General features: G+C 43.9%; 1 protein-coding gene across 3 annotated transcripts; it reads left to right on the top strand.

The window, feature by feature from the left end:
• The first annotated feature begins 23,408 nt into the window (after positions 1-23,408).
• CREB3L2 (cAMP responsive element binding protein 3 like 2) lies at positions 23,409-143,953 on the top strand. 3 transcript variants are annotated; one of them, XM_019452882.2, is made up of 12 exons: positions 23,412-23,926; positions 94,537-94,753; positions 110,606-110,781; positions 112,247-112,334; positions 116,956-117,140; positions 119,397-119,543; positions 120,755-120,813; positions 122,145-122,213; positions 134,633-134,732; positions 135,008-135,134; positions 136,549-136,784; positions 138,373-143,953. In XM_019452882.2, exons 1-11 carry the CDS (start codon positions 23,825-23,827, stop codon positions 136,767-136,769), a joined length of 1,491 nt encoding a protein of 496 aa, XP_019308427.2. In that variant the 5' UTR covers positions 23,412-23,824; the 3' UTR covers positions 136,770-136,784; positions 138,373-143,953. The 3 variants fall into 3 exon arrangements, with proteins under 3 accessions (XP_019308428.2, XP_019308427.2, XP_019308426.2); XM_019452881.2 differs by having other exon boundaries at positions 23,413-23,926; positions 136,549-136,765; XM_019452883.2 differs by lacking the exons at positions 110,606-110,781; positions 112,247-112,334 and having other exon boundaries at positions 23,409-23,926; positions 136,549-136,765.
• The last annotated feature ends 226 nt before the right edge of the window (positions 143,954-144,179 follow it).

Below are 144,179 nucleotides of genomic sequence, written 5' to 3'. Positions count from 1 at the left end.
CAAAGCAATTGAATCAGTAATATAAATTCTCCCATCAAACAAAAGACCAGGGCCAGATGGCTTCACAGGGGAATTCTACCAAACACTTAGAGTTTAATACTTCTTTTTCTCAAATCATTTTAAAAAACAGAAATGGAAGGAAAACTTCCAAACTTATTCTATGAGGCCAGAATTACACTTATTCTAAAACCAGATAAAGACTCCATTCAAAAAGAAAACTGCAGGCCAATATCCCTGATGAACATGAATGCAAAAGTTCTCAGCAAAAAACTAACACATTGAATCCAACACTACATTAAAAGAATCATTCACCATGATCAAGTGATTTTATTTGGGGCTGCAAGGGGGGATCAATGTTAGCAAATCAATCAATGTGATACACCACATTAATAAAAAAAAAGGATAAGAACCATATGATCCTCCCAATAATACAGAAAAAAACATTTGACAAAGTATAATACCCATTCATGATAAAAATCCTCAACAAAGTAGGGTTACCGGGAACATACCTTAACATCATAAAGGCCACATACGAAAACCTCATAGCTAATATCCTCAGTGGGCAAAAATTGAGAGCTTTTCCTCTAAGGTCAGAAACAAGTCAGGGATTTCCACTCTCACCATTGTTATTTAACATAGTACTGGAAGTGCTAGCCTCAGCAATCAAACAACAAAAGAAATAAAAGGCATACAAATCAGCAAGGAAGAAGTCAAATTTTGACTATCTGCAGATGACATGATACTCTACATAGAAAACCAAAAGACTCCACCCAAAAATTGCTAGAACTGATACACAAATTCAGTAAAGTCAAAGGATACAAAATCAATATACAGAAACCTGTTGCATTTCTTTTTTTTTAATATGAAATTTATTGTCAAATTGGTTTCCATACAACACCCAGTGCTCCTCCCAACAGGTGCCCCCCTCAATGCCCATCACACAGCCTCCCCTCCCTCCCACTCCCCATCAGCCCTCAGTTTATAAGAGTCTCAGTTTTTAAGAGTCTTATGGTTTGGCTCCCTCCCTCTCTAACTTTTTTTTCCCCCTTTCCCTCCCCCATGGTCTTGTGTTAAGTTTCTCAGGATCCACATAAGAGTGAAAACATATGGTATCTGTCTTTCTCTGCCTGACTTATTTCACTTAGCATAACACTCTCCAGTTCCAACCACATTGCTACAAAAGGCCATATTTTATTCTTTCTCATTGCCAAGTAGTATTCCATTGCATATATAAACCAGAATTTCTTTATCCATTCATCAGTTGATGAACACATAGGCTCTTTCCATAATTTGGCTATTGTTGAAAGTGCTGCTATAAACATTGGGGTACAAGTGCCCCTATGCATCAGTACTCCTGTATCCCTTCGGTAAATTCCTAGCAGTGCTATTGCTGGGTCATTGGATAGATCTATTTTTAATTTTTTGAGGAACCTCCATACTGTTTTCCAGAGTGGCTGCACCAGTTTGCATTCCCACCAACAATGCAAGAGGGTTCCCATTTCTCCACATCCTACAGTCTCCTGATTTGTTCATTTTAGCCACTCTGACTGGCGTGAGATCTGAGTGTGGTTTTGATTTGTATTTCCCTGATGAGGAGTGACGTTGAGCATCTTTTCATGTGCCTGTTGGCCATCTGGATGTTTTCTTTAGAGAAGTGTCTATTCATGTCTTCTGCCCATTTCTTCATGGATTATTTGTTTTTCGGGTGTAGAGTTTGGTGAGTTCTTTATAGATTTTGGATACTAGCCCTTTGTATGATATGTCATTTGCAAATATCTTTTCCCATTCCATCGGTTGCCTTTTAGTTTTGTTGATTGTTTCCTTTGCAGTGCAGAAGCTTTTTATCTTCAGGAGGTCCCAATAGTTCATTTTGCTTTTAATTCCCTTGCTTTGGAGATGTGTCAGGTAAGAAATTGCTGAGGCTGAGGTCAGAGAGGTTTTTTCCTGCTTTCTCCTCTAGTGTCTTGATGGTTTCCTGTCTCACATTCAGGTCCTTTATCCATTTCGAGTTTATTTTTGTGAATGGTGTAAGAAAGTGGTCTAGTTTAATTCCTCTGCATGTTGCTGTCCAGTTCTCCCAGAACCATTTGTTAAAGAGACTGTCTTTTTTCCATTGGATGTTCTTTCCTGCTGTTTCAAAGATTAGTGGGGCATACTTTTGTGGGTCCACTTCTGGAGTCTCTATTCTATTACATTGTTCTCTGTGTCTGTTTTTGTGCCAATACCATGCTGTCTTGATGATTACAGTTTTGTAGTAGAGGCTAAACTCTGGGATTGTGATGCCTCCCACTTTGGTCTTCTTCTTCAATATTACTTTGGCTATTCGGGGTCTTTTGTGGTTACATAGAAATTTTAGGATTGCTTGTTCTAGCTTCGAGAAGAATGCTGGTGCAATTTTGACTAGGATTGCATTGAATGTGTAGATTGCTTTGGGTAGTATTGACATTTTAACAATATTTATTCTTTCAATCCATGAGCACAGAATGTTTTTCCATTTCTTTGTATCTTCTTCAATTTCCTTCATAAGCTTTCTATAGTTTTCAACATACAGATCTTTTACATCTTTGGTTAGGTTTATTCCTAGGTATTTTATGCTTCTTGGTGCAATTGTGAATGGGATCAGTTTCCTTATTTCTCTTTCTTTTGCTTTATTATTGGTGTATAAAAATGCAACTGATTTCTGTACATTGATTTTGTATCCTGCAACTTTGCTGAATTCATGTATCAGTTCTAGCAGACTTTTGGTGGAGTCTGTCGGGTTTTCCATGTATAATATCATGTCACCTGCAAAAAGTGAAAGCTTGACTTCCTCTTTGCTAATTTTGATGCCTTTGATTTCCTTTTGTTGCCTGATTGCTGATGCTAGAACTTCCAACACTATGTTAAACAATAGCGGTGAGAGTGGACATCCCTGTCGTGCTCCTGATCTCAGGGGGAAAGCTCTCAGTTTTTCCCCATTGAGGATGATATTAGCTGTGGCCTTTTCATAAATGGCTTTTATGATGTTTAAGTATGTTCCTTCTATCCTGACTTTCTTGAGGGTTTTTATTAAGAAAGGTTGCTGAATTTTGTCAAATGCTTTTTCTGCATCGACTGATAGGATCATATGGTTCTTATCTTTTCTTTTATTAATGTGATGTATCACATTGATTGATTTGTAAATGTTGAACCAGATCTGCAGACCAGGAATGAATCCCACTTGACTATGATGAATAATTCTTTTTATATGCCGTTGAATTCGATTTGCTAGTATCTTGTTGAGAAGTTTTGCATCCATATTCATCAGGGATATTGGCCTGTAGTTCTCTTTTTTTGCTGGGTCTCTGTCTGGTTTAGGAATCAAAGTAATGCTAGCTTCATAGAATGAGTCTGGAAGTTTTCCTTCCCCTTCTATTTTTTGGAACAGCTTGAGAAGGATGGGTATTATCTCTGCTTTAAATGTCTGGTAGAATTCCCCAGGGAAGCCATCTGGTCCTGGACTCTTAATTGTTGGGAGGTTTTTGATAAATGATTCAATTTCTTCCCTGGTTATGAGTCTGTTCAAGATTTCTATTTCTTCCTGTTTGAGTTTTGGAAGTGTGTGTGTGCTTAGGAATTTGCCCATTTCTTCCAGGTTGTCCAGTTTGTTGGCATATAATTTTTCATAGTATTCCCTGATAACTGCTTGTATGCTGAGGAATTGGTTGTAATAATTCCATTTTCATTCATGATTTTATCTATTTGGGTCATCTCCCTTTTCTTTTTGAGAAGCCTGGCTAGAGGTTTATTATGTTAATTTTTTCAAAAAACCAACCCTTGGTTTCATTGATCTGCTCTACAGTTTTTTAGATTCTATATTGTTCATTTCTTCTCTGATCTTTAGTATTTCACTTCTTCTGCTGGGTTTGGGGTGTCTTTGCTGTTCTGCTTCTAGTTCCTTTAGGTGTGCTGTTAGATTTTGTATTTGGGATTTTTCTTGTTTCTTGAGATAGGCCTGGATTGCAATATATTTTCCTCTCAGGACTGCCTTTGCTGCATCCCAAAGCATTTGGATTGTTGTATTTTCATTTTCATTTCTACATTTTTTTAAAATTTCTTCTCTAATTGCCTGTTTGACCCATTCATTCTTTAGCAGGGTGTTCTTTAACCTCCATGCTTTTGGAGGTTTTCCAGACTTTTTCCTGTGGTTGATTTCAAGTTTCATAGCATTGTGGTCTGAAAGTGTGCATGGTATGATTTCAATTCTTTTATAATTATGAAGGGCTGTTTTGTGACCCAGTCAGTATGTGATCTATCTTGGAGAATGTTCCACGTGCACTTGAGAAGAAAGTATATTCTGTTGCTTTGGGATGCAGAGTTCTAAATATATCTGTCAAGTCCATTTGATCCAATGTATCACTCAGGGCCCTTGTTTCTTTATTGATCCTGTGTCTACATGATCTCTTCATTGTCGTAAGTGGGGTATTAAAGTCCCCTGCAATCACCACATTCTTATCAATAAGGTTGCTTATGTTTGTGAGTAATTGTTTTACATATTTGGGGGCTCCCGTATTCGGCACATAGACATTTATAATCGTTAGCTCTTCCTGATGGATAGACCCTGTAATTATTATATAATGCCCTTCTTTATCTCTTGTTACAGCCTTTAATTTAAAGTCTAGTTTGTCTGATACAAGTATGGCTACTCCAGCTTTCTTTTGACTTCCAGTAGCATGATTGATCACCATCCCCTCACTTTCAATCTGAAGGTGTCCTCAGGTCTAAAATGAGTCTCTTGCAGACAGCAAATAGATGGGTCTATACACCAATAATGAAGCAGCACACAGAGAAATCAAGGAATCAATCCCATTTATAATTGCACCAAAATCCCTAAGATACCTCAGAATTAACCCAACCAAAGAGGTGAAAGATCTATATTTTGAAAACTGTAAAACAATGAGAGAAATTAAAGATAACACATAGAAATGGGAAAAAACATTCCATCACCTGGATTGGAAGAAGGAATATTGTTAAAATGTCTATACTCCTCAAAACAATCCACACATTCAATGCAATTCCTATCAAAATACCACTATCATGGGGCACCTGGGTGGCTCAGTTGTTAAGCATCCGACTTCAGCTCAAGTCATGATCTCGCGGTTCGTGAGTTCGAGCCCCATGTCAGGCTCTGTGCTGACAGCATGGAGCCTACAGCCTACAGGTTTGCATTCTGTGTCTCCCTCTCTCTCTGCCCCTCCCCCACTCACACTCTGTCTCTGTCTCTCAAAAATAAATAAAAATGTTTAAAAAATTAAAAAAAAATCAAAATACCACCAGCATATTTCACAGACCTAAGACCTGCTTTATATTGAAGGACAAAAGACCCAAAATAGCCAAAGCAATCTTGAAAAATAAAATAAAAGCTGGAGACATCACAATTCCAGACTTCAAGTTATATTACAAAGCTGAGGTAATCAGGACAGTATGGTACTGGCACAAAAACAGACATATATATCAATGGAACAGAATAGAAAACCCAGAGATGAATCCACAATTCTATGGTCAACTAATGTTTGACAAAGCAGGAAAGAATATCCAATGGAAAAATGACAGTTTCTTTAACAAATGGTATTGGGGAAACTGGGCAGCAACATGTAAAAGAATGAAACAGGACCATTTCTTACACTATACACAAAAATAAATTTAAAATGGATTTAAGATATCGGTGTGAGACAGGAAACCATTAAAATCCTAGAGGAGAACATAAGCAGCAACCTCTCTGACCTCAGTCGAAACAACTTCCTTTTTTTTTCTTCTATTTATTTTTTAATTTACATCCAAGTTAGTGAGCATATAGTGCAATAATGATTTCAGGAGTACAATCTGGTGACTCATCCCCCACATATAACAACTAGTGCTCATCCCAACAAGTGCCCTTCTGTCCCTTGCCCATTTAGCCCATTCTCCCACCCACAACTGCTACAGCAATCCTCAGTTTATTCTCTGTATTCAAGAGTCTCTTACGATTTGTCCCCCTCCCTGTTTTTGTATTCTTTTTTGCTTCCCTTCCTTTGTGTTCATCTGTTTTGTATCTTAAATTCCCCATATGAGTGAAGTCATATGATATTTGTCTTTCTCTGACTAATTTCGCTTAGCATAATACCCTCCAGTTCCATCCACGTAGTTGCAAATGGCAAGATTTTATTCTTTGTGATCCCTGAGTAATATTCCATTGTATTTATATACCACCATATCCATTCATCTATCGATGGACATTTGGGCTCTTTCCACACTTTGGCTATTGTTGATAGTGCTGCTATAAACATGGGGGTGCATGTGCCCCTTCGAAACAGCATACCTGTATCCCCTGGATATATACCTAATAGTGCAATTGTTGGGCCATAGGGTAGTTCTATTTTTAATTTTTTGAGGAGCCTCCATACTGTTTTCCAGAGTTAGCCAGAGCAACTTCTTACTTGACGTGTCTCCAGAGGCAAGGGAAGCAAAAGGGAAAATGAACTATTGGGACTTCAAGATTAAAAGCTTCTTCACAGCAAAGGAAACAATCATCAAAACCGAAAGGCAGCCTATGGGATGGGAGAAGATATTTTCAAATGACATATCTGATAAAAGGGTTAGTATGCAAACTTTATAAAGAATTTACGTAACTCCCAAAAAACAAATAATCCAGTGAAGAAATGGGCAGAAGACATGAATAGACACTTCTCTAAAGAAGACATCCAGATGGCCAACAGGCACATGAAAAGATGCTCAATGTCACTCATCATCAGAGAAATGCAAATCAAAACCACAATGAGATACCACCTCACACCTGTCAGAGTGGCTAAAATTAACAACTCAGTTAACAACAGAGGTTGGCGAGGATGCAGAGAAATGTGAACCCTTTTGCACTGTTGGTGAGAATGCAAACTGGTGCAGCCACTCTGGAAAACATGACAGAGGTTCCTCAAAAAGTTAAAAATAGAACTGCCCTGTGATCTAGCAATTGCACTACTAGGTGTTTATCCAAAAGATACAAAAATACAGATTTGAAGGGGTACATGCATCCCAATGTTTACAGCAACATTATCAACAATAGCCAAACTATGGAAAGAGCCGAAATTTCCACCAACTGATGAATGGATAAAGAATATGTGGTGTGTGTATACACACACACACACACACACAGGAATATTACCCAGCCATCAAAAAGAATGAAATCTTGCCATTTGCAATGATGTGGATAGAGCTAGTGTGTATTATGCTAAGCGAAGTAAATTATAAAAAAGGCAAATATCATATGATTTTACTCATATATGGAATTTAGGAAACAAAACAGATGACCATATGGGATGGGAAAAAAAAGAGGGAAGGAAGCAAACCATAAGAGCCTCTTTTTAAAAAAAGTTTTATTTATTCCTTTTAAGAGAGAGAGAGAGAGGGAAGAGCAGAGAGAGGGAGAGACAGAATCCCAAGCAGCTCTCCATGTGCAGAGCTGATGCAGGGCTCAAACTCATGAGCCATGAGATCATGACCTGAGCCAGGATCAGGGGTTGGATGCTTAATGGATTAAGCCACCCTGTGCCCCACCATAAAAAAAAACTCTTCATGATAGAGAACAAACAGGGTTGATGGAGGGAGGTGGGTGGGGGGATAGGTTAAATGGGTGATGGGCATTAAGGAGGGTACTTGTTAGGATCAGCACTGGGTGTTATATGTAAGTGATGAATCACTAAATTCAACTCCTAAAAACAATATTACATTATATGTTAACTAACTAGAATTTAAATAAAAATTTGAAAATAAAAAAAAGAAGTCAGCTTCAAAAAAAAAAAACTACAAAAGATAGGGACAGCTGCAAACAGTTGAATATTAATTGGATATTTAGGAATTATTGTTAATTTTCTTAGATGGCAATGCAGTTACACTGGTTTGTGGCAGTTGAAAAAGAAACTTCTGTGTAAAAAAATGATTTTTAAATTCATGTTAACAATTCATAAAATTGACATAACTCTAATATATAAATAAATTTTTTATTCAAAAGAGAAATATAGCATTTCACATTATTTCTCTCAGGAATCACTGTCTTTCCTTGTCTAACATCCAGTGTCTAAAACTGTTTCCATATATTTTGTCTGGATTGTTAGTTTGTTTCAGGAAGGAGGTTAAATATAGTCTCTGTTACTCCATCTTGGCCAGAAGCAGAAGTCCAAGCAGTGATGGTACAAATAAAAACAGATGTTCTATTTTGGAAAGCAAGCTGATAAGATCTACAAAAATGAAAACTGCAGATATTCACTGGAAAATGCTCCTCTCCTCTTCTGGGGACATAGTCCATAGATAAACTACACAAATATATATGTACGAGTATATATATACACATATATATCACATAATGCATGTGTTATATACATAGCACATAATGTATGCTATGTATAATAATTGTTACGTATGATAAATAGCAGTAATAATAACAAAACACCACAAAATAAAAACTAGACATAAGAGAATGTTCATAAATAGTGGAATAGTTGGATGCAGTTTACTACAGGGAATATTATTCAGTCATTAAGGTAGATAAATGGAAACCTTACCAAATGACCCGGAGGGATTTCTCCATGGCGTTGTTAAGCAAGGATAGTAAGGGAGAAGTTGTATAATACAATCCCATCTTTTCAGAGAAAAAAAGACCCCATATATACATGTGTGCATATATGAGCATGTGTGTGGGGGGGAGGTATGCATGTGTTTATATTGTATTTGGATAAGTGAGCATGAATTTGAATAAAGAAATATACACAGCAGATTATTAATAAGGATACCTGAAAGACAAGAGAAGATGATGTTAGTGAGTGAGGAGAAAAAAGAAAGAAGGAAAAGATGTATTTTCTTAAAAAGTATAAAATTTTATCACACAAGCTAAACCAAATCTCTAGATCAATGAGATCATGGCAATAATTTAAGTTAATTAATTTACCCAATGCCTTGACTATTTTAAAGTTTTAAAATTTAATTTTTATACAATGTTACATTAATAGAGGCATGGAATATACACAAGACTCAAATAAGATTTCAGAGATGAAAACTACAATGTCTCAGATGAAGAATTCACTGGATGAAATTAATAGTGGATTCGAAATTTCATAACAAAAAGTTAGTCAACTTGAAGCAATAAACGTAGAAACTATTGAACATGAAACACAGGGGTAAAAAAGGAATTTTAAAAATAAAAAGAACACCAGTGAGCTATGGGACATCAACCTAATATATGGGAATTGGATTCCTTTAAACTAAAAATCAATAACTACAAGATACCCAGAAAATTCCAACATGTTTGGAAATGAAGAAACACTTTCTAAGTAACCCAAGGGTCAAGAAAGTTTATAATGGATGTTAGAAGGTATTTTAGCTCAACAATGAATACAAAACATACCAAAATATATAAGGTGCAGCTAAAGCAATATTAAGAGGGGAATGTATAGCTTTAATACATTTATTAAAAAGAAGAAAGATTTCAAATTAATGATGCAGGCTTCTATTCAAGAAGGAGAGTCTTTCAGTACTTGAGAAATTGGATGTCTGTATGAAAAAAAAATCAACCTTGATCTCTAACTCACGTCATATCAAAAATCTATTTTCTGATGACTTATAGACCTAAATGTGGAAGGTAGAATTATAAAGCTTTTAGGAAAAATAGGAGAATGATTTCATTACCTAGGAGTAAGCAAAGATTTCATAGGACACAAAAAGCAGTAACCCTAAATAAAAAATTTACAAAATAAACTTAATTGAAATTTAAAACTTTCACTCACCACAAGTCACCATTAAGTAAATGGAAAGGGAAATCACACACTGGGAGAAAACGGTCACATTACTTGTTACAATGCATGTATTTGACAAAGGACTTACATGCAGAATATAAGAAGAACTCCTATATATTAAGTATAAGAAAGATAAACATCCCAATTAAAAATGGACAAAATAACTTGAAAAGAGACTTCATAAAGAAATATATACAGATGGTCAATAAACGTATAAAATGGTGTGCAGCATCATTAATCACGGGGGAAACAGAAATGAAAGCCACCAGTGCGCACCCTCCAGAACAAATACAATTAAAAAGATTGTCAGTGGCAGGTATAAGTGAATCTGTGGGACAAGTAAAACTCTCATATTGCTGATAAGAGTATAAAATGGTAAATCACTTTGCAAAACTGTTTGAAAGTTTCTAATAAAGCTGAACATGCATATTTCTCTTGGAGAGAAATATGCATACATCTTCACAAAATAGCTTCTACAAGAACGGTTATAGAACCCTACTTCATAGTAGCCCTAAATAGGAAACAATGCCAAATTCCATCTATAGGTGAATGGATAAACAAAGAGCGTCATATACATACGATGGACTATTACTCAGCAATAAAAAAGAACAGAGTATAGATACAATTCATCACCACTATTTGTGGATTCTGTCACTGAGAATTTTCCTATTTGCTAAAATGTATGTGAAAGCCTAAAATCAATATGGCACTCATGGTCATTCATGGACACACATAGAGTGGTGAAAACTCTGAATTGCCTGGCATGCATGTTTCCAGTGAGGATGAATAATGCCATGTTCTGTCTATTTCAGCCCTCATACTGTAAACATGCCTTATTGTTGTGGTCTATTCTGTGTTTTTTCAAATTTTTGATGGCGATTTCACTGTTCAAAATGGCCCAAGTATAGTGCTGTAGTACTAAGCATTTCTAAGTGCAAGAAGGCTGTGCTGTGCCTTACAGAGAAAATACATGTGTTGGATAAGCTTCTTTCAGGCATTGTAGCTCATGCAGTGCTCTTGGCAGTGAGTTCCACGCTAATGAATCAACAATATATATTAAATAAGGCATCTTTAAACAGAAATACACATAAAACAGGATTTGCTTTGATTTTGCTTGTTTACATGTATTAATCAGTTGATATATGTTTATATATATTGGTATGTTTGTTTATATGTGTTGATGAGGTGATGAAATTGTTATGACTGAAACTCACAGGAACCTGCCCCTATATTTCCCCTGGAAACAATGACCCAGTATTTGCTAATTCAATGTTTGTGTAAAATTTAGAGAACACCATTACTAGTAATTGACTACATGCAACAGCATGGTTGAAACTCATAGACACTGTGAACCACGCACAAAAGGGGATGTACTGTAGGATTCCATTTGTATGATCTCTAAGAACAGCAAATCTAATGGAGGTTGGAAAAATGATGAAGGGGAAGTACCCATTGGAAGTAGCATAAGGACACTCTTCGGGTTGATGGAAATGTTTATACCTTGACCAGGGAGGTACAAATTAAGATAGAACATGAGAATTGGTTCTAAGTAATGACTTCTCAGCTTTTCCAACCTATCACTTCAGGTTTGCCAGCTGCAATGTTCTACAGCCACAAGGTGGCAGTGTTGTAGAAGTGACCAAGATTCTGGCTGAAATTTAAGTTCCTGTTCTTTCTAGTTCAGATCTTTAGTTTCAGGTTGTCTTCCACCCTCCTTTAAGTAATCTACAACCTCACTTGTGACACAGTATGAACAATATCCTAGGGTGAGGACCCTGCATTGGTCACCGGCAAAACTGTGTCATGGCAAAGTACATACTTGAAGCCTGTGTCCCTTCCCTGGTCCTTCGTGCCACTTCAACTCCCTACTCCCTCCTAAGTTCCACTCCTGGATCCCCATCTCCAGTCCTTGGGCACCTGGTGCTCTTAGGCTGTCAAATTCAACAACTTGAGACTAATCTTCCATACTGGGAGAAGGTCACTTATAGGACCTTACAAAACAGAAAAGTATATTATCCCATGTCATGTAATTGATGTTTCTAGCAGTAAAATTTGGAAACGGAGTAAATGCTTGTGAGTTGGGGAATAAAAAGTGCTTCAGTTTGTTAAAAACAGGACAAAATGGAGTTGTTTATGCTAAGCCCCACATCACCAAACCAAAAGTCAACTTGATTACACTTTCAGCACTCCCAGAAATGGAATCTTAAACCAGTCAATCAGGAATCACCTGATAAGCACTAGTTAGGTCATTCGTCTGGGATAGACCTCTGCCATCTCCCAAAGGATAGTAACGTTGCATAACTAACCTGCTTTTTTGCCACATGCAACTTCTTTGCTCCTGCTCCCTTTTGCCTATGAAAGTCTTTTATTTTGTACAGCTTCTTAGAGTTCCTTTTCTATTTGCCAGATTGGATGCTGCCTGATTTAATCACATTTTGTTCAAATAAACTCTTAAAATGCTTAATATGACTCATTTTATCTTTTAATGGTCCTTTTTCAGTCAGTCATTAACAAGACTGTACTAGATCTATATTGGAGGACTTGGTGGGGGGGGGGGTTCAAGTCTATTATTAAGTGAGAAAAGCAAAATGCAGGGAAGTGTGCATAATACAACAATGACCAAGCACCCCATATGTGTATTTGTATAGAATTATATAGACATAAAGAAAAGTCTGGAAGGGTACATACCAGTGTTAACACTGTTTACTTGGGATGGGATGGGAATACCAGGAAAACAGTTCAAAAAGAGCTTCACTCTAAAGGATTCAGGTTAACAACAGTATGGATAATATTTTAATTCCATTTACTTAAGTTGCATTTTCTGTATGTATTCTATGTTTAAATAAATCTAGTTTTTCCTGAAAATGTTCTGCCTTTTATATTATGCCAAGAACTTGCTCATGCTAAAATTATAAAAGTATTTTATCGCTGTTTCCTCTGAACAGTTTAATTTTATTTTATACTTGTGTCCTTAGTCCATCAGAAATTTATTTCCATAGAAGTCGTAAGGTAGGAGTTTAATAAAATTTTATTTTCAAACAGCCAGTTGACTGAGAAAATATCCTCTAACATTTGAAAAGGAGCTGTAGTGTATTGGCAGGCTCAGGCTCAGTGGCAAAGCAGTGAGAGTATGGCTTCAGAATGTGATTGTGATGCTGCCTTGTGGCACTGGAAGGGTGGGGAATCAAGATTGGGGACAGCAATGGTAGAACAGGGCCAGTGATGTGTGATTACAGCAGCTCATGCCTGTGCAACTCCTCTTGTTCACTGTGGCTCCTGCCATCCCTGATCTTGCCAAGATGGGAAGAGGTTACAGATTTTCTATTAGATTTTCAAAGGGTATCCTGCTCTCTAGGCTTTCATAGTGCCCTGTCTCAGAAACTGAGAGACAGAGACATGTTTCCTTGGCTTCAGGTAGAGTGGCCCCATCTATGACCCACTTCAGGGGCTGTTCTCTATCGGCAAGCAGTCAAATCTGTAGTCAAGGGCCTTGTGATTTCCAGTCCTTTCCAGCTTACTGTCTACCCAGGGCACACTTCTCAGAGGTTAGAAGCAGTAATCTTCACCTCCTCCTTTCATTGGATTCTTTATCTTAGTGCTCAGAGTTCTCATTACCATTTATTTTAGAGTCCCTCAGAACTAACAGGACTCCCAAGCCTACCTTGTAACCCTCAATCTCCCAGGGAGAGACTGTAGATTCTCCCAGGCACTTGCTCTCCTCTCTGCTCTACATGCAAGAAAGAAAAATGAATGTGAAATATAAAGACATCATTTCTGGTTAAGTAATGATAATTGAAAAATTTCTCAGAGCTGGGAATTTTCTTTGTTATACTGAAGACAGAACAAGAAGAATTAAAAGAAGGAATGTCAAGTAATATTAAAGGTTGGATTCCATTCCAAACTAGAATCAAAGGATAGAACATGTTAAAGTAGAAAGAAAACTCTCAAAGAACGGTAGAAAGCCGAGTGTAATAGAACAAAATAGGTGAGTCTTCAGAATCTATTAAAACAATGATGAGACAAGATAGGTGGGATCACATGGTTGGTTATAATAAAAGGGACAACTGGTCAAGAGGAATGATAAATTCCCAAGAAATGCAAATCTGATCGTGTCATCACAAATGGTTCAATACAGAAGGCAAGAGGTCTGGACCTGGAGAACGTGGTGTTTGCTGGGAGCTCTTGAATGGGCATGTACAAAGAGAAGATAGAAGAGGAGTAGAAGGGCATGGCATACACCTTGAATAATAGTGACAGGGAAGCTAAATTCTAAGTGTAATAAAGTCTGCTTTGTTGTTTTTTTTTTTAAGGTTATGGTGGTTTTACCAAAGAATCAAAGACATATTTTAGGGACATTAATAAACAAAGGGATGTGCTTGCACTAGGAACTCAAAGGGTAATGTTGATTGATGGTGGCTTGATATTTGTGTTATGGGTTGAATTATGCTCACCCAAAATATATGTTAAAGTCCTTCCTAACCACCAGTACTTTATAATGAGACCCAATTTGGAAATATGATCATTGCAGATCTAATTAATTAAGGTAAGTTCATACTACAGTAGTGTGGGCATTTAATTCAATATGATTAGTGTTCTTAAAAGACGAGAGACACACACAGGTAGGAGAATTCCACGTGAAGACACAGACACATGACTGGAGGGTGCCATGTGATGATGGGGACAAGGATCAGAAAGATACAGCTGCAAGCCAAGGACTATCAAGGTTGGACATCCACCACCTAGAACTAAGAGGAGGCAAGGAAGGATTCTGTCTAGACTGCCCAAAGAAGGATGGCCCTACTAACACCTTGATTTTAGACCTTTGGTTTCTAGAACTATGAGACAATTAATTTATGTTGCTTTAAGCCACTTGGTTTGTGATACTTTGTTATGGCAACACTGGGAGACTAAAAGAATTAGGCATCTTTTTGTGATGGAATCCTTTCTTGCCTGTCCCTCCCCTTCACATGGTTTTCATTGTTGATGGGGGAGACCTTTGTAAGCCAGCTGCTGTCCAGTCTCACACTTGTTCTCTTAGACACGATTTCACTTGGGAAGACCAAGTTTTCAAAGCTTGTGTTAGGTACCAGTGTCTGGGTATGACTCTAGAGATGTTTTTGCTCATTATTCTGCACACCTTTTTCATGTGGGCTTAGGCAGATTTTTTTCTCTCAGCAAGAAAGGCAACAGGCTTGCCACTGAACTCTTTCTCCAATTCATGGGAAATAGAGGAAAGATCATAGTTTAGGACAGAGAACTCAAGATAATCATATCTTTCTATCACCAACTTCAATTTCCTTAGGTGCTGTGATATTCATCTACTGGCTAAGGCTTGAGGTCAAAGGTAATTTCCAACTTCAGGAAAGCTTGAGAAATGACAGACTGGAACACATCTGACTATGTCATTGGATTCTACATCTTCGTACTTGACTGAATATGGCCTTTTAATCCCCTAACCATTAGTCTAGGAAAAGTGTGAGTGGCAAGATTCCACATCTTTTTTTTTGAGAAAGTTTTATACCTGGAAAATATGGACACATTATGTCTGGAATTCAACAGGTACTTGGCAAATTCTTATGGATAAGCTGAAGAAATTATAGGACATGAAAAGAGAAAAATCAATAGGTTAATATTTATTGAATACTCAGATTGAAAGCATGTGGAAACATTGGGCTATGCCATCTTGAAAGGAGGGTTTTATTTTCATGATGTGGAAATCTGTCAAGTGCCCAATTCTGGATATAATTAGTCTTAATAATTAGGATGAAGGTATAGAAAACATGTAGTGCAAATTTGTAAATAGATCAGCAAATAGAAATATAGCAAATAATACCACAAAAAATCAGGAAGATATCGTGTTGGCTTATGTACTTGATTTTTTTAATGTTTACTATTTTGAGAAAGAGTGAGAGAGAGCGAGAGCATGCATGAGCAGGGGAGGGGCAGAGAGAGAGAGAGGGAGAGAGAATCCCAAGCAGGCTCCATGCTGTCAGCACAGAGCCCAACGTGGGGCTTGATACCCCAATGGTGACCTGAGCCGAAATCAACAGTTGGATGCTTAACTGACTAAGCCACCCAGGTGCCCTGTACTTGATTTTGGCTTTGGGAAAATATGACTTCCAGTTATTCAGGTGCCATTTATCTATCACAGGAGGTTCTGATTCAAGATGGCAATGTAGGGCAATCCCGAACTCATGTCCTCTCACAGACCCACTGAATTTACATATAGAATAATTTCTTCTGAAACAAACCCCAAACTAGTGAGTGACTCCTTTTTTTAATTTAATTAACTGTATTTTAATCTTCCTTTTCTTTTTTTATTGTTTTAATTTTATTTAAATCCAAGTTAGTTAATATATAGTGTGATAATGGTTTCAGGAGTAGAATTTAGTGATTCATCACTTACATATAACAGCCAGTACTCATCCCAACAAGTACCCTCCTTAATGCCCATCACCCATTTAGATCATCCCTCCACCTAAATCCCCCCCCAGAAACCCTTAGTTTTTTCTCTATATTTAAGAGTCTCTTATGGTTTGTTTCCCTATTTTTATTTTATTTTTCCTTCCCCCCCGCCCCCACGTTCATCTGCTTTGTTTCTTAAATTCCACGTATGCGTGAAATCATATGATATTTATCTTTCTCTGGCTGACTTACCTCACTTAGCATAATACACTCTAGTTCCATCCACATTGTTGAAAATGGCAAAATTTCATTCTTTTTGATTGTTGAGTAATATTCCATGTGTATATATACCACATCTTCTTTATTCATCAGTTGATGGACATTTGGACTCTTTCCATATGTTGGCTATTGTAGATAATGCTGCTATAAACACTGCAGTGCATATGCCCTTTAGATCAGTATTTTTGTATCCTTTGGATAAATACCTAGTAGTGTAATTGCTTGGCCATAGGACAGCTCTATTTTTAATTTTTTGAGGAACCTCCATACTGTTTTCCAGAGTGGCTGCATCAGTTTGCATTCCCACCTAGCTGAGTGACTCCTATACATTAGGCAAATGAGAAAAAAACCTACATCAAAATGGGTAGAAGAGCAGTAAATGGCTACATTCAGAAATAAGAAAATCTCAACTAAACAACCTAACTTTATACCTCAAGGAATAAGAAAAAGAATAAAGGAAGCCAAAAGTTAGTAGAAGAAAGGAAATAACAAAGATCACAGTGGAAATAAATGAAATGGAGATTAAAAAAACAATAAAAGGGGTGCCTGGGTGGTTCAGTTGGGTAAGCATCTGACTTCAGCTCAGGTCATGAACTCACTGCTCATGAGATCGAGCCTCACATCAGGCTCTGTGCTGACAGCTCATAGCCTGGAGCCTGCCTCAGATTCTGTCTATGTCTGTCTGCCACTCCCCTGCCCATGCTCGCTTTCTCTCTCTCTCTCTGATATAAATAAACATAAAAAATTTTTTAAAAACAATAGAAAAAAATCAATAAATCTAAGAGCTATATTTTTAAAGAAAAAAAAAAACTGGAATGCCTGGGTGGCTCAGTTGGTTAAGCATCTGACTCTTGACTTTGGCTAAGGTGATGATCTCACAGTTTGTGAGTTCGAGCCCCACATCAGGATCCATGCTGACAGCATGGAGTCTGCTTGGGATTCTCTCTCTCTACCTCCCTCCCCACCTCTCTCAAAATAAATAAATAAACTTCAAATTAAAAAAAAAAACGTGACAAGCCTTTACCTAGACTCACCAAGAAAGAGAAAACTCAAATAAATACAATCAGAGATTAAAGAGGAAATGTTACAACTGATATCACAGGAATACAAAGGATCATAAGAGACTGCTGTGAACAGTTATATGCCAACAAATTGGAAAATCTAGAAGAAATGGATAAGTTCATAGAAACATACAACCTACCAAGACTGAATCATGAAGAAAGAGAAAATGTGAACAAATTACTAGTAAAGCAATTGAATCAGTTATCAAAAACCTCCCAACAAACAAAAGTCCAGGACCAGATGGCTTCATTGCTGAATTCTACCAAACATTTAAAGAAAAATTAATACCAACTCTTCCCAGGCTTTTCCAAAAGAATAGAAGAGGAGGGAATACTTACAAACTCATTTTATGAAGCCAGCATTACCTTGATTCCAAAACCAGATAAGGACACAACAACAACAACAACAACAAAAAAGAAAGAAAAAAAAGAAAGAAAGAAAGAAAGAAAGAGAAAAAAAAAAGAAAAGAAAATTACATCCCTAATAAATGTATATGCAAAACTCTTCTACAAAATATTAGCAAGCCAAATCCAACGATACATTAAAAGGATGATACACCATAATCAGGTGGAATTTATTCCAGGGATGCAAGGATGGTTCAATATCCACAAATTAAAGTGATACGTCACATTAACAAAATGAAGGATAAAAATCTTATGATCATCTCAGTAGATGCAGAAAGAGCATTTGCTAAAATTCAACATCCATTTAATAAAAACCCTCCACAAAGTAGGTATAAAGGGAACATATCTCAACATAATAAAGTCTGTATATGACAAACCCACAGCCAACATCATACTCAATGGGGAAAAGCTGAAAGATTTTCCTCTATGATCAGGAACAAGACAAGGAAGTCCATTCTTACCACTTTTATCCAAATTGTACTGGAAGTCCTAGCCAGAACAATTAGGCAAGAAAAAGAAATAAAAGGCATCCAGATAAGAAAGGAAGAAGTAAAACTGTCACCATTTGTAGGTGACACAATATTATATATAGAAGACCCTAAAGACTCCACCAAAAAACTGTTAGAACTAATAAAAAAATTCAATATAGTTGCAGGATACAAAAATCCACATACAAAAATCTGTTGCATTTTTATACACTAATAATGAACTATCAGAAAGAGAAATTTAAAAAACAATTCCATTTGCAATTGCATCAAATGGGATTAACTACCTAGGAATAAATTTAACCAAGGAGGTGAAAGACCTGTAACTGAAAACTATAAGACACTGATGAAAGAAATTAATGAAAATACAAATAAATGGAAAGATATTTCTTGTTTCATGATTGGGAGAATTAATATTGTTAAAATGTCCACATTATCCAAAGTAGTCTACAGATTCAGTGTAATCCCTGTCAAAATTCTAATGACACTTTTCACAGAAACAGAACAAACAATCCCAGTACAGACAAAGCAATTTTGAGAAAGCAGAACAACCTGGAGGCATCATGCTTCCCAATTTCAAACTGTCTTACAAAACTACAGTAATCAAAAGAGTATGGGTATTGGCATATAAACAGACAGATAGATCAATGCAACGAGATAGAGATCCCAGAAAGAAATCCATGCATATATAGTCAATTAATTTATAACAAAGGAACCAAGAATATACAAAGGGAAATGACAGTCTCTTGGATAAATGATGATATGAAAACTGGGCAGCCACATGCAAAAGAATGAAACAAAACCACAATTTTTTTTAATGTTTATTTTTGCGCACTAGAGAGAGAGCGAGGGAGGGGCACAGAGAGAGGGAGACACAGAATCCAAAGCAGGCTCCAGGCTCTGAGCTGTCAGCACCAAGGCCGACACGGGGCTCAAACTCGTGAACGATGAGATCATGACCTGAGCCAAAGTTGGGCGCTTAACCGACTGAACCACCCAGGCGCCCCAAAACAAAACCACTATCTTAAACCATACCCAAGAATGAACTCAAAAGGGAATAAAAACTTGAATGTAAGACCTGAAACCTGAAAAATCCTAGAAGAAAACAAAGGTGGTAAGCTCCTTGACATTGGTATTGGCAATGATTTTTTGGATTTGACACCAAAAGCAAAGGCAATGAAGGCAAAAGTAATAACTAAGTGGCGCTATATCACACCAAAAAGCTTCTGTGCAGCAAAGGAAACCATCCTCAGAATGAAAAGGCAACCTACCAAATGGCATTAAATATTTGCAAATCATATATCTGATATGGGGTTAATATCCAAAATATATCAAGAACTCATATAACTCAACAGCATAACAACAAATAATCCAACTAAAAAATGGGCAGAGGATCTGAATAGAGATCTTTCCAAAGACATACAGATGGTCAGCAGTTACATAAAAATGTGTTCGACATCACTAATCATCAGGGAAAATGAAGAAGGGCAAATAAAAACCACTATAAGATATCACCTCACACATGTTTGAATGGCTATTAGAAAAAAGATAAGAAACAGTAAGTGTTGGTGAGGCTGTGCAGAAAAGGGAACCCCTGTGTAGTGTTGGTGGGAATGTAAATTGGTGCAGCCAATGTGGAAAACAGTATGGAGGTTCCTCAAAAAATTAAAAATACACCTATCATATGGCCCAGCAATTCCACTTCTGGGTATTCATCTGAAGGAAATAAAACCACGAACTAGAAAAGATATCTGCAGCCCCATGATCATTGCAGCATTATGTACAATAGCAAGACACAAAAGCAACCTAAGTGTCCATCAGTGAATGAATGGATTTAGAAAATGTGGTATAAATACACAATGGAATATTATTCATCCATTAAAAAGAAGGAAATCTTGCCATTTCCAGCAACATGGATGGACTTTGAGGGCGTTAAGTGAAGTAAGTCAGGAAGAAAGACAAATCCTGTATGATCTCACTTATATGTGAGATATAAAAACAAAAACAAAAACAAAAAACTGAATGTACAGATACAGAGAACAGATTGGAGATGGGGGGTGGGGCATAATGGGTGAAGTGGGTCAAAAGGTATAAATTCCCTGGTTATAAAATAAAGAAGTCCGGAGAATATAATGTGCATCATGTTGACTATAACTACACATTGTGATGATCTTTTTGTAATATATGCAGATACCGAGTCATTATGTTGTGTACCTGAAACTAATGAATTAATGTAATGTTTTATGTCAATTCTATCCCCCCCCCCAAAAAAAAAACAAAGAAAGAAAAGAAAAAGAAAAAGACACAGGAGTAACTGCCGCTACTTTTTAAGGATGCCAGAGAAACTGGGGGGAGGAAGGGGGAAGTCAACTCAATTGCTAAATCCCAAGAATGAGAGGGAAAGAGACAGACACAAAACCCAAGTGCAGAACAAGAAATATGAGGAAACATGAAACAAGGAGGGCTGGGAAAAAATCACCATTAGGGATTGTGACATTATTTTTGGAGTACAGGTAAATTTCATCAAACCTTTAGGGTACCAATTATTATATTACTTATTTCATGAAGAAAAACATAGTGGCTTAAAAACAACATATGTGTATTACCTCTCGTGTCTGTGGGTCTGGAATCTGCAGCTTAGCCCAGTCCTCTGGTTCAGAGTCTCTCATAATGCTGTAGTCATCTCTGGGTTCAACTTGGGGGAGGAACTGCTCCCAAAGTCACTCGCATGGTTATTAGCAGGATGTGGTTGCTCAAGGGTTATGGGACTCAGCGATTCAGTTCCTTGCTGGCTACCGGCTGGACGCCTCCCTCGGTTCCTTGCCATGTGGGCTTCTCCACTGGGCAGCTCCCAGCATGGCAGCTGGCTTTCCTTGGAGCAAGCTAGCAAGAGAGGAAGAGAGTACAAAGCAAGTGGGCAGTCAGAATCTCTCTTGGAAGCCATTACTTTTGCCATATTCTATTTGTTTCAAGGAAGTCCAGCCCACACTCAAGGGCAGGGAATTACACAAGGATATAAATACCAAGAAGCAGAATAATCGGAGCCAAGAAGCTGCCTACTACATGGGGCATAACCAGAGGCTGATTCTGTCACAAGCAGCAATATTTGACAGATAAATATTTGTATTCCACCATTAAGGAGGATGTACATGTTTCCTTCTTACTCATGTTGAGTGGTATGCTAAGAGGATGTGGGGAAGGAGGTAGCAGATTTAAAAATGAGAATTGGGGCACCTGGGTGGCTCAGTTGGTTAAGCGTCCGACTTCACTCAGGTCATGATCTCACAGTTCGTGAATTCGAGCCCCGCGTTGGACTCTGTGCTGACAGCTTGGAGCCTGGAGCCTGCTTCAGATTCTGTGTCTCCCTCTCTCTGCCCCTCACCTGCTCACACTCTGTCGCTCTCTGTCTCTCAAACATAAATAAACATTAAAAAACTTTTTTTTAATGACTCAAGGACGAAGGGAAAAACGAGAAAACTATTACACAAAGAAGGTGTATGCCCATAAACTAGAATTTCTATTCAAGTATTAAAATATTCTTAAAAGTCCCAGGAGACAGGACCGGACAAATGGAATAGTTTACATGACAATCTGCTGCTTAAAGACAACACAGAGTTCCAAGACCTTTGACTGACCCCACTCACCAAGAAATGCTTGCAAAGGAGAGGAGGAAGTACTCCCTAATACCTGAATGTGCTATTGTGAGAAACTTCTAGAGACACTTGGCAGACCTCTTCATATTTAAAATGAAAAAACCAATTAAAAATACCAAAAACAAAATGAACAAACTATCTTTTCAATGACTTTGTTTCCTTAAAAGGAGGAGTCTAAAAAGAGGAAGAAAAATCAGTGTTGGGAGAAAATACTAGAATAGGCTCTCTCTTCCCTAATCTAGGCAGGTTGGTGATCTGGACCCTGCCCATCTCTCAGGCCTCCTCTCTCATCAGTCACTGAGGAAAATCTTGCTGCAGAAACTGGCTTCTCTGTCAGCAAAATACCAGCTCCTCCTCAAACCTCCTTTCCTTCAGGTCTGTGCTCAAATGTCACTTTCCCAGAAAGAGCCCTGACGGCTATCTAAAATAGCATCGAACTGCCCCATCCTCTTACCTTGCTTTTATTTTTCTTTGTAGCAGTTACTACTTTCTGAAATTATATTATGGCTTTATTTTTTTTTATATGTTTGTTTTATTTTGTTTGCCTGACTCTTCCACAGAGATAAAAGGCTCTATGAATTCCAGGTCTTTAGCTCCTTGATCTTCAGGACCTGGAGAAGCAAGCCATTGGCTCTTATCAATAGTCTGCAGGGTGAATTGAAAGCAAAAAATAAGTGAAGCCCCTAAAAACAACATGTCAGGAGAAGAGCATAGCAGAAAGGGGGCTGAAAATGTGAACAGGCAATGACAATTTGCTAGAACTTCGCTAATACAAACTCGTGCACAATGGGGAATATTTATGTTTGTGTATAATATGTAACTCATTTTTTAAACAATCCAGACTCAAATGACCTAATCTATATTAAGAAAATATTTGACCGTATATAGATATTTAAGACAGCATATGAAATACTTAAGACAATATATAAATCGGCCCACACAGCAGCTCTCTTTTTCCAGGAGCGCGCGCTAACTTCTCGGTATTCTAAGCGAAGGTACTGAGTTCGCCCTCCCTCTTTTGTAAAATGTATTCTTGTCGCTATTTGATTGGCTGTTCCTCCTAAGCCCCCATTTGTCATTGGCTACAATGCCAGTCCATCACTCCCGGATTCAAGCACTCCATTGGCCCGCTGCCTTAGAGAGCTGTGGCTGGTTGCGCCCTGGCAGAAGGAGTTCCCCGGTGACGTCAAAGGCGGTCCCCGCCCACATTCCAAAGTCTGGGCAGAGACTTCCCGCTGCCCAGCCTTAAAGGCGGGACAGGGCGGAAAGCCAGACTTCTGATTGGGTAGAGCGGACGAAGTGAGTATCCGACTGGTCACTGCCCTAGGTGGAGGTGGAGTCAGAGCTGGATCCTGGAGCCCAACTGAGAAGCTCTGGGGAGTCTCAAAGTTTGTGTCTGGAGCAGTAGTGGAAAGTGGGCTTACTGCGAAGGGATTTTCTTAGGATGAGAGCTGATCTCCTGCCTTTATTTTGGATGCGCGCCCAGCTTTAACCCCTTCAGCCTTCAGCCAGATACCTGGGCAGCCTGTCTCTCCCCGACGATTCTCAAATTTCCGAGGACATAGGACGGGAACCCTTGGCAGTTCTCTCTCAGGCAGAGAACGTTTTCCGTTCCAAGTGCATAAGCCACACGCGCCCAGGCGCACACACGCACACACGCACACACCCCCTGCGGAGCCGGACCTCACCCTCTGCGGCGGCCCTGCCCGCTCCCCTCCTGCCCTCAGCATCCTCGGCCCAGCGTCCCTCGGACCAGCATGGAGGTGCTGGAGAGCGGGGAGCAGAGCGTCCTGCAGTGGGACCGCAAGCTGAGCGAGCTGTCAGAGCCTAGGGAAACCGAGGCTCTCATGTACCACACGGTGAGGACTCGGCGGGGTGGGGAAGGGGCGCCTTGCAAGGGGGAGGTGTGGTCATCAAAGGAACAGCTGGGGACGGGGACCTGGGAAGGAAGTATCTGGGAAGAGGCAGGTATGCCCAGAGTGAAGAGATCTAGGGAGAGGTGTGGTTTTTCTGTCTGAACAGATAGACGCGGGCAGCTGGCCCTTTTAAAGTTTTAATAATAGTAATGACAGTTTGTATTTCTTTAGCAATTTGTACCCCCCCCCCCCCCCGAGCCTTTTTCACATCTGTAATGTCATTTGCTCTCGCTGGAAGAACTGTAAAGCAGAAGGGGGAGGTACTGGAGAATAATATGCCACTGTTTAGTTTGCTATTAATTTTGTGGGAAGGTTTTTAAAAAAACTAAACAAAGAGGCATTTTCTTTCTTTCGCTGTCATATTCTCTCTTTCTTTACTTTCTTGGTTATATTCCTGTAAGTACGTGTGTGTGTGTGTGTGTGTGTGTGTGTGTGTGTGTGTGTGTTGGAAAGGCCCCTTTGACTTTAGGAGGGAGACTACTTTATTTGGTTTCTTGAACTGTACAGCCAAGAAGTCTGCTTCCTCTCTCTTCAGAGGAAAGATCAGCAGAGTCTGGAAAATCTGAGGCAGCTGCGTATTTCAAAAAAGCTTTGGAGAAGGTGGGACAGCTCACCAGTTCTTTGTTCAGCCTTATGCCTCCAGGACCCCTTTTGGGGATCGAAATGTCACAGAACACTGCACATTTTCTGAAAGTTTCCATTTCAAATCTTTGGTTCTTAAATTTGCAAAATGAAATTTGTTTTCCCACAGCCAGCAATGTTAATATGATTTTATGTGAGATCCCTTTGGGGTTTTTTTTGTGTTTTTTAAATGCAGAAGTTTGTAATGAGAGAGAGAGAGAGGCAGAGAGACAACACTAATGAGAAAATGAGAAGCTTGCCTGTCTCCCCTTCATGATTTCTTTTAAGGGGGTGGGTGCCAGGATATTTGAAACTTTTGCAAAATGGCCTCAGGCTCCACCTCCTTGGCCTTTGCCTCTGGCTGACGTTATTTTGGGAAAAGGGATGAGGGCCTCCCTGTGATTCCCACCAAAGCGTTTGTGGTGGGGCAGTGGCGGAGAATGGCTTGTTGAAAAAAATGCAGAGTGCCGGGCTGAGAAGGAGAGGCAGTTCATGCTGGGGCAAAAGCCAGATGTGTAGCGTGATCTGGGTTTTGCTCACTGAGCCTTTTTCCCCCCCGAGGAGACCACGTGGGTTGCCTTTGGCTCGGTGGCCCAGATGTGCTTCCTGTTGTCAGTGCAGAACTTACAGCACATTGGCCTTCGAGTATCTTCTGATAATTGGGTGCTCCAGGTGTTAGCCATTTGCAGAGAGGCAGTTCTTGCCTTTTGTTCTAACACATACTGTGAGCATGTCTCATCCAGCGGCTGTAATGCCACAGTTTTGGGGTTGTCTTTCAGCTGGTGGGATGAATTATGTCCAGGCATATGCGTTCCCTTTCAGCCCGTGACTTGCATTTGTGAGATCACAGGCCAGGATTTGAAATGCTACCTGTGACTTGACATGAACTCCAGATGGGACAGTTTGGACCGGCTCTAATTAAGATCTTTATGCACAGTTTCAGGGGTAGAGACCTTAACATTCCTTTTGGTATTAAGGGCTCAGCTTTTCTATGTCACGGTGATGAAGCAGTGATGTGTGATTATTTTTCTTCCAATTTTATTTTATTTTATTTATTAATTTTTCTAGTTTTATTTATTCTTTTAACGACTTTTAGCTCTAATACTTAGGGATGTATGTCTCTTCTGGGCAGCTCACTCATACAAAATGCCACTCATCATTGCTACAAGTCCTTGCCCCTGTGTGTATGAATTAGTGTTGAAAGAGGTATTGGATTTAGTAGCACAGACGACTGGATTATATTCCTTCTAAACTAAGGGGAGTTTGGCAGAGATTTGAAAATAGATAACTTTCCCATCTGTTTCTTAAACTCTGTTGGGTATCCAGTTGCAGAACTGGTTATTATTACTGTTCGTCCAAAATGTGGAATGGCCTGACCTCCAGGTCTAAATAGGGATTTAGTTCCCACACGCATGATTGCTAATGCCCTGTTTTAGCAAACCTGTCACCTACCCGATTTTAAAAACATAGAAGGTTCACATTGCTTGAGGCTGGAGTGGTTAACGTCTCTGGCGCCTTCTGTGAGCCATCAGGGAGCAATGTTTTTCTCATTTGGTTATTGTAAAGAAGACTTCTTGGCTCAGAAGGACAAAGGCTTGGAGGGCGACAGGTTCAAAGTCTACAAAATAATGAAGTGCACGGATAGACCGAATATGGACTTGCTCATTCAATCCTGAGTTGTTACAGCTTTGGGCTTCCTCTTGAAGCGTAAAAAATTGTTCCCTTACAGATGACAAAATATTATTTTGGGCCAGTCACTAGTGCTTTTATGAACACTGTTTCTTCAAGAGTGTGTACAGGCTAAACGTGGGCTCAGAAAAGGTGGATCTAAAAAACGAGAAGTATGTCTCTTACGGTTTGAAATCATTGTGAGAAACCTTGTTCCTTTCCCCCAAAACCTGCCTGGGTGTTGGGCATTTCTAATACGTATGTTGTGTTCCTCTAAGATTCTGTGCAAATTACATTTCTGGAAATTCACTGTGGGATGTTGTAATTCAAAGAGCAAAACAGGCTGTAAACTTTATATTATATATATACAGTTTATATTCAGAAGGATGCTCAAGAAATAGATTATTGTTTCTGGCAAGAGGACCTGGGGACTGGAGGTCAAGGGAGGGAACAGGGGAGAGGGGGTTACTTACATACTATCCCTTTTGTACTGTTCTAATTTTTACCTCCTGAGTGTATTTAGAAAATGAAGAACTAAAGCTTACAGGCACCATGTAAAACTGGACTAGAGGTAATTTTAGCCTGAGTCTCCATAGGGGCAGAGGGGATCTGGTGCTCCATTAAAGCTCAACACCTCTCAAGTCAGTGGAGGCCTTGGGTGAAGAGAGGAGGCAGGAATGCTTGGTGGAAAGGGGCTCTCAGGGTGGAGGATTAATAGTGGGTTTGGGTGTGATAAATTTTATGATCTTGGTAACTTTCTTATATCTCGGTTTAACAATCTGGAAAATAGGGATTTTTTTTTCAATTTTTGCAATGATTTTAATCTTTGTAAAAAATTATACGATGGGAACTACGAAGTCTTGGCAAAGATAATGACAGATGTTCTGCTTGTTTTCAATGCAATTCACGTAAATCCAGTACTTTGTAAGGTTCTTCAGTGGTTATGCACTAAAATTTTATATCTCGTTGGTTCTTAAAATAAAACGACTGATTCCAGACAGTGGGAGGTAGAGAGTTAAGGGAATGTTCAACCTGCCTGGTGTCCGGATGTGAAGGCCATCTGGCTTCCTCTTCTATCCCTGAGTGCCGGGATGGAGTTGGCTGATCTCACAGGCTGGTGGTTTCCTCTTCCTCCTAGCTGGCCCAGCAACTGATGTGGCTCCAATGGGATATTGGAGCTTTGGGGCTGATGTTCCACCTTGGAGATAACTCCTATTGTTGGCCTGTGGCCGGGTCCTGAGGGGGAACCTGGGTCCCTGTGGCTTGAGAATATCATTCATTACTTATCACCTGATCTCCACAAACTGAATGATAACCGGTGAGTTCACGTAGAATTGCAAAGCAAACATACTTTGTCTTCAAGGCCCTCACCTCACCATTCTTTACCTTTGTTTTCAGGTTTTCCTCCCTTCTTAGACCCCAAGGACTCATTGTAATGGTGTTCTGTTTCTAACCCCTCCTCTTAAATTTTGCTCTCATGAAAGATTTGAACTTATACTAAAAATTTAAATATTAGTAAGGCATAACATATGACCCCCTAAATGGGTGTTTACAATTACTTCAGCTCAAAAGGGTGAATCTGTAAATGGAGAACTTAAAGCAATATCCAGGTTGTACAGGAGGAATATTTGGGGAATAGAGGGAACTTTCACTATTCTTCCACTGTTCCATATATATGGCCCTTATTCATAGGGCAACCAGGTACATGTGTTGCTAATTTATCTACAATTTAACGGATTTTCATTGGCTTGGTGAAATTTCTTTGACCCATTATATTATTGTCTCTGAAATTGTTCTCATAGTGATAAAACAGGTTGGGGATGGGGAATTCAGGAACAGCCCTGAAGGATGAGACGGTGAGGCTGAGTTTTGTACTTGCCCTCTTTAATTTTTTTTTTAACACTTATTTATTTTTGAGAGACAGAGAGAGACAGAGCATGAGCAGGGGAGGGGCAGAGAGAGAGGGAGACACAGAATCCAAAGCAGGCTCCAGGCTCCAAGCTGTCGGCACAGAGCCCAACATGGGGCTCAAATCCACAAACCGCGAGTCGATGACCTGAGCCCAAATCGGACGCTCAACCCACTGAGCCACTCCATGTACTTGCCCTCTTTCTTGAAAGACCCCTGAGTAATAGTATTCTATGGAAGCAGGGAGGTCTGATGTGAATTTGCTCTTACAAGAGATATGAGATATTGTATGTAGATTAATAATTGATTAATAATTATAAAGTTTGCAGCTGTAACTAACTGAAAACTGATTCAGATTGCTTATACAATAAGTAAATTATTATGTCATGTTGTAAGAGTCCTAGAAGTATGGCTCCTTGTTTGGCTCATTTGGCGACTCCTTGGTATCATTGTGGTCCTAAGTGCCATCCATCTATGTGCAGATTTCACCTTCAGGTTGGATGCAACCAGGAAGCAACTCATTCCCATATGAGTTTCGGGTGTTCGATTCAAAATGACAAATGTCCAAAGGAAAAAGAGAGGTTGTATCTTCCTGTGTCCCTTTTTAGGATGGAAGAAACTTTTTTCAGAAGCCTATCAGCTGATTTTACTTTGAGTTTCGTTGGCAAGGATTGGGTCACTTGACCATCGTAAAACCAATGGCTGGAAAGGGATTTACATGATTGGCTCAGATCAGTCATTTGGGGATTGAGAAGTGATTGGAGGCTCAATCAGCATGACCATTGTAGTGATCCTTAGGAAAATAGTCTGAGTTGGCAGTCCTTTCTTTAGTGGGTTTGTTTGACCAATGGCTGTTTTCCTCACAGAGGTGGGCTAGCAAATGGAACATGTTTTAAAATCTATAATAATTAGCCTTGGGAATAAAATATCGAACCAAGTACTGTGCCGCTTGCAAAGCTCTAAGGATGTTATTTAGCTGTGCTAATAGCACCCAATGAAGGAAGACCATAGAGACAGGAATAGCCTCTCCAAAATACACACAAAGGATATCTGGGAGAGTGTGCCGCTGTGTCCCAACTCACTAACTAGAATTAACTATATTATCTGAACTGTCTGCATCAGGGTCAAATATCAGGACTGGAGGTAACTAAGTCCATGATCATGCTTATCATGCAAGACAAGAATGACTTGTTTCGTTCGAGGGCCACACAACCTCTGATCAGCAGGTGGAAAGCCGAATGTCAGTGTTCAAAGAAGCTGTATTCTCAGTTGTTTATAGCTATTCAAATATTGACAAGCCCATGTGTGCCTGTTGGCATCTTGAACTGCCTGCCTCAGTCTGGCATGGCTCAGACCTGTCTGCTGACTGACTTGGGGCAAATGGCCCTAGGCCTTGGTTGGGCCCTTAGTAGGGTTTTGGGCCTACTGTTGTAGGATGTCTGAATTGTCCAAGTGAGTGCTTTTATGAATGAAGGGAGTGTTCATGTTCCCTGCCCCTGCAGAGTTAGGATTGAAAGAAAATGATGAGACCCATGATCTTTGGGTCACCCTTGAACCTATTCCTCTTCCTCCCTGCTCATCACATGCTCTTCATCTCTTCCAAATAAAGTTCTAAGTGACCTCAATTTTCCCTGAATCGAATCACATAGGTCATCTGTGAGGCGCATAGGAGGCAATGGCCTGTATTGTCTACAGAGAATCTGAGGCCTTGAGCACTGAAGAGATTTTCTCAGCTGAAATACAAGCTCCTTGAGGACAGGGGACATGACTTTGGCTCTGCTGTCGTCCCATGATGCTTAGCCAAGTGCAGGATGCTCAGAGATACATAATTAAGTGGAGTGAGGCAGTCTTAGAGAAATGATACGCTTGGTGGCCTTGACCTCTTTTGTTAATATATTTTTAAAACTCTGAATTCGTGTAAATGCTTCTGCAAACCTGAAAATTTAGTGGAAAGCAACATGGGTCATTTGGCATCAATAACTTTTCTTGCAGAGTTTAGAACAAGATGGGAGTGTGGATGGCTGTCTAACAGTCCCAGTTTCCACTAGAGTGGCATTGCAGGCAGCATTGTGGAAAGGGTGGGCTTTTGAGCCAGGCAGATTTGGTGTCAAGGGCCATTGGTTCTCTAGTGACCTTCCACAAGTTACCTCACCTCTTTGGGTCACGGTTTCTTCCCATGTCACTGCCTGGCCCTGATAGATAGGCTTTTCCACTCTCTCCCCTAATCTGGGGAAGAGAGGTCCTCACCTCAGGAGTCTGACATCATTCGGGAAGCACGGGGGCCTGTAATTATTCTCTCTCACACATCTTCATTTCCTGTCCTTCTACCTTCTGCTGTAAACATACGTCTCTGCTGTTGCTCCTTCGTGCTCATTTTTTTCTCCCTTGTTTACTGCCAGGTTTTCTCAAACAAGTGGGCAATAGCTACAGTCTCCATTTCCTTACTTTCTGCTTACTTCCGCACCCTGTCTGTTCTGGTTCCTACTGTTGCTAGAAGATCGTCCAACTTCTGTCTAGCTGCTAAATCCAGTCTGTTCTCTGTCCTTACCTGCTAGGCCTCATGGAAGTAACTTGGCAGCATTGACCACAAGATCATCTCTTAACTCATTCTTGCTTTTGGCTTCCGTGACGGTCTAGTGGGCTTAGCTTTTCCTTCTTCCCTGGCTTCCTTACTACCTGTTAAATGTGAGCAGTTGGTACCTTCTTTCTGTACGCTCTCCTGGGCTCCTCTGTCACCTTCAATACAGCTGGTTCTCAGATTTTCATATCTATTACTTGTCTCTTGATGGAAACTGGGAGCTCTTTGGTATAACCCAAGATTCTTCTGGGCCCTCATTGGCTGCGGAAGAGCTGTGGCTGGGTAATCCTTGAATCTTCATGATGCATTACTCTAAGAGTTGGGGACACTTTGAACCCCCTTAGCACTACATCCCATTTATCTCAGGGAATCTTTACTGACTCAGCTCTCCTGCGTATAGATGCATGAGAAGCTCACAGGTCATTACTGGGACACAGTTGTTTCTAGAGTCAGTGTCACCCATCACATGGAGGCTGTGTTTTGGCTGGGCTCGTGCTTATTCTTCAGATTGGGAAACACTTTGTGGTGTTCTGGGGTGGTATGTCTGATTTTTTCTAGGACTGTGTGGAAGGTCAGTGCAAAAATCAGACATAACCTCTTAGAATCATGTACCATGTATTCCTCTGTTGTGTATAACTGCTGTCAATCTCAGTTACAATTGCCTCATGTTGAACTGCCTGCCTTTGAACTGCTGTATTGTGGAGTAATTTATTTATATAGATTTTGCTGACATTACTGAAAAGCTTTGAGGTGTTATTTATTTATTTATTTATTTATCTTTTTTAAAGAGTTGAGATGGGGTACTCTGAGCCACCCAAATTTCTATGCCTGCTTCTTGTTAGAAGTATAGACAGTGTCTCTTGGAAGAGAGTTCTTCCTTGGCTCATAAGGCATCTTGTGTGAATTCATTTTGTAACAAGTTTACTTGACATTCTGGGTCTCAGTTTATCCAGCTGTAAAATGCTTCATTTGTATCGCGTGGTCCCAGAGAGTTTTTTTAAACCCCGTAGTTCTATGCTGAATATCATGCTCCTACCCTTGCAAGGCTCTCAGCTTTAAAAAATGATTTAAAACACCAGTAAGTAGATTTAGTTGATTCCTTGTATAATTGGGGCAGCTAATTGGCAGATGTCATGCTGCATTTTGTAGCCTCTGTTTTCTGACTTAAAATCTTGCTTCAGTAAATCCCAGACAAAATAAAGAATGGAAAAACAGAGAGGCACAGAGGTAGGAAACATTTTTTTAACATCAGAAAAAAAAATCTTCTTCAGACTTCTTGGCAAATAAGAGGAGTCTGGAGGGAAAAAAATCCATAAACAGTTTCCTAGTTGTCTGAGTGGAAAATCCTGGTTTTTAACATTTCATATCTTGGAAATGTCTGAATAGTTTTTGTTTAAAGGGAAATTCCTTTTGGCTGAGAAAGAGCCTGCAGGATTCAAACTGATAGGGTGATGTTTTTAGAAAACTTGGAGGAAATAAGGATTTGTGATGAAAATGCTTTCTCACTGGCCAATTGTGTTAAGCAGAAATTTAAATCCAAGGTTACCAATCATAACATTGTAAAGGTTCAAACATTAACTCCTTCCTTCCCATGGCTTCCTGTCCACGCATCCTGGGGAAACATCTCTCACAGTCGGTCCTTCCTCCAATTTGAGGAACTTAATGAACTGCTTTTCTAAACCTGTGCGTGTTCTAGGCAGGAGGATATTACATTTGTGACCTTGTGGCCCTCCCAGTAGAGTGGGAAGGAAGATGTATAAACAAGTCATTAAATATCTGGTGTACATTTTGCGTTAGAGCTGCATTCAAAGTATTTCTGGAGCACAAAGAACACGAAGAGATTGGGAACACCTCACAGAGCAGGTGAGATTTACAGTGGGTCCTGACGTATAAAACAGGAGTTCTTTAGGCAGTGGGAACAGCAAGTATAGAGTAGGAATGTGCAAAATGTCATGGTTGATTCTAGGAATCCCAAGTAGTTTTATGTACTTTGAGAGTAGGTGCCCTGCGGAGAGTGTTGGGGTATATGACAAGATCATAAAAGGTCTACATGCCTGCTTAACCATTTGGCCTTTCTTTTGTGGGCAGGAAGGTAGGAGTCTGTTAGGGCTTTTAACAAGAGGGACAGGAGCAGAAGTATGTTGTCGAAAGGAAACCCTAGTGGTTACGAAGGATGGATTGGAGGGTAGAATTAATGGTGGTGAGATGATCTGTGGCTGCCTATTTCAGCCGTGAGGTCGAACAAGACACCGTGAGGGCCTTGGACCCGACCGGGACGAGCACATGAATGCAAGCAAGGGCTGGGAGCCAGACCCGGAGACATGGGGACCGTGAGGGACCGTGAGGGGGATATGGGAGACCTCCTGTTTTCTGAAGTGGCAGACTGAGTTGGCGGGGCTTCCAGTGACCTGGAAAGGGGATATTTAGTGGAGGATCGCGTTCGGTGGGGAAAATAATGAGTTCCCTTTCAAACATTGATTCTAATGTGTCCATGGAACATTCGGAAAAGGCCTTTGGGAACTTGGATTTAGAGTTCTGGAGAAAAGTCTGGACTGAAGGTGTAGACTTGGATGTTGCAAGTCTAGTGGGGATCACTGAGGCCAATAGCCCACAGAAGCTGGTCCAGGGAGGTCAAATGAGAGTGACAAGTAAGAGAAAAGCTAAGGATGGAGCCCTGGGGGCCCTAGAAGGGCTGGCCAGGGAAGAGGAATCTGCAGATGGAACTCAGAAAGAGCCGATAGGAAAATGTGGAGAAAATCCAGGAAAATCCCATCACAGGATCCAAGAGAAGAGAGAATTGCTACAGAGTGGTTAAGATAAATAAAGACTGAGCGTGCACTGCAGCTGACTCCAAGGACTGTGTGCATGGCAGCTGAGCGCAGTGCCTGTGTCTCAGGGCCATGGCGGCCTCCCTGTGGTCTGAGCCCGTGGCATGCTATGTGGCATTGTGCTTAGCGGGTAGGGGCCTGGTTTCCAGGCAGGAGTGGAAGACAGACGGACAGCACCTAGGAGTAAATATGCACAGTGGGTAATGTACGCAAGGCTGCCTCTTTCTTTCCTTTGTTTTTACAGAAGCCTAAAACAATCCTTAAAATTGGCCTTGGAGACTGTCACAGTGCCCATGCACTTTTATGAAGGTACTTTCTTCATTCTTTTCTCCAGGCTGAGTCCATCTGTCCCTGGATGTCCTTCTGGCTGGCAACCAGGAGTTTATGCGTGTGTCCCTTTGTGCATGTGTCATTTATGGCCTTGGAGCATGCAGAAGGCTGGTCTCTGGACTCTTAATACCTGTGTAAGAGTGTTGGGATTTACCAAATGCCTGTAAGATGTGAGGCTTTGCTTTATTTCTTCTGACTCGTCCCACGAAGGAAGTATAGGGTAGACCCCACTGATTGCCAAAGATGGGTTTGATTACAGATAACATCAACTCTATTCAACAAGCAGAGAACCTAATTGGCCCCATTTTTGTATGATATGATAGTAGGCGAGGACAAATGGTTTTGCTATAAGAACATGAGCCTGAGGGTTTGCCAGTGGAAGGAACGGTAAAATAAATGATGCAGCTTCAAAGAAAATGTGCAGCTACAAGCAGTTCCTGGGTTTCGGGACCTACACAGGGGACTCTTGTGGGACACCCTGCAGCCACCTCCCTGCCCCCTCCATGCCCCCTGCATGTCCCCTGCGTGCTGCGGCTGACTTCTACCTTTGTTCTCTGCTGTGCTTGTGTGGCCCTCAGCCTCCTGGGAGATGAGCAACAGGCATGGGAGGAGGAGCTGGGCAGCCAGGACTGAGGGCCCACAGGAGGGTGAGAAGAGGAGGGGATGGGGAGGAGGGACAATTCCACTTCCCCCAGGGAGGAAGCAGGTGGCCCTTCTCAGCCCTGAGCAGAGCAGACACCTGTGAGGAAGCTTAGGAACCACCCCAAGTTTCAGCTGCACTGTGGGTTGAGTGGTCTCTTGGCTGCCTAGGTTGTTTCCTAGTCATCTTGTTTGCTGGCTTCTTATCCCATTCTTTCAGTAACAGAATGTCCTGTGAAGAACCTACGTTACAAACGTAAAAACAGTAGACTTAAGGGGCCTGGGTGGCTCAGTGAGTTAAGCATCCAACTCTTGATTTCTGCTCAGGTCACGATCTCAAAGGTTCAAGAATTCAAGCCCCAAGCGGGGCTCTACGCTGCCTGTGCAGCACCTGCTTGGGATATTCTGTCTCCCTCTCTCTTTGCCCCTCCCCTACGAATGGGTACGCTCTCTCTCGCTCTCTCTCTCAAAATAAAGAAATACACTTGAAACAAAATAGACTTAATTTTTTAAAATAGTTTTAGGTTCACAGTAAAATTGAGCAGCATGTATGACGAGTTCCCGCGCACCCCCTACCCTCCCGGCACTGTGCACAACCTCTACCACGGTGTCCGCATCCCGCTGCTACGAAGTTTGGAATGGGGAGTCAAGATTCATCAGCTGGGGTTACCTGAGGCAGCTTTTGATTTTAACTTTTTTTTTTTTTAATTAGTCACAGAGAGGCTTTCATTTTAGTCCAAGAAGCTAAATAGCTCACAAGAGCCTTAAATAGGTGTGTGTGTCCGGTGGGGGGGGGGGGCAGTTTTTTGTTTTATTTTAATAAAAACTTCAATTTAGGAGCAGCCGTAGAGATTTCAGCAGAATTTCGGTTAAGATATGGTATGTCCCCTTCCCCAACCTTCCATTTACAAGTGGCATAGGCACTCCTTTCCTTTGGAAAGGAGTTGGGATCGAGGGGGGAAATACCATGTTTTTTCATGACCAAAGCACCCTAATCCCATCTCTGTAGCTATGACTTTTAACTTCCTACCCCGAGATGGTATTCGGCTCTGAGGCCCTGCCAGGAGTTGTTTTTCTGGTTCTGCTCTGGATTTGCAAGTTTTCTTTCCAGGGCTCTCTGCAGCCCATGACCCACATTTGGAAGCAGCTGGAAGGCCTGGCGCCCTGGGCTGAGGCAGAGGAGGCCAGGACCCAGCCCAGGTGCCGACAAAGCTGCCCCCCACTGCTTGGGCTCCAGGACATCATGTTCTGACTGAAGGTGCCCACCACCCCCAGCCCTTGTCACCGTGGACGTTTTCGTGTGTGATGAGAAAGACGAGCAGAAAAATAGCAGCCAGAAAGCCATTTGGTGTTTCAGCTGTGTTTACATAGTAGGAACATGAGGTAGGTCGAAACCCAGCGTTTCCTTTTGATTTAAATGCACACTGATAGGAGGCAACTGAAATTCAGCCTGGCCCAGCTAAGAGGTGGGGTGGCTGGGTCGGTATGTGCAGCTTTCTTATTCCTGCCCTTCCTGGGTCTGGTGTGGGACTCTGAACATCCCATTGTCCGCTGATGGCTCAACAACTCAGCAGGGGGGGCAGTAGAAAAAGCAGAGATATGGAGTCAGCACAGACTTCATAAACCTTTTCACCAACAAGCAATTATGTGTTCAGTGCTTCCAAGCCTTGTTGGCATGGCACTCGTAGACCATGATGTTCTCTGCCGGGTGCACCAGAGCAGTGGGTGAGGCCGATCACGGCCCAGGGCCTCTCTCTGTCAGCTCCAGCCTCTGCTTGAGGCACTCCTTCGGCCCACTCGTTGTGCTGAGCACAACATAGGTAGTCAATAAAATACTTGCTGACTGGGGACACCCGGATGGCTCGGTCGGTTAAGCATCCGACTTCGGCTCCGGTCATGATCTCGCGGTTCGTGAGTTCGAGCCCCGCGTCGGGCTCTGTGCTGACAGCTCAGAGCCTGGAGCCTGCTTCAGATTCTGCGTCTCCCTCTCTCTCTGCCCCTCCTCTGCTCTCTCTGTCTCTCAACAGTAAGCAAATGTTAAAAAAAAAATACGTGCTGATTGGGGCTCACAGTGTGGTGCTAGCGTTCCCTACCCTGGGTACCCTTCTGAGGCTGTTTCACAAGGCCACGAAAGAGGATGAGTGCCATGATGTGACCAAAGTGTCTCTGTGGGTGGTGCATGGGCCCTGCTTAGGAGATAATAGGGTCCCGCGCTCCAGTTTGTTTTTTTTTTTTTACTCCAGTAATTTCAGGGATGCATAGGAAGAAACCCCTTGCTGAATTCTAAACTTCAGGGGAAAAAAATTAGTAGACAGAATAAAGCCTCTTGGATGTGACCTAATTGTTTTATTTATTTATTTATTTATTTATTTACTCCAGGTCTGTTGAGATACAATTAACATATAACAGTCTTGTATAAGTTTAAAGTGTACAGCATAATGATTTGATATGTGTATATGTTGCAAAGTGATCACCACGATAAGTTTAATTCACACCTATCACCTCACCTAGTTACGGATTCTTTTCCCCGTGATGAGAACTTTTAAGCCCTGCTCTCTTAGCAACTTTTAAATATATCATACAATGTTGTTAACTATGGTCCTTATGTTGTACGTTACATCCCCAGAACTTAATTTATCTTATAACTGGAAGTAATAAGACCACCTTCACCCTAATGTGGCCTGATTGTGGCCAGACATTTAGGGGGAAGGAAACCTTAAAGTTTTTTGTTGTTGTTGTTTTGGTTTTTTTGTTGTTTTGTTTTTTTAGTTGCTACCTGACTATTTTTAGGCTGAACTCCTGGCCTTGATTTGCATGACTAAATTCACACTTCAGTTTTTCAGGCACCTGCTTCTGCAGAACTGAACTTCTTTGGAGGTTTTGAGGAGTGGGTTGGTAGCAGGTGTTAACATTCTTCAAGTCACAGGAAGGAAGGCAAGAGAGAGCTGGCCCATTCCCTGTCCCTGCCACCCCGTGAAACAACTGTCTGTGACAACATTGAGATCATTTACATTGCTTTTCTAATACGAAAAACGTTTCTGGGGCTGACTGTGACATACTGAGGAATCCATTAGCGCGAGAGTGGACGAGAACAGTAAGCATGGCATAGGGCAGCCCCGTGGGGCCCTACCGTGGCATCAGGGAGAAGTCTGGAGGGCTCTGATTGTCCCCTGGGCCTTCCCAGCAGAGCGACTTTGAATGCTGTTGATAAGTTGTAGCAACTGGCATTGAAGCCACAGGCTGTCTTTCTGACCCATGGCCTGACTGCATTCAGCCTTTGACCTTCCAAAGTAGTTGATGTAAGGAGAGTTGAGCGAGAGAACCTTCCCTGAGTCTACCTTCTTGGGAAGCAGGTTCTAAGTGGGTCTTCTCTGCCTTCCTTTGATCTGGACCAGCCAGCCTCCTATCCAACAGAAGTTCCCCAGAGATTGTGCCATGTGAATGGACCCACTCCCATAATGCCTTGTTATTATTTTGGCAATATCAGTAGGGCTTTGGGAGAGAGCCGCTAGAAACCTGTGCCCTCTCTGGAACCTCCACCCTCTCTGGAAGTCATACATTTTTATTTTCAACAACAACAACAACAACAAATTGCTGGTCATGGGGCTAAATGCCAATGAGAGAAAATCCTTAGCTCTAGAAGTTAACAAACTTGAAGGAGTCACCTGATGGTTCTTCTCCAAGGAGCCGCATTACGGCGAAGCAGCTGGCAGATGGGGAGACTGGTTAGCCCTTCACTGGTTTTTCGTGAAATGCAGACAAGTTTCATGACAAGTTTGTTCTTTGGTGTTTTCCAACCAAAAGAAAAATATCCTGGTAGATAGATTTTATTTTTCCTCATTGCCCTTTGAGAAACTATTACCTGTGCCAAATTGGCTTCTAGGAAAAAAAAAAAAAAAACAGGAACAAAAGTTTCAGGATTGGAACCATGTATGTCACTTGGCTTCAGAATACACGAATTTAACCATGTGATGCTCTACTTAGCTTTACGAAGCAAGAGGTCCTGAGCTAGGCTCTCCAGGGCTGGTGTCATGGCTGAACAGTGCCAGCGGGTACCGGGATGGTCTCTCCTATTCAGCCTGCCATCTTTCGCGGGTAGACCTTTGCCCTCATGGGCATTACCTCGTGACCGCAAGATGACTGTGTCACCTCCAGCGTAACATCGACCTCCCTGACGGGAAGAAAGTGAGAGGGCAGAGCAGAAGGGGGTAGTACCTATATTAGAAAAAGCCAAGATCTGCTCTGGAGTACCAGTGGAATCCCTGTTAGGTTTCCCTGGCCATCCCTCACTGCTAGAGAGGGTCCAGGAAGGTGAGTGGTTTAGCCGGATCCCTGGCTACTCGAACAAGATTGGCGTGTCTGATGGTGAGGAGGGAGGGCAGGATGGGTATTGAGTGGCCAAGCAGCAGCGTCTGCCTCATTACAAAATAACTTCTGCCCCATACTTGTAGGATCCTAGATCTCCTAGGGACCCTCGATGTTGCTGAGTGCAACCCCTTCACGACACAGATGAGGGAACTGCTTTATTTCCTTCTACTTCTGCTCAGTATGCCAGAAACCCCAGTGGCGCTTTTCGGCGCTCCTGGTCTGAGCTGCTCACCCCCGATGCGTAAACTGTGCCCAGAATGTGAATGGGCTGTGAAGTCCCTTTCACCAGGGAAGAGAGTGGCAGGGACACAGGCGGTTTGCATTTGGGAATCAAAAGGTCTGATGATGCTTTCTCAGGAAAAGCAGCTGGCCAGCAGAAATTACTGGGTGCCTCGGAGGACAGAACCTGGAATTTGGCCTCCTGGAATGATCACAAGAAAATAGAAACCTCAGCCCTGCCGTGAGGAGCAAAGCCTAGCAAGGCCGCCAGAACAATCACATGTGTGAGACAGAGCAGAGACTCGGGCGAACAACGAAGGAAATCCATAGCAGACCGAGCAGCCCGGCCAGAAAGGCAGCTTGGAGGAATTGGCTCTGAGCAGGGATTTGTAAAGGTCTATTATTTGGTGGAGAGCAATGATGTATCAAAACAGTGGTTTCAGAGTGAGCAGCTTTGCCTGGCTGGAGCCATTTAATAATGCAAGCCTGAAGCCTGGTGTGTGTTCTCTAGAAGCGCGGCCTGGAGGTGATGCTGTTTATGGATTCCTTGCAGAGGGAGTATGTGAAGTTAGCCAGATTTATTGGAACGTGTCTAAAAGACCACTAGCCCTGCACCAGCTTTCCCTTTGAGCTTTCCATTCCAATTCTCTTCTTCCCTCCCCCCATGTCTGAGGACTGCCTGGTGGCCCTGACATTTCATTTCTGCCCTTACTTCTCCTGTGCCCGGAATGTGAGGGGGCTGTGAAGAGGCCCACTTCTTTGGGGGCCCAGCCAGTCTCCTTAGTGCTGGACCCGTGTGCCTGGTAGTGCTCTGGAGGGCGTTCTCCACCCTTACCTCAGGGCCATTTGGCCGAAGAGGCAAAAATGAGGGGACCGGCGTCTCAGGCTCTTATGCCCAAGGTGGAACAGGTGGACGGTGTTTGGCATGGAGAGTGCTAGGTGTCTTGGCTCGGGCTGCCGTCACAAAATACTGTATAGACTGTGTGGCTCAGACAACGGACGTTTGTTTCTTTGTTTCAGTTTGGAGGCTGAGAAGTCCAAGATCAAGGGATCAGCAAATTCTGCCCCGTGAGGGCCCTCTTCCTGGCTTTCTTTACATTGTGTCCTCACAGGCTGGAGACAGAGCTCTGGCGTCTCTTCCTCAAAGAGCATTAATCCCATCATGGGGATCCCACGCTTATGACCTCATCTAGCCCGAATGACCCCCCAAAGGCCCTGCCTCCAAATATCATCACATTGGGGGTTAGGACATCAGCATAGGGATTTTGGGGTGACGCATTCAGTCCATAGCACTGGGGGTTCACTGGAGTTTCATGAGGCTCCCAAATGACAACTGGTGGTGAACAGGCCATTGTGCTTCCCGCCAGAAGAAGCCCGTGAGGGGTGAACCCCTGTGGAGTGCGGTTGTTAAGCTGGGTCCATGACTCCAATGGGTCTGGGAACCTCCTGGAATGGTCTCCAGGATATGGAGGTGCAGTGCAAGTGTGCATTTTTTATCACATTTTCTAAAGTTGTTTTTGACCCTGGAAATGTCAAGAGCTAGTTTCCTGGAGATTATACTTCTAAAGTGGAGGCTGGGAGGGATCAGGTCTGTGCACAGCGGTGCCCACCGCCAGCATCCTGTAGGCATGGCCCAGAACTGCTGCCGTGCTGCTGTCCATCCCCCAGAATGTTCCAGGGAAGCCCTGCTCCCTCTTGCTGCTGCTGTATGCTAATCAGACCCTGACCACTGACAGGTGACCTTACCTCCCCAAGCACTAAGGGGAGCTTCACCTGCAATCAGCACTTTGTCTCTGAAACCTAACCTTTTTGTCTTCTTGGAAACAAAGTCCACCCCCTCAACTTTTTTGGGTTTTTTGGAGGATTCATTACAAAACGAGCAGTTTACATCATATGCCAAAAACCAAATCTTACTTATTAAAGACATTTCATAGTACTCTCAAGATAATGACTCAAAGCAGACAAAAGTTGAAGCTGTCTTTTCTGACCATAAATGGAGGGCTCTGGCTCATGTACTCGTTCATAACACCCAGTGCTGAAGCCAGCTTGCCCTTAAGTTTTTCTCCTCTGCTTCCTGGTCCTCCCACATCACGACTTCTTCTCTCCATCCATTTTGAATTTTATTTGACCTAATATTATATGTTTCCTTTAAGCCACTGAAATCACTTTTGAAATGTGGTAAACATAAGACATTTTAAAAGCGCAGACCTTCCTAGAATCTGGGTTTAGCCTAGGGCTGGCTCCCTGCTGACCTGGGCACAGTCCCTGAAAGAGTAGAGACCTTTTCCTGGGTTCCATTTCCCCTTTCCCCACCCAGGCCTCCTCTTCTTGTCTCCTTCCTGTCCCTCTTTTTCCATTCTTGTGTCCTTTGCTCTCCTCCTTTCTTCTTCTCACCTAGTCCCTTCCCTTCTTCTCTTGACTGTGCCCTGACTCTGCCACAGTTTTTAGAGCTTTGCTCAGTCCTGACAGCGTGAGGACCTGAGCTCAGAGTTTGGAATCTGTTCGTAGATTCTTCTGCCTCGTTGCAAGGACTTGTGGGCCTCAGCCGATGATGGCATTCTGGAGGTGGTCACAATAATGCTATGCATCATTAAGGGTCTTTGCGGGGTGGGGGGGCTTGGAAACTGCAGAATTGACTTTCCAAATGTATGGATCGGCTAGGGATTCAGAAGGGTTCACATTGTGGAGTAGCAGGGCTAATGTATAAAGAGCAGGAGTAGCTTACAGGAAGAGTTAGTCACTCTTACGTAGCAATGAGGAATTGTTTTGGTAAGCAGTGGAAAACTTCTTCCCTGTTTTGCCTTTCTTGTCTCCCTCCCCCACACTTGAAATACTGGGGACTTCTAGCCTGTAGCTCTACCAGTTCTGGAGCAAACATTGATGAGCCAGTTATGTATTTTAGGAGCCTGGTCCACTGGTTGGGAATCTGGATCTAGGTTTGCTATTTACAGGTGTCTGTGATGCATGGGGGAAGCCCTGGGCACCGGCAAACCTTCCCACCCTTTCCCCAGTTGTGTTTGTCCAGGCCTAGGGGTGTGGCCCACTAGATCGAGACCTTAACTAGGCCTCTGATCACCTCTGTGGCTGATCCCAACCCCTAGTTGCTTCAGGCCGGATGAACACCTTGGAACTGTGAAGCTCCAGCTGTGACCATCCCATGGCCTAGAGCAATGGTTTTGGATCTTGGCTACGTGTGATAATTACCTGACTGCCTAAAAAATATTGATGTGTGGGTCCCAGCCCAAGAGATTCTGGTCCAGTTGGTTCTTGGGTGAGGCTTGGGCAGCAGGAAATTTTAATAGCTTCCCTAGTGATTCCAAAAACGAAATAAGGGTTGAGAATTACTGGCTTGGAGCTTCGCTACTCCAAGTGTGTCCATGGACTGATAGTATGAGCCCCGTGGGGGAGTTTGTCCCTGATCATAGTCTCAGCTCCTACTCCAGACTTTTTGGATGATAATCAGCTCCTCAGCTGATTCCCATGTGCATTAACATTTGAGAACCCCTGGCAAGGTGTCCTGCTGCCCTTCCTGTCAGGCTGATGGACCCCAACCCTGCCACAGTGCACCAAGCGCTGATGCCAGGTCAAGCTAGATAGAGCCCAAGAAACTGACTTGGCCCCCCCGTGAAGCCCTTGGGGGTCAGCCCTACAGGGCAGCAATCCTGTTCTGAAATTAAGGTCCAGTGGGACGGGCTGCAACCCATGCTTTGGGATATCTTGGCCTGATGGCTTGAGCTCATGGCACTTTGCCTAGTCTACCCTGGCAGAGTTTGCCCTGTCCTAACCCTGGGGTAGAAGTAGGAGAGTAAAACTAAAAAGCTGAAGTTTCCCGATAATAAAGAAAGCATGCTAGAGCTGGGATGACTGGATCAGAGATGATGGGTGCACAGCACCTGTGGTGCCCTTGCCCCCTCCTCACCTGCAGCAGACATCTGCTTTTGGGCCCTCCTCTTCTCCCTTCTGAGCTCACACTTGACCCTAGCCCTTCTTAATAGGGCATTCCAGGCAGACGCTGCCAGTTCCTCAGATGTTGCACTTAAGACACAACTATTTTGACTTTCCTTCTTCCCAGAGTAGCATCAGTTACTACTCGTGACTCTTCAGTTTTGGCACATGACTTCTGAGCTCTCAGTAACCTCCTACTAGCACCTTTCCCCTCATTTTTCTGCTCTCTCTAGGCCCTCACAGGCACTTGGTCAAATGAATGCACGTGTCTCTGAGATTGTCATCCACGTCTCCATTTCCACACATCTTTCTCGAGCAGTGCTCTGCGCCCAGCATCGCAATGGGCCACGATTTGGGGAAGCACAGACTCGTGGGGATCCAGCCCCTGCCTCAGGTGTTATCACCTCTGCTGCCCTCCTCGAACAGCCTCATCTCCTGTCATTCCTCATCATTTAGTGGGAATAGCAGTGGATTGGGTCATTCGGCTTCCTGCTCCCCAGTGTCAAAGCCTGACCAATGTCCTACTACATTCTTTGCCTATTCCCTGCCATTCGAAAACAATGTGACCTGACTTACTAACCTTCATATAGCATCAGGGCTGACCATTAGCTCCTTCCTGGACCATCAGCCTTCATGTTGAGTTGATCACATTTTATTTGCTTTGTCCTGACTGCTTTTCAAGCTCATCTTTTCCATTGCTCAGTCTGTTTTAAGAGAGCTTGTTCTATCTGACCTTGATTGCAGTTTTTCTGTAAAGTGTTTTTGGATTACAAAAATGTGGCTAGAAGTCAGGTAATTACATTCTGGGTTCGTGGAGCTCAGTAGTCTCTGACTTAATTTTATTTATCTTGGCCTCATTTGCTTCATTTGTAAAGTGGAATGATAATACCCATTGATCTCACGGGGTTGGTATGAGGATTAAATGATATTTTTTTTATGTGGAATCAATTTAGAAAATGTTAAGAGTGCTCCCTGATTCTAAAGTATTAAGTGCAAATTAAAAGGCACTGCGGGATACTGCTTCTACATTTCTTAAACAACAAGGTTTATTGGTGTTGCTGCATATGATTGATTTTCTGTCTATCTGTTTGTTGTCTTCAACATGAAATTAATATCCAGGCTTTTCTGAAATTGCTGCTAGTTATTTGATTAGACGCCTTGTGGGTTATACCAAGATTCTTCTCATAACCACTATTTGTCATTCCTTTTTCTGAACTCCTGTAAGTATTATGTGTCCCCAAGAGGTTTGTTTTTAAGTTTATTTATTGATTTTGAGAGAGCAAGAGAGGGAGAGAATCCCAAGAAGGCTCTGAACTGTCAGTGCACAGCCCGATGGGGGCTCAAACTCAGGAACCCCAAGATTGGGACCTGAGCTAAAATCAAGAGTCAGTCGCTTAACGGACCGAGTCGCTCAGGTGCCCCTGTCTTCATAGTTTTATCTTGAAATTGTTGCATTGTTGCATAACTACCGCATGTGTGTGTTCTGGGTCTTCAAGCAGAACAGGGGTTGTTGCCGTTTCAATAGCTGCTACCACCAAGGCATTCTCCTTCTGGATTGTCTGCACTGAGAAACGTAGGCAAAGTTTATTGCTAATTTTCTTCTTTTTGCTAGATTTTGAGAAACCCTGCAACTCTATAGCCTTCTGCTGTAGATAGGAGGCAGTGTAAGGAGGAGAAGGAAACTGGCAAGGATAGAGGGAGGCAGCTGGGCAGGGGTGATGCACCAGGGTGTAAGCCAGCTCAGGAAGTGTCTTTAGACCCAAATTCTCTCAGCACACCCCCCACCACCCACTGCTGCCTTGGTTCTAAGGGAATAAAGGCAAATCTTTCCAACCCCCACCTCTGCATCTTTTGCCCTTTGTGTTTGTTGTGTGTGTTGGTGTGCGCATATAGGAAAGCTGAGTACTGCAAGCTGCATAGCTTGTAGAATTCTTTTGTCTCCACCCTCTGGCATGTCCCACTCCTACTGGTCAGGGCTCATGGGAAGTGACGCATTCTTGCCTATCCCATTACCTACATATTGGAATTACCTGGGGAGATTTTTTTAAAAATATAGATGCCTGAGCCCCACTCAAGACAGAATCAGATTTTTTTTGAAGGTAGGGCATAGGAGTTTTTTAAATAGTCCCCAGATCAGATTTGTATTTACACTGAGGTCTGCAATTTATAACACAAATTAAATGGGGTGATGAATGAAGAGATTGGTGCATAGATTTGTGGTAAGGCAAGAACAATAAAACATTAATGGTAGAATCTAGGTGGTATGTATGTAGTGTTCATTACAGAATTCTTTCAACTCTGCTCTGATTGACATTTTTCAAATTAGAATGTTGAAGAAAAAAAAGAAAAACCTCCCACACTTCTCCAGATGATTAATTTGGGGCCGATGCCACCTAAGGCCTGATGTTTGAGATGGGTGGAGAGAGACTGCATATGTTCTGTGGAAAAGAGTGTTGGGTCAGCAGGTGTGAGCACAGGCCTGGTGCCTGATGGCCATTGTATATTTAGGAAAGGGACCCTAAGAAACCCCCAGAGAGAAAAGAGGTGAGAGCAAACTCCTGGCTGATAAAATATCCATGTTGAACCCAAACTTGATTAATTGAAATTCTGAGTGCCATTAATTCACATATTAGCAGAGGAAAAAAAAAAATAGGTGTTTTTGAAAGATGCTACTTCTTTTATAGGAACATCTGGTTCTTCAATGTGGGAGCAGAATCTTGGAGCTGAGAAGCATTGAGGGTCATCTGGTCCAGCCTCCCACTCTGTGTCTTTCTCAATGGCCTGAACTGAATTGCATTTGATTTGTGCAGCTGGACAGAGTGATTCTAAGGTCACTGTTTTGGGGATGAAATCACTTTTAATTCTAGCAAATGGATATGGCTCAGAACCGTTGTCCTAAGAGAAAAATAAAAGCTGTTTTGTGCAAGGCTTGATTGCCCCTCTCTTTCCTGCTAGTTTACAATTGGGCGTTGAGGCAACAGAGAGGAACAGTGCCTCAAGGAGAGTGTGCTGTGTGGTGCCTGTGTTTTACTTCCCACTGAGTCATGGGTCCCGGTCCTCCCAGAAATGTGCAGAATGAAGTCTCTTTCTCACTTTCCTGCTCCCCAAACTTCGTGCTGCTTCTAAGGAGTACCGAAGCAAAGGCCCTTCTGTCCTGCCTGTGGGGCTGGGGAGCAAACAACAAAGACCCTTTAAGGGAGGGAGATGGGGCATGAGTCCTGCAGATGTGAGGTTACAGTGTGTCCGCCAGCCCCTTGGGAGCTGCAGCCAGCGTGTTGCAGAGGCCAAAGTATGGGACTCATTTGTGGGTTCCCGAAAAGAAATACCCTGCCGATTATGAGTCACTCTCAGCCTCCTTTCCCAGAGCCTCTGGGGCTCACAGAGAACTCAGACACTCTGTTCTCCGGGACTTTTTGAAGTTTTGATATGGATTAAACTCCTTCCCAGTCTGTCTACACAACTAATGGCGTTGTTGAGCTTGATCTGTAACTTCTCTTTCAGTTTCCACACCTATAAAATACAGAGAAATATTAGTCTCCAAGCCCTTTCAGCTTTTATAGTGTCTATTTTTTCTAATGCTTTACGGTTTATAAAATACATTCATATGCCTTATCTCCTTTAAGTCAGACAATCTTCTAAAAGGGTTTGAGAATCTCAGGGCGCGATGCCCGAATGTCGTCTCCTCTCCCTCTGTAACCTTTCCTTGAGCAACTTCTGTTGTTGTTTCAGTTACCATCTACATTATGATAGGCCTGTAATTTCTGTGGTTAGCCTGGATCTCTCTCTAAGACCTGATTATCCAGTTGCTAGCTTGTCTGTCCATTGGGCCATTCTTCAACACTGAATCTGTGCTCCTTCTCTCCCCCAGGCTCTACCTAAAACCTATGCCTTATCTTGGTGAAGGGTGTAGTCACTCATCCACTTGGGCAGGCCAGATACCTACGAGCCCCCTGACATCCTCTCCCTAAACCCTCATATTCAGTCTGTCACTGAGTCTCCTACGGACGTTTCCTCCTAAGTGTCTTGACTCCATTCCCTTCTTCCCATCTCCTTGGCTGCCTCATTAGGGCAAAGCTACCCCCATCTGTTACCAGGACTATTGTAGTAAGCTATTAACCACTCTCCCCACATCTATTTTGTCTTCTTCCCATGATCTCCAAATTTAGGAGAAATGTTTTCAAACACAAATCTGACTAGGTCACTGTCATTCCTTAAACTTATAAATGGCTTTATATTGCTGTTATGATTAAAAAAGAAATCCTAACAAGGCCCAGATCTCCCTCTGTGGCTTTTTGTCTATATAGCTTTGCCCTAGCCATCTGTGCTCCAGCCCTAAAAATCCATTCCCTTTTGTAAGGTTTTAAAATATATTTCTTTCTGCCACAGGGCCTTTACACATACTTTTCCCTCTGTCTGGAGCACTCTTATCCTCTCCCCTTTGCCCACCTAACTGCTGCTTATCCGTTAGATTGAGCTTGAGCCTTATGACTCTCCCTGCTCTTGGAGATCTGGCTGCCTTTTTTCCAGGGGCATTATAACATTTTATATTCTCTGTTCATTATTTTGACTGATGGACATCTTCTCACCCATTAGTGTAAGTTCCAGTAGAGCAAGGATCTGTTTGTGTCTTATCACCATTGTATCCCAGTACTGAGCACACAGCAATATTTGTTCAGTGGATGAACCCAATGGAGTAGATAGGACAGGTCTTTTTATTTGCTTTTTTTTTTCTTTTACACAAGGGGATTGTTTTTTTTTTTTTTTAAGAGGCAGATGCTTGACATTTTACTTTTCTTTCCAATTATTTCTATTTCTATTATTTCTTTGCTTTTATTTATGATATTATAATATGGATATTTCTGCTTCACATCAGTTCCTTCTGCTATCATTTCTCATTCCCCACCGATTCCTGCTTGGCCCCAGCAGAGTCAGTGATGTGCAATCATTGGTCTGGAAATGCTCTCCAGAACATACACTGGCAACTCATAAAATGCTTTCAGATCACTAGTAATCTTGTGAAAACCTGCATAATTAACTACTGGAGAATGTAACTGTGAATATGGATGGGAGAGTTATTAATCAGAAGCCTGTATGGAAAATTAAACAATGAAAGTGAATTTCTTTATTTTTTTAATTTTTTAAACATTTATTTATTATTAAGAGACAGAGAGAGACAGAGCATGAGCAGGGGAGGGACAGAGAGAGAGGGAGACACAGAATGTGCAGCAGGCTCCAGGCTCTGAGCCATCAGCCCAGAGCCCGACGCGGGGCTGGAACCCACAAACCAGGAGATCATGACCTGAGCCCAAGTTGGATGCCTAACCGACTGAGCCACCCAGGCACCCTGACAATGAAAGTGAGTTTCTAAGGGGAGGGTTTTGAGATTGAATTATAAAGCCCCGGCTGACTGAGACCCCCTCTTGCCTTTCTCACTTTTTGCCTACGTGACGTTAGGAAACGTAACCTGTCCCTTACGATGTCCCAGATTTAACATACTGAGTCTCTGGACATAATAATGTATCTGGTGCCAGATGGTCCCATGCTTCTGCTTTCCTGCCTATACGGCACCTCCTGTTACCTTTGGCTGCTTACTCCGTCCGAGGAACACAGTAGACTAACTTGCCCTAGCAATGTGTTCTTCTGGCTTTCAGGGGCCATGTGCATCCCCAGTGTGTCCAAAGAGAATGGGCACCTGTGGCTCACTGTCTAGAAAACTGTGTTTTGTGTTCCTTGCTGTGGTACTAAGCTGATTTTGTAAAAGCTTATCGACTTTGAGCACACACCCACTGTGAGCTTGTGCAATTCAGAGAACACCCAGTGTCGCTAGCCCTGAGGACCCAAGTCTTCTACACAAGGCAAAAAATGGGAGTAGGGCTGTCTCTGACTAAGTCCATCATTAGCTGAGGAATTTCAAATCATGTTAGTCTTTCATACGAGGCTATTTCTTCAATTTTCTGGAAGGTGTGTGTGTGTATGCACACACATGGGCACGTTTTCTCATATATAGATAATTCTTGCAGGGGCCCAAAAGCCTCTATCCCTGTGTTGGCAACTGGGGACTCTACCAAAGGTAACAGGAGAACTTTGTTACCAGGGTATCCATATGGGAATTTGCTAGTGTGGAAATACTTCCTGTGTTGGTTGACATACAATGTATTTATTGAATGTATTCAATGTTACAGATCATACCTTGGTGTTTAATTCCCTTAGATAAATACTGAATTCATAATCAGAAATCTGCCCTTATTATAGATTCATTCTTTTACTTTTTTTTTAAATCAAGAGTAACCGTTAGTGGCGCCTGGGTGGCTCAGTCAGTTAAGCGTCCGACTCTCGATTTCGGCTCAGGTCATGATCTCGCAGTTCGTGAGATCAAGCCCTGCGTTGGGTTCTGCACTGACCACGTAGAGCCTGCTTGGGATTCTCTCTCTGTCTTCCCCTCACCTATTCTTTCTCTCTCTCAAAAATAAATAAACAAATATATGTGTGTGTGTATATATATGTATTTATAATGGGGGTGAGGGAGAAGGAAAAGCGGGTGATGGGCAGGAAGGAGGGCACCTGTTGGGATGAGCACTGGGTGTTGTATGGAAACCAATTTGACAATAAATTATATTTAATATAAAAAAAAAGGACTGAGAACAAACTAAGGGTAGATGGGGGCTGGGGGAGAGGGGAAAGTGGGTGATGGGCAGGGAGGAGGGCACTTGTTGGGATGAGCCCTGGGTGTTGTATGGAAACCAATTTGACAATAAATTACATCTAAAAAATAACTAAAACAAAAAATTAATAAAATGAAGAAAAGCATGTATATAAAGAAGAACTTATTATTGTTTATTACAAAAAGGATATTACCCCATTACAGAAACTAAAAAATAAAAAAGACATCTCTCAGAAACTGATTATATCTCCCCAAAACTGGTGTAGATTTCTGTTGCATTAGCATTCAGACATTCTTCTGTCAATATTTCTTTTATATATATATATTTATATATAATTATATTATATATAATTAATACTTTAATAATATTTAATAATATATATATTATATATAATTAATATTTTTCGTTTAACTTTTATGTCATACTCTCTTACATCCAGTGATAGACGTTTCTCTTATGTTAATACTTACCTATTACTTTTTTTTCATTCCAGTCTAATTAACATACAGTGTTACATTAGTTTCAGGTGTACAAGACAGTGATTCAGCAGTTCTTTACGTTACTCAGTGCTCATCATGGTGAACACTCTTAATTCCCTTCACCTATTTCACCTATCCGCCTACCCACCTCCCTTCTGGCAACCACCAGTTTGTTCCCTTTATTCATCATCTATCACTTCTTTTTTCTTTTAAGTTTATTTATGTATTTTGAGAGAGAGAGTGAGAGAGCACGAGCAGGGGAGGGGCAGAGAGAGAGAGAATCCCAAGCCGGCTCCTCACCGTCAGCACAGAGCCCGATGCAGGGCTCAAACTCACGAACTGCGAGATTGTGACCTAAGCCGAAAGCAAGAGTCCGTTGCTTAACTGACTGAGCCACCAGTGCCCCCCAATCACTTTTTAATGCCTGTGTAGTATTCATTGTATGTTTTGTATTTCTCAATTAATATTCAAGTGTTACAATTTTGGTGTTTCCCCCTCTTTTTCCCCCCTCTTTTAAATCTGTTTGCATAATTTTTAATTAGTAATCTCGGACAGTGGAGAAGAGCCAGAATAGTCGTTGTAAACATCCCAGTGCTTTTTGTGACTGTGCAGAGAAGTCCGTGATTAAGGTCGGAAGAACCTAGGATACGATGGTTTGTAACGGGAAAGGGGACCCAGGGTATTCTGACTGCAAGGCGTCAGGCCTTGAGTTCTGCATGCACTCATGTGTCACAGCATTGCCCCAGAGGGAGCGGCCTCGCCCTGTGTAACAACTTGTAAGTCTTCTACCACTCTTTTTTTTTTTTTTTTTAAATATAGAACTCAAATTCTGGAAATACACGGGCAACTGTAGGCTCTGTGTAGACTTCATTGTTTTCTTTGAAATCTGTGTGTGTTTCAAATATTCCTGCTAACTGAATTGAGAGATTACGTTCCTACTGATGATGTTGGAAGCATGTCACATTCTAGGCTTTTACAAAATATGGCTATTCCCAAGTGTTTCACACTGAGGCACACAGTTTGAAAGTAAGTGCTGTGTATAGGTGGATGTGCTCCGTATAACAGGTCTTCTGTAAGTTGGAGAAATAGCTAGAGGAGAAATCTGTTCTTAGAACAAGGCACATGCTGTTGGTTCCAGACATTCTTGCTGGAGGATACAAAAGTGGTGTTTAACGGCTGCTGGCCCCACGCCCACTCTCCAGCCCCAAGGAATGTGCTGTGTCTGGGCCGCGCTCGGCATCAGGGCCGTTATTGTGGGGAGGGGAGAAGCCAGCCCTCCAGGTCCTTGGCCTGAGCGGCCTGAGCGTTTCCTGCCAGAAGAAGGGATCTGTTTTGACTTCGGGTTTCCCACCTAGCCCCCTGCCCCTGCTCCGTGAACTGCCCTGTTTGCAGAAGGAGGCTCGGTTTTCTTTCCCACAACTGCTGTTTCTTCGCTGCAAGTACTTTACCCTGAACGTAAAGTTAAAAACAGCGTTTGTAGGAAGCTTTGTTTGGTAGAGGGGCGTCACCCTGTTCTCCCATTACAGATGTGACATACGGACCCATTCCAATATCTGTGTGTTTTGGCACATGCCATGTTTCTGAAATTGCTTCTCTGTGTTTTGCATAGGAGGGAGAGAGGAAAAAAATTCTAAGACAAAATAGTCGGCCTGTCCTCCGGGATTCTTTTTCAGCAGTTTAAGTGGGGGTAGTGTCACTTTGTCCCTTCTCGTATGCATAACGTAATAGTGACTTTTGTGAACTATCTCCTTTACCTCTCATAATCAACCCCTTGGGTTGGGTATGATTTCAGACCCCCTTTTACAGGGGAGGAAACTGAGGTTGGAAGAGGTTTAGGAACTTGTTTTGCTCATCGGTGGTAGATGGTGTCTCTGCAAGGGTAGCCTGAATCCAGGGCTGGATGCGCCCGTAATCCCCATACAGTAGTACCTTCAGCATCAGTGGGAGGAACTTGTCGGGTAAATGGAAATGTCCTGAGGCTTATGGAAGTTTGGCTTCTTAGGTTGGGGCTAATTTGTACTTTTCCCCCTACCCTTTATTTATTTATTTTTTTTTTTTCTAAATTTTTTTTTTCTTAATGTTTATTTATTTTTGAGAGAGAGAGACAGAGTGCAAGCAGAGGAGGGGGAGAGAGAGAGGGAGACACAGAGTCCGACGCAGGCTCCAGGCCCTAAGCTGTCAGCACAGAGCTTGACGCGGGGCTCGAACTCACGAACCGTGAGATCGTGACCTGAGCCGAAGCCTGATCCTTAACCGACTGAGCCACCTAGGCGCCCCTTTTATTTTACTTTTTAAGTTTATTTATCTTGAGAGAGAGACAGAGAGAGCAAGCAGGGGAGGAGCAGAGAGAGAGGGAGGGAGAGAATCCCAAGCAGGCTCTGGGCTGTTGGTGCAGAGCCCGCTTCGGGGCTCCATCTCATGAGCCGGATGCTTAACCTTAACCAACGGAGCCACCCAGGTGCCCCTCCCTACACTTTTTTATTTTGAAAAACTTCAGGCCTGAGAAAAGTTGTAAAAATAGTACAAGGGAGACCTACATCCTTCAACTAAATTCACCAGTTGTGAACATTTTACTATATTAGCTTGTGTTTCTTTGTGTGTGTTGTGTTGTGTTGCTCACCCTTTAACAGTTAGTTGAGCCGTTAGCACATTTCGTCCTAAGTACTTTAGCAGGTGTCTTTGAAGAACAAAGACACACTCCTGAACAACTTCATAGGGACTCAAAAAACAATTGAAAGTCAGTGCCCTGCTCTTTTCTAATATACCCATGCTCAAATTGCCCTGGTTGTGCCCCAAATGCCTTTTATGGCTGGATTCTTTTCTTATCCAGTGTCTGATGAAAGGGCAAACATGGCTTTTACGATTTGTAATTCTCATACTAGGAACAGTTTGCTTTGGCCCAACTCGGAAGCCCAGGGCTTGTGCTACAGTTCCAGAGTTTCTGTCCCTCCTGACGAAGCAGCCACACACACGCATGTCCTTACTTGACACGTGTTGTCCTACTGGGCACCACGTCTTCGTTCTTCCTCCTTCTCTCTCTTCAACTCTATTTCTTAAGTTCTTTCTTCTCCTTCCTTTCTCTTTTTCCTTCCTCATTTTTTTTTCCCTTCCTCTCCTTTCTCCCTCCTCTCCTTCTCCTCCCCGTACAAGACTCGTTCTTACACACTGTAGTGATTCTGTGCTTCAGCCTGGAAATTGGTGGTGTGGCAGGGGGGAGCTGCCAAACTGGATTCAATTAACAGGTTGAGACAGCGATCAGGCGATGGGGTTAAGGAGGTGTATGGGGGCGGGGTGCTGACCTAGCTGTGGACCCTGTTGCTGGAGGCCGGGGTGGCACTGCATGAGGCTAAGAGGATGGATGGATGTAAGAGTGGCCAGCTCTAGTCCAGGAAGGTATCAGCCCTGGAACCTAGGGAAGGGACGGGGTGCACCAGGATAGAGTGAAAATGGCACTAGGGCATAATAGGAAGACTATGACTTTGAAGCCAAGCACGCAGGTTAAGATACTGACTGGCTGTATGATTTTGGTAAGATTATTTAACTTTTGTGTTTGTTGGTTTGTTTATATTTGAGTATAGTTGAATTATTTAACTTTATTTATTTATTTATTTATTTATTTATTTTTACATTTATTTATTTTTGAGAGGCAGAGAGAGAGCACAGTAGCTGTTAGGTGTTTACATGGTGTTGCCACAAATGGGTGGAGGTCTGCAGTGAAGGGAATTGCAGGTAGGCGGTGGCTGTAAGTTTGTGCAGGTGGCCAGCGTGGGGCTGATCTGTCAGTGGATGAAGGTCCTTTGGAAAGGAGTTCGGGCAGGTCTCCTGTTGCTGGGAACTGGCAGGCAGGGAATGGTGATCAGAAGCCAAACTCTGGTTGGAAGCCATGGCATTGGGGATCTGGGAGAGAATCCGAATGCCGGAGCCAAACTGCCCCATCAGGTTCAAGCGAATAGCGGGGTGACTTGGTGCTGAGCCTTGCGGGGCAGCACCTGTGGGACAGCACCTGTTTGAGAATAGCATTAGGGAAAAGCCAGGGGCAGGAAGTGCAGCCACTCTGGGAGGAGAACCGGGACCCAAACCAAGTCTGGCATCTATTCTGTCTGAGATTTGCTGTGGGCGTGATGGCATTATTATATTGAAGAGACTCTTTTCCTGGCCTTTGGCCTGAAGTTAGATAAATTGTCACTAGGTATATGAAGCTTCCTTGATTACGAGTTCAGAGCCCCAAATTGCTGGGATGACCTACATTCATTCCCTTCTGACTTAGCTGATTTGCCATAACAAAAGACATAGATTGGATGGCTTGAACAACAGAAACTCATTTCTCTCATTTGGGCTGGGAGGAGGGGAGGGCAGACAAAGAGAGAGAGGGAGGGAGAGGGAAAGGGAGGAGAAGACAGAAAGGGTGGGGGATGCCGGGGGAGAAAGGGAAAGAAAGAGGCAGAGAGAGAGAGAAAGATCAAAGAGGAGAGAGGAAGAGAGGGAGGGAAAGAGAGATCGAGAGGGAGAGAGAGCCTGCTTACAAGCAAGTACCAGTGAGCAGCTCTCTGGTCTCCTTATCAGGGCACTAATCCCATCAGGGGAACTACACCCTCTCGACCTCATCTTAACCCAATTGCTTCCCAAAGGCCCCACCTCCGAATACCACCCCACTGTGAGTTGGGGCTTCAACATACGAATTTTAGGGGGATTCAGGTATTCAGTCCATAGTACCCTCTTTGCATGCCCCCGTTCCCAGACACTTAGAGTCTGGATGTTGGGAGGGGCATTGCTTCAAGGAGAGTGCTACTCACATGTAGAATCTGGAAGCAGGAAACTGATCCAGGACCACACTTCTTGTAGCTTGTTAATAAAAACCTTTTGCAGGGAAACTCTAATTGACTCTCAACAGGTTCTTCCCTTTTGTGTCCAATTGTTTTTTTTTTTTAGTTTCCTAATTTTTATTATTTTTCACTCTAGAGGCATGAAACTGAGGCGAAATGCGCGAAATCTCCACATTGCACTTTCTGCAGTTAGATGTGAGACATTCTCAGGGCACCTGGGTGGCTCTGTTGGTTAAGTGTCCGACTTCAGCTCGGGTTGTGATCTCACGGTTCGGGAGTTCGAGCCCCATGTCAGGCTCTGTGCTGACAGGTCAATATTATTTCCAGTTCTTTGTTGACTAAATTTGCTTTTGTTTTTACCTATTTTCTGGAAGAGCATTACATTACAAGCTAAGCTTAATAGGACATGGTTTTCTGTGTTTTTTAAAAAGTATTTAAACAAGATCTACAATGAAAGTAACATGTATTTTCCAAGTTTTAGGTAATATGCATTAGGATATAACTTAAGAAGATGCAGTTAGCCCTATGTTTTCACTTTCTGGAAGAATTTCATGGCTATCCCTTTCTGTGGTCTGTATCTTTGGCTTCTTTGCCTTGGTTGGCTGGCACCCTTCCCACCCCCTAGCTCCCAAAGTCCCCAATCCCATCAGTGAATGTCACGTCCCTTCCCTGGAGAGCAGTGGTTCTCCACATCTGCTCCACGGACAGCAACAACATCTGACAACTGGTTAGAAATGCATATTTCTGGGCCCCACCCCAGACCTCCTGAATTAGAAACTCCAGGGGTGAGCCCCTGGCATCTGGGTCTTAATCGACCCACCAGGTGATTCTGATACATGCTTGCAGTGGACTGAATGTTTACGTCTGCCCAAAATTCGCATGTGAGAATCCCAACCCCCAATGTGGTGTTTGGAGGTGGGGCCTTTGGGAGGTGAATACGATTTAGCACCTGTAAGAGACCCCAGAGAGAGCCCTAGCCCCTTCTGCCTCATAAGGACACGGTGAGGAGTTGCAGTCTCTGAGGAAGGGGGCTCTCACCAGGCACTGAATCTGCTGGCTCCCTGATCTTGGACTTCTTAGCCTCTGGAATGCGAGAAATGAATTTCTGTTGTTTCTAAGCCGGCCAGCCTGCAGTATTTTGTTACAGTGACCCGAAGGAACTAAGTGCAGAATTCCTGCCCTGGGCTAGACGGCTAGATTCGGTGGACCTATCTCCCAGTTGCTGCTTTTGGCATAGATAACAGCACTTTATTTTGTTCCTCTTCAGATGTAGAATCAGACAGGGTGAGGTGGGGTGAGACTTGAGAGGTCATTCTGGTTCCTTCACTTTACCACAGAAGAGAGCTTGTGACCTGGGCCAAAACTCTGCAGGCAGGTGCATCCTTCGGATGGGACCCTGGGCTTCCTGTTCTGGGCTCTTTGCTCCTGGCACAGGCCATGTTCCTTCTCTAAAGATAGTTTAGTCAGTGCTCTCTGAGAGCATGATTCTTTGTAAAGTGGCCTGAGGAAATAATTCTGAAAGAACCAGTCAGATTGGCCTAATCACTTGTGGGCTCTCTTAATATTAAAAAAAAATTTTTTTAATGTTTATTTATTTTTGAGAGAGACAATGAGTGAGCGAGTGAGCAGGGGAGGGGCAGAGAGAGAAGGAGACACAGAATCCGAAGCAGACTCCAGGCTCTGAGCCATCAGCACAGAGCCCGACTTGGGGCTTGAACTCGTGAACCGCGAGATCATGACCTGAGCCAGAGTCAGATGCTTAACTGACTGAGCCACCCAGGCACCCGTCTCTTAATATTTTAATATGAATAATAGTCTAATATTTCATGGGTGGAGTCTAAAACCTCAGAATCAAGTAGCTTCTGTCATTGATTTTGTTTAATTATTCTACAGGAAAAAACCCAAATGCTTATACTAGCAGAATTCAACGTTTCTCTGTCTTTTATGGCTATTGTTCACCTATAATGAATGTAAATGTATCTGTGTGCTCTGTGTGTATGATGTGTGTTGAGAGAGGAGGAGGAGAACGAGAAACTTCGATTTATAGGGAAATGGCGAGTTATCTGCAGAGGGTGTGCTTGGGGGAGTCAGCAATGGTCGGACCTATTGGGGGGCACCGTCCACAGCAGCATCCCCTGACCTGACTCTGGTTTTGGAGACAGTTGCATTTCCAGTGTCTTTACATAGGCAGTCAGCTCACCTATCTCTTTTCCCCTGTTGGATAATCTCTGTAGCAGAACTGGATTTTACTCACTACTGGTTTCTGAATCTCTATAATCTGAAAGAAAGCATAGCATTGGAAAAATATGGAAGCAGTCAGGGCACCTGGGTGGCTCAGTCAGTTAAGCATCTGACTTCGGCTGTCGGGTCATGATCTTGTGGTTCTGGAGTTCGACCCCTGCGTTGGACTCTGTACTGACAGCTCAGAGCGTGGAGCCTGCTTCAGGTTCTGTGTCTCCCCCTCTATCTGCCCCTCCCCTGCTCGTGCTCTGTCTCTCTCCCTCCCTCTCAATAATAAACATTATAAAAAAAAAAAAAAAGAAGAAGAATTTGGAAGCAGTCAGTTTATGCAGACAATTCAGAGTCTGACTGGTTTGCATATCTCAGCTGCCCCCCTCTTCCCCCTCTACTCGAATGATCTGGTTTTTCTGGATGTCTTAGAATTCTTGTATTTGTTGAGTCCATAGCCTCAGGTGCTCCCATGTCTGCTCCAAGTGCATGGGAAGAATAAACACCTGAGAAAAATGTGCCCCTGTCAAAATACAGGATGGACTTGGTTGTGACAAGTGCCTTGGGAGTCCGGGTATACAGACTGGCCGGGAGATTAAGTGAGGGGTTTCTTTAACATGGTAAACTTAAAGGGAATCAGGGGACATTTAGACTTTCTAGGGATTTGTTTCAGCTGAAAGCAGATTGTGATAAATTCTTAACTTAGGTGCTGCCGTCCTTTGTTCATATTTATTTTTTTCTTTCTTTCTTCTACAGAGCAGAATAGGCTAAAAGAACAAAATAAAACAAACAAACAAAAAAACTACCCAGCAGAACTAAGAGGGGAATGGCCATTTCTATTTTAAGGTTATAAAACAAACCTAGTAACACCTGCACATAAGGACCCCTGGGTCAGAAATTTAGAGAGGAGGATTCCAAAGGATCCAGGGAAAAAATTAGGTGAGCTCTACGACCAAGGAATCTACTATAAATTTAGCTGATGAAGTTAGAAGAATATTTAAATCCAACCTATGAAAATATATGAACAATGAAACAATGTATCCAGAAGATAGAAGGATTGGTGTTAATTGGAGAACAAGTATAAACGTCTCGTGGACTGTTAGAAACCAGTAGAAAGATTACCAAAATGAAGCATTGTCACAGGAAAACTAGAGAGAAGTGTAGATTTTTGAAAAGTACAGATTTTTGAAAAGTGAAAAGCTTGACATTAATTTCTGGGCAACATCTGTGGCTGATTATGACACAGCTCCTTTGTGAATAGGAAGAGAGCAGCGCTGGCCTGGCCACAGCATGCTTTGCTAAGAGGCAGTCAACAGAATGTAGATTCTGGCTTAAAATCAAAGGAGAGAGGAGTCGTAGTTTATCTGTTCACCGTTCTTATCAGCAAATCAGAAGATGACATAGGCCATGTGCTTATCCAGGCTTTTGTTGCGGTAGAAGGTTCTGGACCAGGAAGGGGAGGAAAAGAAGGGACAGAGAGGAGGGAAGGAAGGAAGGAAGGAAGGAAGGAAGGAAGGAAGGAAGGAAGGAAGGAAGGGGAGATGGAGGGCTCAAGATCCAAGGGACTCAAAGCTGTCAGAATCCAAGTCCAAAATCACCCCGCGAGTGGGACATGCAGGCCAGCGTGTGTGATGGCACTTGGGAGTGTGGAAGGGTGGGAATCCATTATTGAATGAATATTCACGGAGCACTTACTCTGTGTCAGGAGCACTTACTCTGTGTCAGGTATTGCATTCTGGGTTGGGGGGGAGGGAATGCTGCAGGGAATCAAGCAGACAAGGGCCCGGCCCTCAGGGGGCTGCCGTGCTAGTGAGGGAGGTAGGAGGCAACCACATCTGGAATTTCTCGGGAGGTGATGGTGTTATGGGGAAGAAAACAGGTGGGGTGGCTCATTTACCTGGAGTGGTCAGGGAAGGCCCCTCTGATATTTGCAGCATTTGAGACCGAAGGCAGTGAGGGTGAAGGAGCGCTCAACCCAGGGAAAGTGGGGAAAGTGGTTCCCCAAGGTGTGTGTTGGGTCTGGGGCAGCCTTGAGGAGGCCAGGGGTGCCCGGAGCAGAGTGAGCAAGGGGAAGCAGGGGGGAATTGATGCTGGAAGAAGATGCAGGCTGGAAAGCAGACAAAGGAGAGCCCGGAACCTGCTGTTCATCCAAGTGAGTGACACGATCGGAGACTCAATGCTCAAGAGTCCTTTATGACAGTCTTCAAATAAGTTCCAAAGTCCAGACCATAACCATCCAAGTTCCGGAGGAGGCAGCTTTTAGTTCCCGCGTATGGCAGCCTAGCACTTAAGCTGCCTAGCAGTGCTGTGTGCTGCACCATAAGGTCTTTATCTTCAGAAGTGCTGGACGGGCAGTGTCCCTGCATTGAGCCAGGTTTTACATTTAAAAGCCTCCAATGCCCCTTTCGATGCGAACATATTGCAGCTTCCCCCTGGAGAACAAGAGTCTCCTGACTTTGGCCCTGACTTTCAGCGGGATGGCACATGGGGAAGCAGAAGGGGGAGGTGGTGATGAGTGGGGTTAACGGGAAGGAGAAATGGAGGGCTGGAGACAGGTTCAGGGAGACACGGTGTTGGGCGGGGGGGGGGGGGGGGGGGGAGCAGTTGGAGTCCATAGGAATGTGCCCAGAAAAGTAAGGGAGTTTGGCCTCGGGGGATAGGCAGCTGGCCTTGGGGGCCTCAGGAGGGTGTCATCCTAAGATCAAGCAACAGAGATCTGGACATTGTGCTGGCGGGTCAGCCCTGGGGGATCTTTCAGGAAATGGTGAAGGAAGAGCCTGAGAATTTCCAGGGACATCAGGTAGAGATAGCAATCAAGGTGACAATCCAAAATCTCTGAGGTGTGCCCCTGGGCAAGATAAGAAAAAGCTTTCCTTCTCCAGGGACCAACTTACTAGAGAAAAAGTCTAGACCCCTGATGTAGAAATGGGGAGGGGAAGGAGTGACTGAAACACCACAGCCACAGTTGAGGCCTAGCAGCCGGGTTCACAGAAGTATCTGGATGTCCTGGTACCACAAAGGTGGAAAGGAAGGACCTCTTCCAGAGAGGGCAAAGTCGGAAAAGGCCGAGAGACCCCCAGCTCTAGGACCCTTGGATGTAGGGAGTGACAACTGACCCAATCAGACAGAATCCGACTCCGCTTTGCTTTGACCAAAAAATGGTGGCGTTCTTTCCCCAGTTTTTTTTTTTTTTTTTAATTTTTTTTTTCAACTTTTTTTTTTTATTTATTTTTGGGACAGAGAGAGACAGAGCATGAACGGGGGAGGGGCAGAGAGAGAGGGAGACACAGAATCGGAAACAGGCTCCAGGCTCCGAGCCATCAGCCCAGAGCCTGACGCGGGGCTCGAACTCACGGACCGCGAGATCGTGACCTGGCTGAAGTCAGACGCTTAACCGACTGCGCCACCCAGGCGCCCCCTTTCCCCAGTTTTGATTCACCGGACTTAACGTACTTCCCCCCATAATTATATGCTGGCCAGATCTCAGGGACACTGGGCAGATTAATTTAAATCAAGACAATTAAGGGCAGTTGAAATTTTTAAATTCTCTTCTCTCTGTTCTGGTTTATAAATAATTTGGAAGAAGGAAATGAATTTCATGAAGAGCATAAAGCTTACATTTGAAAATGTAAGTTTCGGGGTGCCTGGGTGGCTCAAATGGTTAAGCAGCTCAGAGCCTGGAGTCTGCTTCAGATTCTGTGACTCCCTCTCTCGCTGCCCCTCTCCTGCTCACGCTCTTTTCTCTTTCTCTCAAAAATGAATAAACATTAAAAATAAAAAAGAAAATGTAAGTTTCTTACAGAAACAGGTTTACTTTTTAAGGCTACTTTTCTCCTTTAAATAAAAGTCAAATAATAGTTCACTTTTAAGTTCAAAATAATTGATGAATAAGATTATATTTCTTTGTTAGTTTAAATAAAACCCATGTTTGACTTTAGTAGTGGTTGTGTTATGGCAAAACTGCTCACAAATATGCACGCTTAGCCGGTTGTGTTCCTGTGAATTTCAGATGGTTCCCCTTCCTGATGTCTTCACAGGTGTATGCTTTGGGTTCAGAGATAATTGGTCCAGTGATGTCTTTTATTAGGTAATTGGATAATAAGCTAATTCTAATGATCTTATATTTTTGCTGCTTTCTATCTCTCTGTAAGTCGCAGAAAGGCTTTGGTCAAAGTCCATAAAGTTTGGCAGTATTGCATGTCATAGCTACGCCTTTTTCTCTCTCTCCCCCTATGTGTGTGTGTGTGTGTGTGTGTGTGTGTGTGTGTGTGTCTATATATAAATATTTTTATTTATAGTCACTCTGTTTTAAGCCTGCATATTGCATATTTATAGTCACTCTGTTTTAAGCCTGCATTGTCATGAGATGTCTACGTTATGAGCTCAGCACTTACTATTTCATAGAGCTTGTGTTACATAATGGAAAATTCATGAGCTGTGAAATCACACAGCTGGTAGCTTAAATCCTAGCTCCAGCCCAGTCACACCCTGTGACCGTGGCAAGTTACTTAACTTCTCTGAGCCTTGGTTTACTGCTCTATAAAATGGGTCTAACCGTACTCTCCTAATGGGGTGGTTGTGACCATTCACGTATAAGCAGAAGTTACTGCTGTTGTGTTGTTTTGTTAGAGGACTACAATGGGGATTCAAAGTAATGGGAATTATGAAAATTAGGACCTGGAACACGGACGGGTTGACTTTTGAGAAGGGCAAGGGAATGGAAGTGAGTTACTGAGGTATTTTATCATCCCATTTTCTGCTGCATTGGTAAGCCCAGTAATAAAGTTACTTTAAATTTTCTAAATACGGTTCTCACTTCCCTCGTGGAGTGGTAAAGGATGAAATTTATCTAGGATAGTTTTATTTGGTCTTGAAAACTTTTATTTTACACCATGATTTACACTCACCTCATTTGTGGAATATTTGGGAAATCATTGGTCTGGTTTCCCATCTTCAAGGAGTTGAATGCCATTTGAACACGTGAGTATCTCTTTCAGAAAGTTTTTTGGGAATGGTGTATGAGTTTTTGCTGAATTACATATTAGTGACTTCAAGCATACACCCATTTATTTAGCTCAGGGTTCTGTGGACCAACAATTTAGACTTGGCTCATGTAGGTTGTTCCTCTGATGATCTCAGCTGGGCTCACTCATGAATCTGTGGTCTGTTGCTGGTCAGCTAGCTGCTTCTGAGGGTGGCTGGAGATCAGTTAGAGCGAAAGAGGAAGGGAATGGTGGGGATATGGGGTCTTGGTTCTCTCATCCTCCAACAGGCCAGCCCTGGTGTATTCACATGGCAGCCCATTTACATGAGGTAGACTGGGAGGGTCAGACACTCTTAGGGCAAGTTGTGCCCAGCTTCAGAACTTGGACAGTGTCACTTCCACCACACTCTCTTGGCCAAAACGACTCAAAACGTCATTACAGGGGCACCTGGGTGGCTCAGTCTGTTGCGTGTCCGACTTTGGTTCAGGTATGATCTCGTGGTTTGTGCATCCAAGCCCTGCATTGGGCTCGCTGCTGTCAGTGCAAAGCCTGCTTCAGCTCCTCTTTTCCCCACCCCCCACCCCGTCCCTCCCCCCATCCCACTCTCTCTCTCTCAGAAATAAATAAAACATTTTTTTAAAAAGGCCATTCCAGAATCAATGAGCAGAGAAACAGAGACCACCTCTTAATGAGAGGAACCACACAATATGGAAAACATTTTTGCAACCCTCCCAGATGAGGACTCTATGCTCTATGATCCTCATTGACAGTTCTGGTTCCTTGGAGTCAACAGATTCTTTCTCTTCTGCTTTAATTTGCATCCTTTTTTTGTTTTGTTTTTGTTATTTGATATTTTCAAGACTGAAAAGAGATGCTTACGTTATCACTTCCCTTCTATTTCGGCCAGAGCTCAGGTTTGTAAAGTGCTGGCACCTGAGATTGACCCTGGCCCCATAGGCCCTTCCTTGGATTTCCTCCCTGACCAGATCCCCTCACCCAGATCTAGGCAGTGGGCAGGCAGAGTAGGGACAGGTCAGCTGGATGACCTGGCTGGACGCTGCTCAAGGGGCCCTGGCTCAAGAGCAGTTTCTTCATTGTCCTCTGTTGCAGAAGGTCTGACATGCGAAAAGGAGCAAGAGCCTCCCCACTTAATTGGCTGGATCTCTTGGAGCATTTAGACATTGCATTGTAGCAAAGGCTAGGCAAATAAGGTAGTTCCTTAAATAAAGTTGTTTTGAACTCTTTTTAATCCATCAGATGATCTCAAGTGGCTAGGTTTGTTTTAAGTAGCTAAAGATTTATTTTCTGATTATTTTGAGGGAGTAGAAATTCTAATCATCTTCCACAGACCCCAGAGATCTTAGTGGTTTGTCTCTAAATCCAAAACTTAATGGGATCTTTGTTTTAAAAATATGAATGTTCTTCTAACTTGTTTTAGACTATAAAGTCTGTTAGTCGTAGCCTTGGCCTGTATGCCTTGGGTAACGTAAATTTTCTGAATTGTCTTCTGGTCTATAAATTCTAAACTCAACTATATTGCCACTGACTCCAGGGAATTGCACAATCAAGGAAGAAAGAAGGGCCCAGGAGCTGCCTGCTTCTCAGTGACCTTGGAAGTTTGGCACAGTGATGACCTGTATTTAGGAGAAAACTGGGAAGTGATTGGTTCGGTTTATAGCTCCTTAAGATGTCAGTGGGTCAGGCCTGCTGCAGAGCATGCCAGACATGATGCTTTCACCTTCCACGAGGAGATGCTGTATGATGATCATTATTCTACCCTATATTAGAGCAAAAATTAGTAAGAGCTCATCTGAAATGTTTTTACTTGTGAATCAGTTATTACCTTGACAAGGGAAAGAGGTAAAGGTCATTGCATTTGCCATTCTTCTTTTATACCCAGCCGTCTTTCTCCAGGCATGTTCAGGAGAACTCAGGAAGCAGGTAAACTGAACGGAGGGAGTAGGAATTCTTTAGGTTATCAGCATATTCTTCACTTTCTAAAAATAAAGAAAAATGAACTGTCTTCTCTTGAGTTTAAGGCTTCTTGATTAGTTGAGGGAATGGCCTGGTTGTTTACCTGCCTGGCAGGAGGTAGTCAGGGCTGAACTGAAATTTTGGTGGGAAGGGTGACTGTAGAGTGGTTGACTGTAGAGTGACAGTCAGGATGTGGTGCAGAAGGGCAGAGAAAGCAAAGGGCTGTGGCTTTCATCAATTTATCAAACATTTATTTGGCTTCTGCCATGATGAGGCACTGGGTTACATCCTGGGGTAACTTCCTTGAAGAGCAGGAGATAGGTGTAAAAAAATGCACAGAGTAAGTGATAAATTCAGTAGAAGGAGCACACATAAGGGCTCTGGGTGCACATTGGGTGCACAGCGACCTGACTCCCTGGGTGAATAGGAAGAGGCTGGGTTATGTGTCGGGAAGGGGGGGGGGGGGGAGGTGGAATTCTGGCTGCCGCACCTGGTGCGCAAAGGCAGGGAGGAGTAACAGTCCTTGCATGTTTGGGGAAATCTATGTCCTTGTGTTTGGCTGGATCAGAGCAGGGGCCCTGTGAGTGCACAGGCAGGGAGAAAGGGAAGACAAACATTCTGAGAATTTTAATGCCCATCAGGGGGAAATTGGATGAAATTCACACACAGCTGGTTTTAGAAAGGCCTCTATTTTACAAAATGAAACCGGTTCTTCTCTAAAAGCAGCTCTTCAACAGCTTGGTTAATTGAATTTTGCCACTTTTCCTGCAAGTGGCAGATCCCTTTTCCTAGAAAAGGGTGACTAGGTTCATCTAGCCCCGGGTCATGTTTCACCTGCTTGAACGGTCAGGCGAAGCATTGTGCTGTATGTACTGATCATAACATTCAGAACCTGGACGGTGAAATACAAATTAAAATAACTTTGGTCATTGTTATTTGGTGCTGTTTCAGTATGGCATTTCTGGGCTCTGGCTTCTCGAAAACTACTCAGCATGGCATGCTAATGGATTGTCAGGCCCCAAAGATGGCAAGCACAGAGTGAAATGACAGTCGGAAAGGGGTTGAGACAGGCTGGAGAGCTTTTGTGAATATGGGGGAACCTAGTTTTGATTTGATGTTTTACAATTGAAAGTGTTCAATTATATCAAAATTGTGTGCTTCTAGTTATATCTTCTTCACGTCACACAATTACTGCTTTTTTATTTCATTTCCACTTACTTCCAAGGAGGAAGCAACTATTTCTAAATGATTTTAAGGCCTTTTTAGGTTTTTTTAATTAAAAAAAATTTTTTTTTTCCTGACTTGAAGTTTTACATTCCTGGGGAGAATTCACTGTTCTCCAAACATGTGGCATCTACCAGCACTTGGTGACAGCAAAATCTGAGTCCTGGAATCAAGTGCTTGAGTTAGTGTGTTTTTGAAGCACCGGATTAAGAATGATTTTCAGCAGACTGAAAGGTACCCAATGAGAGAAGATAAATTTTACTTGGAATAAGAAAGACTAAGACTCGAGCGGTCTCATAGAAGCTCCCTGTGGGGCTTTGAGAAATGGTTTCATCTGTCTGAGCTTCAATTGTCATTTCCTTGTGGTATGTGTCTCTTTGAGTTTTGTCTGTAACATTTCAGTTCTTTTTTTTCTTCTAGAGAGAGAGAGCGCACACAAGAGGGGGAGAGGGAGAGAGAGAGAGAGAGAGAGGGAAGGAGAGAGAGAGAATCTTAAGCAGGCTCTATGCTCAGCATAGAGCCTGATGCAGGGTTTGATCCCACAACCCTAGAATCATGACCTAAGCTGAAATCAAGGTTTGGGTGCGCTGGGGCACCTGGGTGTCTCAGTCGATTAAGGGTCCAACTCTTGCCTTTGGCTCAGGTCATGACCTCACTGTTTGTGAGTTCGAACCCCACATCAGGCTCTGTGCTGACAGTGTGGAGCCTGCTTCAGATTCTCTCTCTCCCTCTCTCTCTGCCCCTCCCTTGTTTGTGCTCTCTCTCTCTCTTTCTCAAAATAAATAACTCTTTTTCTTAAAAAAGAAAAAAGAGTTGGATGCTCAATCGACCCACCCAGGTGTCCCCAGTTCGTTTTCTGAAAATCGGAGTCTGACATCGCACATTTACATTTTAAAAGTCTGGGTTTCAGGGGTGTCTCCTACATTATTTTCTGGATTTCTCTCTTTTCTTTTTCAAATGATTTCCTAATTAGAACAAAATTTTAATCACAAATTATAAGAGAAAGTACCCAGGTGCTCTCACATATTTTTAGGTTCTGTAAGAATTTTGGACCCTGATGTTCATGTTGGCTTGAGGTGACAGTCCGGAGGAAGGAATCCTAAAATTGCCACTGTCACACTTATCCTGTGGCTCTTAGCAAACTAGCATGTGACTTGCTTCTATACATAAGGATCTTGCTGCTTGCTTCCTAAAGGAAATGTCTGGAACACCTCCTTATTTATTTATTTATTTATTTATTTATTTATTTATTTATTTAATGTTTTTATTTATTTTTGAGAGAGAGAGAGAGAGAGATGGAACATGAGCAGGGGAGGGGCAGAGAGAGAGGGAGACACAGAATCTGAAGCAGGCTCCAGGCTCCGAACTGTCAGCACAGAGCCCGACACAGGCTCAAACTCGTGAACTGCGAGATCATGACCTGAGCTGAAGTCAGACGCTCAACCGACTGAGTCACCCAGGCGCCCCTGGAACCCTGCTTTTCCTGTTTGATGGCTTCCTCCTCAACGAAAATGGAAAGTGAGCAAGGGTTTCTAATGATGGAGTGGTTGTGTATGTACTAACCACTTACAAAAGGCTCATCTGGTAAGGATTACAGGTCAAGGGGCGCCTGGGTGGCTCAGTCGGTTGAGCCTCCGACTTCGGCTCAGGTCATGATCTCACGGTTTGTGAGTTCGAGCCCCGCATCGGGCTCTGTGCTGTCAGCTGGGAGCCTGCATCCTGCTTTGGATTCTGTGTCTCCTTCTCTCTCTGTCCCTCCCCCACTTGTGCTCTGTCTCTCTCTGTCTCTCAAAAATAAATAAATGTAAAAAAAAAAAAAAAAAGAATTACAGGTCAAGAAAGTAACTGGTTTACCATGGCCTTCCTTTATTTACCTCCGAATGTAGGGTGAAGAGGTGGGGGACTGGGGTCTCTGTCAGTGGCTGTCAGAGGAATGCTGTTACTGTAGAGTTTATTTGGTATCCAAGAAGAACCCAGGCTCTCCATGTGACTATCAGGGTGGAGAATCTCCTGCAGACGGTGGCTCAGTGCAGTTTTAAAGCAGGGACACGCAGAGCAGGGTTTCCTGAGTCTGGGTTCTTTGTGACTCAGGTTGTTGAATGACTAAGTATGCCTGTGCTTAGGCAATGTCTGCAGTTTTCTTTCTACCCCTCTGAAGGTTGAGCAATGGTCCGGGTTTGCCTGGGACTGAAGAGTTTTCCAAGACTCAGGATTTGCAGCGCTAAAATCAGGGAAGTCTGGGGCAGACTGGGGCAGTTGGTCGCTCTCCCTCCGGCCCCCCTGCCGGTCTCTCTCTGTTTTGCTTCCTCTCACTGCTACACAAAACAGCGAGCAGCCCTAACACTTTGCGCAGCATTCCAGATGAACTTTACATGTGACCGACCTAGGGAACTGGGCAACACAGAACGACCTGTTTTTTAATTTTTTTTTTCAACGTTTTTTATTTATTTTTGGGACAGAGAGAGACAGAGCATGAACGGGGGAGGGGCAGAGAGAGAGGGAGACACAGAATCGGAAACAGGCTCCAGGCTCCGAGCCATCAGCCCAGAGCCTGACGCGGGGCTCGAACTCACAGACCGCGAGATCGTGACCTGGCTGAAGTCGGACGCTTAACCGACTGCGCCACCCAGGCGCCCCGACCTGTTTTTTAAATAGAAGTGCTCCTTAAGTAGTTCAGACTTAAGGATGACTGACTGTCTGTATAGTGGGTGACACCACCCTGCAGTGTCCTGATGATTTCTTTGCATTGCTTTTCCTTTGGCTGAGCGTTTTTGAAAATTGAAGCGTGGGGCCACTGCAGGCCCCACGCACGGGGAGCATACAGGCACCTCTGAGGTGACCCCTCCCCGTTCCACTCCTACTTCTCCTGGGTGCTACTGGTTGTCCCCACCTGGAGAGCAGGTGCAGTTGTGAGTGGTGGATGGGGTCCCTGGGATTAGCTTGCTAGTCTTTTTTCTTTTTTTTTCTTCAGGAAAATGATATACAATTCAAGCAAATTAAGTAAACACTGAAATCCTCTACCTTTGTCCCCAGAAGTTGTCCAAGGCTACAGACCATTTCCCAGTTTGGGTTGTCATTTTAGCCATCCCTCGTGCGTGAGCAGAACGCATACAGACCTGTATCCCAAGATCAAAGGGCAGAATTCTGAGTATGCTCCTGGAACTTCAGAATCCCAGACAGAAGCCCGTGCAGGGGGCCTCTTGAGATTTTGATCTTCTTTCCATTAAGAGTGACTGGATTTTTTCTTCCTGTGATTCATCAAGAAAGTTCCATTTATCCTTCCATGTTTGCTGCTGCTCACAAACCCCTCCTTCTTTTTCCGTCCTGGTGAAGTTACATGCCTGTGTGATGTTACCGGGCTGCGTGAAAATCCAGGATCATCCTGGGCGTCAGGCAGTTGCCTAGAAACCAACATGAAAACAGGATTAGGTAAAGCATTTTTTCTATATTACAGCTGCTTTCTGATTAAGACACGATGTTACAAATAGCTCAGTATGTATACCCCTTTACAGCCTTAAAACACATATAAGTGAAAAAAGAATTTTTCAACAGAGACAAAATGATTTTTCCATAGTCACATTTCAAGGTGCTCACCACCAACCCCAATCTCCTCTCCTCCGCAACCCCACTCGCCCCTCCCTTTCAGGAGGGTCACGTGTTGGGGATCCTTGGCCCTGTTAGAAGAACATTAACATAAACCAACAGCAAGTCTGAGACACTATTATTCTTCCATCAGTCCCTCAACCTCAGCCAGGCTGGCGTGTGTATAGAGAAGTCAGAAGGCTTTGCAGTAATTTAGTTATGAAGAAGGAATGTGTTGTGTTGGGTAGCAATGAATCAGCTAAGTGATAAGCACGTTTTTACCAGAACACCATGAAGGGCTAATCCCACTTTAAATTGACTGCAGTGAGTGAGAACTAAATCTCTAACCCTGGACCCTGCTGTGTCTCAGGAAATTAGTTGGGATGGGGTCAAGGGACACAGAGGAATGTCTACTGAAAAGACTTATTAAGTAATTGACATATTCCCAAACTCCTGGAATAAGATAGATAGGTAAATGATGACTGCTGGCTTGGGGTCAAAGGAGAAAAAGGAATCAAGAAAACCCAAGAGTCAGTAAGTTAGCAAATATTTATTGAGCTCCTCCTATCTGCCAGTTGGCCCTCCTAGGTGTGGTGGGGGTGGGGTGGGGTGAGGTGGCTGTGAACAATGAGCCACACAGATGATATATTCTAGGGAGGGGGCAGGGGTCGGGCAATAAAAGCTGGAACAGATAAATAAATAAGATAATCGAAGATAATGGGAAATACCATGAAGATGATAAAATAGGGGGACTATGGGGTTGGAGGCACAGGCCCTGCCTTTATGGACTGACATTTGAGGTGAAGGACTGAGACTCTGAGGGCCTTGGAACAATGTCATATCAGCAATGGGGAAGTAGGGCAGGAGGCTGAGTATACTGTAGGGATAGAAATCAAAACATGAAGAGAACCTTCAACGTTGTTGGACGGTAAGTCCTATCTGTATTAGGAAGATCATTTTCAAGTTTCTCAGAAGAGTGAATCAGATTAACATCACCAGTTCTCCAGATGGTTTTAATTACGTTTGCAAGTGTTGCCCAATGTTGGATTAGTCATAGAATTGACAGGAAGGACTTTTGTACTTTTCTCACTGATATTAATGGTGGGAATCATTTTGCATTTAAACTTTCATTTTTTTTTTAATTAAAAAAATTTTTTAACGTTTATTTATTTTTGAGAGAGGAGAGACAAGAGTGCAAGTGAGGGAGGGGCAGAGAGAGAGAAGAAGACAGAATGTGAAGGAGGCTCCAGGCTCTGCGCTGTCAGCACAGAGCCCAATGTGGGGCTTGAATTCACAAATCGTGAGATCATGACCTGAACCAAAGTCTGATGCTTAGCTGACTGAGCCACCCAGGTGCCCCTAAATTTTAATTTTTAATCTATGGAGATAGCATTAGTGAAGTTGGAGAAATAAAAACAAATCTGTAATTCTGCTAACCTGGAGGCACTGTTATCTACTTTGTATATTCCCTCCCAGTCTTTTTCATGATTTTGATAGAATATGTGATTTTAGAGAGTTAATATGTAGCTCTTTAAATGCATAGCACACATTTTCCCATACTTCCTCAAATTTATATTCTGTGCTTACAAATTTTAATGAATAAATATAGTCCCTTCTCGTTTGGGGGGTAGTTATGTCCTGTAAAGTTGCTGTGAACACTGAATCAACAAGTGTTAAATCACTGCTCCTAGGGGAAATATAGGATTAGGTTCCTATGAGCCTCTGGTCACAATATTTTCATTTCTCTATTAATACATAACCTTGTTTTTTGTGTGTTTCTGTATAAAGACACCTTATTTAATATATTTTTAAAATTCATTAGCATTGAACTCATGCTGGCAGCCCTGTAACTCATCCCTGAACAACGAAGCTTACCTAACACACATTTTTTTCATAAGGCACTTCACGGCTTTCTTGCGCTTAGAAACACTAGCCAGCACTCAGCCCCACCCTTGGGTGCCATTTTAAACAGCAAAATCACTCACCCAGAGCACAAAAATGTGAAAAATGTGCCACTAAATAGACCATGTAAAGGACACTTGCTTACAGTATGAGATCTGGAACAAGAAGGCAGAGCTTGAAGCCCTGCTGAGACTGTGCACTGAGGATACTCAAAATGTTGCTACTCTGAGTGTATCTGGGAATGACTGAAAGCACCACAAGTATGGATTTGGGGTTACAAATAAATTTTGGCAAGCAGGCGAGTCAACAAATAGGGAATCTGCCTAGAATGAGGATTGGCTGTGTATGCTATTGTGCTGATTGGCTGTGCCATGAATAACTGAGCCATAAATGACTCACTGTGGAAGGTCCCAACACACTGCTCTGGTGTTTGTGAAGCCTTTATAATCCTTCCTCACCCCTCACCCCAAACAAACCAAATCCTGGAAAAAGCACTACTAGGGAGTAAGCTCAGAAGCTTGGGGTGGGAAACAGCCCTCCAAGCCTCAGTAGGGGATAAGGGAAATCATTCTACCTTCCATTTATGAGGGCTGTCGCCATTTGCAAAGTTCTTTGATGTGACCTATGTAATTTGATCTTTACAATGACCCAGTGAGGGAGATGGAATTGTTCCTTTCATTTTCCCAAAAAAGGCAAATGTGAGTTGATGGTAAGCATACCTGGCCTTACCTATCTTTTTGAAATGACTATCAGTGTTTCACCCTTAGCAGAGGTCCAGAGAGTGAGTCTTGGTCTTTTCTGTGACCACTTCTTTCCTGGTGAGAGTAGATCTCCCCAATGGAAAACACAGTGCCTGTCATACGGCTCCCAAATGCGTGACAACATCCACCCACGTTTTCACCATAGGGGAGTCAAGGGGCGTGATGGAAAGAATATGGTTTTCACAGTCAGAGGAACTGATTTTGATTTCCTGGCTCTGCCCCTTCCTCAGCTGTGCAACTCTGGCCAAGTTGCAGAACCCCTCTGAGCTTGCATTTTTTCATTGGTAAAATGGGGATAATGATACCACTTAACTCATATGTTTGTTGTGAAGCTTTAATGAAATAATACATTTAGCCAGTTTCCTCATTATTCCTCTGATGATGAGAATTATGTTGACAAGGAAATAGATCCTGAGAGAAGATCAGTAAGTAATCTTGACAGTGACCTTTGCTTCCTGGCATCTCTGCCTGGATGGAGATTACCACCTTCAACAGCACCATTATTAAATAAACAGCGTACATTGGCTTCTGCATCAGTAAATGTCTGAGCTCACATCATTATTTAGTTTTAACCTTCTGTAACACATTACTTTCCCCTAGTATAAGAAATATAAATGTTTCAGAGTAAACATTAATGAAGTCTACCTTAGGTTTTTTGCCCTAATCTTGACGGGGATATTGACAAGCTTGATGTATGTGTTGGCTTTGAATGAAGTGATGGAAGGGGCTTGCTAATATCTCACACCCAGACCAAATAAATGGTGTGGGAAGAGGTTAGTGCAACACAGGCACCCATTCCATTGATGGGAAGAGTGAAATATACAGAAGTGACTTGCACAGTAAGATCCCCAAACTAGATAAAGCGTTCCCAAGCAGCCAACCTTTGAGTCAACTTTACTAGGGCTGGGGTGGGGGGGCGGGGAACGTATAAAGAGATTCCCTTTGTTCTGATAATTTTATACTTACGTGAGAATATGTGGGTCCTTAAGAAAATGTTTTGAGACCTAGTTTACACTGATACAGTACAGGTGTATGTTTCTGGCATTATTGTTTTAACTTCTGTATGACATTAGCAGAAGAGGAACCCCAACTGCTCGAGTACTCTCATAGGGTCACCGTAAAGTTCACAATGGTGGGGCTGATTGGGTCAGCAATCTGAATGTGAAACTCCAGGTCCAAGTGGCTCTTTCTTTCTGAACTTTGATAGCAGGTATCTCCCTGAGAGAAAACATTTGTTTTTGCTGGCTTAGCCTTTGAGATTACCCTGAAACCAGTGATCTTTGGATCCTGATGTGAGCTATTGACTCATTTCTCAACTACATAGAGGGGTGCCTTCATGTATAACGTGTTTAGGAATTTTCCCATTCTTCTGTGAATGTCCCACTACATTTCTGATGACTCATATACGGCCATGGGTAATCCTGGGACAGAGTAACAAAGCTGACACGGGCAATTTCCAGGGATCATGCTGGTTTTCATTATCATCACTAGAAGTCATGTGAATGGCCATTTCCTCATCCTGTTGTGCAGGTCACAAAACAAAGACAAAATACATTTGATACACCTTCTAGGAGCTGGCACTCTAAGACAAATACATTGATGGTAAGTGGTCGGCTTATTTTCATGAAGTTATTTTTCAATAATATGCTAATATTGATGCCTGTGGATTCAATAGGAAAATTCAAGCTAAGGAATTCTTGTGTTGAGCCCAGCGCACATTTGAATAGTCAAGAGAACCCTCTTAGAGGTAATATTTACCTCCACTGATTCATGTTGGCCCAAGGCAATTCGGTATTCTGTTTTCTTCTGTTATTGGCCATGGGCATCTATAAGTAGCACTTGTAGACCCTGAAATCCTATTACATTTGTTTTTTTCTAATTTTATAGTGTATATTTATATGAGACAAGCTGCAGGTAAGGTTTGGTCACAACTGTGCTGCTTTTCTGGCTACTAACAAGATGAAGCTTAGGCATTAGCCGAGAAAAATAGATTAACCGTGAATCAAGTTTTGGCATAATGTAGTACCAGGCTCAGTCGTGGACTACTGAGCATGTTTTAGGCAGTCCTAGTGGGCCTTGAGCTGCATGACATTATTTCTGTATCTCCAGAATTCAGCACAGTTGCCTGATACAATGAACTCTTAATATGTCGTAGCTGAGTTAAAGCTGAAGAGGTCAGAGAAAAGGGTGAGACATAGGAACAAAGAGACCTAAAGATGATGATTGACCCAGAAGTGTTATCTTGTGAGATCCCCAGTATGAGGCTTAGGAGAGGAATTGTTGAAGTCGTATGGGGAGGTGCCTGGTTCATCCATGGAGCCAGAAACCAGAAGGGGACAACCTGGGAGGGGTGCTGCAGAGTGGAAGGGCCCCAGGGCTGGTTAAGGTGCCAACTTAAGTGCAAGTCGGGCCAGAGGGAAACTGGCACAGTTGTAAACCTCCTGCTAAGACAGGGCCAGGGAGGGAAGCAGCTGTGGAGATGAATATTCCAGAAGCTACACCAGCCAGCCCAGGATGTGACTAGCCTTCAGTTAACTTAGAGCAAGAAATAAGTCCTAAGTAAATGTGTCTACTTCTTTTATTTCAAAAATCCCTTCTCTTTCTTCCTCATGGTTTTCTTGTAAAAGTTTCTCTAAAAGAAAAAAGTCAGCTTCATCTTGGCCAGGAAAAAGAGACTTATCCAAACCCAGATCTGTGGTCTGACAGGCTAGGTATGAAGTCATAGCCGCCATCTTGGCCTGACTTTCCAAAAGGAGGCAAAGCATCAGGTTCAAGAGCTAGGAGTGGAGCAGTTTGGACAAGTAAGGGGCAAGGCCACACTCTTCAGTTTGAGGCTGACTAGAAGGCTCACAGATTATCCAGGCCCCACATTTGTCCTTAGGATTCACTTTTCCTGCACACAATCATCTTCAAAAATGTGTACAAGAAGAGCATGGGTGACGGAGTGGACAGACACAAGGCCAATCAGTGGGTGTAGTAGTTTTCTTTTGCTACGTAACAAATTACTACCAACTTACTGGCTTACACCAACATGTATTTTGCATATGGTTTCCTTAAGTTGGGAGTCTGGGCCCAATTTAGCTACGTCCCCTCAGGGTCTTACCAACCTATAGTCCAGTGTGAATTGGGGCTGCAGTTTCCTCTAAGCATGGGATCTTTTTTTGGGCTTATGTGGTTGTTGGCAAAATTCAGTTTCTTGCATCTGTGGGCAGGCCTCTTGACTGCCTGCTTCTCCCAGACCAGCAGGAGAATCTTTTTCTGACTTCTAGAACTTCTTTGAAAGGGCTTCCCTGATTAGACCAGACCCATTCAGGATAATCTCTCTTTTGATGAACTTAAAATCAGTTGAATTGGGACCTTAGTTATATCTGCAAAATTGCTTTTCATCATGACGTAGCCTGGCTCTCATAGGAGTGCCATCATATTCCCAGGTCATACAGGCCACACTCAAGGGAAGGTGTTCTTACAGGGTGCATACACCAGGGAGCAGGAATCTTGGGATCGTCTTAGAATTCAGCCACCCACGGTGGGTGAGAGAGAGTGAGTGGCCATTGTTAGTCTGTTCTCTCCATGTAGCAGACCATAATTTGGGAAGGGGGAATGGGGTTGGAGAGCAAGGATCGAAGGTCTTTGGGTATTTTTGGCTGGTGGCCCTAATTCATGAGAGAACAGAAACTACCACTAAATACAATCTAAGGATAAGAGCTTAATTACAGTGGCTCAGGGTGGAAATTCTGATTTATAATGGTGTTATTGTTGGGGCCATGGTTGGGAGACGTTCCAGGGCCCACCCTAGTGGTGAAAAAAGGAACTCATTTCCAGCGTTTGCATTTCAGTTGCACACAGACTACCCCCTTGAAGCTGTTTTTGAAAACAAACCCCTCACGTTCACTTGCAGGTAGCTGTGCTTGTTGGAGAAAGGCCCAGTTGTGGGGCCTGATTGCCCTCACTGTGGAGGACAAAATTGAAGAGATTTCTGTGCATTTAACATTTAAAGTGCCAGCGGGGAGGGGTACCTGGGTGGCTCGGTTGGTTAAGCGTCCCATTTCAGCTCCGGTTGTGATCTCGTGGCTCATGAGTTCCAGCCCCACGTTGGGCTCTGTGCTACAGCTCAGAGCCTGGAGCCTGCTTCGGATTCTGTATTTCCCTCTCTCTCTGCCCCTCTTCCCACTAGCGCTTTGTCTCTCACTCTCTCCTTCAAAAATAAACATTCAAAAAATTAAATAAAGTGCCAGTGGGGAAAACACCCAATGCTGTGAGTTGGGGTATTGTTGTCCTACAGAGCCTGTTAAGCCCGGGCCTCCCAATGGGTTTTTTTTTTTATATATATATCAGGAATGAAATATAGAAAATCTGCCTTCTGGGCAGAAAATGCTGTCCTCTAGTCAGCTCTCCTCACTGTTATTTGTTCCCTGAGGGCTATTTAATCTAGGTCTCACTTGATTCAATTAAATGGAGTCTGTTTTTAAAAAACAAATGCTTTCTCCCCATTATAAACCCTTGGGTTTGGGGGCACCTGGGTGGCTCAGTTGGTTGAACATCTGACTCTTGGTTTCACCTCAGGTCATGATCCCAGAGTCGTGGGAATGAGCCCCATGTCAGGCTCTTGCACTGAGCCTGGAGCCTGCTTGGGATTCTCTCTCTCTCTCCTTCTGCCTCCCTCATCCCCCTCGTGCGTGCTCTTTCTCAAATAAAAAAATAAAAAATAAAATAAACTCCTAGATTTTCAGCATAGAAAATATAAATAGGAATTAAAAAACGCATCTGTTATACTATGTGACTAGTTACACATCTGTTACCAAGCAGAAATTTGTCAACATTTTGTCAGATCTCTCTCCATACATTATAGCATTTGTAGATAATTCTCCATAATTGAAAAATAAAGGGAATTCAGTTTTGGTAATGTGTTTTCTTTTTGATACGTATTTTCCTCATTTTAATGTATTCACAAACAGCTTTCTACAATAGCATTTTATTTATTTATTTATTTATTTTTCCAATAACATTTTAAATATCTACTTACTTATATCCCTGCTTACCTTAGCATATTGAAATAACCTCATGTGGACTGTTTTACATTTTGGATGGATGATAAATACCAAGTCAGGGTTATCCACCTTTGATCAATAAATCTTTCTTAGTATTTAAAAAAAATTTGTTTTAATGTTTTATTTTTACTTTTGAGACAGAGAGACAGACAGACAGAGTACGAGCAGGGGAGGGGCAGAGAGAGAAGGAGGCACAGAATCCGAAGCAGGCTCCAGGCTCTGAGCTGTCAGCACAGAGCCCCACATGGGGCTCAAACTCACGAACTCATGCACTCAGATCATGACCTGAGCAGAAGTCGGACACTTAACTGAGCCACCCAGGTGCCCCAGTAATTCCTTCTTAGTGGTCGCAATCCTGCTGTGTTTCCCAGTGCTTGCTTCACTTATCTGTGTGTTAGGTGCTGTCCTGTCATTGATAGAGTGCCTGCTGCTTGCAAAGGCAAAACTTGTGCTTTATGTTTACTTTTCCCCTAGTCCATCCCCACGGTTACTTGTAAAGTTTTTAAATACCTCTTTTGTGAGCGAGAAGCCCTCATAAACAAACCACTTTGTTGAGACTGGCGTATTAGCCCTGGCACGATTTACTAATTTTACTGCACGTTGCAGACATCACGAGTCCGTGAGGTGCCCCAGTGGCACCTTCGTTCCACACACAGACTCTGTGTGCAGCTTTGTGAGTGGCTGTTTTTCTTTCCTTTCCCTTTCCCTTATAAACGGGCTGCTGGTGGCAAAAAATCTGTTTAAACAAAGGTGAGGAAAGGATCAGACTTCAAAGGTTAGAGATTTAGCCTATTAGAAAAACTGAGCTTTGCAAATGTTGAGAGTGTTAGGATTCATGGGGAAAGGGGCCCTCAGATATTAGTGGGTAGTGAGGCCATGGAGGGAGAACAATCCAATGACCCAGACAGCCATCAAGGGAACGTTTTGACATAGGGCTGCATTTCCCATGAATCATGAAAACAGACCCACGGAAGAACCGGAAGTAACATAAACATTCTTTGTCATCCAGCTGGGTCTACATCAGAAGTTCCCTTCTTTGGTTTTTAGAAATACATGGTAGATTTTTGGTTGTCCTCATGCTGGGGAGTGAGAACCTACTAGTATTTAGCATCCGGGGGCCCTGTAATATGCAGGACAATTTCAATCTCTGAAGAATCTTTTTACCTGGAATACCAACATGGTCTGGTTGAGAACTTCTCACCACTTCAGAATGTTTGGTTTCTTCTAAGGAGCAGAGCAGAAAACATGATACTCTGGCCATGGATTTTTCTGGGGCTTCCTAGAAATTGTCTATTCCTTTCTTTCTTCCTCATTTCCCGTAGTGGTTCAGTACAGCTAGGCTGCAAGGATATTGGTCTAGGGGCCAGGAGAGAACAGTACAACACTTTTTAGGTTGGGTATTTCTCTCCGTCTATACTTGGCCTGCAAAAGTTGAGTCATTTTTTCTGGTAGAATCCTGTCTGGTTGTTTGTGTCCTGGGCCAGCTGTTGAAAGGCAGAAATTAGCCAAGTGCCGTCCAGCTGTTAGCTCAGTCATCCTTAGGGGTACGAATTCTTTGCCAAAAGAGCCTCAGGAAAGGCCAGAGGGAAGGAGTTGCAGGGAACAGTGACTCAGGCTTAAGATTTGTTTTCAGGCTATTTTATTCCCCTTGGTGAGGAGAAATGGAGGCCGCCTACATCATAACTGCTCTCAGAATGTTAGAGCGGCAGGGGGCCCGGGAGACCAGCTGGTTTTACTCTTTTATTTTGTATTCTAAGAAAAGAGACCTAGAGAGGTTAAATGACTTGCCTGAAGTCACGGAGCTGGATTGTGAGAGAGCTACATCTACATCAAGACCTATTTAATTCCAGGGGCGCCTGGGTGGCTCAGTCGGTTAAGCGTCCGACTTCGGCTCAGGTCATGATCTCACAGTCCGTGAGTTTGAGCCCCACGTCGGGCTCTGTGCTGACAGCTCAGAGCCTGGAGCCTGCTTCAGATTCTGTGTCTCCCTCTCTCTCTGACCCTCCCCCGTTATGCTCTGTCTCTCTCTGTCTCAAAAATAAATAAAACATTAAAAAAAAAGACCTATTTAATTCCAAATAGAGCATTCCTCCTACTACACCAGCAGCTGCCCTTTTGACTTCTTATTTTATTTATTAATGAAACTTTGCTGACTTTCTTTCCAAAACATTCCCCACCCTCATTAAAGCATTGCATCACTATTGCATTCAAACCTGTTGTCATTTCTGAGACCATTGGCTACAGTGCGGAGCGAAAAAGCACCACTAATGACCAGAGAGCAAATGTTCCCTACTTGTGACTCAGTAAGCAAGTATCCACCGCTGTTGAATAATGAAAAACACTGGAGAAGCATTGCTCTACATTCTCTCTTGGGAGAAAAATGCTCAATTAAGCTGTTTAAGCTTTTACATGTGAGGTTTGCACGTCGTTTCCCAGAGGGACTGCAAAATATCTTTAGTTTGCTTACTCTCCTAACAACTCCAAGATCGCTACATTCCATTCACGGTCTTTCTTAGAAAGAGAATGCTAGCTGTCTTTTTTTCACCTTCATTAGACATTCTCCAAGTCTCCCAAGGTCAAATGAAAAGAAAGGGCAGGGTCGTAGCTATATGACAGGGAATATCAGTCTGGTGGCCACAGCACTAGACGGATGCCTTTTGAAGCACCTGGACTCTACTTCTAGAAGAAGACTTGAAAACCTGTAAATATCCATCTTGGGGAATCTTTGGCTGGCTGCTGTTTACAATCAGGCCAGGTATCTTTGAGCCTCTCCAGGACAATTTTTCACAACCAAGTTGCCCTAGTCTTCTCACTTTCTGCTAGCTCTGTCATGGATTCTCAGTTGCCCACTGGGGATGATCTCTTTCTTCTCACTGGCTTATTTTGGGTTTTCTGGGTCTTTTTTGTCAGGTGTGCCACCAAGTGAGCCCTAGATAATCCAGTTTGGCTGTGACCAGTTCTCTTTCAAAAGTTTGAGGAGTTTCCATGAAAATTATAATTGCTGGATAAAATGAAAAGGCTCGAAAAAACATGGATGTAATCAGAGTGATGACCTATGGAGGAATATCAGGGTTTTAGATTAGAGATATGGGCCTGGTTTTCAAAAGGGGAAGCGGAAGATTTATCAATTAGGAATTGACGAACTAAACACTGAGCCTCTTGGTAAGCGAATGAACAAACTAGAGTCTAGTATGAGATCACAAGGAATCAGTGAGCCTCACAATCTTTTATCGTGTTAATAGGCTGATAGATCAGAGAAATGCTTAATAATTTGTCCCCCTTTCAGCAAAGTTTGTAGCAATGATAACAATAAAACAGCTAGCATTTATTGAGCCCTTATTAGTGACAGAAACTGCTCTAAGTGAATAAACGTCATGTTTTGCTTCTTTGGAGGGTGTACCTGAGCATCTCTTAGCTTTAGCTTCTTCATTTAAAATAATGGAGTTTGCCTTTCCAATCTCTCTCTGGTCTCACCAGTTAGCAGAGAGGTAACTGGTGGTTCTTCACTCCTCACTGTGCCAAGATTTCTGTCCTGACCAATCTGTCAAGCTCCTGGATTTAACAGCATTCGGAGATAGAAGGGGGTTCATGACCTCAGCTGGTTGAGTTTCATAAAGAGGAAGGGTCATGGAAGGGCAGACATCCAGCAGGTGCCATGCTCCCAATATTTGCACTTGTTAACTGGCAGGTCAAGAGGAGGGAAGAAATAACTATCTATGTGGGTGACTTTCATGTTCATAGCCCATTAATGGTTCTCGCCCAGTTTTTATTTACGATATTATATCCAGATCAGGCTCTCTATGAATTCATTTTATCTTCTGACAAGTGTGAAAGGCAGATTGCAGTTTTCCTAGTTTCAGATGGGGTAGAAAGCATGAGTGATTTGCTCAAGGTTACTGCTAAAAATTACAGAGCTGATCTAGAACATACGTGTTCAGACTCATGATGTCAGTGGATGGAACACTCCTTCAGAGGGTTAGGAGCCTCCGGTACATTTCAGCAGGCCAGCATGCCAGGGAGGTGAAACATACATGTGAGATCTGACAGAGCAAAAGTCTAAGTGGCTTTAAGCCAGAACCTGCCTGGATCTCTCAGTTTGGCAACCTATGGAATTCTTGTTGCTCTTATCTGGGGGTGAAGGGGTACCAGCTGGCAGTGAGTCACTCCCTGTGCATTTGGACAACAAGGCAGATAGTACCTTGTACTCTTGAAGCCCTTTCTCTTTTCCCTAGCATAGCACTTTAGAGATGAGATGATCTTGGTAATCTGACGGCATATCTGGCTCATAAATAAATAGGGCTCAAGGGAGTATGCCAATTTTTTTTTCCCTGAAACTTTTATGGCTCCTTTAATTTTTCACACCTGACATCCTTGACATTGGCTCTTGAGATAGAATTGTCCCATTGTGAAACATAGGTCCTCTTCAAAGAATTCCATGAAGGAAGTCTGTGGGACTCTTCAGTCATTCGTTTGGTGATCCTATGACAGTCTCCATCTCTCTGGTCACAGAATCAATGGTGTAAAGATTTCATATATTGTCCCAAATCTCAGTTTTCTCAAATTAAAATGACCAGGTATTTCTTCAAGCATCATCAGTCTATGATCTGGAGCCTGTTACCACAGTCAGAAGCTTTTCTAGAATGGCAAAAATACCAGAGTTTGGTTGTTTTAAGGTAGGACTCAAGAGAATACAAACAAAAGGGGCACCTGGGTGGCTCAGTCGGTTAAACATCCGACTTCAGCTCAGGTCATGATCTCGTGGTTCGTGGGTTCGAGCCCTGCGTCGGGCTCTGTGCTGACAGCTCGGAGCCTGGAGCCTGCTTCGGATTCTGTGTCTCCCTCTCTGCCCCTCTCCTGCTTACACACACACACTCTCTCTCTCTCTCTCTCTCTCTCTCTCTTTCTCTGAAAAATAAATAAACATTAAAAAAAATACAAACAATGAATATCCTAGTTTATGCCTTCTTTGAAGTTAGAGGCCCCGAGGGAATGCCCTGGGTGTTTCCTGGTAAAGACTGGAAGGTGTGTGATGGGGAGAGAGATAAAGTCGTTTTCTGTTTATTTTTTTAATGTTTTTATTTATTTTTGAGACAGAGAGAGACAGAGCATGGACGGGGGAGGGGCAGAGAGAGAGGGAGACACAGAATCGGAAGCAGGCTCCAGGCTCTGAGCCATCAGCCCAGAGCCTGACGCAGGGCTCGAACTCACGGACTGCTAGATCATGACCTGAGCTGAAGTCAGACGCCTAACTGACTGAGCCACCCAGGCGCCCCATTCGTTTTCTGTTTAGAGTGGAAAGCACCTGAGAAGAGAAGGAGGTTTTATGTGTAGAGGAGGCGGGAGGCACAGTCAGAAGAGACTGGCCAAAACAAGCCTCCCAGCTGGCTTATATCATAAGAGCATAAAAGGGTAAAACTACAAATTAAAAGTCAAGCACAGAAGGAGGGGTATCAACAAGGGTTATAAAACACCAGTTAGGAGGAAACTCTTCAGGCAGTTTGGGAGATGGTGAATAAGAAATTTACATTTACTTTGCCTCTGTGGGGAATTTAGACTCGGATTGAATTATGTTGGGGATTTTAAGTGTGGGCCGGTTAAAAGCACACCTGTTGGCTTTGGCATGTGGTATACATCTGGCAGAAAGCCCTGCTGGGTTTATGGGGCGCCTGAGTGGCTCAGTCGGTTAGGCGTCCGACTTCAGCTCAGGTTATGATCTCACACTCCGTGAGTTCGAGCCCCACGTCAGGCTCTGTGCTGACTGCTCACAGCCTGGAGCCTGCTTAACATTCTGTGTCTCCCTCTCTCTCTGCCCCTCCCCTGCTCATGCTCTGTCTCAAAAATAAATAAAAACATTAAAAAAAGAAAGAAAGAAAGCCCTGCTGGGTCTCTAGTGCTCCCACGGGCGACATGGAGGCAGAGTCTGGACTGCGGGACTGGGCAAGTCAAGACCACCCGTGCACTCTGTGGCTCCAGCGCTGATGGAGAGAACAGAATGGCAAGTGCTGGACTGCCTCCACCCGGGATGGTTGGCTTGACCATGATTTTGAAGAGCTTTTATTTGGGGGGGAGATTCACCTGTCTGTTGTAGCGGAAGGAAGATACAAGAGAAGGACTCCAGGGGATGGTTTGAGTTTCTTAATCAAAGAGGACTACTCCATGTGATATGGATTATATGTAATTTCTGGGATAGCTCTGACTGCTCTAGAAGGACCCTAAGAATTTCCTCTCACAACATGAGGAGATATCCTAATCTCAAACTCAAATCACGATTCAAAAAGCATCTGAGAATTAGGAATCTTGTTGCTGAGTTCTCTGTATTGGTGACAGGGACGCAGCATGAGACGCTGAAAGTAAACGGGAATGGAACTGGAAACCAGGAATCCCACCCTTTCCTCCATAGTCCCCAGGCCAACCTTCTACATTATTCTTGATCTTGTCCAGATCAGACACAATGATGATGTGGAAGTGTTTTGTCATGCGTAAAGCACTAAGCGTTCAACATGGCTTATTTTTATTATTATTATGTTTTCTTAGTTTTATTCCTGTAGGAACTCATCCGATCCTGTTAAGCCATAGAAGAGAGGCCTTCCTCCAGGCTAAGGCTAGTTTGGGTTTGTAGTATCTGGATGTTCTAAGAAATACATTTTGGGGCATTTGCTACTATATATATGAATGAACCAAGAAGTAGGCAGATTGGATTTCTTTGTGTCATTTAACTCTGAGTCTCTGAGCTCCCCTGTGCCAGCAGGAGCCACCCACAGGGTGTTTCTCCCTTTATCTCATTAATTGATTTGTTTGCGTAAAATGAAATAATGATTTTTTTCACCTCCAATGTTAAGCAAGAAGCCCCGCTGTAGACCATTCAAGATTGGATTGCATTTGGAGAAAATGCACCATTACTTGCTTTAATGGTGAAAAATCATGCAGTTTAAAAGGGATTAGTATTTGGTGCATCTCCCTGGAAACAAATATCACATAAAAATTCATGTTTACATAATAAATAAATTAGGGGTGACTCTTTTTAGAAAAAAATAGAATATACCCTACCAATGAATTTATAATAGGCTTCCTTTATACAAGCATCCCCAAAGCCTTTACAATTTGACTAACCCTATTTCACATGCTTTTATTTTTTTACAGAGAAAGGCACATCCGGATACTACAAACCAATGATTGTTTGCAGGAATAGGGCTCTTGAGAAACAATTTCTGCTACTGCTTGTAAAATTTCAGTAAAGCATCTACCAAAAATACAACCCTCTCCCCACCAACCCCCGTCCCCCCAAACTGCTTGTTTAATGGGGAATTCTAAAGCTCAACTCCAGATTTCTTTATCGTACCTAAAATTGGTACTGGAAAAAATTGAGAGACCTTGAAATTTCACTGTATTAGGGTTTGACTTATGAGCCATTTTGTTTTTCCTTGTGATTTTTGACAGAATAGTCTTTTCCTCTCCTGCTAGGCCATTTTCTGGGTGGTTTGTGCCCAAGGCACATTTGCAGGGCAAGATCCACTCAGGTCTAAGGAGCAGCCTCCTTGAAGATGGCCCCTGGGAGAGTGGAGAGGGGAGGACACCTCTTCCTTCCCCTCCCTCCTCTCCCCCACCTCCCTCCTCCCTCTGCCTCCTCCCTCCTCCCTCCCTCTCTTCCTGTCCAATACTGGCCAACTATACTGGCCAACTATGTGTTTTGCTAGAGGGAAACCTTGGTTTCTAAGGTAAATTTGAGGCGTGCCCTCAAAATTATTTCTTTGCATTTCTTTGAGGTTTTGGGAGTTGTCAGCCTTCCCCTACCACGTCCCATACATGTGGGGCTCCAAGTCTTTGAAGCATTCTGTGCTCTGGGCAAGGCTTCTAGCTACAATTTTTTCACTAAAAACCCTCCTTCCCCTGCCTGAGAGCCAGCCTTCAGCCAGATGTGGGCAGCAAAGGCAGCCCCATTCCAGGCAGTAGGCTTGGAGAATAGCATCTTTGTTAGGGGCATATACTGGAGCCCAGGGCAGGCCTTGGGCCCCTGCCTCTTGGCAGGAAGCTGGCGGGTGCTGCTATCCCATGGTTACCTCCTATACCTCCCCAGCTTCACTGCCCTAGGCAGGGTAACGGCAGGGTAACAGGGGCAGACCCAAGAAGCGGAAAGAGGGCCTTTTCTTAAGTTGAAAAGCTTTTGCCTTTTGTATTGCCTGCAGCATTTTAGAAAATTATAGGGTATTAGAGTTGAATAGGTTGATAGCAATGACCTGTAACTATTTGTGTGTTGTATGTAGTATTATCTCTGCTGGTGGTTTTTAACTGGAAATCCGTGGAATCCTCCTCTCCTGTTCTTGGACAGGCTCAAGGAGGTGGGGAGCCACCAGGAGTCTGTGCTTGTGGGCATGTTTCTGTAGGAAGCTTTCATTAGATTCCCAAAAGAGTCCAAAGATCGGAAAAGGTGGGAAACTACTGATTCAGTCCAAAATCTAGTTATTTGCTCTCCCCACCCCCAACACACAGACACGCACACACGCACAGACAGACACACACACAGGCACACACACATACACACACACACACACACACACACACACACACACACAGAGTGAAACAAGGAAACTGAATCTAGAAGAGATGATATGCCAGCCAGAGAAGTCCAGGGCTGGGGCTGGCATTCCTCAGCCTGAGCACAGGAGATGCCTGTCGGCCCCACCTCTGGAGGGCAAAACTGCTTTGAACATGCTCTCTGAGCACATCTTTCGGTAAGGGCACAGGACATCCACTTCAGGTAGCTCCTATTGTCCCTCAGGACCGTCATCTCTCTATAAGATGACCCTGACTCATCTTTCTGTACATCTCGGCCAATGCAGCGCGTTGCTCAGAGTAAACACTCACTATATCTGTTGAAAGAGAGAAAACCTAGTGGTGAGCTATACAAGGAAGTCAGCTCAGTAGCTTTATGTGACCAGTTATTCAAGCTCAAGAATTAGGAGTCCTGGGGCCCCTGGGTGGCTCAGTTGATTTCAGTTCAGGTCATGATCTCGCAGCTCATGAGTTGAAGCCCCACGTCAGGCTCTGCACGGGCAGCATGAAACCTGCTTAGGATTCTGCCTCCCTCTCTTTCTGTCCCTCCCCTGTTTGCTATGTCTCTCTCTCTCTCAAAATAAATAAAAAATGAACTTGAAAAGAATTATGAATCCATTATTCTCCTACTCCCTTTTCCTCACCCCCATGACCTCAGTTCTTGGGGCGGTTGTTAGCAGCGGGAGGCAGCCCAGATTGTAAACCACTCTTTCCTTGCATGTCCCTTTGACAACTGGCCAATGATCTACAAATACAATGTCGGTGCTTCAGCAATGTGGTGATTTTTTTTTTATAAAGTAAGTAATTTATGTAAGGTTAAAAATTTCTCTTAATTTATCTGATTTGTAAACATGGATAATGTTTTAAAAATTTTGATAGCAATTATTTATAATTATAGGGAGGCCTAGGTTTTCATTGAGATGTGTTTACTGTTTGGCTGGGATATTGTAGAATGACAATAAATTGAGACAAGAGACAGTTGTTGAGTGCATATGACCTGTGGTCTGTACTAGGCTCAGGGGGGCTGGGTAAAAATGTTTCCATCTTGGTTATGAAGTTTATAAGGCCTAAAAGGTAAAGGATTTAAGTCACTTGGCAATGAGAGAAACATCAAAGAAGAGTAAAAATGTGTCAAATTAAGAGATACTTATTCCAAAAGGCTGAAGTTGGTCAGAGAAGCAAAAAAGTCTATTGAAGCTATGTCTGTCTAGGATGACTGTAGAAGAAACAGATGTGTTCTTTTTTAAAAGGTAGTTTCCTAATGCATAGGAAGATGAAAAGATATTCTAGAAAGAGCACTGTGGGAAGCCAGTGTACAAGTACAAAATGCCAACATTTTATTGTTTTAATTTTGATAATTTTTTTTTTCCTAAAGAGCTTTTTAAAAAATTGACTGCTATGCCAGGGAAGTGTTGGGTGTATCACATGCATTATTTAACTCAATCCTCATGACAGGAAGCTGGTACTGTTGTTAAACTTACTTTACAGGGGTTGCAAACTGAAATTTAGAGAACTGAAGTCATCTTGCTCAGGCCCATATGTCTGGGAGCCAGAATTCAAATCCAGAGCTGGCTCTAAAGCCATATTGCCCAATGCCATAAGGAAACGATGAGAGTTGGAATGAAGGCATCACGGGTCAGAATGAAGGCAGACAAGACTACGGGATGGCTGGGGCCAGGCTGGAGGACATTTAGTGCCGGGTCTTAGATAATGAGGAGATGAAACCTTGACCCAGGTTCTTAAAGTAAGCTGCCAAGGGTCTTCACTGAAGTGGGTGAGGAACATTCCTGTCCTGAGGCAGGGGTTCAACCCTTTCAAGGAGGTTTCTTCCAAGTCAGAGATTCTGTGATGGGACCAGGAACCCTCTGGCAGGACTGGGCCCTAAGGGTAAGTACATGCCTTCATCATCGTTACTGCTAGTGTCCCACGGAAGTGATGCCGGGAGCCACCCCATCTAACAACCCCGTGGCATGTTTCCACACTGAATGTGGAAGACTGTGTTTGTGGTGGAGGAGTGGATGGGCTGTTGGTGAAATCTATGTCAATGTTTTTTCGACTCCAGCCCCCACTACATGTTAGCTTTGGAGGCAGACTTAAATGCGGCAGCGTTCTATAGTCGAAAGTGCACGCGCTTCAGAACCCGCAACCCCAACCCTGGGCAATGTACCTAACTGCCCTGAGTCCCCATTTTCTCATTTGTGAAAGAGCACATGTCTGCCTTATAGGACAACACCTTGCTCACTTTCCGAAAGTCTAATATGTGAAGGACTTCACCACCAGATGACCTGGCACCTGCTGGTCCTGTCAGCTGCACCATCAGTGATCGTCAGCAGGGTCATGGTTTCATACTTGATAGAACTTGTCCATGCAGTTGGATCTGAACCTCAAACACTTCTTTCCTGGAAGAAACACTATGGGGAAAGTTCCATCAGTTTGAAATAAGAGGGGGCCCCCTTTCGTGGCTCCATCGGTTAAGCGGCAAACTCTTGAATTTGACTCAGGTCATGATCTCACGGGCATGAGATCAAGCCCTATGTCGGGCTCTGTGCTGAGTACAGAGCCTGCTTGGGATTTTCTCTCCCTCTCCCTCTGCCCCTCTTCCACTCATGTACAGACACTGTCTCAAAATGAAGAAATAAACATTTTTTTTTTTTAAAAAGGACCTTAGTTCAAGGTCTAGCTCAAGCAGATGACTGAGGTCTTGTGAGCATTGATTGATTGGAATGCTATGAAAGTGACTTGTAACCCCAGAAAGCTTGACTGGACTATTAGAATAGTGAAATGCTATTATGCCTTGTCTTTGAAAAAAATTCAACTCAAAATTTTAAAACTCTTGGATTCACATGCATAGTCCTTTGCTAAAGTATTAGCAAGATCCAAGAAGGCTCCCTCTTTGAGGAGGGTCACTTTGCCTCTTTGGTTTTTGGTCTCTGAGACCCTCTCTTACTGGCTGCCATTAATGGTGGGCTGATTCTGGCCTTTTTCTTGCACTGGCACTGGGATGTCAGCCTGTCTGCTGAGTGCCTGAGCCCACAGCTGCCCACAGCTGGAGCTGATTTGCTGGGCTGACTCACAGCATCTGGTTGAGACCAGTCGGGACAGGATCTTTCTCCATCACAAGTGTCCACCCTGGGACTTACTCAGTGCTCACCGCCTTGCCAAGTTCCTAGGTGTGGGTGGAGCTTAGGTACAGTCGGTCTCTCCTTCTGAGGGGGTTCTTTTTCCAGAGAGGAGGTGATCATAACACATTTGGGAACAACTGCGAGTTCTTCGGGACTGCCTGTCATTTAGAGCTACGTTGTTTGGCAACGTGATAATTACTATGAAACCCAAAGTAGAGGGAGTTGGGGGATGGTTGGCAGAGTTAGAGAAGGTTTATTATTGGTTATCTGGGGGATGTTCATGAAAACATTCATTAGTGCTGCTCAGGAGAAAGAAAACGGTGGCAGCCGAGTAGCCCAACCTGGCAGCTTCCCTGGGAAAGCCCTGCAATCAAAAAGAGCCTTGCCTCAGGGTAGAGCAGGATTACAGAAGGTCAGCAGGGTCAGCACAGCTGGCCAGAGTAGACATTGCCGCTCAGGGGACAGAAACGTGGCTTGGAAATGCAGGGACTGTGAGTCCAGCTCTTGTGTTTGCCGTTTAAGTTTGTGTTATTTATTTCTCTTTTTGTTACCTTAATTTTGGTCTTGAAAGGAACTCTGTCAGATATGTGAAGAATATTCACCAGCAGGCAACCAGTAAATTTGTCCTTGGAGACCTGCTCAGGGAGGCAGACCCTCACTTCAGGTTATCTTATAGTCTGGAAACCTGGGTCCTAATCTTAGTTTTGCAGGTGTTGTTCTCCTTGTATGCAAAGCGTGGTCAGGAAAGGCCCAGGCCTTTGGTATTTTCTTATTTACATTTTGTATCCCCACTATCTATTTAAGGTTTAACACATGGTAGCTGTAAAATCCATGAATCTTCCTCTAACTTGGGCATATCTCAACCTCTAGGGACATTGTAAGCTTCTAGGGAACTAATTGTAAAGTGGAGCTTGTGGGAGGGGGGTGGGGGAGGTGAGTGCAGATGAGGTCGACCTTCAGGAGTTGAAAAACTAAAGCATTAGAAGCACAGGCAGTGGTGGTGGATTTAATATGGATGCTTTTGAACAACTCAAAATCTCTAAAGGTGGGTCACAGGATTTGTATTTTTTTTTTAATTTCCTGTCATGTTGAAGAATGTTTATTACAGTATCTCATATAAAAATAAAATATTTAGGAGTGCCTAGGTGTCTCAGTTGGTTAAGCATCCAACTCTTGATTTTGACTCAGGTCACGATCTCAGGGTCATGAGATCGAACCCCGTGTAGGCTCCATGCTGGGTGTGGAACCTGCTTCAGATTCTCTGTGTCCCTCACAGAGCTAGAGCAAACAATTCTATAATTTGTATGGAACCAGAAAAGACCCTAAATAGCCAAAGTAATGTTGAAAAAGAAAACCAAAGCTAGAGGCATCACAATTCAGGACTTCAAACTATATTACAAAGCTGTAATCATCAAGACAGTATGGTACTGACACAAAAACAGACATTTAGATCAATGGAACAGAATAGAGAACCCAGAAATGGACCTGCAAACGTATGGTCAATTAATCTTGGATAAAGGAAAGAGTATCCAATGGAAAAAAGACAGTTTCTTTAGCAAATGGTACTGGGAGAACTGGACAGCAACATGCAGAAGAATGAAACTGGACCACTTTCTTACACCATACACAAAAATAAACTCAAAATGGATGAAAGACTAAATGTAAGACAAGAAGCCATCAAAATCCTAGAGGAGAAAACAGGCAACAACCTCTTTGATCTCGGCCACAGCAATTTCTTACCTGACACATCTCCGAAGGCAAGGGAAATAAAAGCAAAAATGAACTATTGTGAGCTCATCAAGATAAAAAGCTTCTGCATAGCAAATGAAACAATCAGCAAAACTAAAAGGCATCCTATGGAATGGGAGACGTATTTGCAAATGACATATCTAATCAAGGGTTATTATCCAAAATCTATAAAGAACTTATCAGACTCAACACCCAAAAAACAAATAATCCAGTGAAGAAATGAGCAGAAGACATGAATAGACATTTTTCTAAAGAAGACATCCAGATGGTTAACCAACACATGAAAAGATGCTCAACATCACTCATCATCAGAGAAATACTAAAGAAACCACAATAACTTACCACCTCACACCTGTCAGAATAGCTAAAATGAACAACTCGGGAAACAACAGATGTTGGCAAGAATGCGGGGGAAGGGGAACACTTTTGCACTGTTGGTGGGAATGGAAATTGGTGCAGCCCCTCTGGAGAACAGTATGGAGGTGCCTCAAAAAATTACAAATGGAACTACTCTAGGAGCCAGCAATTGCACTTCTAGGTATTTATCCAAAGGATATGAAAATGCTGATTCGAAGGGGCCTATGCACCCCAATGTTTATAGCAGTGCTATCAACAATAGCTGAATCATGGAAAGAGCTCAAATGTCCATTGACTGATGAATGGGTAAGAAGATATGGTGTGTATATATATATATATATATATATATATATATATATATATATATATATATAATGGAATATTACTCAGCCATAAAAAAGAATTAAATCTTGCCATTTGTAACAACATGGATGGAGTATTATGCTTAAGCGAAATAAGTCAGAGAAAAACAAAAGTACCATATGATTTCACTCATATATGGAATTTAACAAAACAAATGAGCAAAAAGCAAAAGAGAGAGAAAGAGAGGCAAACCAAGAAAGAGACTCTTAACTATAGAGAACAAACTGATGGTTACAGATGGGAGGTGGGCAGGGGCAATTGGTGAAATAGGTGATAGGGATTAAGAAATGTCCATTGACTTACGATAAAGAAGATGTGGTGTATATATAAATATACAGTGAATTATTACTCAGCGGTCAAAATGAATGAAATCTTGCCATTTGCCAAGAAACAAAACAGATGAACATAGGGGAAAGGAAGGAAAAATAAGATAAAAACAGAGAGGGAGACAGACCATAAGAGACTCTTAAATACAGAGAAAAAACAGGGTTACTGGAATGATGTTGGGTGGGGGGGATGGGCTACATGGGTGATGGGGGTTAAGGAGGACACTTGTTAGAATGAGCACTGGGTGTTGTGTGCAAGTGATAAATCACTGGCTTCTACTCCTGAAACAAATACTAACTTTAATTTAAATAAGTAAATTATGTGAAATAAATCAATAAATTTAAAAAAATACCATGAAGAAAAGCAAGTTTATATAATACATAATTCAAGAACAGCTTATATACAGTTACCGAAAAGCGAAATGCAATACAAAAGTGTATAGAACCAATTGTCAGGAATAAAATATTTAGTCCTCACAGGAAAAAAAAAAAGAGTTCTCTTTCCCTGTCCTCCTGCTCCTCCCTCCACCCTGCTTGGGCACGTGTGCTCTCTCTCAAAATAAATAAATAAAATCTTTACATATCTTCTTCTCAAGAAGAAATAGATAAATGCAATGGGATGCACAATCCGGAAGTACAGGTGAATGCATCAGTGCTACCTGTATAAATATTAATAAATCTGAAAAATATTCTTGGAGACAATAAAGTTGCAGAAAGATGTATGAGGTATGGCACTATTTATTTAAAGTTTAATAGGTTCATTTGTACATAATCGAAGCATATATATGTAGTAAGAATGTAAAGACCTGAATAGGGATGATAAGCAAGTTCAGGGTAGCAGTAACTTTAGGAGGGATGAAGAGAAATGGTTGGGGCTTCAGTAAGTCCCTTCATGTATATTTGTTTAAAAAGAAAGAGTCAAAAAAAAAAAGAGTTAAGAAAAACAGGTTGTAGCAGCAAACATGGAAAAGTTAAGATTTTTTTCCCATAAGAATGAATACATAATCATTCATGGTACTATTTTCTATAATTTTTCCGAGTGTTTAAAATATTTCATTATAAAATGACAAAAACAAAACTCTCCTGGTAATTGGGATGCAGGCATTCGGCCTTTGGGAATTCTTGCCTAGATGCTTCTAAGGACTACTCGGTTCTAAATGTGTTTGTGTGCAGAGAACTCTCCCCCAAGCACTTCTCTTATTCTTATAGATGACCGATGCCGATCCACCTGTGCCCAAAGTCCTGATGAGACACAGCCAGTTCTCCTGTTGGTGATGTTGGTGAAATCCAACCTAACTCTACTTTGAGGACCTAGCCTACAAGGGCCTCTTCCCTGTTGTCTCTTTCTCACCTTTATTAAAGGAGATGTTCTGTCCTACAAGCTCCATAATCTTAGAGCTCTAACCTCCTGCCTTCCTGTCCCCAAGCTGCATTCATTTCAGAACACCTTTACTGACAATTCAGTGGTAGAATTTAGTATCCGTGGGGATCCCAAGAGTTTTCATTGCCTACCCTAAGCATCGCCATTTGCAATCAGTTCTCCTATTGTTGTATCTGCTTTTGTAACTTCCTTTCTATACCAGAAGCGTCCCTAAAATTTAATCAGTAAGTGGCTCAGGGAATGTGAAGAAGGGAGAAGTGGCTCTAGCAGCAGGTGCTATGATGAACTTTGAAATTTAACTTAATTTTGTCATTATTTTTAAAGTTTATTTTAAAGATTTTCTTTTTTAACGTTTATTTTTGAGAGAGAGAGAGAGAAAGAGAGAGAGAGCATACCCGCACGTGAGCAGGGGAGGGGCAGAAAGAGAGGGAGACAGAATCTGAAGCAGGCTCTGTGCTGTCAGCGCAAAGCCCAGTGTAGGGCTCTAACCCATAAACTGTGAGATCGTGACCTGAGCTGAAGTCTGATGCTCAACGACTGAGCCACCCAGGTGTCCCAAATCTATTTGGTTTATTTTGAGAGAGAGAGAGAGAGAGAGAGAGAGAGGCAGGGAGAGAGGAAGAGAGAGAAGCCCAAGTAGGCTCCGTGCTGTCAGCTCGGCGGATTCCGATGCAGGACTCGATCCCACAACTGTGAGATCATGACCTGAGCCAAAATCAACAGTCAGACACTTAACTGACTGAGCCACCCAGGCACCCCTAATTTTGTTATTATTATTTTTAATGTAGTCTGTAGTGGTAGTTCTAAACCAAGGATGGTTCTCCCCACTCCTGACAGGGACATTTGACAGTGTCTGAAGACCTTTCCAGTTTTTGAAACTAGGGGGGCACTACTGCCATTCATTGGGTAGAGGCTAGGGATGCTGCTAAACACCCAGTAATGCACAGAAAATCTCCACCCCCATAATAAAGAATTATCCAGTCCAAAATGTCAGTAGTGCCAAGATTGAAAAAAACCCTGGAATATCCCCTATCAATGAGGGAGAGTGGCTGGGGCTGCAGCTCTGTTAGAGTGGGGACCGTGGAACAAGGGACGTAGGAGTCCCTGTGAGTATGTGTATAGACCATTCCTGTATCATCTTCACGGCATGCTGTGGGTTAGGGAGTCATTGGTGTTGAACATGGAGGATGAGAAGAGGCTAAGGAAAAACTGGAGAGGAACACAGAGTCCGGGTGGTTGGAGAGAGCAGAAGGAAGCTGCCTCTGATGTCTTTGAACTTGGCACCTTGCTATAAATAGCACCCTCGTGCTATAGAAATAGAGGATATAGTGTATTTTAAAATATTTTCCATGAAAAATGAGGTAGGTAGTTAGAGTGTTAGCCCCCAGTGAGTGGTGCTGTCCTTCGCCCACACTTGTTTCTGTTGTGATTTTGCCATTCCTCTTGTCGAGAGGTGGAGTCTGTTTTTCCATCCCATGTGTCTGAGCTGGCCTCAACACTTGCCTTGACCAAAAGAATGTGGAGGGAGTGATGATGTGTGACTGCTGAGGCCATTCAGGTTTGGTTTTCTCCCCGTTAGGACACCACTGCCCTCATGGGAGGGATCTCGGCCTGACACAGTCACTGAGGAAAGGGTCCGGCCATTCGACTGGCCTGGCCCTGCGTCGCTCCCAGCCAACCTTCCAGCACAGTGGACTCAGATGAAACCAGCTTGTCTGCCCAGCCAACCCATGGAATAGTGAGGAATAATAAAGTGTACTTATGTTAAGCCACTGAACTTTGGGCTAGTTTGCTACACAGCAAGAGATAACTGGACACTGTATATAAATGGCTTCATTTGAAGCAGCAGATGATAGATTTGCCTTAGGATGTTGTGTACCTGTCAGATCACGGTTCAGAGAAACTGAGTTCTTCCTCCTTTGTGTCTCGTAGCACTTCTCAGAACTTCTGGATGAGTTTTCCCAGAACGTCTTGGGTCAGCTCCTTAATGACCCTTTCCTCTCCGAGAAGAGTGTGTCGATGGAGGTGGAACCGTCCCCAACATCCCCGGCGCCTCTCATCCAGGCTGAGCACAGCTACTCCCTGTGTGAGGAGCCTCGGGCCCAGTCACCGTTCACCCACGTTGCCACCGGTGACAGCTTCAATGACGGTAAACTCAGGGCAGGGGAAATACTGGGACCATGGGACCTTTGACTCGGAGCTCCTCGGGGGTGTGGAGTGTGCGTTACACTATTGTCAGCACTCACGTTAGCCGCATACCTACTACACAGAAAGCCTAGGGCTTGGGCTGTGGGGAAATGCAGAGTCACGGGATGCTTTCCCCACCCCCGGCCGTGTGCTCTGGGAACTTGCTATAACGAATGCCAGTAGTTGCTTTCTTTGACCCCGTGGATTGGGCAGCAGAACATCCTTTTGCAAATCAAGGTTGGCCTGTTTGGTTGGTAATTCCGGTAACTCCAATGGCTTAAGGGATCGTGTCATTTTTTTCTGAGAAAGAATTTTTATGACCGCTCTTCTCCACACAAGCTTCTTGGGCCTCCTCTTAACCCATATTCAGCATGTTCCCTTGACCACATGTACACGAGATCTTGGTGAGCATTCCTAGGTCACCTAGCATTCCTGGTGACCCTTTCATGCCCATCATCAATCCCAACAGTATGGTATTTGTTGAAGATCTAGTTTTCTTGGCTTTAGAGTGTTAAGCTGTTTGACCATGTGTCTGTAAAGTGACTTTCTTCCAGATCTGAATTCCTTTATTACATATTATCAGTGCCTTAAATTGTAGCTATTGATTCACCTGGCAGTTCTTGAGTTCACATGCTAGACACTGGAGGAAATAGAAATTAAAAATGAGCACATTGTTCTCATAGAACCTACCACGTGGGGAACATTAGAAATATATACAACTGACTATAAAAATGGAGAATATATGCTAAGGGTGGTGGTTAAGGTTATGTCCTCCGCAGTCAGACCTCAGTTTAAGTTCTATTTCAGTGACTACTTGTGGGCCAACTACTTAACTTCCTCATGTGTAAAAGTAGGATAAAAACAGCATCTATTTCATGTCTTGTAAAGATTAAACATCAGAATATACGCCAGTGCCTAGCCCAGGATATCGTTCTTAGCTGCTGATACTAAGGATATTGTTCTCAGCCGCTGTTGCAATCATTCTTATTTCAAACCAGGAACTGTAAGAGGATGGCAGGGCTTTAGGTGATCAGTAAAGTTTGGGGGAGGATTTCTTAACTTACCAAGCAATGACCTACAATGAAATGTGATATTGGGTTTCTAGCCATCAATATTCACTTTTGTTCATATTCATTCCCTATTGCAAAATCTCTGATAGTCCTCCATTGTTCTATAGAATGAAGCTGACCTCACAGCATAGCTTTCAAAGCCCTTTGTGGGCTGATCCTACCTCCTTTCCCCACCTTGTCCCGTCTCTCCCTGTCTGTGTGCCTCTGGCACTGACTTTTCCACTCCACGACTTTTCTTACACTGTTTTCTTTATTCTGGGTTCCCATTACCTTTGTCAGCCCCACCAGTCAAATTCCCACCTACCCATCAAGACCCAACTCAGTGTCTTCCGGTGCCAGACTCTCCCATCTGGAAGCTGTCGCCCATTATGTTTTCACAGCACTGCTTCTGTGTGTTTATTTGTTTTGGTTTTGCCGTTTGTCTAGAGACTATTACATGTGTCCTTATATTCCAGCCATTATTTATTTTTCTATTCTCTTCTCTGTTTTGAGCTGGTTTGTGAGCAAGTATGATTGTGTGTTCCTGGTACCTAGCACTGTGCTTGGCACTTTGATGGTATCTGATAAACAGTTATTTCACTGAGTTAATTGTACAGTAAGTGGTTAAGGGAGAAGGTATAGAAAAGACTGAAGCACATTCCTAACCTCTGGTGACAGCATCAGGGAAGACACCTGCTCTGCTGTCCCCTACACTGCTTGCTCTCTGACTATGCACATACACTGGGCTGCATGCTTTTGATCAGGTGGTGTTTCTTGGCCTTTCACAGCTGTCTTGTACAGGGGCAAACACAGTGCCAAGTAGGAGTAGATATTTTATAAATGCTTTATGATTCACTCTTAAAATTCACTTCATAGCGATTTATTGAGTACCTACCTTGTACTTAACCTGCGAGGCACTGTTTTAAGCATTGAGGGTAAAAAGTGAACACAGTTACAAAGGTCTCTGCCTTCATGGAGTTTACATTCTAGGAGGTAGGGGTGACGGAAAATAAGAAAAAGAAAAAAGTAAAATATATGGCTTATTCGATGGTGATCAGTGATATACAGAAAAAGAAATCAGAAAAATGGATAGGGACTTGCTGAAGGACGTGGGCGGGCATCTTAGTCTATTCAGGCTGCTGTAACAAAAATATTACATGGCTTATAAACAACAGAAAATACTTTCTTATGGTTCTAGAGCCTGGAAGTCCCAGATTAGGGTGCCGGCATGGGTGGATGAGAGCCCTCTCCAGTTGCCGACTTCCTGTTGTATGCTTACATGACAGAAGGGACGAGGGAGCACTGACGGGTCTCTTATTAATAAGGGCCCTGTTTCCATTTACAAGGGCTCCACCCTCATATGACATAAGCACTTCCCTAAGGCCCCTCTCCTGATAACATCACATTGGGCATTAGGATTTCAACATGAGAATTTGGGGGGACACAAGCATTCCCACCATAACGGGGGATGAGGAATTGAAATCCTAAATAGGATAGACCAAGAAGGACCATCTTTGAAGGTAAAGTTTGAGTAAAGGTCAGCAGATGAGGAAAAGAACTAGCTGTCTCAGGAAGATGCTTCTAGGCAGAGGAAACATCAAGTGCAGAGGGCAGAGGCTGTGTGGCTGGAGTGATAACAATAGGGCCACCTTGTATTATATTTAGATGATTATATAATTGTGGAGTGGTCAGCCATTCTGCAGCCTTGCTGTTCTAGAACATGCAGATTAGAGAAGGCCTAAATAATCTAGGCGGACCCACTTGCCCCTTCAATTCCACATATGTTTGCGGAACACCTGCTGTGGGTCAGACGCTGTCCTCGATAATTGCAATACACAATAGTGAAACTTAGATCCCGCCTACAAGTAGCTCAGACTCTAGTGAAAATGCCATGTACCCCAATACTTGACCAGGCAGAATGGAAATGTCCCAAGAGGAAATTAAACTGTAGAAGTTCAGAGCAGAGAGGGCACACCCAGAGAAGATCATAGGAAATGTACCATGAATGAGACAGAGTTTATTTGGGCCTTGAAGCATTGAGTAGAGTTGGAACAGTGGCTGGAGGGAAGCAGACGGAGGCCCGAGGGCTGGGACATTGATTCTTCTAAAACAAGGTCTCTAGTGAAATGGTTGCAAATAAGTACGTTTCCAAAGGTGCCCGTCTCTTTCTCTTCCATGATGAAACGATTTCTTTGTATTTTAATTGCAATCAATATAAATGCAACCCAGGGGAACTCAGGGGTGCCATTGATGCTAATAGTTGAGTGTTAGGGAAAAAGAAGCAGTGAATCTCTTCTGGGAAGGCTTTCTTATCATTAGACCAAAGCACACTCCATTCAGTTCCCTCACCTCGTGCCTTCCTCTATGTATAGATCCTGTGCTGCTATAGGCTTTGCTAGTAATTTGCTGAGAACAGGTGTAGTGGGTCAGATATAGCTTGCAAAGGGCTTCTGATCCACCGTTCATGTTCAAATATCGAGATTTTTCTGAGTTAAAACCACCTTCCTATGCCAGCAAAAGCACTTGTACAAGTAGGGGGTAATGAACAAGGAGGGTAACCATTTGGGCGGTGTGAAATCAAAGTTAGCGTACATGAGTAGATGGGGCACTTTCCCCGGAAAGCTTTGTCTACATCTTAGCATCCAATATTTTTCTGAGTTTGGTGTAGACAGACAGATGTTTGGGAACAGAATTATTTTATTCATTTGAAACCCCGTTTGCATCCACCTTGAGGGAGGATCAGCCCCAAGGATCCTTCTTGCAGCACGTGTTCTGCCCAACAGAGCCCCTTCCTGTTGGAAAAGGGTGGTAGTTCTTTAGGAAGTGTGTAAGAAGGCGGCATTTAAAAATTGCTGTTCACATTAAATTTAATATTCTTTTTCTCTCGCTTTGGGAAAACAGCTTAAGCAAAAGTAGGAGTCCTTGTTTCTAGTGATGGATAGCCAGTTGTTTCATTATACCTGGGAAAGCCAGTGATTCAGATCTCCTTGTCCAATTTTACTTAGATTAAGTGGAATTCCTCTGTAGTTGCTGCTAAGCCTAAAAGAAGATGATGAACAATTGGAGTAGACCATCTCCTACTTTATTAGGATTTTTCTCTGTCTTTATCCTCTCTTCCTCTCTCTCCCACTTCTTTCTTTTCCTTTGTCCTTCCTTGTTCTCTCCCTGCTGTTTCTTCTCCCCCACCCTCCCTCCTTAAACCCCAGACCAGTGACATAGGGCATATTAGGTGCTCTTATCCTCTTAACTTTTCATGGACCTGGATGGACTGTAGACCCCTAAAATGATATACAACATTTTGGGCTGTCCACATTTGTCATTTTTTTCTACTGAGAACATCTATAACTTTTTTTTAGATCCTCAAGAGTCTGTGACTGCCACCCTCGCAGCACCCCTCCTCCCCCTCCCCATTCCCCCCCCCCCCCGCCCCCCACAAAGAGAGGTTGAGAAACACTGGTCTAAGATTACATAGGAGTCATCTATCTTCAGGACTGAATATGACTGTAGACTTCTTTCTCTGAAACACTAGAGCTAAAAAACTCATGTGGCCTCAGCAACCACAGGATCCAGACGTCAGAGTGTGGGCTCGGCCTTCAAAACCACCAGAAAGATATTCTGCCCCCAGCTCATTCATTTCTCCCCATGATTAAGGCTGTTAACCAGATGCCAGGCAGGGTTTTCTGTTCTACAAAAACAGAGAGAGAGAGAGAGAGAGAGAGAAGGTTATAAAAAGATAAGCAGAAACATCCAAGTAAAATGTCTGTGGATATTTCTATACGGGGATTGAGGGAAAAAAGCTTATATTTGAATGACCAAGTCCTGTGCCTCACCACATGGAAGGTATCTTCACGAGTTATTCTATTTTAGTCATGTTCCTTTGTAATTAACTCGGGAAGCTATGTATTCATTTGCTTTGTTCTTTAATTTCAGTCTTCTTCCTGAAGAAGAAGCTTAGTAGAGCCGGAGTAAAGCTGTTCAGGGCGATCTAGACAAGGGCACTACCCTTCCAGACGATAGAGGAACAAAATTAGAACCTACGTAAAATATCAACAGATTCAGCATAAAATACACTAGTATAGGAGTGATCTAATACAATATTTACACCACGCACAAGCCAAGGTAACTTTATTTTGGGTGGAATAAGGGATTGCAACTGTGGCCGTTCCAGGTTCTACAGGGGCTGGGACTAGGAACATAAATAATAATTATCTTCCTTCCGATTAAGCCAGCTGGGCTTTTAGTGCTAGCAGAGGCGAAGGATGGCTAGGTAAGCCGGCTTAGTACGGATACCCTAAATTTACGGCGCTGTTTTCCCAGGTGGGAATGAAAACAATAGTCTGCGAGCTAAAGATGAGCAGTGCTGCCGGTAAATGGGAAGCCTGGTGGAAGCCAAGACTCAGGGTTTGGGGAGAAACAGATATTTAGGAAAGTGGGGTGGTGTTTGGGGGAAGGTTTGAAGACGAAACTAATGTCTCATGGCTGATGATGCCAGAGCACGGACAGCGGGCCTAGACATGGATCATTAATGCAGGGAGAGAAGGAAAGGCATATAACATGCATGGCAAAGAAATCATGGATTTTGAAATAATTAGATGAAGCCCAGAGCAGGATTGACACACGGTCCAGTAGGTGGAGTAGAGGGGAGAGAGGAGTCATAGGTGACTTGGGTTTCCAGTCGGCAGTATTGCAGATATCTTGATGTTGAAATGCTCCGAGGAGGTGAGACCTGAAAGTCACAGAAAGACCACGAACAGCTGTATCTTTATCACATTTACTTTGAGCTACAAACAAGAGCGTCAGTCAGTCAGAGCCACCATCATAGAGGGTGTAGATTCAAGGGTAGAAAAGGAAGACTTGTCGCTCATCTCCCCACAGAGGGTAACTGGGTCCTCTGATGTGGGTGGGCTGGAGACTCAGAGGTGGTGGGGCTGCTCTCTCTGAGTCTGATGCCTGAGCTCATGGTATATGTCCTTTGGCTATTCGTCACCTTTTTGGGTATTGCCTTTACTTTCTTTGTCTAACAGGCAAGGAGGACAATGATGCCCCCCGCAACCTTTAAATTTTTTTTTGAATATTTATTTACTATTTTTGAGAGACAGAGAGAGAAGAGACAGAGACAGAGAGAGAGAGAGAGAGAGAGAGAGAGAGCATGAGCAGGGGAGAGGCAGAGAGAAGGAGACACAGAATCCAAAGCAGGCTCCAGGCTCCGAGGTGTTGGCACAGAGCCCGATGCGGGGCTCAAACTTGCGAACTGTGAGATCATGACCTGAGCCGAAGTCCAACCCTCAACCAACTAAGGCGTCCAGGCACCCCACAGAGGTCCTTCTAATACATGAAAACATTTAGAACAGTGCCTGGCACGTTTTGGCTATTGTTCGTTGGTCTTAAACTGGGAATCTTTACCTCAGGAACACTGGATTCAAATTTTATATAAACCCAGGTGAGAATATAGCAAGAACCAGTGTTGCACCTTTTGCAGTAGCTAATTATGGGCTCAAAACACGTTAAGGGAATAATAATCACTTTTGGCTAGAGACCCATTTAATCATTGATCTGTTGTAAAGCAATATCCTGGAGTTGCAAGGAGAGCAGCCTGTGAATCCCAGGTCTGATGCACACCTGCTAGGTAACTTTAGGTGAGTTATTTGATCCCTTAGCTTCCTTGTCTATAAAATGTGGGTAGTAGTAAGTAGTGCATGCCTTACCTGGTTACTCTTAAGATTAACATATGTAAAGCTCTTACAACAACATTAGCATATAGTAAACACCCACAGTTAAGTGTTTGCTATTTTTACTCTTTTCAACACCTCATCATGTCACTCATGACTGACGGTTATTTCAGGGTTAAGGCTGTCACGGAGGGGACCGTGGGCAGACAGGCCACCAACTTTCATTCAGACATGTGGCGGGCTGTATATAGTTTAACGTGATTCTGAAGGCAGCTGGGTGGCTCAGTCGGTTAAGCGTCCGACTTCGGCTCAAGTCATGATCTCACCATCATGAGTTCCAGCCCCGTGTCGGGCTCTGTGCTGACAGCTTAGAGCCTGGAGCCTGCTTCCAATTCTGTGTCTCCCTCTCTCTTTCTATCTCTCTCTCTCTCTCTCTGCCCCTCTCCCACTCACACTCTGGGTCTTTCTCAAAAATAAACAACCATTAACATGATTCTGACACACTTGACTCAATTCTTGCCTTTCTCCCAGCCTCCAGAACCCAGCCTTAGCATTTTCTCCTTTAAGAGATTTTTACATCAAAAAGCAGTCAAGATTTGCCAGCTCCTTTGAAAAATTTTGAAGAGCAAGCACAGTTATCAAATGCCAAAAGATTTAGATGAGGTGTACTTTAATTTACAAAAATTTCCTTTTCAATGTTAGTCATGTCATATCAATAGCAAATGGATATATATGTGCATGTATCATATAAGTGGGATTTGCCCCACGTGATTTCTCTTTTTAAGAATATATATGCGGGGCGCCTGGGTGGCTTGGTCGGTTAAGCGTCCGACTTCGGCTCAGGTCATGATCTCACGGCCCATGAGTACGAGCCCCGCGTCGGGCTCTGTGCTGACCGCTCAGAGCCTGCAGCCTGTTTCAGATTCTGTGTCTCCCTCTCTCTCTGCCCCTCCCCTGTTCATGCTCTGTCTCTCTCTGTCTCAAAAATAAATAAACGTTGAAAAAAATTTAAAAAAAAAAGAATATATATGCATACGTATTATATATACATATGTGTATATCTTTTTTCTCCCCCTCCCCAAGGAATCAACATCTAATCAATACTGTAATTTCTGCAGTATATATGGAAGTGATTGAGGATGTACATTGTAGTGTTGCCTCTGTGTTGGCTCTGATGTAGTGTCTTTTCTGGCCCCTCCATGCACTCTGCTGTGGGTACTCCTAGAGTCTGGCCCCATTTCCCATGGCAGTTCCGTTTTGTCCTTGGATGGGAAGGACTTGCTCACCACCAGCAGACAGTGGCTTATTTTTATTTTCTGGCTGATAGCTAAGTGGTGATGCTAAGGAATCATGCCAGTTGAGTTTGACCTTTGACAGGAAGCCATTTAAATAAAGTCAGATGATATGGGGGCCAATGGTCTTATTCCCCACAGTATGCACTACTGACCTTATTGGGTGATTTTTCCTTGTGAAATGAAACTTAAAAGGTGTGTAAACACCATTTAGGAAAAAAAAAATTTTCCCTCAATATCTGAGCTTCAGGTTTTAGAAATTAAAGGGTGTCAAGTGTACTGACTTTTGTTTTTGTAGTTTAGCCAATAACTCAAACATCTAAGGATAATTCCAGTTCTAAGCCATGGTGGCTCTACTGATATTTTTGACCAGAAAATAAAACCATAAAAATAAGGTAATGTGGAAAATTGTAATACATGTTCTATTCACGCCCTTTCACTCTATCCTTTATTAACCTTCTACCTCATAGGTTACATTTGTCATTTTGTTTTCTCTGATTTGATACTTATTTCCGATGAGGAACAGAGTATAAGCCCAAACTTGGTAGTTTAGGATGAAAACTCTTTTCTCTGATGTCAACTACCACTGGACTGCTATTCTCACCACACTTCTTACTGGCTGACTTTCTTCATATGAAGTCATTTATTTTATGATGTAACCGGTAGATCTAATCAGTCAATCTACAAACGTATTGATATGGTCACAAGTGATGGTTTAGAGGATTTATTATGGCAAGTAGGTGCAGCTATTTTGTTGCAATAGGTTCTGATATAATGGATTTAATTTCTTGCATATACATTCAGCTATATCGTATCAGCCAGCTATACTGCTGCATAACAAGAACCATTAGCTTTAAGAACAGTCACTTATTATAGCTCATATGTCTATGCCTTGGCTGGAGGCTGGGTACTTTGGGTGGGGGACAGTTGAGTGATTTTGCTAGTTTCAGCCAGATTCACTCACATATTTAAGGCTGAGTGTTGGCTGATCTTGGTCAGTCTCATTTGGGGGGCAAACTCTGTTTCACATGTCTGCCCCCCTTCTTCTGGGGTCAGTAGATTGTTCTGGCACATCCTTTTCATTAAGATGGCAGTAGTACAAGTGTGTAAATACAGTTGTGCAAGTGCATTTCAAGACTCTACTCACATTAGGAAGCTAACATCCCTTTGGCCAAAGCAAGTCATATGGCCAGTCCAAGGTGGGGATTAGTCCACAGTGGGAAGGTACTGCAAAATTACATGGCAGTGGAGGGGTGAGTGAAGAGTTGAAGCCAATTATGCAATTTATAACATATATGAAAGTACTCTTTGACCCTTGTTGAGTCAAGGGACTCTGAATAGGCCCCTTGAGCCACTTGGGCTTCTATCTAATAGTTATCATCGCAAGGCATAAAGTTGAACATGTAGAAACAGGCCATGTCAATGCATGATTATCCAGGCACAGGATATTCCAGTACAGAAAATTTAGAAATAGTATATAATCTAAAGAAATAAAACATCCATTCGCGTTCTGAATTATTCTCCAGAGAGAATTTTACTATTTTGACACATTTCCTTTCAGTCTTTTTTTTTTCTGTCAATTTCTTCATTAATAGTATATAAATTTGTATACAGATTTTTAAAAATATTCTATAAGTCTTTCTTTGCCTTGTCATTAAAAAGTTTATATGTGTAATATTACTGGCCACATAAATGTTCCACGTATAGTTGCATCATAATTCGTTCACCTTGCCCTTGTTCTTTACTGTTTTGGTTATTTTCAGTGTTCTGTGATTATAAATAATGCTACAATAATCAGATCTGTGCACAGGACTTTATTTACATTTTTAGTTGTTTCTTTAATGGAAAGACTCCAGGTCAGGATGCAGCGACCGGGTTCTGCCACTGATTTGCTGTGTGATCTAGACCTGTGTGTCAGTTTCCTCATTATAAAATGATGTATCTGAGCTTGATGGCCTTAAACTTCTTTCCAACTCAAAAACCATCCGTAAGTTAGAATAATAAATTTCTTGTCAATACTACCCAAAGCAACCTACATATTCAATGCAATCCCTATCAAAATAACACCAGCATACTGATGCATAGGGGCACCTGTACCCCAATGTTTATAGCGGCACTCTCAACAATAGCCAAATTATGGAAAGAGCCTAAATGTCCATCAACTGATGAATGGATAAAGAAATTGTGGTTTATATACACAATGGAATACTACGTGGCAATGAGAAAAAATGAAATATGGCCTTTTGTAGCAACATGGATGGAACTGGAGAGTGTGATGCTAAGTGAAATAAGCCATACAGAGAAAGACAGATACCATATGGTTTCACTCTTATGTGGATCCTGAGAAACATAACAGAAACCCATGGGGGAGGGGAAGGGAAAAAAAAAAAAAAAAAAAAAAAAAAAAGAGGTTAGAGTGGGAGAGAGCCAAAGCATAAGAGACTGTTAAAAACTGAGAACAAACTGAGGGTTGATGGGGGGTGGGAGGGAGGGCAGGGTGGGTGATGGGTATTGAGGAGGGCACCTTTTGGGATGAGCACTGGGTGTTGTATGGAAACCAATTTGACAGTAAATTTCATATATTAAAAAATTAAAAAAAATAAAAAAAATAAAAAAAATAAAAAAAAATAACACCAGCATTCTTCACAGAGCTAGAACAAATAATCCTAAAATTTGTATGGAACCACAAAAGACCCCAAATAGCCAAAGCTATTGGAATCTTGAAAAAGAAAACCAAAGCAGGAGGTATCACAATCCCGGACTTCAAGCTATACTACAAAGCTGTAATCATCAAGACAGTATGGTACTGGCACAAGAACAGACACTCAGATCAATGGAACAGAATAGAGAACCCAGAAATGGACCCACAAACATATGGCCAACTAATCTTTGACAAAGCAAGAAAGAATATCCAATGGAATAAAGACAGTCTTTTCAGCAAGTGGTGCTGGGAAAACTGGACAGCGACATGCAGAAGAATGAACCTGGACCACTTTCTTACACCATACACAAAAATAAACTCAAAATGGATGAAAGACCTCAATGTAAGACAGGAAGACATCAAAATCCTCGAGGAGAAAGCAGGCAAAAACCTCTTTGACCTTGGCCGCAGCAACTTCTTACTCAACACATCTCCGGAGACAAGGGAAACAAAAGCAAAAATGAACTATTGGAACCTCATCAAAATACAAAGCTTCTGCACAGCGAAGGAAACAATCAGCAAAACTAAAAGGTAACCGACAGAACAGGAGAAGATATTTGCAGACGACATATCAGAATAAAGGGTTAGTATCCAAAGTCTATAAAGAACTTATCAAACTTAACAAATAAAACTCAAAAAACAAATAATCCAGTGAAGAAATAGGCAAAAGACATGAATAGACACTTCTCCAAGGAAGACATCCAGATGGCCAACCGACACATGAAAAAATGCTCAACATCACTCATCATCAGGGAAATACAAATCAAAACCACAATGAGAGATACCACCTCACACCTGTCAGAATGGCTAACATTAACAACTCAGGCAACGACAGATGTCGGTGAGGATGCAGAGAGAGGATCTCTTTTGCATTGTTGGTGGGAATGCAAGCTGGTGCAGCCACTCTGGAAAACAGTATGGAGGTTCCTCAAAAAACTAAAAATAGAACTACCCTAGGACCCAGCAATTGCACTACTAGGCATTTATCCATGGGATACAGGTGTGCCGTTTCGAAGGGACACATTCACTCCCATGTTTATAGCAGCACTATCAACAATAGCCAAAGTACAGAAAGAGCCCAAATGTTCATCGATGGATGAATGGATAAAGAAGATGTGGTGTGTGTGTATTATGTATATACATATATATACACATATATGTATATGTATATATATGTATACATATACATATATATGTATATGTATATATGTATATATGTGTGTGTATATATATATACGTGTATATATATACACACACATATATATATGATGTATATGTATATATACGATGTATATATGCACATATATATGTATATGCATATATATGTATACATACACATATATGTATATATATGTGTATGTATATATGTATATATATGTGTGTGTATATATGTATATATGTATATATATGTGTATGTATATATGTATATATATGTGTGTGTATATATATACACACACACACATATATATATGATGTATATGTATATATACGATGTGTATATATATGTGTATATGTGTATATATATGTATATGTATGTGTATATACCCCCTCCAGTAACCCTCAGTTTGTTCTCCATATTTATGAGTCTCTTCTGTTTTGTTCCCCTCCCTGGTTTTATATTGTTTTTGTTTCCCTTCCCTTACGTTCATCTGTTTTGTCTCTTAAAGTCCTCATATGAGTGAAGTCATAAGATTTTTGTCTTTCTCTGACTACTTTCACTTAGCATAATACCCTCCAGTTCCATCCATGTGGTTGCAAATGGCAAGTTTTCATTCTTTTTGATTGCCGAGTAATATTCCATTGTGTGTGTATGTGTATACACACACACACACACACACACACACACATATACATGTATACATATACACACACACACACACACACATGGGCTAAATGGGTCAGAGGCACTAAGGAATCTACTCCTGAAATCTTAGTTGCACTATATGCTAACTAATTTGGATGTAAATTTTAAAAAGTAAAATTAAAAAATAAATAATTTTGGGGAAAAAAAGAATAATAAATTTCTTTTTTTTTCAATTTTTTTTTTATGTTTATTTATTTTTGAGACAGAGAGAGACAGAGCATGAACGGGGGAGGGGCAGAGAGGGAGACACAGAATCGGAAGCAGGCTCCAGGCTCCAAGCCCACAGCCCAGAGTGGGGCTCGAACCCACAGACCGCGAGATCGTGACCTGAGCTGAAGTCAGACGCTCAACCGACTGAGCCACCCAGGCGCCCCAATAAATTTCTTTATTGAAGTGGAAGCATGAAGGCAACGCCAGTGTTTTGTCCTCAACAAAGCTCGTGGGAAGAGAGTCAGCTTCCTTGGGCTTCTCACTTGAAAGAGTGTCTTTGAGAGAGGAGGTTTTGCTTCCTCGTTCAAGTATCATTGTTCATCCTGCAGTCTCTCTTCCTGACACAGCAATGATTTTAGATAGATAGATAGATAGATAGACAGATAGATAGATAGATAGACAAAATTTTTAAAAAGGGGTGTAGGACACTGAGCGTTAAAAATATCAACATCAACTGGGGTGCCTTGGTGGCTCAGGCGGCTGACTGTCTGACTCCTGATTTCATCTCAGGCCATGATCTCGCATTTCATGAATTCTAGCCCCACGTTGGGCTCTGTGCAGAGCCTTCTTGGGATTCTGTCTTTCCCTCTCGCTCTGCCTTCCCCTACTTGTGCACACTCTCTCTCTCTCAAAATAAATAAACAAACATTTTAAAAAATATATCAACTCTCTTGGGTTGCCTGGATGGCTCATTCGGTTGAGCGTCCAACTCTTGATTTCAGCTCAGGTCATGATCCCAGGATCATGAGATTGAGCCCTGCATCAGACTCTGCACTGAGTATGGACCCTGCTTAAGATTCTCTTTCTCCCTCTGCCTCTCTCCCCTGCTCACACTCTCTCTCACTCTCTCTCTCAAAAATAATATAAAATAAAATAAAAATATTTTAAAAAGAATATCAACTACCCTGACCTATGTTATGAATGCATGTGCTTTGAGGATGGCTTAGTTACACTGGAAGAACCGATTGTGTTACCTGTCTTCGGTTTGTCTTATAGTTTTGTTTTTACTTTTGCCTTTTCTTTTTTTGCCTTGTGAATTACGCTTCACCACATAGTGGTCGTAAGTGCATGGGGGTGGGTCTGGTCTTATCTTACAATTCCCTGTGCGACCTTTTCTCAGGGATGTCTCCTTACTGTTAATTTTAACATACACTGAGGCTGTATTTTATCTTACTATCTCTCTTCCAGTCTCTCTGCCAGGGATAAATACTGCTTAGTGTGGACAGGCTGTAAGTGTTGACTTCACAAAGCAAAGGCAGCCATATGCCATTCCTGAATAGAGAAAGTGTGATCTGTGCACTCTGTCTCTCCAACTCTTCCCCAAATCTGTCCTGAGTGTGTCTTCCTTGCTGGTGACAGAAGTTTCTAGTTCTTAAGCTCATTTTGGGAGAGGCATTAGAATCTTCTTTTGGCTCTTCATCCAGTTGCTTCTCTAAGTTGAGCCGGGCGCCCATCTGGCCAGCAGAATTCTGTGTCAAGTACAGTGTGGTCTCTCTCCTCTGGCCGCCATCAAAAGGCCCTTTGTTTCCTGCCCCTCCCCCTTCAGCCAGGATGTGGTGCGTACCCTGTGAATGATGGAAATTCTCCCATCACACCATCGCACTCAACAGCTTTATAGAACTAGTTCCAAAAGCAAAATGTCTTCAACCAACAGAAGTGTTGCCCATCTTTCCTTTGCCTCAGGAAATAAATCAGGGCTGAGCTAGTCAATGAAGTCAATTATAAATTGGATTGCGGAGGGGGAGATCATTTTCCTTTGTAAATGTGAACCTAACTTTTTCTTGAGTTTCAAGGAAGTTGCTTATGGAATACAGTTTTAATAATTATAACCTTTAGTTTTTGCTTCTATGCCTGCTCTTTCCCCGCCTCTACCAGTTCTGAATGATCTTCGCGTACCTTCTCTTAAGAAAACTTGAGTCCTAATGGGAACGACTTTGCTCTTTGGTATAGTAATGGTTCACTCAGCATGTGGGGTGTGTGTGTGTGTGTGTGTGTGTGTGTGTGTGTGTGTGTGTGTTTAAACCTTTTCATAAAGCAAGGAATGTATCTTTGCTTCATTTTAGCCTCATTTTAATAAAAATTGTATCAGCTAAGGAATGCTGACTTTGGGAATCTCTGACTTGTTTTTTCTTGTTCTGAACCTGTTTGCAGTCTCCTTGTCTTTTCTCTTCCTAACTATTCCCTCCTTTTCCATGACTCTGCTCAGTTAGTAGTGCTGAAGTACTTTGGTAAGGAATAGGTGGACGTTAAGTGTCTAGAAGAATGGGCATTAAGGGACAAGGTGCTTCTGTCTGTTCTTAATGCTTTGTTGCAATCCCCGGGCCTGTGATAACCATGAAAGCCAGTAGCAAGCCAAGATCCAGCCCTTTTCTCTAGATATTTGATCCATTGCAGCAAAGGCAGATGTTTATTATAAACCCTGAAGTTTTGCAGAGGGCTAAGTAAAGTTCTGGAATTCTAGGTCGGGCTTAAGGTATGAGTGGGGTCATAGGGAAACAGAAGGACAAAAACAGGGAGTGAGAAGAAAAGAAAGGAAAATCACTGTTCACTGAGAGCAGAATAGAGCCCACCTGTCCGTGGTCCCCAGACGTCTCTCCTGAGACTCTGGTTTCAAACCATTCGTTTAATTTTAAATGTACTTCTATATTTTTGAATAGATGACACATTCACTTAGTTTGAGAAAACAAATAGTGTAAAACATCACACGTGGAGATTCTTCCTCCCATCTTGTTCCCCATCCATCCAGTCTCCTTGCTGCCCTGACCGGGAAGGTGGGTGTCTTTCTTTTCCGTGTATCCTTGTCGTTTATTTCGGCAAACTTACCCTCAAGCGAATGCAGGTATAGATTCTTACTTTGCCATTCATTTCTTTATCCATTTCTCTCCCCTCTCACATCCTCACTTTATTTCCTCCTATTCTGCCCTTTATTGTTGGAACTGTGTTTTGAGGAGCAAGCTCAGTAGTCGTTTGTTTTACTTATGTATGATACCCTGGACAAATTCATACATGTGCTTATCTTTTTCCCATAGATGAAGTGGAAAGTGAGAAATGGTATCTGTCTACAGACTTTCCATCCACAACCATCAAGACAGAGCCGATTACAGAGGAGCCGCCCCCGGGACTTGTTCCCTCTGTCACTCTGACCATCACGGCCATCTCCACCCCTTTTGAAAAGGAGGAACCCCTCCTGGAACCGAATACTGGGGTATACTTAATTTTCTTTTATACACACACACTGGATCAAAAGATACGGACGCTCATTCTCCAATAAGGCATTTAACCTTTTTAGAGCTAGTGGCTGTATATGCTTAAGGATATATAATTGCATATGTACGTATGTATATATCAATACCTATTGGGGTCAGCGTTTGTTATACCACTTCCTTTGAAGACGTTGTTCAGAAAAAGTGGTAGCGAGTCTGATTTCATTTTTCCGATGATTGCTGTTACAAAATTAAAAAAAAAAATAGATGGATATCTATAGTTTAAAAAAAAAAAAAACTCTTCAGTTTTAAGCCAGGGGAAAGAGAGGGGTTAAATGATGATGCATGCTTGCATGTGGTGGCTAACTGGAATGTTGGTTCCTGTGTAACATTTTACTTTCCTAGTGCAATGCAGAGTTGCCCTGACCCAGTTCAGGGATCTCCAACCTACCAACGTTTATCGTATTACCCACGGAAAACATAAAAAATTGGGAATTTCTTCCTGGTTCAATTCCATGCCTACAGGAAGTAGAATTTAGTTTGCTCTACCTTCTCTCCAGATATTTCTGGTATCTAGTAATAGACCAGAATCATACTCACACATCTTCTTCCAGATGTTGGAAGTCAGCCCTACCTTTCCTAAAGTTCAAAGCCAAGGGTTATAAACAGTGACTCCACTGATGTTCTTTAAGTCAGATGTCCTCTGAGCAAGGTGTAATATCTACCTATACCTGTTCAGGAAGAGGTCACACAGAAGAGTAGAGGCGCCATATTTGTTCTTAGTGTTCTTGACAACCCATCGTGGAAAAGATGAGGGACTGTGAACAGGACACCTCTACAATGCCTTCTAGAATTCCTTTCTCACTCGCTGCCTGGATCTGTTCATTGCACTGGGCTTCTAGAACGTGTCCAAGTCTCCCTGCTCCTCGAGATGTTGGTTCAGTTGATGTTTTAGTATGTAACTCAGAAAGGTCAGGGTCATGGCCCTGCTCCACTCATGGGCCAGAGACCTTTTCTCTTTTCCGTACTGTTTCATGGTTAGATGTCGTCAACCATGAGGAAGCCTGGAGGGGAATGGATGCAGCTTGGTTCATGTACTTCCTGCCATAGGACAAACTGGTGGAGGCCTGTGGCCCTTTACAAATTCTCCAGACTGTTGCATGATAAAATGCCTTTATGTTACCATAAAAACAATAGAAGGAAGCATTGATGAATTCGCCCTGGTTTTTTAATTTTGGAATTCTGAGTGTTCCGTGAGCTGTAGTGCCAGATTTGGCAGTGAGAGAAAGGTTAAGAACAAAGCCTCCTCCCTGTCAAAGAAGGAGCCTGTGCTCAGCCAGGTTGCTGCCAGCTCCGAGAAGCAGGGCTGCCTGGAGGGCGACACACAGATGACAAATAGCTAGCTTCCCTGGTGATCCTACGAGGTTGTTGCCGGTTTTTAAAAACTGTTTGAAATTCTCCCTTCAGGTTGATTCCTCCTGCCAGACCATTATTCCTAAGATTAAGCTGGAGCCTCATGAAGTGGATCAGTTCCTCAACTTCTCTCCTAAAGAAGGTCTGTCTACCCTCCCTGCCTCCCTTCGGGGCTACTAGACGTCAGAGCACAGTCGAAAGAGAAAGGGAATGCGGGAGAAAGTGCTGGGATTAATTTGTACCGCAGGGATAGCTTGGTTTCTGAAACAGCTCTGTGCTTTAAAACCCTGATTCTCGGGGCACCTGGGTGGCTCAGTCGGTTGAGCGACCGACTTCGGCTCAGGTCATGATCTCACAGTTTGTGAGTTTGAGCCCTGCGTCGGGCTCTGTGCTGACAGCTCAGAGCCTGGAGCCTGCTTCGGATTCTGTATCTCCCTCTCTCTCTGCCCCTCCCCCACTCATGCTCTGTCTCTTTCTGCCTCAGAAATAAATAAACATTAAATATATATATGTATATATATTTACATATTTATATTTATATATATTTACATATATATTTACAAATATATTTACAAAATATATTTACATATATTTATATATATGTGTATACATATGTATATATATTACATATATGTGTGTATATTTATATACATATATATAAAACATTGATTCTAAATACAAACTTGGAAAGCTACAATTTAATTTCCCATATATGTATGTACTTGAACCTTTTACCTGTGTGTATATGCTTGAATCTTTTATGCTGAATCTTTTCATTTAGTTTCACTCCTAGCAAGGGTGTTTTTTCAAAACCTTTATAGTCAGCTATGAACTTGGGGTGCTGATGACCAACGCAATTGCTGCCCTTTTGGGTGTGAGCGTGTGAATCAAACCCAATTCTCTGTGCTGCCTCAGTGATCAGTAGAGGCAAATAAACAAATATCTGCAAAGGCACCTTGCCTGTTTACAACAACTTGAGTTTAAACCCTTTGTAAAGTGAATTCACAATTTGTCTGATCATTCAGTGTTTTCAAATGTTGACTTTAGGGGCACCTGAGTGGCTCAGTAGGTTAAACGTCCGACTCTTGATTTCGGCTCAGGTCATGATTGGTTCATGGGTTCAAGCCCTGCATCAGGCTCTGCACTGACAGTATGGAGCCTGCTTGGGATTCTCTCTTCCCCTTCTCTCTGCCCCTACCCTGCTCGCTCTCTCTCTCAAAATAAATACAATTAAAAACATTTTTTTAATAAAAAATAAATGTTGACTTTAAGTGACAATAGTTGCAAAGAGCCTCTTCCCTATTTCTAAATTAGTTCCTGCATCTCACTGGGCGTCTTGCCATCCATTTGGAACAGAATAAGGTCAGACTTGAAGTTGTCATACTTTTCAGTTTTTCTTTCTCTGTGTCAGTTTCTTTCTGACTTCTCTGTCTTGTTCTCATCTGAAGCCCATAGTGAGGAATTCCAAACACTGACCCACAAGTGTCATAGAGTAGAAGGGAGCTTTTTTGCCTTTTTTATTGAGCTACTCCTGCATGGGTCCCACGTTTCTTCCATCTGTGCCTTTGGACCTGCCGTCATCTTCCTTCTTATTTATATCTTCGGCACATAGTTAGAAGGACAGATCTTTAGTGTGATCCACAAATAAGAAATTCTTATCTGCATTTGCCATAGAAAAGGCTTCCGTGTTACAGTGTGTACTTAACGTGTGGGTGTTACTGGAGACTAACTCAGGGTTTTATCTGCGACAGTTTAATCAGGGTTGGCATTTGCCTTTATTGTCAGTAAGAAATGATTGCATTCTTAAAATTCGTAATATCGACTAGAATCCCTATAGAGACAATGTTTCTTTCCACTGGGTGTTTCCATTAGCACCATTCAGCTTTATATCCTGTTCTAAAGTATTTCTTTTCATTCTCACGAAAGCTAGCAAATGCATCTTGCTCTTTTAGTTTATGTTGCAATATGCTTCAAAAAGTGTCCTCACTATAACAATGAATCCTGGAGTGACTTCAGAATCTGAGATCACTGGAGGAGAAAGGTTTCAAGAGTAAAGTAAGTGGCAGGCAGTCCTTCCTCATTATCCTAGATTAAACAGAGAGAGGGAAATTCGATATCCTTGTATGCAGTGGAGTTTCGAGGCAAAGTAGCTTGCTGTCCCCAGACCTTGCAAGTAATCTGAGACCGGCATTTCAAATGATATTTAGAAATCTGATATCAGGGCCCCGATAGCCAGGTCAGTGGCTCTTAATAAGTAAGAAAGAGGGGATTCACATTTCCTTCACTTTCCATGTCATGCCGTTTCCCTTTTGTGTGGGGTACCTTCTGCTTGGAAAGGAGAAAAGGATTAGAATAATTTGGACTGTGCTTAAGTGAAAAGGACGAGAACTTGGCGAGTTCTCCAGAATGTAACAGCACAGGGTGGCAGACAGTGGGAACCCCTAATGGGTTTTGCTCCTGGGTTTGGGGATTTTTTTTTAACATTGCTGAAAGATAAACTGAGGCGTATTAAAAAAAAAAATTAGGAGTTTATTTGGACAAAAACGTATTCAAATCGGCAGTGCCCAACCAGAAGCGGTTAGGAGAGTTCCACCAATGGGAACTCTCCTAATAATTTGCAGAAGCAAAGCAAAGCAATTGTTGATTGGCTGTAGTCTGAAGCCTGGTTGGCTGTTTGTGAATTGCTTGCCCTTAGGTTTCAATTTGGTAACCTTGATGCATCTACAAGCACAGACTTTAGGTTTGCTCACCTAGGCCACAGCGTTAAAGCCATCTCAGTCTAATGGCCTCCTTGTTTAAGTCATCCGACACGTTGGTTAACTCTCTCAGGACTCCTTCCTAGGTGGGCACACATTTCAGACACCTGCAACTGTTGGCAGGGGTGTTGGCATTAGAGATATCTGGATTACTTTAGAACATTCTTTAGCTTGGGGCGCGTGGGTGGCTCAGTCAGTTAAACATCCGACTTCGGCTCAGGTCATGATCTTGCGGTCAGTGAATTCAAACCCCACATAGGGAACTGCTTTCAATTCTGTGTCTCCCCTCTCTCTCTCTCTGCCCCACCCCTGCTCACGCTCTGTCTTTGTCTCTCTCAAAAATAAATAAACATTGAAAAAAATTTTTTAAAAAAAGAACATTCTTTAGCTTTAAGAATACCCATAGACATTAAAAACCCATGGAGCTCTTTGGCAAGACTTTGGCAGAGAAAAAGGGAAGCAGCTAGTGAAAGGTAGTACGTTAGAAAAAGAGAAAAACAAGGTCATAGAGAGAGAGAGGGGTGGCTGGGTGGCTCAGTTGCCTAAGCGTCCAACTTCGGCTCAGGTCATGATCTCCCAGTTCATGGGTTCGAGTTCCCCAACGGGCTCAGTGCTGATGGTGTGCATCCTGCGTAGGACTCTGTCTCTCTCTCTTTCTCTCCGTCTCTTTCTGCTCCTCCCCTGCTCGCACTCCTGTTCTTTCTCTCAAAAATAAATAAACATTTACCAAAACATAAATAAATAATTAAAAATAAATTTTAAAAATAGAGACTAAGAGAAGAAAGAAATGCGTGACGCGAGGAGCAGGGAGGGTGGCAGGAGGGGTGGCCGAGAGGGACACTCCCTGTTACCTGGGATATTCAGGTGTTTTCAGAGAGAGAGCCACCTGGTCCTTGCTTGTCACCTCCAAAGACAGCTGTGGGTGGGATCGATTTTCTTATGTCAGTTGTGCCTTACAAGGCCCTTCCCACTGATAGCACCTCGGCAGTCTCTAGTTATGGGAGAGAAGAGGCTAAGGCCTTTCCGCGGCCCCAAGCTGTTCTCTGGCCCAGCTGAGGTGCTAAGGGCTCTGTTGTCCTGGGGGCCCCGGAGGGGCACGGGGTGAAAGGCTTACCCAGGGTTATGCCCCTCGGCTCGATAACAGTGGCTGGCTCTCAAGGGATTTCAGCATAGTGACAATCTTCACGGGTCGGAAAAAGAAGAGTTCCTTTGTCAAAAAGGTTGAACTCAGAGTGGATTGTTCCCTCGGGAGCCCCTCGCTGCTGCCCTGCAGGTGTGTGCGTGATAACACCGACCGAGGCTCCCAGGCTCCCGCAGCCAGCGTGTCTGTGACACCCTGAGGAGAGGCGAGGGGTGGACTTTCAGATGCTAGGGGACTGTGGGGCAGAAAGATCCCCACCACACGTTTATTTTCCAGCTCCCACCTATCTATCTGTCGACGGATGGATTTCAAATTCTCTGAAGGAAGAATGGCTGGCCCTGCCTGACACATTCCTTCAGAAACATGAGCTTTTATCAATCAAAGCAGCCACTGGAAACCCTCCGGGGCCCCAAGTTTTGCTAATTTTTTTTTAAAGATTCTTTTTTAAGTACCTGATACATTAACGTGGTTTACACGTCAAGCTATATACATGATAGGAAGTGATACAGTGACAAGTTATGCCAGCGCTCTCACTGTCTACCCTAATTTCCCGCTGCCCCCCCGCCCCCCCCTGCCGAGGTCATAATTTTATTAGTTTCTTATATGTTTTCCAGTTTCTCGATGCAGAGACAAGCAAATACGATGTACTCCCCTTCTCTCCTTTTTCACACAAAAGGAGGGCTGCTTGATTTCCCCCCTCCCCCCTAGCAGTATATGTTGGAGATCTTTCCACATCAGCACCTGCAGAATCCTCAGCCTTCGGTCCAGCTGCCCCGAGTCGGGCTGAATGGATGTACAGACGTGGAACCACCCCCAGGTCCTGCTTCTTTGCTGTCTGATGGATGCAATCGCTTTCTTTTCTTCAGCCTCCGTGGAACACCTGCACTTACCTCCCACGCCCCCCAGCAGCCACAGCAGTGACTCGGAGGGCAGCCTGAGCCCCAACCCCCGCCTGCACCCCTTCGGCCTGCCCCAGACCCACAGCCCCGCCAGAGCCACGGCCCGGGCCCCCTCCGCCCTGTCCAGCTCTCCTCTCCTCACAGCGCCTCACGTGAGTACTCTGGCGTCACTGGACGCGAACGCTTCCCCCGCGGTCACTTGGAGCTTCACTGGGAGGGGGTGCCCTTGAAGGCCGCTTGATTTTTGTTCTTGGAAGGAAGTTGTTGGTTTAATTCGCTAAAACAGGGCGATAACCGTCGTACAGCCCTTTCTGAAGACCTGCCCGTCACCCGGCCACGCTAACACAAATTCTCTTCCTCTCCCTGTGCGTATCCAGTTACCACTCATGTGCTTAGTTTACGCAGCTACAAGCACAGGGGATAAAAACGTGGTGTTGCCTTCCTCCTCCAAATCATGTCGCAGATATTTACCATCACTTTAGATGATCCTGCGGCCTGCGAGAGAACATATTTTTCAAAGAAACCATGTTTGATGAACTTAAAAGTTTGTCGGCGATCAAACGTGTTAACGTCTAAAGCTCAAAAACAGAGCTTAACGCTTTTTGTGTGCGGTACAAGTCTCTCTCTTTTTTTAATGTTCATTTTTTCGTTTTGAGAGAGAGAGTGTGTGTGCATGAGCTGGGGAGGGGCAGAAAGAGAGAGGGAGGGAGGGGGTTAGAGAGAGAGAGAGGGAGAGAGAGAATCCCAAGCAGACTCCATGCTTGGCATGGAGCCCGACGCAGGGCTTGAACCCATGAACTGTGAGATCACGACCTGAGCCAAAATCAAGAGTCGGAGGCTCAACAGACTGAGCCACTATGTGGCACACACACCAGGCGCCCCTGTGTGGCACAGTTCTTACTCCAGAGACTCAGGTTAGAAAGCGTGACTCATCATTCATCCCTGAAGTATATAAGGGCACCTTTTCCCCAATAAAAATAGGGCTAGGTATTAACTTTTTACTATTCTGAAGAGCGCACTGATGTCTGTGAAATCTGAAAAATTATAAACTTACAATCAACCTTATGAAATTTATATCGCATTGAATTTATATCACAGAGCAAATTTGAATGGGATGAGATATTCGAGATTCTGTAAGAACCATCTATCAATTAACATAATTTTGAAAATTTAAGTTCAGTGTGTCCCAGAAAGTTCTGGATCTGTGGCCACATTCATTTCTCTCACCATTACCAAGGACAGAGGAATTAACTTTCCCCACTCTGTCTTTACCAGCTCTAAGTAAACTCCTCACCCCTTTGGAACTAGAATGGTTTTCATCCTGTATACCTGTTTGCCCTCGTCCAATCAATCCAGTCTGCACATTTTTGGAGGAAATCCTCCTGGGGTCACACCCCCATAGCCTGTTGTGTTTCTTGTGTTAGCTCTTGGTATCAGGCCCTAATATGTCTACTCTGTACTAGGTGCCTTGACCCTTTGCTGCTTCAAGAACTTCTGATCCATTCCAGAATAGCATCTTCAATCACTTTTCAAAATACTGCCTTTTGCTTGGAATGCCCTCCCCTCTCTGTGTAAATCATCCCCTTCCTTTCAGAAGGCACGATTCAAGTCTCATGTCGTACCCGGAGGCTTTCCCCATCACACAAACTCATAGCAGCGTCTCTCTCCCCGGGTTTTGCGTGCACCTTGAGCTGCTATCACAGTGTAACATTTAATTGCCCTTACCCTTTCTTGGATCAATTCAGTCTCAGTCTCGAGCACAAGCTCCTGCTTGAGAGACCCAGTTTGTGTTGAGCGTGCCATGACATGGAACGTGGGGCTCACACGCAGTCGGCACTCAGCTCGTTTGACCGGTCAGAAACACATCATCCTCTTAGGGGCTAAATGAGATGAGTGACAGTCCTCATCTTCACTGATGGTGGACGATCTGGGGCTCCACTGAAGCCAGAGACTTCCGCGGGATGTGGCTGCAGGTGCGTTTCTGGCCCCTTAGCTGTCAGCGGGGGACAGGAAGCGACCCCCGGCACAAGGAGAGCATCTTGCAAAACTGCATTTTCAGGAGAACAACAACACTCTTTCACAGACAGAGCTCCAGGTGTATCCGCCATCACCGCAAGGCCACAAAATCTTGCGAGATGCGAGAAACGAACCCTGTAATTTTCCTTCTGACGTCTTCGCCACTGGGGTACTTTCTGGGAACGGATGGGTGGTCTCCTTTGAGTGGTAACCCTTGGGTTGCAACAGGTCACACGACAGTGCCTTCAGCATCTTTGCCCCCACTACAAATGCTCGTCTCTCCCCCGAAGCACACGGACATCTTTTTCTCTCAGACGTTTGCGTGTTTCTTCAGCGTGCTCAGCTGTTGTGCTTTGACCCTCTTCTGCCCGCCCCCCCCTTGAACTTCACAGAAACTTCAAGGATCAGGCCCACTCGTCCTGACAGAAGAGGAGAAGAGGACCCTGATCGCCGAGGGCTATCCCATCCCCACCAAATTGCCTCTAACAAAATCAGAGGAGAAGGCTCTGAAGAAAATCCGGAGGAAAATCAAGAACAAGGTGAGCCCTTCAAATCTAAGTGCTGCTTCTTTTTTAAGTGTATTTATTTATTTGGGGGGAGGGGGGGAGGCAGAGAGAGAGGGAGAGAGAATCGCTCCCTCAAACCACACACCGCGAGATCACGGCGTGAGCCAAAATCAAGAGTGGGAAGATTAAGCGACTAAGCCACCCAGGCGCCCCAAATCTAAGTGCTTCTATGAGCAGAGACTGTGACCAGAAGTGAGCCTGCATGCCGCTACTCCCCTCTTCCCAGTGGCCACCGAGGGCCCGTCCCATGGAGGGGGACAAGACTCAGCTTGCCTTTCCCCTCGGTGGGGAGCGGGAACACAGCCACCACTCACCCCTGTGTTCTTCCAGCCCCTCCACTCATCCTCTGGGTCAGTGGATCCGAAATTGGGTGTGTGGACTCCTGGGTGCCCTGGGTGATCCATTCAGGGGTGAGAGGAAGATACTAGAACTCTCATTAATTTTTTTTTTATCTCAGCCTTTCAAGTTTCTGTTTTATGATGTGCACAATATTTCGGTCTCGTAGGCATGTATATAATTTATATTAAACATAAATACATTATGGGTATTTGTTTATTTTCTTTCTTTACTCGGTTTTTGATTAAAAAAATTCTGCAGTCCACTGTTCTGCAGTCTCCTATCCCTCTGCCCCCTATAGTGCAAATCGGGGCTGGTGACGCCCAGGGGCATGACTAGGGCACAAGCAGGGCAGGAGGGAGGAGGCAAAGAAAGGAAGAAAGAAAGTTTGGTTATGGCTCTTGGTCCATGTGCAGAACCAGTAGGGGGTTATGTATGAGCAAGCCCCACCCTCTTAGTTTTGGTGTTATAGCCGAGCCAGCTGAGGCTCACGGCGTTGAAATCATTTATCCAGGATCCTACAGATGATCTGTGACCCACGTGTTCTGTTCAGGCCCGCCATGCTTCCCACTCGGGACCTAGTTTGGGGAGAACACGGGCTGGTTGAAACCAGGGTGGTCAGAAGAGGTGATTCACAGATGAGCCAGCAGGTTAAATAGATGAAGAGTGGCTACAACAGTGAGCAGGACTCTGGTGATTTCTGCACTAACGGACTCCTGTCTTCCATTTACACATAACTGATTAACTCCGGTGATGTCTGCACTAACAGATCTCTCTCTTCCATTTACACATAATTGATTTATCGGTATAGCAGGAAGTGAATCCTTTTTTCTCCCCTTATATCTCAGATTTCTGCCCAGGAAAGTAGGAGAAAGAAGAAAGAATACATGGACAGCTTGGAGAAAAAGTAAGCCTCCTGCGAAACTGGGTGTGTTTATTGGGTGACATACATGGGGAGCCGGGAGTGTGCAAAGCATCGGGTTTTTCATGAGAAGCGAAGTTCGTTCTGGCCACCATTAAAGCCCACTGGTTCATCAGCCATGGTTTGCCTGCCACCTAGTGGTTTTTAGAGGACAAGCTTTTTAAGTTTGGCTGGAAGTAAAAAGTACCCTCAGTCTTAGTAGGCATTTGTATTACACCGTTCTAACCAAAGTTCCTTAAGTCCTTGAAGGCTTCCTTGCCAACAAGTGTAAATATTAACATACGCTCACGTTTCTGGAACTCTCCACGGAGGAGAAGCACTGTTTCAGCAGGAAGGGGCAGTGCTAATTAATCAGTTCTTTTGGCCACTTCCCTCACACCTTAGGGAAACACACAGGCAGTGCAGTAGGTCGGGCTGGCGTTCTTTATTTTCCGTCCACTATAATTCATGCTACGGGCTAGTGACTTCTCACAAAAACACCTGAAGGCGTCTTTTGTTCTTCCGAATGGCTCCAAATATCAGGAGGGCTCTTAGGAAAATGGCAACTTTGTATTAGGCTTAGATATAGGCTTGAAACACAACTTTGTATTAGCCTTAAAACAGTTCTCCAGCTGACCAACAGGTATCATTTTAAGATGGAAATGAGGCCGCTGATCCAGAAAGGAATCTTCCCTTGTGTCTGGGGAAAGGAGTGGGTCCTTGGCTGGTTCTTGAAGTTCCTACCGAAAGTTAGTGTTTCTACGTCCTGGTTTAAGTATTGGTAGTTTGGCATTAAGCAGTTCCCGTTCTGGTCCAGTATTTTCTGTAGGCATCCAGGGTCAAGATGGTCTTTATTGCCTCTTTGGGGGATGCCTATGCTCCTGCGCCTGGATTCCTTGTATTGGGGCACTGGGTTTTCATCCTCTCCCCTCACCCTGTCCCGAACGCCTTGGCTTCCCGTCAGTCTTCCCGGCCGAGGTTACAGCCAGCAGCATCCAGCCCTTGTAGGATGAGGGAGACGTGTAACAGGTGTCAAGAGTAATCGGGATGAGGTGAAAGCAGCCAAGGCTAGAACACACCAGAAGGAGTTTACATTTTGTACCATCCTGTTTGTTTTCCATTACTGAGGCACTTGTTTCTCTGTGTGTGTGTGTCTCTTTTCTCTTTAGTCTTATCCTTCTTCCCAACTCAGGCTGGCCAGACTCCCTCCCTCACCTCTCTCGAGTAGCTGATTCCCACACCTCCTTCTCTGAGCCCCACCTGCCTCCACCCTGGCTCCTGGCCTCGCATTTGCTCTAGTGATACAGCTAGTTGTCTTCTTTCTCTTTCCTCTGTAGGGTGGAGTCTTGCTCCACTGAGAACTTGGAGCTTCGGAAGAAGGTGGAGGTTCTGGAGAACACCAACAGGTGAGTGTCGCTGAAGTAAGGAGCTATTCAAATGGCCTAATGGCAGGGGGGGCGGAAAGAGGGGCAGAGCAGGAAGGAAGTGGAGGAGATCCCATTGAAGGTACAGTCGTGCCCAGGTGTCTGGGACGGCCATACTCCGCCCACCTGTTCCCGCCACACACGTGCATTGCACACTCACATACACACGCATGCACGTTCTTTACTTTTCCTAACATATACGGGATTGATGGAGATGCCAGTTCTGACAGGGGTTCTGATGAGGGGCGTAAGGAGGAGGCTTGGAGGAGAATAAAGTTGGATAAGTTTGATTCTTCTAGAAATGACGCTAAACGTTAGAGGTGGCCAGAGAGGGACTGGCCGCTTCGTCGTCACTCAGCCTTAGTAACAAATGGTGTTTATTAGTGAAAAGAAGAGAGAAGACCAAGTTTGTGTTTTAAATTACCGCTTATAAAAATTCATTCATTCATTACATTTCAAACCCATTTTATTTTATTCTTTTTTTTTTTTAAGTGAGTGGCTTTGTTTTTTTTAAGTTTTCTAATTTATTTTGAGAGAGAGAGAACACACGCATGCACTGGGGAGGGGCAGAAAGAGAGGGAGAGAGAGAATCCCAAGCAGGCTCAGCACAGAGCACAGAGCCTGACCTGGGGCTCCATCTCATGAACCGTGAGATTGTGACCTGAGCCAAATCGAGTTGGAGGCTCAACCAACTGAGCCACCCAGGTGCCGCACCCTCAAAGCCACTTAAAAAAGTAATAGACAGAATGAGTTAACGTGTTCTTCTAGCGCTCTCTTGCCAGGTATTCTTTTCAGTGCGTCACAGATACTAACTCATTTTATCTTCCAACAGCCCTGTGAGGTGGTCCTATTAATATCCCCACTATATAGAGGAGATCACTGAGACTCAGAATGGTTAGGTCACTTGCCTAAGGTCACACAGTAAATGGGAGAGCTGTATTTAACTGCAGTACGTCTGGTTCTGGAGCCTCAATATAGGAGAAGCATATGCAAGAGAAAGGGGTTGAGGGCTAGGGTTAGGGTTGGGGAGTTTAATCCAGAATGCATGTTTGCGTGTGTGCACAGTGCCTATTCAGGCTTTAAAAATTAAAGTGTTCATTAGTGAGGGGATCCTATGGTTGTTATAAACAATCCAAGCAGAGAAAAGTAGACTTTGAGGTGAGAAAAATATTACTTAATCATTTTAAGGCTGAGTATAAATGCCTGATAACGATTTTGCGGTTGTTAAGGGATCATGTAATATCTATTAGCATGTCATTGGATGATAACATTAAATATGGCTCCCATCTTCATGGTTTGACGCGTGAACAGCAGGCTTATTTGCTCGGAAGTTAAAACCACTGTCATTGGGAACATTGGACATTGTAACCCCACTGGGCTGCCCTCTCCAAGTCTGGGAACGTGTGCTCAAATAGCAGATCAAGGGCGGTCACCTCAAATGCTCTGTAGACAGATGGCAGAAGTAAGTAAATGTCACCAGCTCCGTGTGCTATTGTCTTGATTCCCTTGAGGCAAAGGAGAGGGTTTTCAGTGCCACTTTAGGATTCTGGTTTCATGGTTGCCTTTGGCCATTAGTCTTCTGAGGCTCCACCCCTCCTTATCTCCACCTTCACCCCTGCCACAGCGGATCTCTGGGTCCTGGACCCCCACCAGAGTCCGTATCTATCTTGTTAGCATCCTGAACAGATAATGTTCCCATGCCCGCCCTAGCACTTGCTGCTGCAGAAGCCCCGTGTTCATGAGTGGGACAAATCCACGCCATGAACTGGTGAGAAGGGAAAGAGGAACTGATCCAAGATCACCTTGGAGTTCTGTCCAGGTGCCTTCTGGTCTAGGGGCTCCGTGTGCCAGGTCTTCTCACAACCACAAGGGGGCAGCAAAGGTGCACTCTGGGCTGTGCTGGGGAGCAGGGTGCTTCTGAGAAGGTCTCCATTGCCCCCCCTTTCCTGGGAAATGCCTCCCCTCCCCTCTCCAGGCTGACCCTGCTGTATCATATTTTTTAAACTTAAAAAACCCACACCCACAGGTGATATATTCCCAATGTAGAAAAAATCAGAAACTACAGTTAAAAAAGCAGAAAATTGCAGTCATTTCACCCAGAGATATGTTTATATTTTGTGATAGTTTATATTTATTTATACCTATATGCATCCTATCTTGTTAAGAAACTTTTCCCATTTAACAGAATACACTGGACACATTTTCATATCAGGAAATATATTTCTACAGAATCCTTATTTCTGTCAGATTTTGATAAAGAGCCGTCACATGAGGAACACTGACATAGGGCACATCTGATTCTGTGCAACAACAATCTGTGTTTTCAATTATTTTTATCTTTTTAAATAATGGCGATTGTAATCTGGTATTATTATAGAATATGGGTTATGGGATCATATGGCATATTTGAGCTTACGGTCAACATATCTCATGTTCTTCAAGTGATGAGAGTCCGTGATGATTTTCCTCTTCTTTACTAACTGTGTGGAAATTTTTTCCAGTTATTTATTCGGATCCTCACTGAAAAAAAGCAACCTACCTCATGATATTGGTGCCCTTCTCCGTCCCTCGACTGCCCTATGTGTGTTCTCCCTCTTCAAAACTTACTTCTCCTGGTGGACAACCCTTCTTTTATGGTGGTCATGGCTGACACTTGACTAATATATAGTCTTCCCACAGATCATCTTTTTAAAGAATTTTTTTAAACATTTATTTATTTTTGAGAGAGACAGAGCGCAAGCGGTGAAGGGGCCCAGAGACAGGGAGACACAGAATCTGAAGCAGGCTCCAGGCCCTGAGCTGTCAGCACAGAACCCAATGCGGGGCTGGAACTCACGAACCATGAGATCATGACCTGAGCCCCCAAGTCAGATGCTTAACCGACTGGGCCACCCAGGTGCCCCTTCCCACAGATTATCTTACGGGTTTTAGCCTGAGAGGTCAAGAAATAAAGATAGTGTTGCCCTGGTTGAGACAGGGAAGGTGGGTCCGCGTTCCCTCCAGCTTCTTCCCCCTTCTCTTTCTGTTCCCTGCCAAGGGCCTGACCTTGCTCAGAGGACACTGCACCAATCACATGGACTATGAGGTAAACCCTGCCAATCTCCTGCCCTACACCAGTCATAAGGCGCTGGTGTTTTGGGCATGTGATAAGGGGAGACTTTTGGTCCCTTTGCTCCTGTAACACTGCCTAAGTGACCCAGTGTTTGAACTAAGTACAGGGCTGGGCCTAATGAACACACACCTGTGTTTGTGTTCCTGGCCATGCTTCTTGCATTATTATCCTTTGGAGGGTGCTGGTCGGAGGGAAACGGCTCTCCGTGAACAGGATCCTGGGTCGCTAGAGTCGGGCCGGAGGCCTTGGGCGCCATTGTCTCATACGGCAGGACATGGCGGGAAAAGTGACGGGATGTTTCCTCCTTGACCAGCTTAAAGGAAGATTATCTTTACACTTTACCACTTCTGTGTTATACCCCACAAGGGACTTTTCCACCTCTCTAGATAAAAATGAGTGCCCAGATCAGGAGTCAGTCCTGAATCTTTCCCTTTATACTGGACTCAGCCGCAGCCACCTAGCATATTGTTGGTTTCTCGATGTAGAGACCCTTTTATCGGAGCTCGGGAAACCCGAAGAGCATGAAGACAGGAGAGAAAATGAAGACGTGCTCTTAAGGCTTCTGCAGCCTTACCTGGGAGGCTCTCGGAGCAGAGCCAAGCAGTGTGAAAGCACCTTCACACCTGCTCTGCTGAGGTGATCCACTAATTGCATGCCATCAGGAAACGTGTGAGATGAGAGAGAGAGAGAGAGAGAGAGAGAGGTTTCCCAGGGGGCCCGTCTTCCTGTGCTCAGTCAGGAAATACATTTTCACTTGCAGAGTGCGGATGAAGCCCGTGTGGGGGGCTGCCGGGGGATCGTGCTGGCTGTCCTGTGCTCACGATCCACGCTTCTAAGCCGCAGGCTCTCTGGATGGCCCTGCCCGGGTCCCATTCCAGAGAAATCCCGCGCCGGTGACACACGCATACCGCCCAGCCCGGCAGTTTTAGGTGTTGGCGGTTCAGTTTGCTCCTCTCAATTCTGTATTTGGCTCTGTTGCCTCTGGAGGGCTGTGAGCCACCGGCCCTCTCCTCCGCCTTCATGTGTGGGGCCATGGGAACTTAGAGTCGAACTGCACGTTAGCGGAGACCATCTAACGTGACTCGTAGTCACGTCATTTTACAGAAAGGGAAACTGAAGCCCAGTAAGGTTCAGGTCATTCAAACGTCTAGAGGTAGAAGGGGGTGGGGCGGGCGGACTAGACCTCAGCCATTTAATTTTTAGATTAGTCCCCACCTTGATTTTTTCTTGTGCTGCACCCCTTTCCAGGACCACTGCCTTTCCTAGTGCAGGGCTACCTTCAACCTAAAGAAGAGGGCCTTGCTTTGGACCTGTGGTTTTGAGGAGTCCACTCTGGCTCACCTCTAGCCACACGTCTCTCCGTTGGAAGAGTAGTCAGCAGGGCCAGGATGATGCTTCCACGTGGAGCTCTCACCCTGCCCCTTCAGACCCTACCCTGGTACCTAGGATTCTGGAATTCCCTGCCCAAGGGCCTTGGCCCATCTCCAGGGCCTGTGTGGGTCTCTACCCCAAGTCTGTTCTCTGAAGGGTAGACCGGGCCACCCCCGCAGCTGATGGAGTATGTAAGGAGTTTGAACCTTGGCCGGTGTCTGCCTGAAATCCTCCATGGTCTGTGAGGTCCTCTTAGCTATCATCGTCTCCATCCAACTCCACTTTGGCTTGTTCTTTTTTTTTTTTTAATGGTCATTTATTTTTGAGAGAGAGAGAGAGAGTGTGAGCAAGGGAGGAGCAGAGAGAGAGGAAGACCCCGAACCTGAAACAGGCTCCAGGCTCTGAGCTGTCAGCACAGAGCCAGACACGGGGCTCGAACCCATGAACCGGGAGATCATGACCTAAGCCAAAGTCAGACGCTTAACTGACTGAGCCGCCCAGGTGCCCCTCTCATTGTTTGAACTATCTACAGTTCCTGGTAGAGGTCTTTCCCGCTAAGTACACTGGGCTTTCCTGGTGTTCTGCCTCTCCTCGTGTGTTTACTTAGCCCACACAGCCGTACCTGTTTGCACCACACGCTGTTACCCTCTTCCCCTGGTTCGCCTGTTCTTTGTCCACGGACCGTGACAGCAGATCCCGCCCACTCCCCTACACAGAGAGGCTAGCGGAGTACTGGTGAATGGCAACACTTACCCTCTGCAGATCTTGATCTTGCTGTAATTCCCTGTCATTTCTCCGTTGTCTGTAACTTCTGGCTGTGAAGAGTATAAGCCTTCTTTTCAGGTGAACATCTTTCAAACTTCAACAGATCATTGGGTACTAGACAGAGTTCCCCAGAGAGACTGGAAGGGCATTTTAGTACAATTTTGTGGTAAAATTAGCCATTCCGCAGCCCCAGAAAACATTCTAGAGCTCTCTTGTTCTTGTTCCTGGGCAAGTAGGTAATAGAATATTTCAGAAATGTCCTCTGATCCCTGCAAAACAAACGCTTTGTGATACAGCAGTTGCACAGAAAGAGGAAGGAGAAATTCATCCTTGTCCCCGTCCCCCTATTTAGGCCATAGCCCCATGAACAACTCTCAAAGCCTAAGTAAGAGATCATAAAGACCTAGGTATTCAAAGTTTAGGGTTTTAGCACCCTGTGACTGTCATTGGTTTATACATGTTACACTTCAGTATGTGAAAGTCTTGGAGGTGCTTCATGAGTCTCCTTGTATACACCACCTTCCCACCTTCACCCCAGGACTTTGAGGTAAATGTTTTAGCTTTTGGACACCTTCCTCCTAATCCTCCGAAATTTAGAGACATTAGCTCTCAAAGACTGGGGTGGGGGTGAGACAGGGAGGGATTCAGGTGAGACTTTTGTTCAGAAGGACATCATGAAGTCCTCTGATATCCCCCCATATATAATTATTTTGCGTCTGTGCACACACACAAGATAATTATGTATGGCTGAGTATAGATGTGTGTGAATTATATACGTGTGGCTATATCACTGCCCTTAGGCTTGCTTTTTAATTGTGACCATTGTGCGTTGTAGGTAGCGACCCAGACCCCCCACAGGAACATAATACGTCACATGCATAACTAATAGGAATGCTTCACAAAGGAATGCGTATTTACTCTGTGTGATGTCCTCTAATACCGTGTGTTCTGTTTGACTGTTTCCTTAAAAAACGCGGCCGTGGCAACCCAAGTGTTTTCACAACCCACTCATGGCTCATGATTTGGGACTGGGAAAATACTACGCTGTTAGTTCTATAAGGATGTGAAAAAACTGCTTGTATCTCTATAGGCTTATCCAGAGAGCGGTGTATATGCACACACGTATGTGTGCACACACGCACACACCATAGCCCAATTGGTTCCGTTCCTCAGTAAGACATGTTATGAGATACGATGGAAAGTATGTCTGCTCTCGAGAGGTCCTGGTTTGGAGCTTCTGGCCCAGGAAGGTTTTGGGAGCCACCAGTTGATTGTTTTTCCTGGGTTCTGGCTTCTCACGCCAGTGAGAAACTAGGTCCCTGAATGTTCAGAGCGTCACGTGCAATAACTGTGTGACCGTACTCTATCTCCTTCTTGCCCTGTCGCTCAAAAATAAAGGAAACTGTAGAATACAAAATTAAATGAAATACAAAGAAAACACATGAGGCCATTGATGTATTTCCCTTATTATAAGATTATGTCTTGCACTCCTGGCCATTTTTTAATGTTTTGCCCAGTTTCCCTTGATATGCCTCCCAAGATACAGGGTGATACTTTATTTTGGGCAAGGCTGGCAGCTGCCTTCAACTGCTCTCTTGCAAAGAACTGTATGAGGACAGCCACTCAGTTTCTTTTTACGTCTCACCACAGGACAGAATCCACATTTTCAATCAAGAGTTGGACACTCCCAATTTAACAAGTTGTGAAAAATCTCTTGGCCCAGATAAATGTTTGCTAAGAGTACTCTGTTCTCTAAATTGAGACCTTGCTCCCCAAAGCCTGAGAATTCATTAAGCCATAATTAGCCCCGGTCACTGATGATTTAAAATACAGTAATAAAGGAAAAGTTTATGCTGAGCTTTGAATGCACTGTTGGGTCTGTCCTGTGGTTAGGTTTTTAGAGCTTTAGCTTTAAAATATTTCTTCTGTTTCATCTGCTGGCTGCCTTTTCTTCAGCCGAAGCAGGCTAACAGCTGTCATCCACGCTCCCCGTCCTATGGGCCGTGGCATCTGTCCCCGTGGCATGAGGGAGAATCCCACATCATCTCAGACTAATATTTCAGTTTGGAGACACCACGCTTCCCTGTAAAGAGGGCAGGCTTCATCTGTCATCAGCGGAAAGGGACAGCAAGCACTCTGTAAAGGTGTATTTGCTTCAAGAAATCCAGAGTGTTCCAGGAGGTGGGGGTTCTCTCGTCATTTTGGTAGCTGATTACATCAAAGGCATTGACTTTGATTAGGCGCCTAAACCCAGGACTGGAATAACTTGGTTAAAGGTATGCAGCAGTGGCACCAAGATCTAAACTCAGCCAATCCCCTGTGTGAGCGCAGACGTACCAGCTGAGCAATCCTAAAGCCATCTCATCAGCTCTTTCGGTGTCTCACAGAGGGACACGTCTTGCAGTTTCCGTTTTCCTAAACAAAGCCCAGACATGACTTCCAGACACCTGATGTAGGGCAAAAATCACCCTTCATCCTTTTATCTATCACTTGGCACTTTATCTTTGGTCTATCTGGTGGAGATGTGCCAGGAAATGTTGATTTGCCCTTATTGTTTCTTTGGTAGCAATATCACGAAACTTTGTTAGTATGTATCTCATTGCCATCGGACTGATTTTTCCTGTGGCTCTTCCATCTGTGGCTTGGCCCTGGTTGATAGTAACCTTTTCTTATCTAACAGTGGACGGTGGACACTATCTCTTCATTGGGCTGTTGTTGATATGAGGTTAATGTCACTGGGTGTGAGAAAAATCTCCTTAACCAAGAAGTATTTTGGTTACAGATTTTGTTAGGTAATAAACCAGGGTACCCATGTTGCAGTGCATTGGAAGGTACCTGAACTACAGCACCACGTTTTAGTTTACATATTAGGTCTTCAGCTTAACAAGTTACATGTCTTTCAGACAATTATTTTGTATCTCCGGATGTGGAGTTCCTAGAACTCAATCAGTGGGTGCTCAGTCACTGTTAATTTCCTTTCCTTATGACAACAAAAATGAGTATTTCTGTCAAATATAAATGAATTCCCCAGACTTGACTGGATCATGAAATCTGTTTAGATTTGGGGATGGATGGGCTAGCTAAATCTCTTTCTTTGGGTGAAATCACTCGGAGTTGCTGATGGATGGGCTTCCGAGTGTGATCATTTCTACCATTTGGTTCAGTTCACCTCCACTAATCCACGTAGGAGAAGCAGCAGCAAAGAGCACATTATCAATCACTGTTGCTTTCTACCAAAATTTCAAGCTAAGGAAAAAGAATCTATGTCAAAACTACATGTTTGTTCCTCTTAAAGAGTTAGATTATAAACTGTTAGAAGTCAGGGACCATCAAACAACTATTTTCATTTGCAATGGACTCAGAATATAATTATCATGAGTTTGGAGACGATCTGCTGCTGAGTGCCAAGGAAAATGCCATATACACCTGGAAAACCTGAAGCCTTGCCTGCTCACCCAGCCAGACTTAAATGACCCTTCTTCCAAACTTGTAGCACTTTGCCCCTGTAGCTGGGGGCCCCTTAGCTTGAGGCTAAGACATTCTACCATTGGTGTTTAGGTATGTCTGATCTGTTAGAGCTCTGTTTTTAGGGGGCGCAACAGAGCCTCCTGGGAGGCTCTTCATCCCAGGGAAATGGTACCAGGCCTAGCGATCTCAACCAGAAATTTGAAGAGAGGAATGATTCCGAGTCATTTGCTGCATTGGTTTTCTTGGTGTTTTGTGCTCCAAGGACTGGGCAAAGAGCAGGAAATGGGCAGGAAGGGAGTGTGGGATGGTTGTGGGTGAATAGGGATGGTTGGGAAAAGATGGAAATGGTTTCACTTTAAAATCATCTCGAGGGGCGCCTGGGTGGCGCAGTCGGTTAAGCGTCCGACTTCAGCCAGGTCACGATCTTGCGGTCTGTGAGTTCGAGCCCCGCGTCAGGCTCTGGGCTGATGGCTCGGAGCCTGGAACCTGTTTCTGATTCTGTGTCTCCCTCTCTCTCTGCCCCTCCCCCGTTCATGCTCTGTCTCTCTCTGTCCCAAAAATAAATTAAAAAAGGTTGAAAAAAAAAAAAATTTAAAATCATCTCGACACTTGGGAAATGGGTCTGGGGACATCTAGAGTGCTGCTGTCTAAAGCCCGGATGGACAAAGGCACAGAGCACAGCTGAAGGTGAGCCCCTTCGGCTGCCAGCTCAGGCAGCAGACGGGCCCCATGGGAGATGAAATACCCCCTCCCCCTCCCCCACGGAGCGGCAGCCACCACTTTAAGACGTGGCTCTTGGGCAGCGAGCCAGGAAGCCAGGAGGCCCCTGTCCATAGTTTACTAGGCAACAGAAACATTAATCCGGGACCCCAGGAAGAGGCCAGAATATGAGAGAAAGGGGTTTGTGCTGTCCGGGCAAATACAGGTCTTGTTTGTGGGCTCACCTATATATATCCTGCCCCAGGAATCCCAAAATCCAGCACGGAGAGCCCAGTGAGGGCTTTGGGGTCGGCAGCACAGATGGTGGCCAATAAAATGTAAACCCCCACCAGCCACCTGTCAGCTCTGCGAGAATGAATGCTCACCCAGCAAGTTGGTGCATAGCAGTCCACTTAGCGCCCAGCTTGGGAACAGCAGCTTTGCTAGTGGGTAAGAGTAGAGTGCTCTGGGCGCCGGGGTGGCTCAGTCGGTTAAGCATCTGACACTTGAGTTCGGTTCAGGTCACAGTCTCGTAGTTTGTGAGTTCAAGCCCTGCATGGGGCTCTGCGCTGACAGCGTGGAACCTGCTTGGGATTCTCTGTCTCCCTCTATCTCTGCCCCTCCCCAACCCTTCTGTCTCTCAAAATAAATAAGTTTAAAAATGAAAATAATAATAATAAAAGAATGGAGTGCTCTTAGGGAGTGCGGGGATAAGAGAACAAATTTGACAAGGAAAAAAACTTGTTGCATCATATGATCATTTAGTTGTAAATTCTTATTTTTTTCCCCTTTCTTTCTCAGCTTCGTTGAGGTATAATTGGCAAAAACGTTAGATAGTTAAAGTGTACATGATGAGTAGATATATGCACGCATTGTGGAATATTCCTCACATCAAGTTAATTAACACATCCATCACCTCACATATTTACCTTTTTTTTGTTTTTAATTTTTTATTGAGTGCATTTAAGTTCAACTCTCTTAATGAATTTCAATGAGCCAATACAGTGTTATAGACAATAGTCATCACGTTATAGGTTAGATTCTCAGACCTTCTTCATCTTAGAGCTGAAAGTTTGTATCCTTTTACCAGCCTCTCCCCAATTCCCCCAACCTCCAGCTGTTGGCAACTAGTTTTCTACTGTTTCTAAGTTCAACTTTAAAAAAAAAATTTTTTTTCTCTTTTAAGCTTCCAAGTATAAGTCATACCACGTGGAATTTTTCTTTCTCTGGTTTATTTCACTTAGTGTAATGTTCTCCAGGTTCATCATCCATACTGTCACAAATGACAGTCTCTCTTTAAGTAGGATTTAAAATAACCATACTATCAGTATTTATAAGCTTTGAGTAACATACAGAACACTTTTATTATTTTTTTTTATTTTTTAATGTTTATTTGTTTTTGAGAGACAGAGAGACAGAGCCTGAGCAGGGGAGGGGCAGAGAGAGAGGGAGACACAGAATGCGAAGCAGGCTCCAGGCTCTGAGCTGTCAGCACAGAGCTTCACGTGGGGCTCGAACCCACGAGCCGAGAGATCATGACCTGAGCCAAAGCCGGACACTTAACCAGCTGAGCCACCCAGGCACCCCAAATCCGCCCCCATTCGTAGCCATCTAGCTGCTGAAGGCCATATCATCCCATGGCCAACCTGTCCCTGCTTGGCTTAAACCCCAGGAGAACCCGTTTCCTTGGCACTTGTCAGGGTAAATGTTGCAAACTCTGGAACCCCGGCTTGTCCTTCGAGTACTTGAAAGCTATTCAGGAGACAGACAGACCGTGGTGGGAAGCAAGTTCTCTGGGAGAGCCCAGAATTCTGCAAATGAGAGATTTGCTGACGTTTCCCAGTGAACTTGTCTGGCCTTCTGATGTGATATCATGGCCTGCATTTTTTTTTTTTTTTTGAAAATTTCTAAGGCTCAAGAAAAAGCATCTGCTTATACAATCTTCGCACTTGGCCACGTGCATTGGGCTTGGGGAAGGGGGTGCGGCCAGGAGGGGCTTCAAGGTCTCTGCTGCTCGCACACACTCATCCCAGGGGCTCTGATTCAGGAGGCAGTGCTGTCAGATCCTTTTCTGTGGCTCACACTGTTCAAAATTCATGAAGAATTTCACCATCTGCTCTTTCCGTGACCTGATGTCACACAGACCAGAATACAGTATTCTCATCCCAAACCCTTCCCTTTTAAGGGTGTGCACACTTGTCCAATTTTAGGGAGAGAACTCTTTTTTTGCTCCTGCCGCCTGTCTCCTCCTGCAGAAGGATCAGAGTCTGTATGGGAGGATGGTTTCCGAGATCCCTGGCTCTGAGCGTGGGTCCAGTTGAGCAGGCCTCTTTGCTCCGTCATATTTTGGCTTCGTTTCTGACTCTAGAGGTGCCATGAGCCTTCAAGAACCACGGCTTGAGGTGCCTCTGGCCGTTGCCTCCCTGCCATTCCTGGTTTTCCTCTTTCTCCTCAAATTTGCTAAGTGACCGCTGCTCGCTGATGCCGTTGCCATTTCCCATGGCGGCCACCACCCCCGGCCACTCCTTCAGTTGTTCTCTGTTGGGCATTTTCCTCTTCTCTTTGCCTTTTCTCCTTCCTTACATCTTCCTCACTGTTTCTTCTCTCGTGGGTAAATAATTGTCCTTGTATCACCAGCACCCGCCCCGCAAAATGTTCTTTTGGCTCATTTTTTTGTCAGTGGCTGACAGACAAGGCCTGGCATGTCAGGGGTAACTTGGGGCAATTCACCTCTGACTCAGAGCAGCACAAGACCCGGATGGGCTGTTCAAGCGGGCTCCTCCCCGGCCCTGGGAAGCTCTACAGCACTGGTTCTGGAAGGCACCGGTGTCCGCATTTCCTCCGAATGAAACTTTGCCTCGGTGCTGGGTGCACATTCGGGCACGAGGCTTCAGCAGCTTCCCCAGAGCATGGGGGAAGAGGTCACCTGAAAGCACCCCCTTCTGTCCCAGACTCTCCTCATGGCTTTGATTTGTTGTATTTGCAGAACTCTCCTGCAGCAACTACAGAAGCTTCAGACGTTGGTGATGGGCAAGGTTTCGCGCACCTGCAAGTTGGCGGGCACGCAGACCGGCACGTGCCTCATGGTGAGCTTCCCAAAGAGACGGCGCCCTAGGTGCCCCAGCCCACCCCCATCTCCAGTCTCCTCCCAGCTTGCCCAGTCCAGGTGCGGTGGGAGGAACCACGCAGCTCGCTCAGACACAGTTGCTTTGCCGCGATGTGACAGCGGGTGAGCTGATGGTGCATTCCGGTGGCCTGATGAAGGGGAGTCCGTCTCCCCAGACTTCCCAGGTGGTGCAGGGCTCAAGGTTTGCCCTGTGGACCTTGGAGCTGACAGGCCCTGCGTCCTCTCCCCCTGCAGGTGGTTGTGCTCTGCTTTGCTGTTGCATTCGGGAGCTTCTTTCAGGGCTACGGACCCTATCCGTCTGCCACCAAGATGGCTCTGCCCAGCCAGCACTCCATGCAGGAGCCCTATACAGCCTCTGTCGGTAAGACAGCACTCAGCAACTCATGAAGGATCTCGTTTCATGTCTCTGGGGTTTTTTGAAAGTTCGCCTTTCTGAAGCGAGTCTTATGAGAAAGTCTAACTTTTAAAAAGTGGCAGAAGTGTAGCTTCTCCATTGAAGGGAGGGAAGAGAGACATGGGGGTATGGTGCCCGGGCCGCTGGGTCTCCCCTCGTGTCCCTCACCCACTGGGCTGAGGCACCGCTGGGGATTCTCTAGAGCCTGATAGAGCACAGTTTGCAAACTCTTTTGCTATAGACCACGTTCCCTGGCAAATTCTTGAGGTCTCCTTTTCGCGCTCTGAGAAAGGGGTGGGATGTGGATTTGGTGGGGGTGGGTGGGGAATAGACTGGGGGGAGCAGTAAGCTTCCCGTGACATTTTAAAGGAACTCCTGTGTTTCTCCTTCCATTCAGGGGAAATGTATGTTACCACAGTAAGAATCCCAGAAATGAATCAGTCTGTCTTACAAAACATCATGGCCAAGACTGAGAGAATTTAGAGACCTGGGTGTTAGAGGAGTGTGTGGTAACCTCACCCAGATCACTGATCCCTTTTAAGTACGTAGGAAATAACAGCGGTCTCTGGGGATCATGATATATACACCAATACACATGCATATACACTAATAAGAGCAAATGTGGATGGAATTGGAGGTGCTGGATTTGGGGGAGGCACAGTTCTGCAGTTCTGAAAGGGCTCTGGTCGTCACCAGGTAGTTGTATCTCCGCCAGGTGTATGACAGAAACACTGGCATTTCAACCAGATAATTTCAGTGACCTCCTGGGAAGTTCTTTTTTCCCTAAGGGAATGTATCTGTAAATTTAAATGGAAGCCAATGGGAGCAGAGTTTCTGTGTTGCAGAGAATTGCTACAGAGCCCTCTAGCAAGGCAGCCGTCCTATAAAAGAAACGGTCTCCATGATTTGATTTATGACTCTGGCTTTGTGCCTCCTCTCGGGTTTCTAAATGAAAACGCAGCTTTCTGCCCTGGTACCTTCTCTCCGTGCAAGACCGACTCATTGGAAATGTTTCTTATTTTAGCTGCTCTGGACATCCCCAAGTATTTGACTCCCATTCTTCATGAATTGTTTCCCCCAGATGGTTATGGGTGGGCAAGGAGGGGAGTTTTATTTTCAAAGCAGTGGGGGTGGAAGTTTGCTTCATGTTTATTTGCTTTCCTTTTGTTCTTCCAGCACTGTATAATTGGTATAATTTTTCAATGCGCAAAACTCTGAAACCCTGAAGCCTTTGTGGAAAGCCAGCTCCAGCTGGCACCCTCAGTTCTGGGCAACAAGAACCCACAAATTGTAATCTGCTCCCAGCCCTGGGCAGTGAGTGAGGGGATGTGGTAAACCCTGCAGTCTTTCCCTAACACCTGTTCCTTTGCTCTGTCCTCAGTGAGATCCAGGAACCTGCTCATCTATGAGGAACATTCTCCCCTGGAGGAGCCGTCCGGCCCAGCCTCGGCTGGGGAACTTGGGCCTTGGGACAGAGGCTCCTCCCTGCTCAGGGCATCAGGGTTGGATCCCAGGCCTGAAGTGGATCTTCCCCATTTCATTCTGTCAAATGAGAGCAGCCTGGAGAAATCCGTGCTATTGGAGTTACAGCAGCACTTGTGAGTCAAGCACACGCAGGTGCACGGATGATGGGTTGTGAGTCAGCAACCTGGAATGTGGGGTGTAGACATTGCATAGGCATGGCGCAGCCCCTGGGCTCCTTCGGGACCTATTTCCAGGACCCAGGACTCTGGAGAGTTTACTACTTGTCAATAGCTGCCCTTCGCAGAGACTGGGGATGCGGCCTAGGATGAGCCGCCCCTGTGTCTGCTCTGTCACTGGGGAACCCGAGGTGGTGGCTCCCAGAGGTGACTTCCTTCTGCCTCCCCTCAAAGCCTCATAAACACACTTAGAGCCCGCCCTTAGCAGCGTGCTTGCCACACGAATGCAGCCTTAGGACACCTCCCCTACCTTCCAGCTACAGACACATATGTCAGGCTGTGTGTCAATGTATAGTTTTATGATTTGTAAGTAAAAGCATATATGAATTATAATTATATATTTATATCGAGGGACATCGTTTGAGAGGCACTGAGCATATATACCTGATTCCATATTGAAAATAACGTATGGGGCTCCAATTCTCCGTGAGTTGTTTCTTTTCGATAGTGGTGGAGAACAGCCTTTTTGGAAACACAAAGGCATACAGGATGGCCAGATGTTGTTATGCTGGGGTGGGCTCCTGAAAATGCCAGACGGTGCAGGAAGGAGGGTCTGCGTGCACACTCCTGGGCCTGCCTGGTGTGAGTGGTGACCTTGTTGCCCTGACCCCTGTGCTTCCCAGAAAGTGTGCTCTTCCAATGCTAATGCTCCCACTTGAAGATTCTATTTCAAATTCCTCGGCTTTTTTTCACCCTAAAGCAGTGGGGCAAGGTTCATAATTATGTGTACTTTCATGTGTTTACATTGTACATGCATATTTAACATTTACTAGCACTTACTATTTTAAGTGCTATGCAAATGTGATATATAAATCCTTTTAAATACTTTAAGAGGAGAGGCATTATTATTATTTCCATTCCAGAGACATTTGTGGGGGAGCCACTGGGAGCTGTAGAGGACTCAGCTGCTTGATCATGTGCATATGCATGACACAAGTCTTCTCCCCTCTTGGCTCAACTGTTCAGGGACCCACCGAAACCTCACTTCTTCTGGGATCTCTCCCTGATACCAAAAGCCCCGTAGCCCTCCGCTGAATGCCTAGAGACTTTCTACACTTTAATAGCATTTATTTTCTATTATGTGTTGAGTGTTATTTCAGGGTAGCTTTTTCTCTTGAATTTATCTCAACTATTAGCATTGTAGACCAGGAGTCAGACTTTATCCTTTAATTCTCTTCTTTCCGGAGTCTAGCATAGGGGACACCACCCAATAAATACATGACCTTAAAGCAATTTATGACAAATCAGCATCACACCACCGTGTTTATCCTTTGGGTTGGGACATCTATTAGGCGGTGATAAAGGTAAGAATGGGAACAAGTGCACGGGCTGGTAGCTGGAAAGTTTGGGAACAGAGGATTGTCATTAGGTGGGAAAAGAGTAAGAACACGCTTGGGCCAGCCCACAAAGTCAGTCATGGAATGACTGTATGATCCTCCCAAGCATGAGAATCATAGTTGTCCGTTGGTGGCTCAGACTCTTTTCTCCTTTCGGTATCTTCACAGGGTCAGCACCAAACTGGAGGGGAACGAGACACTAAAAGTTGTAGAACTCGACAGAAGAGTGAACGCCACCTTCTGAAGAGGCCGTCTCCACCTCCCTCTTTCTCTTTGCTCTCCTTTTACGTCTCCCAACCCCCCTTGTCAGGAGCTTTTCCTTTTTGCTTTTGATCTGGATGAAGACACGGGCGAGCGGTTGTGGCTTTGGATGGGAGGACAGCTTGGGATTTCCACCTGCGGTGAGAGAGCGCCTCCCTCTCCCTCCCCCTTGAAGAACGGAGCCCGGCATCCCTCCCTCCCTCTTGCTTGCTGCCATAGGAAATTATTTTAGGTCCGGGGCTGGGACGAGCAGACTTGTTTCCACCAAGAGTGCCAAAAAGAGACTGCCTCTTTCTCACTGTGGGGCGTGAAGAAGAGATGACGCTTGTTCTTTTGAGACCGCACACTCTAGCCACAGAAATACCAGGATGCCTGTTGGGATCTGGCAAAGCACTGACTGATGTCCTGCCTTCCTCAGCCTCGGCTGCCGGAGCGTCCACCCCCAAGAGCCTCAGAGGTGCCGGGGCCTTCAGTGAGCACCCCTGCCACTCTGCCCCGACCGAGCCCTGGCAGATCGTCCTCCCCGCGCCGGAGCGAGGATGCCCCCACCCCCACCCCACCCCCCTTCTCAGGCCGCAAGTGCAATGCCTGAAGGAATCAGGCTCCTCTACTCCAGGCAAACCTGCCCCGTCTTGTTGCTTGTAGGACTTCCCCACATACCCATAGGTCTGCCTCCCCGGCTTCTCCTCCCCGTTTGTAAATAGTATTTATTAGCTCACTGAGGCTTCCCGCTGGCAACCACACTGAAGAGATCCGACGCCTCCCTCCAAACGGCCAAAGTCTCCTGTTGGCCCGTGGAGCTCGGAGGGTACCCGAAGCTCTGGGATCCCAATCCCCCAGATGGTGGCTTCTATTTGTTTTCATCTTCTTCTTCTACGTCAACCCCCTCCCCTTCCTCCTCCTCTCCCATCTTCCCCTTCCTCCTCATCCTCCTCCTTCTTCAACCCGAGGCCTATCGTTGTACTTGGGAAATCCCCGGAAGCTTGGGTCGTCCCACGGAATGAAGTCACAGGGAAAGACGGAGCAACACCTTGCTCGGGTCGGTGGCTCTGTGGCCACGTGCTTTTCCTGCCCTGTTCCTGTGGCAGAAGGGAATCCCCGTCCCCGACATCAGGCGTCGCGGACAACCTTGCTGGCTTGCCTCTCCGCACCTGCGCCCAGCCCCCTCCTCCCCACCTGCCCTGACACTTCTGCTGTACCCTCCCTTCTGCCCCAACACAGAGGGTGGGCCTGAGGCCTGGGGCTGGAGTACGTGACCTTAGTATCCACAGTCTTACCTTTTATAGTCAGGTTTGGCTACTTTGCAGCTCACCCAAAGAGATACCACCTAATCCCCCAACCTACTTTTATTTTTATTTTTTTTTTAATGATTAAAAGTAACTTTTGTAGTTTAAAATTTTCTTTCCTCTTTCATACAGATAAGAAATGGAAATTGCCTTTTTATTGTATAATGTAGAAGATTCCCCTTAAGTGTTTTCCCCTAGCTTGTGAAAGATTTCATATAAGGAATGTGCTTACCTTTTGTATTTTATTTTTAGTATTAGCTGCAGGGCCTTTAGCTTTACCTCTGGTCTCTCTCTCTCTTTTGTCGACACTGTCACTGGAACCTGCACTTACGAGGGATTAAGCCCACACCTGGGCCTTTCGTTCCATGTCAGATGCAGGATTTGGTGTCATTAGCTTTTGCCATCATACCTCATGAGCAGATCCCTGCTTGGTCTGCCGAGGTACATCTGGAGCTCCCCGTGAGTGATTCCTCTCTCTGTGCTGTGGTGGAGAGAGTTCCAGACTGGGAGATGCCAACTGTGTCTCTTCAGCTGTGTGTGGAAGCCGGATCAGGGCTGCTGTCTGCAGTCTCACGGCCCCTCACGTTGGCCAGAGAGCATAGGCCGTCAGAGTTGTGCGGGGAGAGGGGCTGCTAACATGCCCCTGCCCCTGCTTCTCTCCTCTCCCTTCCCTCCTTCCCTTCTGCTCTAGATTTTCCTGGGCCTGGCTGGTGTCGGGTAGGGCCACGGGCTGCTGTGGTTCATCCCTTCCTTTAAAACGCCGTGTAATTATCAGGCACAGGTAGCCCGTGGGGGCCTGAGGAGGTCAAAAAGAATTAACTCCAATAGTATTTGGCCGATGAGAAAGGAGGGGTTTTTGCATTTGAGGGCAGAAGTGTGAGAATGGGTCAGCATACTCACCTGCTGCCATGGAACCAGATCCAGGTTTTGAAGGCTCCAGGGGTAGCCAGGGTAGAAAACCCTGTTCTTCTGAATGAGGCGGGAGCCGGGAAAGGCCGGTAGACTTCCAGTCCCTCCCTTAGTACCTTGAGGATTTTATTTTGGCCCCTACCTGCCTTTGCTTGTTGCCCCCTTCTCCAGACCTCCAAACAGCAGGGTGTTCTCTCTGGGACGCTGTTCTTCTAGAACTGAGTCTGTATCTAGAGACCTGAGACATCAGCTTGGGAGCTCAAATGGCCATAGTAAGGGGGTTCCACATCCTCCTGCTGTTTTGAGAAAAGCCTCTGCCCTTCGCTCCCAATGTGGGCAAGTAAAGGGAACGAAATAGTCGTCCCTTGGGGAGGATCCCAGGGCGTGGAGAGGACACAGAGGGGCCGAAGGATACCCAAGAATTCACAGACGTGTGCTCGTTTTCTGTCCCAGGGTTAAGCCCAGACCTCAGTGGATTTGTTTCCCCGGATGCAGCGGTCCACTAGTCCAGGCAGTAATATCTGGTTAGCCTGCCGATGTCAAGCAGTGGCAGACGTCGGCTTCCAAACTTCAGTTTTGAACACTGTGACACTGTTGGCGTAATCATAAACCATAAATAATAAATATGTTACTCATAAATACATTAATTCTACTCTTCATCGTGAAAGCAGGGTTTCCTCTTTCCTTTCTTTGATTACCCTGGTGAAGGAGATGTCTTGCAAACATTCAGAGAACAAGCAGTTTTTCACTGGGTGAGACCTGAGTAACGCCCCCCCCCCCGCCCCCACTTGGCCCTTTCCACACAGCTCTTGACTTTGTGCTCAGAAACGGATGCTGGAAATGAAAGGCCTCAGTGCCAGTTTAAGAAGGAATTCCCATGAAGTGTCAGGACCCTGGAGCCTCGGCCACATAAAAGAGAGTATTATGTCAAAAATCTGATAGCTGAACTAGGCTGTTCCTTTTGCGTGGGGGGTGGGGGTGAACTTTGACACTGGTGTAGGCAAAATTAGATAACCTTTTTTGGCTAATGGAGATGATTTTGACTTGGAGAGCTCATTCGTCCATTGTGAAAGCAGCTTTTGGCTCAACTTACTTATAAAGCGCCTGTAATTACCATGGTGTTTTTCTTCCCAAATCTCTCAGCTTAGCCTGAATGCCAAAAGAGGGCGGTGACCCTCACGTGCCGGTAGAGCAGGCGTGTCGAATTGATTCATCTTTACGCGGACATTGAGGCCGTGTCCAGGATTTTGGTCGCGTGCGTTCTGTGAAAATTTTTCGGCACTTCATGGCTCCTTTCTTCCATGTCCCCAGACCGGGCGAAACCACAGGGAGAGAGTCCGAGGCCTCTTGGGGCCAGCTCTCTTGCACAAACACATCATCAAATGGGGTGTGTCCGTGAACGCAGTGCACAAATGGAGCCATCCCGCTCTTTGCTGAGGAAAGGGGCCACCCTCGCCGGCCTTGGTGACATGGGGAGACTGGAGACGGAGGAGAAGGCTGTGAGCCACCCCCTTGTCTGCATGAGTCGTTCCTTTGGTTCCCTTGAATCCGGTCTTTGCAATCCCTTTATTAAAGACGCCGGCTCTTCCCGCTTGGGGTGGTGCTGGTAGGACCGAGAAGCCTTTAGCAGGTAGTGCTCTAGTGGGAGCCGTTTCATTGGACTGCTTTGCAGCTGAGACAACTAGGAGACACGTGATGGCAGGAGCGCCTCCGGGAGGACAGTCACCGGAGAGAGTGGGAGGCTGTGAAGGAGCCAGAGACCCGGTTCAGGTTTCCCATTAAGTCGGTCAGTCAGTCACTCCTAGGACTTTGGAGTCTTAACTGAGGCCAAGTGCTGTCTGGAGCTGGGGAATGTTGGGGAGGAAGGGCGCCAAGGCACTTGACTCAATCAGTAGCTACTCGAAAGACAAAAGCACCGGGTCTCTCCCTCCCTCCCTCTTTCTGACACACACACAGTTTCCGGCCTGGTCTCAAACACTGGTTTGTGCCTTAAATGTGCCTTATGTATAGGCTCCAGGATGACCGAGGACTCCTTTGTCCCTGGGAGACCTTACGGATAGCCTTATTGTGTTAGAGTGAAGGGAGTGTGGGGGAAAACCTTTTTCCAGAGGCTCAAAAATGGTTTCCTGGAGGTGCGCCATGATCGGATGCGCACATCCGGAGAAAAGAAATGGGGTTTTATCTGTCAGGAAAATCCCATTTTGTAGAGCTGCAATCACATCAAAAAACGGCCAGCCTGGATTAAACTTCTTATAAATGCTCACAGCAGAACATTTTCTCAGGGCCAAGGAACCTGGCCCATTGGAGGATGAACGCTCCATCTCTCTGCGGCCAAAGAGCCCACACTTAGCACAGGAAAAATCTAGGTATTGTCTTATTTTGTCATTTGGGGCCACATAATTCAGGAATGCTTTGTTTTTGTCTTCGTTTTGAGAACGAGGGGAAATAGTATTTCTTGAGCACTTTTTAAGTACTGGCTGAGTACTGTGCTCAACAAATTTTGGCTTTAATTTTCTAGATGGAGAAAATGGGGCAACCAGTAACTATGAGAGAGATGAACAGCTAAGTGATACGGGAAGTACAGTCCGTGGATTCGGTGGGGCAGGCTCCTTTCTGTGAACATTGAAGGTTCTCTGGGCAGGAACCACGGTGTCCGCTCCCTGCACCGGACCCACTGTGCGATGTTCTGCTCTTTGCCTCACGCTGGAGATATCCACCAAATGTGTATCTGCTGTCTTGTTCATCCAGGCTTCTGTGAATTCCAGCTAGCAGGCTCTGCATCCTGGGAAAGAAAATCCCCGGGGGTTTTAGCTCCATTCCTCCGCCCTGTCCTTTGCTCACCAGCTAGGTGAGAACATGAACTTTTTGCAGCATGGACCCAGGGCCTACACTCCTAGAACCTCTCCCTGGCCGATAAAACGTTTTCTGAGTCTGTGGAAAACACCAGCACTCCTTGACAAATCATGAGGGACCCTACCAAAACAACGCTGAGCAGACCCTAGACTATAATCAACCATGAGCTTCAATGTCTATGCTGATAGGCTGGACTTCACCTCTCTTTTGTAATAGTTCTATAGACCAGCAGTGTTTAAGTCTAAATATATTGTGAGTCTGTTATCTGTCATATTGTGCTGGGTTTTTTTATGGCTTTTTATTCTTCATCATAGCTAAGTGAATACCACAAATAAAAACGCTTTGTAGGATACTTGTAGTTTGGGAAAAAAAAAAATGAAATTGTTATGCTTTTGTATTTCCATTTCTTGCGAATAAAAATATTTTTTCTTAAATAGTAACACGTTGTCTAGTCTTTAAAATCCTGGTAATCTTGTCTTAAAAGCATTTTGCTTTTCTGATGAGCATGACTTCGGATGTGTGCGCCTAACCATCCTTTTCTGATTATCTAGTTGAACTGACAGAAGAGCCTCAAACCGGCAGTTTGTATGTGATCTAGTACTGAAATCCAAGCCTCCGTTGGAGGAATATTGAGAAATGTAATTGTTTTTTCAATCAGTCACAGGA

Source organism: Panthera pardus, unplaced genomic scaffold (genome assembly GCF_024362965.1).
Source record: "Panthera pardus isolate Hobbes unplaced genomic scaffold, ASM2436296v1 HiC_scaffold_8, whole genome shotgun sequence".
Taxonomy (NCBI): Eukaryota; Metazoa; Chordata; class Mammalia; order Carnivora; family Felidae; genus Panthera; species Panthera pardus.
This window is presented reverse-complemented; position numbering and strand designations above follow the sequence as displayed.

Bases quoted from the DNA above. Each gene is read 5' to 3' on its own strand.
- CREB3L2 (XM_019452881.2), top strand. From the start codon at position 23,825: ATGGAGGTGCTGGAGAGCGGGGAGCAGAGCGTCCTGCAGTGGGACCGC. The intron at 120,814-122,144 runs GTAAGCCTCCTG...TTTCCTCTGTAG, and splicing joins ATGGACAGCTTGGAGAAAAA to GGTGGAGTCTTGCTCCACTG. The intron at 122,214-134,632 runs GTGAGTGTCGCT...TTGTATTTGCAG, and splicing joins GTTCTGGAGAACACCAACAG to AACTCTCCTGCAGCAACTAC.